The sequence below is a fragment of the Heloderma suspectum genome, chromosome 2 (genome assembly GCF_057233095.1).
Source record: "Heloderma suspectum isolate Gila_16-S chromosome 2, 16-S_ref, whole genome shotgun sequence".
Lineage (NCBI taxonomy): Eukaryota > Metazoa > Chordata > Lepidosauria > Squamata > Helodermatidae > Heloderma > Heloderma suspectum.
The window spans coordinates 119,747,854-119,892,032 of NC_139459.1; the positions used below are offsets into that span (position 1 = coordinate 119,747,854).

The window sequence follows — 144,179 nt, forward strand, 5'->3', positions numbered from 1 at the left end:
GGGAGGAATAGGCTGAAGCTGAACCCTGACAAGACCGAGGTACTTTTGGTGGGAGACAAGAGGAGGCTGGGGGATGTTGACCTGGTGTTGAATGGGGTACGGCTACCCTTGAAAGACCAGGTCCGCAGCCTGGGGGTCATTTTGGACTCCCAGCTGTCCATGGAGGCTCAGGTGTCAGCTGTGAGCCGGACAGCGCTGTATCAACTCCATCTGATATGGCGGCTGCACCCCTTCCTTCCCGACCATCTGCTCCCATCGGTAGTACATGCCCTGGTCTCCTCTCGTTTAGACTACTGTAATGCGCTCTACGTGGGGTTACCCTTGAAGACGGTTCGGAAACTGCAGCTGGTACAGAACGCGGCGGCTCGCCTGATTAAAGGCAGCCGCCGGCGAGATCACATCACTCCAGTGCTGAAGGAGTTGCACTGGTTACCAGTTGTTTTCCAGGCCAAATTCAAGGTGTTGGTTTTGACCTTTAAAACCCTATATGGTTCCGGCCCAGCCTATCTTAAGGAGCGCCTCCAGCAGCACCAGACAGGCCGCTTAACAAGATCAGCCTCGGATGGCCTTCTCTCTGTCCCATCAGCCAGGACAGCTAGACTGGTGGGGACGAGGGAGAGGGCCTTTTCTGTGGTGGCCCCCACTCTGTGGAACTCCCTCCCTAGGGAACTCCGTCATGCCCCCTCTTTAATGAGCTTCCGTCGTGCATTTAAAATGTTGTTGTTCAGGCAGGCATTTGGGGTGGGTTAGGGTATTTTAGAAAATGATTTTATTGTAGAATTTTATTGATTTAAACTGTTTTTATTGTATGTTGTACATAGCCCAGAGTGGCTGGGTGACCAGCCAGATGGGCGATTAATAAATTTAATAATAATAATAATAATTATAATAATAATAAAACATCCCAGTGTAGTGCAGGGAAAAGCTACAGAGAAACAGCTTGAGAGCTGTGGTTGTAAGTGTGAACTGGACCTAATGGCTTGTTCTTACATTAAAGAAATAGCATAATTCTGCATTCTCATGATTGTTTCCCATGCTGTTCTTGTATTGTAAGAACAGCATGGCCATGTGAGAAGGGACAATGGTGCGATTACTTCCTAAATTAACGTTAACCCTCCCAGGGCTTTTCTCCTATGATTTTCATGTTCCTGAGCTGCCAGGCTGGTTTGGTGTGGTGGAGTGGAGTGGCAATGTGAGGCCACCATACTACACCATATTATAATATAAGAACCTGTCATTAGACAGGCTGGAGAAGCATGAATATGCTTAGGATGTGATGTACCAAGAGCTATGCAAATACAACCACACTAAATGTAACATTATGCTGATATCATAGGTATATATATTGGTCTGAAAGTAAACAACAAGGGTTGTTAAGCCTACCCTGTATTGGTACTGACAAAAGTTTATCTAAATGCCCTTGATTTGAAAACAAAATTCTAAATGACACAGCGCAACCGATATTTTGACTTTATTGCATTCTAAATCCTATGGATTTAGAAAAACATAGATGGAATGGAAAATGCATTTAAATCCTTTAAAACGGCTTTGAAATCTTAACCGTAGGCAATATGATTTTCACCTTTCTTACATTCACTGAAAGAGCAAATATAAAATTTGGATATATGTCTTCTATAGATGTGTTTTAAATCCCATACATGGCTTTGAAAAATCTCATACACACACACACACACACACACACACACACCCCTTCTAAAAACAAATAACTGCTCACTCACTGATGACTGTTCTTCTCAAAATCATTCAAAAATGGTTCTGTGGTGATCTGCCAAAAATCTGAAGGAACGAATGAATGGGTCATTTCAGCTATAATGTTGGAATGTTTAACATCAACTAGAACATATTGCCTCAGTTTTTATCATACCAAGATTATGTCACATTGCCGTTGCAGTCCAAATTCCAAGCCCCTTTTTGTATGACCTTGAGAGGAAAAACACATAACAAATAAATCAGCACAAGCACTTATTATTCCCAATCTCCAGTCCTTTTCTGCCTACAGTTTCATGCTGGGAAATGGCAAAGCAACGTAAGTACTAAAATGGCAACAACAACAGTTAAAGCAATTGTGAAATTATAGAAAATAATCACAGGGGAGATATTAACGGGCCTTAGATTTTGCCTATGTAAGAGCCAGTTCACACAGTAGTATTTGTCCTGCTATTTTCTTTACATGATCAACCTCAAGGCTCCGATGGGGAGAAGAAAGTACCATGAAGCTGTGGTATATGTTTCTGCTTCAGACCAGTTTCCAAAATGGCCAGGGTACTTTTTTTATAGGCACTGTAATCACAGAACCCCCTGCATAGTGTATCCATGTATACCACCAGTTCACACAGTACATTTCTCCACCATGGATACCATTCAGGGATGGCAGCCATCTTACTCAACTCAATTTTCAGGCCAGATGTTATTCCTCAGGAGCACCTATATCTCACTGGATACTGCTTATAAACAATTAAATGGGACTATATACCAGATATTTCTGCCAAAGGTACACATTCTTTTCTTTAAAAGGTGCCTTTGTCCTGCATACAACTGTTATATAGTTTTAGCGAGGTATAAAATAATTAGAATGACAAATGTTTTTAAAATACATAGGGATATATATATATATATATATATATATATATATATATTATATACCCTTCTCTTGGATACTATATATGTAAACAAGAGCAGGTCTTTATGAAAGTTTTATTCCCGTACAAGCAACTCTTTGCTCTCCACCTGACTGAAATTTTTTCTTTCCATAGAATCATGTTGCCAGGGACAATTGTGTGAGGAAAACACAGCAATAAAGGACTGTGTAGATCAGCCCATGTTGCCTATAAATACAAAACTGACAGTGGCTTGTAGTTTGGCAGTACTTGTGGAAGCTATCAAGTGCAGAACATTACACTGGGTGGCATGTCCTCTTATTATGCATGGCTAACTCTGGTTTGTTGGCATCAGGGAAGAGACTCTTTGTTAGCTGACCTTTGTATGTTTTCATTCACTTCCATAAATGCATCATTGACAGCATTTCCCTGTGGATATGGCAGAATGCATTTGTCTGATTCTATATTCCAGTACACATCAACATTTTAACAACAGATTATAAATTAAAACAGAAGGATGGGGGATGGGGAAGTCGGGGAAACGGACAAAGGACTAGCATCCAAGTGTAATTTGTTAGCTTTTATGCCAACAATAACTAGGAATTTGGACCTTGGACTTTGTACAGTAAACTGGTCCAGCGTGATCTCACAGATATTTTAAAAAAATATTCCATTCTATATCAAAATTAGGCACATGCCCTTTCTTTACATGTAGAGAAGTGCAGCAGGACAGGCATGGTAAATTCTGCCTGCCTCAACAGTTCCTCTCTGGTCTTTGACATAGGTTTGGACACCAGACAGCATCTTTCATTGGTGACTACAGAGGTTCGATTTAGGAATTTGGCTGTAATAATGGGAAGAGTGACATCACACTTGGGTCAGTTACTGTGGAAGGAACAAAACCTTTCATTTGTATTGCTTTAAAATATACACAATAAATATGTCTACTAAAAAAAATACAGTAACACATTAACCTTATGGTATTGAACCAACTAGAAGGTATGTATGATGTGAGCCTTTAGCAAATGAGAGCTATAGATACAAATTTCACTGCAGAGTATGTTGTAGACAAATGTTTCTGTTTCTCTCTTTAAATATGAAATCCTACACTGTAGGGTTTTTCTTTTCTTTTTTTTTTCTCGTAGTGGTAGAAAATGTTTTGAACAATTGTCTGTGAACATGAGCCGACAGTTCATTACTGAGATCCCCAGAATGCCAAAAAATTTGCAATGCAAACAATTAGTTGCTGGATGCCAACTCTGCAAAAGCCCTAACACACACGCAGCCTCAAAACAAGAGGCTTTGCTGTACAACCTCAGATAGTCTTCCTGGTTTCTGTGTACCATTTGACACTGTGACAGCCAATGTGAAGCTGCCTCCAGCCTGGCAATTCCTACATGCCAAGCTTATTGAATTGGTTAGAATGCCACAGAAGGGGGAAAATAATAAGAATGCTAGCAGCACAACCATCAAATCATTTTCATATTGAACCTACGTGGTCCTGGGACCTCCCCTTCCACCACCGCACCGTTGTTTTTGCGGGGAACGTACTCGAGGTCAATGTTGGTTTTATGCTTGCCTTTCCCTCGGCTCCACACAAAAAGTAGTAAGAAACAAAATAAAACCACCCCAAGGAATGTGAAACAGCCCATGGCTGTTGACACCAGTATTGTCTTAAGGTCCAGGGAAAATATATTCACATTGGTCCCATTGGAACTGGTGTCATTGGAATCCGTCATGTACATAGGAGTCCTGTTGGCATAGAGGAAACGATCCGAGACAAACCCTTTGACGGTGAGGGTCGCTGACAAGGTGTCATTCCCAGCTGCATTGCTGGCCACACAAACATAGATCCCACTGTCTTGATCTTGGGCAAACCGGATCTCCAGGGTGCCATCTCCCAGCACTGTAGCTCTCCCGTTTGTTTTTGTGGTGACCAGTCTCCGTCGTGGTGTCAGCCAGGCGATGGTCGGCTGCGGGTCACCATCTGCATTGCACAAGAGTTGTACCGTCTGCCCTTCCTCAACAACCAAGTACTGCAGCTTCTTGTCATGTATCCTGGGCTTCTTGCAAGTGAAGTAGAAAGAAAGGGCCGTGCTGTGGAAGTCTTTGAATGGCCTCTCTTTGACACTGTCTGGGCCAGCGCACATCGGTTGCTGGCCACCAAACTGCAGCATGGGCTGCCTTTGTAATATCCAAAGCAAGCGGCAGTCACAAGCCAGTGGGTTGTTGCTTATGCAGAGGACTTCCAGGGCTTTGGTGGAATGGAACACATTCTCCTCAAGGGTTTCCAACAGGTTTTGGGACACATTAAGCACACGAAGGAACCGAAGTCCTTGGAAAGCACGGGGTTCGATAGTACGCAACTGGGCCCCAACTATGTGAAGCTCCTGCAGGCGCACGACATCTGTCAGCATGTCTGACTCAATGCTGCTGATGGGATTATAGGAGAGGTTCAGGTGGGTCAGGTAAACCAGGTGCTTCAGAGCAGAATAAGGTATGGCAGATAGGTTGGTATTGGTGATGGAGAGAGAGGTGAGGTTCAAGCCATACAGGCTATTGACCGGAATCATGTCCAGCATAGCCCAATAGTCTATTTCTAGGTTCTTCAGGTGGAACAATTTCTTAAAGGCTAATGCAGGCAAATGGTTAATGTTGAGATGTCTCAGATGCAGGCTGATGAGGTTGTGAAGATGGGAAAGGGCTTCTGTTGGTACAGCTGTGAGGTTGCATTTCTCCAGAGTGAGCTGCTCCAGGCTAAGCAGTCCGCTAAAGGCCCTGTGGGATATATAAACCAGGTCGTTATCCCCAACCTCGAGTGACTTGAGATTGTGCAGATCCTGGAACATGTGGTCCAGCAGAATGACAATCTTGTTCTCGCTGATATCTAGCTTTGTTAAATTTGACAGCCCAGTGAAGACCCCTAAAGGGACCAGCTTCAGACGGTTCCCTTTCAGTCGCAAGGAGCGCAAGTTAAACAGATTGCTAAATGCTCCAGGCTCCACATTGGCAACAATGTTGTCACTGAGATCTATTTCCTCAAGCAGGGGGAAAGCTGTGAATTCCTCCGGGTTGACATTTTTCAGCCTGTTCTTGCTAAGATCCAGGATTTTAGTCTCAATGGGGATGCCCTCGGGGATGGCAACCAGGCGCCTCCGGTGACAGCTGACAGACTTATTCTGTGCTGAGCACTCACAGCGGGCCGGGCAGCCTATGGTGGAGCCCATGAAAATCAGCAGCACAGCCAGACCTAGAAATGGCTGCCAGCATGATATGGCTGTGTGAAGCATGACTCCACTGATGTTGTCTAATCCTCCGTCACAGGCCTGCCGAGAGAGAGGGAAGAGGGGAGAAAAGGGAGAGTTAGGTTAGCTTAAGAAAGGTCTTGTTCTCAGGTAAGTCCCATTCATTTCCAGTTAAAACAACTGTAGCAAAAACTATAAACCTGTCTCCCCCTGAGCCCCCTCCCTCCACTCTACACACACACACACACACACACGTTTTTTTCCTAAAGTTCAGGGATGCATTTAAATATTTCTTTGCCCAGAATTCCCGGTCAACTATAGTAACATCCGCTCCCATGTTTTGACACCCCACCAGCTCCACTCTGTTGAATGTAACACGCTCACTGAACTGCCTCTGGCTCCACTCTCCCTGTCTGGTCTGCAGCAGTTGCACCAAAACTGAAGGAGCGACCTGTTGAGAGCCAGCAGCTCTCAACAAAAGCAATGCCGCTGATTCGCTCGCTCTCCCCCCTCCCATCAGCACCCAAAGTCTCGACTGTCATCGGCTTAGGTAGAGGTGCTACTGAGGGGGTTGGTAAGGGGCCGACTCTCCCTTCAGTAGCGGTGTAGTGGTGGCGGGTCCCCAGCCAGTCCCCAGCCAGGTCGCAGTCTGCTAGGGAAGGTGGAGGGAGCGGAGGGAGTGCAGGTGGCTGCCTCTTGGCTGCCTCTTCTCTACTATGCAGATCCGGCCAAAGGGAGCGAGCAAGATAGGGAGCCTGAGGGAGCTCCACAGCTTCCTCTCGCCCACCCTCCACATTCTCCTCCTTAGCTCTTGGCTTCTCCGCCCGTCCTCTGCTCCGTGCCTGTGTGCCCGACACTGCCCTTGTCTCCTGCAACACCGGCCACTTGTTCAGGGCTGCTGCTGGGGGCAGCGCTGCCACCATTATTTACTTATGGGGCAGGGCAGGTGGCTGGTTTGTGCCAGTTTTTAGGATTTATCACACATGTTTACCCAGAAGTCAGTCCCACTATGTTCCATTGCCAATTGGGCTTTCTCCCATGTAAGTGTGCCTAGGACTGCAGCCTTAGCTGCCTTAGCTCCCAAGATCTCTGTAAATTTCATTCAAAATAAACACCCATTGGATTGCACTGTTAATTCTTGAACATTAATTTCCACAGTAAGCAGAATTGTCAAATGCAACCTGCTCTGTCAGCTACACTTTTTGGTACAAGGTTGGCATGTATCTGGCAAACAAACCTAGGTGGAAGGGAAACAGAAAAAAAATCAGTTGTGGTGAGAGGTGAAAGAAAGTGTGTGTGTGTGTGTGTGTGTGTGTGTATGCGTGGTTGAATCCAGCTGGGTATGTGGACGTTTTTGTTGCGGGATGGGAGAAATATAATGAAGGAGCTTAGGAAAGGCTATTGGGTAATGTTGGGGTGCTAAGGGAGTGTGCAAGGGGGCTGTTTAAATGAGAAGGGATCTGTCCATGAGGGCTGAGTTGAGAGGGTGAAGCTTCCATAGAGTATCATATTCTGAAAACCTAAAATGTTTGTGTTTGAGTGAGTGAGTGGGTGAAAAAGATTTTCTTTTCAAGAAATGCACCCTTGCATTTTTTCTCAGACATCCAGTTGAAATACCCCTGCCTTACTCTCAGCTGCACTGTTTTTGGATCCAAGTTGAAGGCAGTATATCTTACAAGGTTGTACAATCTTAGAAGGGCCGTGGCTGTGAGGGGTGTGGCTGTGACTGTCACAAAGGGGCCCCGCACTTCTGAATTTGCCATCACATTACTGCTCATCATTGAGCAGCAGCAGATCGCTGCTTCTCGGTTTACAGGAACTAAGCAATCTTTCTCTCATCTCACTCCGGCCGGAGACTTCTAGACTGGACAAGCGTTCCTCAGAGCAAAAAATCCCTCCCACCTTGGGCTGGGCTACGCTTTGCCTCCCCTTTGCCAGCTTCAAACAGTCTCTTGGCCAATGTCCAAATTCCTTGTAGCCATGGCAACCCCCAACCTGGGGAATGCAAGCAGTTGAAGTCTGCTGTCCTTTTGTTGCTAACTTTGAGCAGTCTCCTTTAGGGCATCCGATTTCCTTCCGGCTCTCGCAGCTAGCAACCCGGGGAGAGCTACTAACTTTCTCTTCAACCAAGCTCAGTCCTCCCCCGTTCCCAGGGCATTTAGCATTATCAAAACTTGAGGAATCACGCTGCCAGTCTACGCTCACTTGGTCAGCCAGGGGCTCAGCATTTTTCGGAGCCCCCGGACTTCTGTCACCAACCAAGGCAAAGCCAGAGGAAAGTTGTTCCCTCAGGAAAGCCAGAGGGAAGTTGTTCTTCCAAAAGACTAAACTGGAGCTCCAGAATTTCGATCTGGAGCATCAGCAGTCTTTCCCAGGGAAGGACGAAAGTCCCTTACCTGGTCCCGCAGCTTGCTTCGCGGTGGGGGGTAGGCGCTCCGTCCCTTCCCCTGAAATTCTTGGCAGGGGGGAGGCGCCCCATTGCTCCCCGCTGAAATTCTGGCCGGGGGGGGGGAGGCGCCCCGTCCCTCCGGCTGCAAAACCTCTTCTCTTGCCGGGACGCAAATAGCGTTGCCCTTATTTTTGCCATAGTCTACGTAAATGTCTATGTAGACTACACGTGCCCAAATAAGGAACGCAAATGGCGGCGCCCATGGGCGCTGCCATTTGCGTACGCACTTTTTTTTTCTTTCCAAAGTCAGCCGTGATAGGCTACGTAAAGATTTACGTAGCCTATCACGGTATTTTTTGAAAATCTAGCCGTGATAGGCTACGTAAATCTTTACGTAGCCTATCACTTTTTTTTTTTTTTTACTTGGAGTTGGAAATGGCGGTGGCGGCAGGGACATTTGACCAAGGTAAATCCCATCCCGGGGGGTGGCGGGGTGGTGGTGGTGGACTGTTTCTCCACCAATTTGGCATTCGGTCTCCCGGAGATTCATGGAGAAATTCTCCGACATCCCTAGTCCTGCCTGCTGCTACTACTGACGGGTCCAGGCGTCAGGCTCACCTGCCTTCTCCTTGCCAGCCGATAATCCTTAGCCATTGAAACAGCCACAGGGGGTGGCCCTGCGGGTGTACGAAACATACTCACCGGTCTGCTGGGGGCGTCCGCAGCGGGGGGGAGGCAATCCATCCCTCCCTCTGGAATCCTTCCCGGCCGGCTCTGCACCATGACGAGTCCACGGAGCTGCCGGCCGGGCCCATCCACAGCTGGACTTTGTCCACTGCAGGGCTGCGGATGCAAATGGCGTCCGGTGTAGCAGATGCCATTTGTGTCCCTGCTCTTTTCGTGATAGGCTACTTAAATATTTACGTAGCCTATCACAAAAAGAGCAGGGACGTAAATGGCATCGGCTACACCTGACGCCATTTGCATCCACAGTCTGGGCAGTGGACCGGCCGGCAGCAGGTAGGGTCCATCCCGGGGGGATTTCGGGGGAGTTTGGCGGAGGGGTAGTCCATTCTGCCACGGACTCTGGGCTTTTATCTCCATACTGGAGGAGAGTGGTGGGCCACCTAGGGATGGCGGAGAAATCCGCCATGGACTCCAGTGAGGCCAGATTCTTTAGAATCTGGCCTCACTGGAGTCTGTGGCAGATTTCTCCACCATCCCTAGGTGGCTCTCCACTCTCCTCCAGTATGGAGATGAAAGCATCCAGCCTTGAAAGCTGGAACAAAACTTTACAGTCCTGTCCCGGACCTGCCCTAGCTGGAAACTGCATATTTCCTAACTAGCAAAATAACAAACCTTGGGGTGCAGTTCAAAAGCTCTCACACTTCTCTCTCTCCAAATCCCTCTATACCATAAACCAACCTGAATAACCTCAGTGTCTTATCCCACCTCTGCCACCATGTCAAGGAGAAGGATCCCACCGGGACCATCCCCAACCTCCCTATGAGGGAGGACCACCTAGGACTCGATCCCGGGATCTCCCTCCCCAAAACAGGACTGGCCAAACCTGGCCTTTCAGTCCCCCAAAATACCCAGTAGCCACCCTCATAAGCCAAGAGGCACTGAGCCTATGCAGAGAGACCAGACCAACTAAAGGTGGATAAAGGTTTATTATGATCAGAATAAAGGGGTAGAGGGAAAGGGAAGAATGGAAGTAGCAAGTTACATAAGAAGGTACAAAGCCAAACCACTTGAATTTTAAACAGAGAGCTTCATGAATGCACACCCAAGCAAAGTAATAAATCTACCTGGCCTATCCTTGCATACCTAAGTATGGATCTCCCTGGATAGCAACCAGCTGTCTGCAGGTCCAGGACCACCAGGATGAAGGGAGACCCCATGCCTTGACCTCAGCCCGCTTTTAAAGCCCAGCCCTGGCAACCCAGGGCAGATTTTGCTTCAGCCAGTCACTGGCTCAGTCCCTGGTTGGACCGCCCTGGCCTCCCAGAGGCTGGAACTCCCCACCAACTCCAGCTGGTGGCACGTTCTAATTAGCAGGGGCTGTGTCTGGCCTTGGGAAAGGGCCCAGGCACCTCTAGATTACAAAGTCCAGGTGGTTACATCCAATGTGACAGCCTGACCTGATCTTATGGAGAAAAGCAGCCCATTATCCTTGACAGTGGCCATCACTACATCTTGTGGAAGGGAATTCCGTAGTTTAACTATGCACTGTGTGAAGAAGTACTTCCTTTTATCCATCCTGAATCTTCATAGGATGACCCTGGGTTCTAGTATTATGAGAGAGGGAGAAAAATGTCTCCCTATCCACTTTCTCCACTCCATGAATAATTTTGCATGCCTCTACCATGTCTCCCCTTACTCGCCTTTTTTCTAAGCTAAACAATCCCAGACATTGTAAGATAGGCTGGTATTTTCATCCCCATATAGCAGATGGGGAGCAGAGAGTGAATAGCTTGCCTAAAGCACCTGGGGCATTCATAGCAGAGGTGAGATTTGGAAACGTGGACTTCCTGATTCATAGCTCAGTCTCTCGACCACTATGCTACACCACTGATTAGTTACTTTTAGTCTGCCTTTTTGTCTTAGAACACTCGAAGAGATTTACGAATGACTAAATACAAAACAATAAATAATAGATTCAGTAAGAAAGCATTCTATTCTAAATATACCTAAGAAACCATTATGGGGTAATTTCTTCCCTTGTCATGACCACCCCTTTCTCTCCCATGCATGTTCCTCTACATTAGGCTGGCATCAGGGGTAGGCATTGTTGGGTCCCTGCTGAGGTCCACACACCTGCAGGGCGCCCACTGCCAACGCCAAGATCCTTCTGGCCCTGCTGCTGCTCCTCCTTGCTGTCACCGCCTGTTCATCTCCCCTCTCAGACCATGCAAGCAGTGACAAGAGAGAGGAGACAGAGCACCTTCTATCTTATTTGCTATTAAGGGGGCACTTCTATGCAGGCTTAGACAGAAAAAAAGTCCTACAAATCCCAGCGTGGTTGGCTGGGGAATGGTGGGAGTTGTAGGACATTTTTTATGTCTAAACCTGCATAGGATTGCACCCTAAACGTGCTTTGGTTGGCTGGGGAATGCTGAGAGTTGTAGGACATTTTTTATGTCTAAACCTGCCTAGGATTGCACCCTAAATGTTCTTAGGACTGCAGACTAAGCTAGAATAAAAATGGGTTTCCACTATAATGATATAACCCAAATCTTTGTATGATGACTATTACAGTTTTAAACTTTGAACCTAAGTGTTTCAGTCTATGAGTCTTTTTTTTAATATTTTTTTCCCCATGAACTTGCATTAAGCAGAGTAATATGGAGACTATATTTAATAAAAAGTGATACAATTATTTCTACCTCCCTGGAAACATAATGATAAAACGTAACACTTTTTAACTTGTCAACCGGCTGCTGAAACACTGGAGTTAGCAGGCGAACTCTACAAAAATGCACAATGTATGAACTGAAAAGAAGGGAGAGAAAAGGCTAGGAAACAAACAGAAGAGAAAAACTCTTAATATGTGCAAGAATCAGTGCATTACAGCACAATGCATGGTGGGAGCTGCTTGAACAGACTTACAAGCTTTATCAGATAGACTGTAAGACTGCTTAAGCAATTTCCCAGTTGAAATGTATGTATTTGTTTAATACATATTCTGCTTTTTCACCAAAAATGGTGCTCAAGGTGACTAACAATGATAAAATACAGATTAAAAACAAAATCTTCATTAAAACATGAAATAAAAACAGATCCATTAGAACAGAATTAAAATACAACAATAAAAGAAATAGACAGTTCCCAGTTGCCCCTGAGGAAGGGTCTTTTGGTTTGAAAAGTGATAGCATCCGAAAACCAATTGGTTCCTGTATTTCCTGTTCACATTGTATATATCAGCCTTCCTCAATTGGGCTTCCTCCATTTGTTTTGGACTACAACTCCCATCGGTGCCAGCCAGCATGGCCAATGGTCAAGGATGATAGGAGGTGTAGGCCAAAACATCTAAAAGGGCCCAGGTTGGGGAAGGCTGGTATGTATGAACTGAAGAAAGGAACGATTTGGGCATATTTCTCATTTTAGGAGTAATCAGTTCTTGCTTAATACACTACAATTGCCTATATGGCACAGGAATGGGATTGTGCCTGCCCTGTCCACTGCATGCACATCTTCGGGGCCTGGAAACATCCCAGACGTTTCCCAGGACCAGCAAGCAGGAGAGTCACTGGTAGGGATGTACAAAACCCCCTTACCTGGAGTCCTCAGGGGGGTCCGCAGTGGGGGAGGCGATCCAGCCCTCCCCCCTGGAATCCTTGCTGGCCAGCTCCGCTCCGCGGCGAGTCTGCGAAGCTCTGTCTGCTGGTGGGCTTCCATCCGCTGCACAAATGGCATCCAGTGAAGGGGATGCCATTTGCGTCCCTGCTCTTTTGCCGAGATAGGCTACGTAAATCTTTACACAGCCTATTACGGCAAAGAGCAGGGACGCAAATGGCGTAGTGGACACTATTTGCATCCCTGCTCTTTGCCATGATAGGATACATAAAGACTTACGTAGCCTATTACTGCAAAGAACAGGGACACAAATGGCATCCGTTATGCCATTTGCGTCCATGCTCTTTGCTGTGATAGGCTACGTAAATATTTATGTAGCATATCACAGCAAAAAGAAGGGACGTAAATGGCATCCACTACGCTGGACGCCATTTTCTTCCACAGACCGGCAGCGGACAGCAGCGGACACACTGGACCCGGCCGGTGGCAGGTACGATCTGTTCCGGGGCAACTTCGCAGGGTGGCGGAGGTGGGTGGTCCATTCCGCCATGGACTCCGAGGGGCCAGATTCTTTAGAATTCGACCTCATTGGAGTCCGTGGCGGAATTCTCTAACATCACTAGTCACTGGATGAAATGTATACATAAGTTCCAATGTAATCCTTTCTCAGACTTCATGAATGTTAATGACCGTGCAGGTCAGCAGTCTACACTTATAAAGTCCAGAGCTTAGATGTACATCCCATGAAAAATGCACGGGCCTTATGCAAACATTAATTCATACCAACATCAGAATGTCCACTGAAGTTTGGAGGGGGGACAAACACATTTGATAGGTGGGACTGCTCCTCATTTCAATACTAGCATTTGGAATTTAGAGAGAAAAAAGTATCCTGTTCCTAAAAACCAATTAGAATTCTCGAAAGAACAGTCTGTAGGGCAGGGGTGTTGAACCTCTTTCACTCTGAGGGTCAGTTTCGGAGATGCTCACGGAGGTGGGCAGGGCCAAAGGGAAAGGGGGAGGAGGCAAAATTTCCAAAATATCAGCATATTGTAGCTTAAAGCTGTTACTGCCAGTAACTCAGCCTTAGGAGAGGCATTTCAGCCTTACAGAATGGTGGCGGCGGGGGGGGGGGGATGGGGGACATGCAAAAGCCAGGGAACTGCTAAACAATCGGTGGTTGGAGAAAGGGGGAGGGGTGATCTGGCAAACCCTGGAGGGCTGGTTTGGGAACCCAGGTGGGTCAGATTTGGACCACAGTCCTAAGGCCCATAGGCCCAAACCCCTGCTGTAGGGTTTGACACGCACTTCATGTTTCTGGATGAATTTTGACGGGTTATTGCATACTAAATGCTATTGTCAAGCACCTTTGGAATGCCCTTTGTGTTTCTGGAAACAGAAGCTTTTTCATTTCTCCTTTCTCTTTCAAAACATACACACACACAAACACCACAAAATATGGACTCTCTATATTCTTGGGAAATGCAGGCAGTAACAGCCAATGCCTGTCTGTGTTAGACATGCTGTGTGGAAGAGTGGTGTGAAAGGCCTCTCAAGTGCGTGAACACACCCCAACTTTGACCTGCACAGGCTTTTGATTTTTCTCCTGGGCTTCTCTTGGGCAGAGACTGATAACGTGCAGCAAGTTGTGTGGTGGCACTCTGATCTAGCCTGAGAACATGAATGAAGCCTTCTTGTCACTATCTGATGCCCCAACAGGAGATTTCAACACCGTCTGGGAAGAACAGACTGCTGAGTCTCATTTAGGCCCCCGTCCCTGCATTTGGCGGAAGGCTTGCAAGTCAAAGAATTGCTAGCAATGTCCAGCTGTGTCAAAAACTCACCAAGCGAAGACTTCACTTCATTAGGAATTAGGTTACAACTGAAAATCTATCAGGCCCTGAGATTTGGGTCTTTCCAATGAATTCTGATCAAAGGAGCTTTCGGCCACTCTGATCATTACTTCCTGAATGCAGCCACAGAGGATAAGCGCTGCTGATACATCTGCTGTGCAGGGAATTCGTTTCCTATCTTATCCATCTAATACATGCCGCTGAAAGTAAACAGGTTCAGAGGAAGAACAGCACCCTCCCCCTGCCCCCAAGCTCTCCTTTGAGTTGCTGTAGGGCGAAAAGCTTGACTGCAGACATCCATGCTACATGATAACAACAATACAAACTCTCCGAAGTAGTGTGAAGTTGAGAATAAAAGATGACAAAAAGGACATCTTTACTATAGCTACTTTGGGTTAACAAAAAAGGGTGTGTGTGACGCTTGCCATGGTTTCTAACAGCAATCATGTCTACGACTAAGGAGCTTTTAGTTTGCATCATCTTGAGACGAGATCATTTTAATTTGCTCCAGCCTTGGAGATGTTTGCACAGTGAAGGGGCTGGTCTAACTCTGAAGAGTACAGTGGTACAGCTAGGTAATTTGGGATGTAATGGCCTCGTTTTAGGTAATTCTAGATAATTCTGGTAATTCTAGGCAATTCTGGACTTAATGGCTTCATTTTAGTTGGCCATGGATGTTACTTCAGTTGTAAAGCACACAACAAACTTTTATCTTCTCCACCACCCTACATGCCACACTTTATAACTGCTTCTACGTTCCTCATATGTAAGAATGACAACAAAAGTGTTTGCCCATCCTGATTTAAAAAAACCAACACTCTGAGCATGTACAGTTTTGCATTTTAGGGCCGATCTACATTGTGCCTGCCATCGCAACGAATTCGGTGTCCTGTCGGGTTAAATGCTCTCGCATTAAAACATGATTATCCACACTCAGCCATTTTCCCCATTGTGGTGCTTCATCAAATGTGTGAGCTCGGTCCACACTTGAGTGCTGTGCTTTTTTCTTGTTCTTAAAGATGGCAGATCTGAGGATCAGAAACTCTTCCTGTTTCTGCTGATTCCACACCCACCGTGTGGCAGTGGTGCGGGAGAGGCTTGTTGTTTTCCACATGTTTCGCTGGCCTTGGGGAAAACGACCGGCTTGTCCCTTGCTGCTGCCACCACTATAGCAGGTGGGAGTGGAGGGAAGAAGGAGGCACCTATCCTTTTCTCCCCCCGACCTGCTGGAGGCCAGGGCGAGTGGCTGGGGGGTGTCTGTCAATGCTCTTTTCCCTGCACCAGCCCTTGACAGCCAGTGCGAGGAAGAGGGGCAGTGGCAGTGGCACCTAGCACTCGCGTTTGGGGGCGGGGCTGCTAGCATCTTTGAAGATTCGAAACTTCACATCGGCTCGGTCAGTAGTTGGATGGCGACCGCCTGGGAATCAGGCTTCCTGCATTGAGCATGGGGTTGTTCTATCCCTTCAAATGAGACTAAGTTTACCCCCTTCTATCCCCTGCTTCAGCTTAAAAAAAAAAAAAAAAAAGGCGTTATCTTCGAAGAACGGTGGCTTCTCTGTGATTGTTTTTTTCTAATTCAGGCATGATCTTTGAAGATTCGAAGATGTACAGCTTTGAATCCTCAAATCTTCAATGATCATGCTTGAATTAGAAAAAAAAAATCACAGAGAAGCCATGATTCTTCGAAGATAACACCTTAATGTAAAATAAAAATAAAAATGCCAAAGCGGGGGTAGAAGGGGGTAAAACTTAGTCTCATTTGAAAGGATAGAACAACCCCCTGCTCAGTGCAGGAAGCCTGATTCCCAGGCAGTTGCCCATCCAACTACTGACCGGGGCTAACCCTGCTTAGCTTCCGAGATCAGACAAGCACACGCACATTCAGCCCTTTGCTTGTTGTTGAGGAAACATTGAGTGCTGAGGAAGCTATGCGATCAGTAGCTGGAAGATGACATGGGGCCATTGAGAGCTGTGATTGGACAGGAGGGAAATACAAACACCGCCATATATGGACAGGCAGGGGAGGGGACTACGACCAGATACAGTAGTGAAGGCAGAAAATCAGAGCACATTAAGGGGAAATACTGGGATATCAGGGTATTGAAAGTGGGAGCCTGGAAGCAGGAAATTCCAGTTCCAATTCAAGGCGGGTACTGCGTGGTGTGAAAGACAGGCGGTGAAACCTCATTGGAAGCAAAAAAAACCATAAGTGTAGATTGGCCCTTAAACTCACTTAAACCATAGTGCTACTATGACTACCAGAATAAAATGGAGTTTGCTTCTGCACATGCTGCTCTGTGGGTGGTCATTTGGGGGACTTATGGGCTGTGGGGCCCTGGTCTTTGGCCCCAAGGTCCAAGCCTAACTGCACCACTGCCTCCTCCCCTTTGAGCGTGTGCAGTTTTATATGTTACATTCCCTTAAATGATAGCACTAGCATGACTACATGATGTAGCTTGTTCTGCTGTCCTGATGCTAAATGCATTTACCTGGGAATAAGCACTCTTTTGCTGTAAAAGGACAGAATAGGATAATCTAGCCATAGCTGCACCAATGAAAGAATGTTGGAAGAATGAAAAAGGAATAGAACTTGGATCAAAATGCCACAACATTTCAGCTGGTGAGTCCCAAGTGTCTGATAGGGTGTAAGTAGTAAGAAGGCTCACTTGGTGTAAGTAGTTTGGCAGGGTGGGTGGGCATGTGGCACACACCCACTTTGGGGAAACACCAGCTCCCCTTGCTTCTACCTGTAAAGATTGTAAGAAGGCCTGCCTAGAACAGAGACTCATGCAGAGAGATACTGGGTGACCTCTGATGGCTCGTAGTTCTGGCACTCTTCTCTTTGCATGGCGTGATTGCATCACTCAGTCACTCCCAACAGAGAATGTCCTGCCTTTATAGGAAGATGCAGGAGGCATGCACAGACATGTGGGAACCTCAGTTCATTTTATTAGATAATGAAATAGCTGCGGCTCTAGGAGCAAATAGCAGCTTCAAAGGGGAGGGGATTTTCAGCAGGGGAAAGGGGTCCCCCCCCCGCTGTGGTCCTAATTGGGATCGTGGACTTCTGTTATTTTAGAAAAGAGGAAATTCTTAAGCACATCTAGTATGACCCCAGGGGAGCAATCCTGTGTCTCCTAGAAGGTGTCTGGGGGACATAGGATTTTTCGATTTCCTAGCTCTGAGCTCAAAGACAGGGCTCTGAGCTCGGAGCCAGGCAACCACACTCCACCCCCCCCCCCCATAGCCAGCGCCGAGAGAACCATGCTGGCTGCCTCTCCACACTTGATAAATGGAGCACAGAGATGGGGGAAAGGGGGCATCCCCTTGGGCAGGGAGGAGAGGAGGCCAGGGTGCCTTTTTCTATCACCACCTTTTCCTATTATGCCTTTTTCTATCACCGCCCCACCCTCCTTTCCTCCCTGTCCCCAAAGCTTCCGCTAGATGGGAAAATCACCCCTCTAGCTAAAAGAGAAGCAAGGTGCCTCTGTCTCTGCATAGGATACTCCTAAGCCTCCAAGTTTGGGGGCTTACGAGTACACTGGGTGCAACCCGTATGATTGTGCCCTAAATCTATTACTTGAATGCTCAGAAAATGCTTTTGCCAGTTTTAGTGACTAGCCTGCCCAAGTTAGATTTGCGCTGGCATAGTTGCAAAAGATTATTTGACCTCCCCTCCTTTAGTCAGACAGATGTACTTCCAGAAAAACTCTTCCACAGAGAAACCCCCACTCTTAATTCATTTCCATTCACCAGACCTTGTCCCACCTATATACTTTTTCCATATACCAATAAAAATCAGATTTCCATTAGTTTATATGCTGTTTGAACACAAGCCCTACATGGCGGTTAGTGAACTGGTGAACAATGAACAAAGCTGTTTTTAAGTGATTAGTTAACAGTCTGTTTGATCTCTCCAGAAGCACTTGAGACCTCTTCTGGCATTTTTTCTTTGAAATGCAAAACTGGTTTTTACTCTGCTTTTATTCTGCTTTAAACTTTTAAAGGTTTTACATTATGTTTTATCATGTTGAATTTAGGGTTTTAATTTTTGTGAACTGCCCAGAGAACTTTGACTCTTGGGTGGTATAGAAATGTAAATAAATAAAATAACATAAAACAAAATGGGTACCAAAAAATACAGCAGTTCTGAATCTCCGGTTGGACTCCATGGTGTCAGTGGTTTGGCTGCAGCCAGTGTGGCTTGTGCTGTCATTACCTATTCCAACAAAGCTATTGGTACTTTCTTCATATAGTAAAATTGTGTTATGGAGTGTCCAACTCTATCTCTGCTGTTCCCCGATGGGGCCATATCAATCTATGAAGCTGCCTTATACTGAGTCTGATCAGAATCACAGGTAGCAACCCTTTCTGAGATGTTTACATAGCTGAGGCTTGGGCACCTGGAATTTTGGCACCCCATATGGTTGCCTAGTTTGCCTTTATAACTGGGCAAGCAATTTACCCACATAAGGTCTGTTAGAAGAGGGTGGGACCACTTTTTCCTAGGCACTAGGGCACCCTTTTCCAACCTGGTGCCTCTAGATGTGTTGGACAAATCTCATCATCCCCTGGCTGGGGATAATGGGGATCTTATTCCAACACACCTGGAGGGAAGCAGGTTGAGAAAGACTAGGGATGTCTGTCGCCAGGAAATCTGGCCTTTTTTGGACTCATTGGATTTTCATGGCACCCCTGATTCAGGTTGCATTTGCAAGCCGACCTGCGGGTTTCCCCCAAAATCTGGGAACTCCCCCTCCATTTTTTCATTTATTTGGGTAAATAGGAAGTCACACAAATTGCAACTGCAATTTGCGCACCTGTCTGTTTATGCAATTTTTTTTTAAAAAGGAAAATTGGCAAACTGGTCCAACTTGATGCAGATCGAGTCAGGCCCGCTCGTAGGAAACAGGCCAGAGTCTGGGGAAGGGCAGGCTGATGAAAGCTCGGCGAGCTCCACCCCCCAGACGGATTCCTCCAACATCCCTAGGGAAAACTGCCCTATGGCTTGACTCTGCATAGGCTTGGAAACATTGTGGGGTATCTTGTTGATCTCCTTTTTACTGTAGGATTTTCACCTATGAGCTCAGGGGGGCATATTCTATCTGGACACTTGCACATTAGTACATTGCTCCATCCCCCTTGCCCATCAGTGAACAGATCCTACAGCCATATTTGTGTCCTGTGCAAAGTGTGTTGGTGGCATAAATAACAGTGGCGGGGCAGTATTATTTCTGCCGCTCAACAAGGGCAACCTGCGGCACTAGGGCTGAATGTGCCCACCAGCCTAATTTCAAAAGCCCTCTACATGCATTCAGTTCAGACTAGTGCTGTGCTGAAAATTTCAATTCATCCTTTTTCAGCATTTCATGAGTGGGGGTGAGGGCAAAAATGAAAACTCTGGTGAAAGAGGCTGGGAGCAGTGAAAATTTCAGAGAATTTTCTCCTTGGAGAGGGGGATAGGGTTTCCACATATCTTTTTTAAGTGTAGGAAATTCTTGAGGGGTATTCTTTCTGTTCTTTATTTTTTTAAAACATACCCCCTGCATTTGCAGGAACCCAGGACTCTTCTCCAGCCCGGCAGTTCTTTCTGAACTCCCAGGAGACCATGTGACCTTGCCCTCTCCAATAGGCATTCAGGAAGAACTTCCGGCTGGACAAGAGTCCTGGGTTCCTACAAGTGCAGGGGGTGTGTTTTGTTTTTTTTTAAATAAAAATAATAGAGAGAAGACACCTCAAGAATCACCTAAACTAAAAAAAGTATGTGGAAACCTGTCCCCCTCCCCAAGGAGAAAATTCTCTGAAATTTCCCTCCTCCTGTGAATGAGGCAGAAAAAAACAGTGCCTCTTTTACAGGGAGAGAAAAAGTTCCTGAAAATAAGGGGCAGGATTCAGCACACCACTAGTTCAGACTGTGGCAAGAATGATGTTTCTCTTCTCTGGTGGCCTGCTGCATGGGAAAGAAGAGGGAGAAAGAGTGGCAGAAAGAGAAAAGGGTTGACAACACCCACTTTTGGCTCTGGTCATGCTCACCTCTGGCTTTAGCCCCGCTTGCCACTGACATGTGGCCCTTGAGAGATTACTCATGACCAACTGTGGCCATCAACAGAAAAAAGGTTAGCATTTTTTGTAAACCTCCCTGGAAATTTCCAGAAATTTCTAGAAGAACAACAGCACTGACAACAACAATAATCAATATATATACGTATATAGCAGAGGGAGACAACAAATATTGACCCAAGAATAAGTATTGCTTTTCTTATGCTTAAAGTAGGGGCTTTATTTAGCTTGGATAAGAGAAGAGAGGATTTGGTCACCTTTTTCAAGTATATGAGGTTGTCTTAAGGAAGAGAGGGACTAATTATTCTGTTGGCTATTGGCAGCAAGATAAGAAGATAAGAAATAATCAGCTCTACTGGCAACTGAAAACATTTAGGGTATATGTTAGGAAGAGGTCTCTTCCTAACTACATATGAAGGAATTTCTATCACTGGATGCCTTTAAGAGCACTTGGTTGGATTAGTTCAGGTGGATTCAGTTCTTGGGGCAAAAGGACTGAATGGAGGAATGGAGAACCTACAGCCCAGTTCATACATCATGTATATCATCTCATGCTTTGATCACGCTTGGTGACTCACAGCTGAATGTGTGAATTTTCTCTGCTCAAAACTTTTGTACATGAGGGATTCTGTACGTGTATGTGATATTTGCCGGACTGTGCTATTTTAGACTGAAGGCAGGGAACTGAACATTTGAACAATCCTCCCCATTTACACAGATAAAAACCTGCATGCACATACAAGATTCTAGCCTAGACTTCTACTAGTTTTTAACCTGCACATGCTGGTTTTGAATCTAAGGGATCCTGTATGGCAGAAGAGGGTGCAGTATCCCTTAACTAAGAACAGCTTTAGGTGGAATCCTAATTAAGGCTGACCACTGGACTGTATGACCAGACCCTCCCCATATCCCCAGTTCCAGGTTTGGATTGGATCCAATGGCGTTGTTCCACTAGTGGAATAGAAACCACAGGCAGAACAGGTTTCCCCTATCCCCTGCAGCCCCTTGCACCCCCTGAAATCTGCTCTGTGGGATTAGGGACCCTCCAGATATGGGGCCTCAGGGGAAGGAGAGCATGGACAAGTCCCATTGCACAAGCAGACTTCTGCTCATGCAACTGTTGAATCTAACCCTTGGGGTTTGGGCTGATTTCATCTCTTTCATTCTCTATGCCAACGCATAAGCAACTTTCTATCTCAGAACAAAAGAAATAAAGAAATAAAGATAGAAAAAGAAAGCAGATGAATTAGATTGATTTCTCTACTTTCATTCTCAGCATGAATGCTGGATACAGTATACATTCCTCCTCATTGGGGAAAACAGTATTGTTGGGATCTATAAACATATAAAAGACTGCTTACATGTTTCTTTATGAATATCAGTTATTCTTGTAAGTACAAATCAATGTGGGAAACAGCTGGAAACAGAATGCAGGACTTAATAAAAGCATTTAATATTCAGTCCGGAGCATTACAGAATCTGTCACCTTTCCTGCTGTCTGCTGCAATTCCCATTTAGAAGACCCTTCCTCTATTCCTGTGTGGTTAAAAAAGGAAAGGGGAGATGCCCAAGAAGTGTTTTGGCCAAAGCAAACAAAATGCAAGGGGACAATGCGTAACCTCACAGCCAAGTCCAGCTCACCTAGGGTCCTAATTTGGCCTTCCAAGGTTCCCCAGATGGCCACACTCCTTTGCCCTGACCACTGATAATTTTCTGTAGCCCCTCCCCCCCTAAAAGGCTGAAATGCCTCTCCTATGGCTTATTTCCTGGTAGTACGAGCTTTAACCAAGTATATGCTGGCATTTATGGCATTTTAGGCCTTGCCCCATTTGCCTTTGGCCCTGCCCACTGCTGGAATATGGCCCCCAAGAACTCCTCTGAAATGGAATTCAGCCCTCAGTATGAAAGAGGTTTAACATCGCTGTGCTACCCCCTGCCCCATCTATTGAAAGACTACACAATATAATGCCACCGGAGATATATTCCATATTAGTTGTTGTTCCGGTATTTCATTGTCTGGCTCTGCAAAAATACGACAAATACTTCCACAGGGCTGGCTGAAGACACTGGCTGCCTGTGGGGAGACTCCAAATGGTGTCCTCTTTCCCCACAAATCTAGGTGCATAGCACCTGAGGACAGCCAAATTATTTTGGCATCTGAGGCAAAAAAAAAGTCCCACAAACACCTCTTCCTTCCCTCCCTGGCATTGAAAATACAACAATAACACGATAAATAACGTTTGCTGCCCTTTCATGACACCCCAAATCAGCTGCCTGAGGCAGCTGCCTCACTCTGCCTAATATAGGGCCAACCCTTTCTCTGTATGCATATGTTATTTTTATATTGCATATCAGTGTGGGAAACAGCAGGAGATGGAATAAAGGAAACACATACAAGTGTTGACTATTTTGTTTGCCTTTCATAGCTGCACTAATTAACACCATTTGAATAAATTAACTGAAAAAAACCCCAAATCAGTAGGAGGTCTAAAAATACAGTTTTAAAAAGCAAATGGATGATAAAGCAAATGAGAGTTTTGTGGAAATATTGCACGTAGGGAAAAATCTGAGAAAGAAGTAATTTCTGACTCCTAGGGAAGAGAAGGGTTCAATCCTGTTTGCAGGAGGCTTTTGAAGGGCTCCTGGTCAGGAGCAGAACACTGAGTGGCACACAAGAGCTCCGAAGAGAGGGAATTCTACAAGATGCACATTCCCCCATTACTGCAAGGCCATAAAGGGAAAAGTCGTACTGGGTGAAGTTATTTTTTTTATGCATATCTTAAAGGCACAGGGACACTACAGCTCTCATTCCCAGAAGTGCCAGCTAAATATCAGAATGTTGAAAACAACAGCAGAAAATAGGGGAGAGGAATGGAATGGAGTATCTTGGGGAGGGCTTGGCTGGATGGCTAGAACATTGAACAGAAGCACTTGTTTTAGAGGTGACGATATAGTGCAGCATTTTGTTTTAGCTCCCACTTGTGGGGAATCTATTTTTATTGCTTGACACTAGCTACTTATTACATTTATGCAAGGACCTTTTTCATGCCTTCAGTATACAATGGAATTTTATTCCTTGAAACTGTTCATTAATTCCACTACCATGCTTGCTGTTTAAAGACCTATCCTGTTACAGAATGGGCCAGATGATGAGATTTGTATGCATATAGGTGTTCACGCTTGCATTGCTGAATTACGTATTTTCAGAAATGCTTCTCTCCTTTCCTTTAACAGATCTGCAGGGAAATATATGTACATTAAGATCTATCCCCTGTTGATTCACCTGTGCTACAGTCTAGTAGGAAAGGTATGCTTTAAAGTTTATAGATGTTATGAGTTGCACAACTGCTAAAAATAAAGGCTACATTCTACCACAGAGGGCAATTTTAGTTTAGGGCATTGGAAGTTTAAGCAAATTAAAAGCAATAAATTACCTCTAATGCTAAGGCAGGCATTTTAGCACTTTTGAAAATCATTCCACTCGTGAACATTTAGCAAAACTATTATAAGGAAGCAGCGACTCCTAGAAATCTCTCTCTCTCTCTCTGTGTGTGTGTGTGTGTCTCACATGCAGATGCATGGTTGAATTTGGTCAGAGAAGAAAGAAAGAAAGAAAGAAAGAAAGAAAGAAAGAAAGAAAAGGGCAGTCAAGAAGCTGTCTTACTCTTATCAGGTCAGCCCGACCATGAGGCAGAGTGAGGTGGCCATTGCTGGGGGGCCAGGAGCAGTGGCAAGATGTTGGAGAACAGAGCAGTGTGTGCCAGACAGCCTGCTGCACCCTTCCCAAGCTGCCCTCAGGTGCATTGGAGGACACTGTCCTCTTGCCAGTGCTGAAATAAAATTCAATAACCAGTCCAGTTGGCTTTTGTACTTGAAATGGGGGGTGGGCTGGGGTGCCATCTTATCCTTTGCTTCAGGCAACAATTTGTCTTGGCCCTCCCCTGTCCCTTATACTAGAGCAATCTAATTGTCCATGTGTCCCTGTAATATGCTGACCAACAGCAGCACTCCAGAGTCTCAGAGGTCTTTCCTATCACCTGCAGTATTTCAAACATGATGAAGGACCTGGATGTGTACCCGGTGGGATTGTTTAACTTCTCCCTCCCTCCCTCCCTCCCTCCCTCCCTCCCTCCCTTCTTTCTTTCTCTCTCTCTCTCTCTCTTTCTTCTTTTTCTTTAAACAGTAGACCCCTGTGTCTTAACACCATTTCTAAATATCCTATCCTCAAGGAACTGTTTCCACTTTTGATTTGCTTCCTTTGCATCTGCAACAAAAGGAAGCAAATCGTAGAAGATTTGGGTGGCAGGGGTGCTGTATGTCAGGGGTGGGCAGAAGGTACATCTGGGTGATGTGCAGGAGATGTTCAGGATTGGAGATGTTCCCAATTGTTTACCAGTAACAACATCAGCAATGCACATTCCCACTAAATTAGATTGTCAGAACCCCCGATCTATAGTACCTTAGATGTCAATTGTACATGTATCCTAAAGTATGGCTCATGGGGTGTACTAGGCAATTGAATTTGCCCCTTAAGCCTCCATTTTGAGACATCACCTTGCCGACAAAGGTCCATATAATCAAAGCTATGGTTTTCCCAGTAGTAATGTATGGCTGTGAGAGCTGGACTATAAGGAAGGCTGAGCGCCGAAGAACTGATGCTTTCAAACTATGGTGCTGGAGTCCCCTGGACTGCAAGGAGGTCAAATCAGTCAATCCTAAAGGAAATCAACCCTGACTGCTCATTGGAAGGACAGATACTGAAGCTGAAGCTCAAATATTTTGGCCACCTAATGCAAAGAGAAAACTCCCTGGAAAAGACACTGATGCTGGGAAAGATTGAAGGCAAAAGGAGAAGGGTACGGCAGAGGATGAGATGGCTAGATAGCATCACCAATGCAATGAATATGAACTTGAGCACACTCCAGGAGAGAGCGGAGGACAGGAAGGCCTGGCGTGCTATGGTCCGTGGGGTCACGAACAACAACAACCAGTTGGTGGAACTTATGGTTCTATTTAAAACAATAACAAGAACAAAGAAACTCCACCCCCCCCCCCAACCTTCTTCCATCTGCTCTAGAAGATGTGCAGGCAGTCACACACCAAGCATGTTCAGGTCACAACTGAGACTGTTCACTAATGGTACGTCCAACATGACTGATCTTCCCATCAAGGAATCTGTGATGAGCACCAGAGTTCCTAGCAACACAGTTTGAAAAACACAACCATGTCACAAATTGCTGTGGTAACCAGGTTCAGCCCAAGATATATTGCTGCCTGAGGCAAGGGATAAGATGCCCTTTGCCCCCTTCCCCAACACACACCTATTCCACATACAGAAGCTGATCAGAGTGGCAGCTGAACCTTGCATCAACTATTGCAATGGGACAGCATCTTCCACTGCACCAGATAGAAGCAGGCTAGTTTAGAGGATGCAGGGCAGTCCACACGGTGTTCACAGTGCCTCACTATTGTTCCTCCCCCCGCCCTCCACTGCCTGAAGTGGCAGGCTCAGTCTGCCTGCTGCAGGGTTCGGGAACATTTTTAGGCCATGGGCATATCTGGCAATTTGAGAGACTGTCCTGGGATGATCACAAAATGGCTGCCACTTTACGCATGGCAAAGGACAAATAACCTGCCTTGACTGAGTGCAAGGCAGAGGTGGAGTCTGAGTCCCAACACACAAAACAGTTCCTTTGAACCCCACAGATTTCAAGCATCAACAGAAGCCTGTTTTACAGCAATGCCAGCTGCCTGTAAGAAAATGGGTGTGGGGTTTTTTGTTTTTTTAAAGTGGGAGGGGCATAGCACCTTGCTGGGCACCAAGAAAGTGTCTGGGGGAACACTGGTTCCCACGGGCACCACGTTGCCTACCCCTGGCCTAATGGAAGGGCTGGGCCTGTTAGTAACACCCCTCCATTTGAGAAAGGGCTTGCTATGCAGTGTGGGTGTCTGGTCTTAGAAAAAGGCAGGGATGCGCAGGGTCTGCAGAACATGTTGCATGCCTCTTTGGATTCTGGCTATCAATCCTGTCAGCGATGTGGATTTTGTTCCCACCTGGACAAGCCTGTTTGCAGCTGTTCCATCCGCAGGTCTATGTAGCACTCCTGTTAGTCAAGGGAAAACTTATGCTCGCTAGGGACACTCTTCCTTTGAACTGCCAAAGCAGAGTCTCCTGCGTATTTCACCAGGAAAATCTGCTGACCTCCAGTTAGCCACTGCTGTCTGTGTCACATTGGGAAAAGATGGAGGGTATGCGAAACTGTCGGCCTCAGATTTGTTTTCTGGTTCATGCATTAGGAAACAGTACACTATCACAGACCTTTAACAGGTTGCACACATAATTAAAAGGATTTCTGAAATCCTTTGCTGATGCGTGGAAGTGGAAGAATTAAAATGCTGCCTTGCCTACTCCCAGCATAGCTACCAATCACAGATGGGCCTTGTCAACGGTGTCTGTTGTGCTGCTTGCACCAAAATAAGCCTGTGCCACTGGGCCGGGGTGTGTGTGTGTATGTGTCATTGGAGGCTGATGGCTGTGATTTCGGTGGGGCTGTGAATCCATTCTGGGTTTCAGTGAGAACCAGCCAGAACTCTAAAGCAGCTATCCAAGGTGCTGAATCCTACCCCCCCAATAGGTCCAGCACCTTGGATAGCTCCTTTAGAGTTCTGGCTGGTTCTGACTGAAAGCCAGAATGGATTCACTGACCCACTGACATAGGAGCCTCCAGCCTACACGGGGTGTGTGTGTTAAACTTCTTTCAGCCTGAGAGTTGAATTCCATTTCAGAGTGGCTCTTGGAGGCCTAATTCTAGCGGTGGGTGGGTGGACCTGTAAGCAAAAGGGGGCAGGGCCAGAAATACAAAAAAGCAGCATATTTTAGCTCAAAGCTCTTCCTGTCAGTAGCTAAGCCTTAGGAAAGGCTCTTTGGTGTGTGTGTGTGTGTGTGTTACTGTGGATTAGTTATTGTTTTGAAACTTGGCAGGTCCTCTAGAGTTGGGAGTAGCAGCAGTGGGTGGAGCTTCTGCTAAGTTCAGCAGTTCTGTGTGCGATAAATAAAGGACAGTTGGGTTTGAGGCTGCTGATTCTTAGTCATTCCCTCTACCTATGCAACACTTTTCAACCTCTTAGAATGGGGAAAAACTGCACAGACGCTGGGAAAACACCAAATGATTGGTGGTTGGGGGAAAGGGCTGGGCCAGGGGGAGGGAGCGTCTTTTGGGGAACCCTGGAGGGCTCGATTGCCCCCCCTCCTGGTTGGTTAAATGTGGCCCTTGGGCCAGAGGTTCTGTACACTTGTGATCCAGCAAACTTAATGCAAGCCACTGGCCATGTATTGTGGCCTGACTTGTGCTTAACAGCACCCCCTTGTGTGTCCCCGCCACCATTCTAGACAGGAATTAAAAACAGGACATTTGTTGAGGTTGAGGCAGACCCCAGTCCAGGGCGATTATACTTTGCCTTGGTAAGTGTCTAGTTAAGGGCAAGGCTGGTACATATACAAATGAGGACAATAAATGGTGATTTTTTTTTAACTAGTAAGGAGGCTCCTCAAAGGAAAAACACACACACACTTTAATTCTGTTTATTCTGAAAATGCTTAAGCACATAGCTTCCATTTTCTTTTTAATAATTCCAAAACTGCCTAACATGGAAATGTTTAGTGCTTTCCCTTTTCTTAACACTGCTAGGCATCCTGCTGGAAAGGGAGACTCTGTGTCGCTGTGCTGAATATTTTAAAGAACAGCAGTCTTTCTGCACTGTACCAAGGCAGTGGAATAAATACTCCTTTCTAAAAGAAGAGATAACTATTGCATTACACTAAATCCAGTGATCAGTAGTGAGATCACTATTTTTATGGTAAGAGTACTCCTGAGGATATTTTTTTTGGAACCTAAGAATAATCTGCAAGGATTTTTCAATGCTCAGCTCAATGCTCAGGTAAATAGCAGAGCTGCTTGGTACTCCCAAGCTCTTTCTCCTTGTTTTGTGCTAATCATGCAGTCACTTGGAGACCACAGCTTATCACTTCATGCTTCCTCACATACAGCCAGAGCCCTTCTGCAAAACCCCTTCAATGACTCCACCTTCTCACTGCCATTGTCACCAGTTGCAATTGGACTTCATTCTCTTTCTCATCATCACTAGGGATGTACAGATTCCCCACCATTTGTTCCGGTGGGGAATCTGCCCGGGGGGTGGGAGGCGATCCATTCCTCCCCCCACCCGGAATCCTCTGGAGCAGCTCTGCTCCACGAGGATTCTGCAGAGCCTCCCGGCTTGAGGGCTGCTTACCTGGTCCATGCTGGACCCATTTGCCTCTGCACCGATCGCCATGTTGCTTAAAAAAATGGCCATCGGCAGGATGTGCCCATAGACTTATTTGCAAAATAGAGCCATGAATCTTGCGTGTAAGTCTATGTGTCACATAAAGTCTATGGGTCTTTAAAAAAAATGGCGATTGGCATGGAAGCAAATGGCTCCGGTTAAGCAAGCAGCCGAGAGCCGTTCTGCGTGGAATCCTCCTGGAGCAGAGGTAAGTGGGGCTGTCCCACCACGGATTCTGGAGGCCAGACTCCAAAGAATCCAGCCTCATTTGAATCAGTGGCGGATTTCTCTAATATCCCTAATCATCGCTACCACTTGCTTGCTTGACAGGCAGAGAGCCAAGGAGCAAGCAGGCAGTGGCAGCTACTGTGCCTCCTCACTACCACCGTTGTCTGGGCAAGAGGCAAGTGAACAAGCAGGTTTCCATGGTGAAGAGGAGGAGCAACTCCAAGGGACTCTTGTCAGTGGGCCCCTGCTGGGGTGTGGCCCTTGGCAGATGCTCCACTATGCCCACCTTTGGTGCTGGCCCTGCGTACAGCCACAGCATCTCAGAGCATTTCCTATTATTGTGGTGGCCTGAAAAAAGGGCAGTTATGACTGTGGAAATTGTTGATGGGCAGCTTTGTCTGCATCTAGGAATGAAGCAGGTCATATGTTATATGCAGGGTCAACTACATGCTTGGTTGGTTCATGCTCATCTCTAGACCGCCAGTTCCGACACTGTGATGGCAGAGTTATTTGCCTTCATAAGTATATTTTATGACCAAGTTTCCAGAAATGAAAGTCTCGTACATGACACTCCATTACCTGATTTCTGGTAATCAAATTCTGAAATGGGGTTGCTCTTCTCTCCAGAGCAACTCACATTAAACACAACCTAACTGGTTAGAAATTTCACACAAGCCTGAATGCTTATCTATTACCAGGGACGAACATGGCAAGTAAGCACAGGAATCAATGACTATTTATTTGAGTATATTGAGTGTGGATGATTATAATTACTTGGTAATTAACATATTCCCTTGAGGCTGTGTCCCCACTTAGCCCTAATTATTATGATTTTTCTTGCTGTTTCCAAGCAAAGAAGATGCTCTAGTTCAGGAAACATGGTATGTGATGAAGTATCAAGCCCAGGTTTTAACTACCTTTTGGGCACATTTCACAAATAATTTCTTCCATCCAGTGTCTACTTATTTTTAATGCCATATCTGCTAGAAGAGTGCTTGGAGGATTGCATCCCTTACGTATGCAGAGGAATGATGGAGCTGTTTCTCAATCAGAGACACAGCACATCGTATGCATGTTTAGTTGGTGGTAAGTCTGTGTCTGCTGGGACATACTCGCTAGTAAATGTGTTTAGAATTGCAATCCCACAGCTGTGGGGTCAACTGTGAGCACCAGTGTGCTCACAGAAACCTCAGCCTCTCCCAATTTTTATGTTATTTCTTAATATTCTTAAAATTATTATACTTTTTAACTGTGATGCTGGCTTGCAGCAAAGCAAAGGGCTTCCCTCCAGCTCCATCTTTTGTTGTTGTTTATTCGTTCAGTCACTTTCAACTCTTCGTGACTTCATGGACCAGCCCACGCCAGAGCTTCCTGTCGGCCGTCGCCACCCCCAGCTCCCACAGGGTCGAGTCCTTCACCTCCAGAATATCATCCATCCATCTTGCCCTTGGTTGGCCCCTCTTCCTTTTGCCTTCCACTTTCCCTAGCATCAGCATCTTCTCCAGGGTATCCTGTCTTCTCATTATGTGGCCAAAGTACTTCCGTTTTGCCTTTAATTTATTTCCCTCAAGTGAGCAGTCTGGCTTTATTTCCTGGAGTATGGACTGGTTTGATCTTCTTGCAGTTCAAGGCACTCTCAGAATTTTCCTCCAGCACCACAGTTCAAAAGCATCTATCTTCCTTCGCTCAGCCTTCCTTATGGTCCAGCTCTCGCAGCCATAGGTTACTACGGGGAATATCATTGCTTTAACTATGCAGACCTTTGTTGTCAGTGTGATGTTTCTGCTCTTAACTATTTTATCAAGATTTGTCATTGCTGTCCTCCCAAGAAGTAAATGTCTTCTGATTTCCTGGCTGCAGTCAACGTCTGCAGTAATCTTTGCACCTAGAAAGACAAAGTCTGTCACTGCCTCCACGTTTTCTCCCTCTATTTGCCAGTTATCAATCAAGCTGGTTGCCATAATCTTGGTTTTTCTGAGGTTTAACTGAGACTCAGCTTTTGCACTTTCTTCTTTCACCTTTGTCATAAGCTTCCTCAGCTCCTCCTCGCTTTCAGCCATCAAAGTGGTATCATCTGCATATCTGAGACTGTTAATGTTTCTTCCAGCGATTTTAACTCTAGCCTTAGATTCATCAAGCCCAGCACATCGCATGATGTGTTCTGCATACAGGTTGAATAGGTAGGGTGAGAGTATACAACCCTGCTGTACTCCTTTCCCAATCTTAAACCAGTCCATTGTTCTGTGGTTTGTTCTTACCATTGCTAGTTGGTCATTATACAGATTCCTCAGGAGGCAGACAAGATGATTTAGTATCCCCATACCACCAAGAACTTGCCACAATTTGTTATGATCCACACAGTCAAGGGCTTTAGAATAGTCAATAAAACAGAAATAGATGTTTTCCTGAAACTCCCTGGCTTTCTCCATTACCCAGCAGATATTGGCAATTTGGTCTCTAGTTCCTCTGCCTTTTCTAAACCCAGCTTGTACATCTGGCAATTCTCGTTCCATGAATTGCTGGAGTCTACCTTGCAAGATCTTGAGCATTACCTTACTGGCATGTGAAATAAGTGCCACTGTTCATCTTTATTTGGATAAAGCTCCATCTTTATTTGGATTCAGAAGAGTAGCTTTGTGTTTCTGACCGCTGACCCCACTTCTGCCTTGTACTTCGCTTCTTGGGCAAATTCTTTTTCTTTTAGTCTCAGCAGTTGCCTTCTGGAAAATTAGTGTTTTTTAACTGGCCCTGTCCACTGTGACAGCCATTTTATGAATGGCCAAGCCCCCCCCCCCCGACAGCATTTTGTAAGAGCACCTATGAGACTCTATCAAAATTCCAAATGTACTCACTGACTCAAAAAGGTTGGGGACCACTGAATTGTAAGGTGTCTGGGTTCCATACTGGCATTTCAGTTTATAGGCCTATTTAACTGAACATGGTGGCTGATGCCAATTCAGTAAACACACACTGTTGCTTCAATATGCATAGGTGGCTAATTGAAACAGCACTACCTCAGTCCAATCCCACACATGAAAGTGCCAGCACAGTGCCTGATGGGATCAGATTATATGATAAACATGGTCATGAGCTATGTGAAATACTAATCTGATGTTTTAAGATTGGTGTTGAATAGCTACAAATACTTAAGGCTTTACTTATTTTAATGAAGCAGCTTATATTCAGCTAAGGGTTTCCCATGGGACAGTACAAACAGGAGCAGTGTGGTTCATCACCACCGCAGTTTCTGTGATTCCCATGAGAAAGGAACTGCCAGGTGGATGCTCCCAGTTTAGTGGCAAGTGAAGAAAGTGATAGATCAAGAGATGAAATAAAATCGGCAGAGAAGCAATTCGTTCTCTCCCTAATTTCAAGCCAGAGCTGGTACCTCCATCCCCCTTTAGCATCAGTGAACAAAGCAGTCAACCAGGACCTCCCTTTTGAGACGTTATTTTATTTTATTTTATTTATTTATTATTTATTATTAAATTTATTAATCGCCCATCTGGCTGGTCACCCAGCCACTCTGGGCGATGTACAACGTACAATAAAAACAGTTTAAAACAATAAAATTCTACAATAAAAACATTTTCTAAAATACCCTAACCCACCCCAAATGCCTGCCTGAACAACAACGTTTTTAATGCACGACGGAAGCTCATTAAAGAGGGGGCATGACGGAGTTCCCTAGGGAGGGAGTTCCGCAGAGTGGGGGCCACCACAGAAAAGGCCCTCTCCCTCGTCCCCACCAGTCTAGCTGTCCTGGCTGATGGGACAGAGAGAAGGCCATCCGAGGCTGATCTTGTTAAGCGGCCTGTCTGGTGCTGCTGGAGGCGCTCCTTAAGATAGGCTGGGCCGGAGCCATATAGGGTTTTAAAGGTCAAAACCAACACCTTGAATTTGGCCCAGAAAACAACTGGTAACCAGTGCAACTCCTTCAGCACTGGAGTGATGTGATCTCGCCGGCGGCTGCCTTTAATCAGGCGAGCCGCCGCATTCTGTACCAACTGCAGTTTCCGAACCGTCTTCAAGGGTAACCCCACGTAGAGCGCATTACAGTAGTCTAAACGAGAGGAGACCAGGGCATGTACTACCGATGGGAGCAGATGGTCCGGAAGGAAGGGGCACAGCTGCCGTATCAGATGGAGTTGATACAGCGCTGTCCGGCTCACAGCTGACACCTGAGCCTCCATGGACAGCTGGGAGTCCAAAATGACCCCCAGGCTGCGGACCTGGTCTTTCAAGGGTAGCCGTACCCCATTCAACACCAGGTCAACATCCCCCAGCCTCCTCTTGTCTCCCACCAAAAGTACCTCGGTCTTGTCAGGGTTCAGCTTCAGCCTATTCTTCCCCATCCAGCCACTCACCGTCTCCAGACATTTGGACAGGGATTCTACGGCCAACCTTGGTGAAGATTTAAATGAGAGGTAGAGCTGCGTGTCATCTGCATATTGATGACATTGCACCCCAAACCTCCTGATGATAGCCCCCAGCGGCTTCACATAAATGTTAAATAGCATCGGGGAGAGGATGGAACCCTGTGGCACCCCACAAGTAAGTGGCCACGGGTCCGAAACCTCCTCTCCCAGTGCTACCCTCTGGTACCTGCCGGAGAGGAAGGACTGGAACCACCGCAATACGGTGTCCCCAATGCCCAACCCCTCCAGGCGGTCCAGGAGGATACCGTGGTCAACGGTATCGAAAGCTGCTGAGAGGTCGAGGAGAACAAGGAAGGAGCATTCACCCCTATCCAGAGCCCTCCTCATATCATCTACCAAGGCGACCAAGGCCGTTTCTGTCCCATGCCCAGGACTGAAGCCCGACTGAAATGGGTCTAGATAATCAGTTTCTTCCAAGTGTGCCTTCAACTGCACCGCCACCACCCGCTCAATCACCTTGCCCAAAAATGGCAGATTTGAGACTGGGCGAAAGTTGTTCAAAACTTGAGGATCCAAGGAGGGCTTCTTTAAGAGCGGTCTTATCACTGCCTCCTTGAGGGCTGATGGCATCACTCACTCCTCAAGGGAGGCGTTCACCACCGCCTTGATCCCCTCACCCAGTCTCTCTCTGCAGCTCATAATGAGCCAAGATGATTCTCTCTCTTCCATATATACAGTACAGAATCTGTGACTTTTGAACTAACTCACATTGTTAAGGGGAAACCATAAACTTTCCAACAATCTTAGAAGGAGGGGCAGAAAGTCCAAATCTTCACCTGAGGTGGTCACAAAGCTTTCAGTTCTGAATGGCAAATGGTAATTTACTTAGTGATGCTTACAAAATAAGATCTATCAAACCCATCATATTTGGTCTGTTCCTCACAGCAAGCAGTACAGCCAAATTTGGCTTTTGTGCTTGAGAAATCAAAGGGCTGGATATTCAAGGAGGCAGAATGGAACTGCGTGGGTTTCTCTCCATCTGTCACAGACTGGCAATACCCTGTTCCATGACTGAAAGGGAAAAGAGGCAAAATAGTGTGCCCACACTCCTTTTTTGCTCTTCCCTTCCTGTGTCATTTTCCGTTGCCACCAAGTGGAAGTCTTTATTCCTCTAGCTGCCTCTACCAAACCAATCTCAAAACGCTCTAGCTCTCAGGTATGTATTTTAGGGAGTGTGGGCTGGCTATTACACATGGGGTAAATAATCCCCCCTCCCCACGCAAGAAAAGTCAATGAAGTTAGACCCCCCCAAGTTTAAAGTTTACTGAAGAAAATTATCAATAAGAAACAGTTTTAAAATCTGAATGAACACATTCTGTCTCTCTGTCTCTGTCTTTGTCCCTGTCTCTGTCTGTCTGTCTGTCTGTCTGTCTGTCTGTCTGTCTGTCTGTCTCTCTCTCTCTCTCACACACACACACACACACACACCCCCATATGAGAAATAGGATAATAAATCCAGAGACAAAATTATCTAACTAACCTACCTAAACAGTCCCTAATTTATCTAGGTTCTTATTTAAGCAGTATCTTACTGTCCATGGTCTTTCTCTCTTAACTGGTTCTCCAGTTCCAGCACCTCTGACTCTCGAGGAGCATCTCTACACCAGCCTAAAATCCCACATTTAAAATGGGGCTTTCTGCTTCTGTTTTAAATGTAGGATCACGACGGACTCCCTTTGCATGTGCTCCCCTCCCCGAATCTTCCATATGTTTTGTTCTAGCTCCTCTTTTGTAGCTTTTCCTTTCTCACAGAGGAAACTCAACCAGAACACAAGCGGGGTAATTTGATACGTCATTATCTCTGCTCTATTTAAAAATGAAATAAAGGTCATTTAGTGACCCGGAGATTAATGACATGATCTAAAGGGCCTGCAAACTTCAGTGAGTGAGCAATCTCAATAGCAGGATAAAAGCTCCATGTGAAGAAGCCCTAGGACTCTGGCCTTCTTTCATTCCTTCTCTCTCTTTCTTACTATCTGACTTTTTGGCTCTCTGCCTATGTCTATTATCTTCTAAAAATGTTCTCTTTCCCCAATTCCAACTAATCAGGAGGGTAGTTACTTGTTCATTTCTGCCAACTAAGTTTCTGTTTCCTGAGTTCAATCTCTCTCTCTCTCTCTCTCACTTTGACCTCCTGTTGAACTTTATAATCTCCTGCTTCCTGAGCTAAGCTTCCTTACCTCTATAATCTAAACTAAACTTTTGACTGCTAAACTATTAAACTTTTGGCTGAAACTGACTTGCACACACATGCAAATTTGGTCCTGTTTAATTTCAGAATCTACACTGAACAGGTTCCAACACCCTGGTGGGTAACCAAGCTAATCCAAACAGACAAATGTCACTACAGACAAAATTGTGAATTGAAAGCTATTTAATGCTTGACAATTATGGTTTACTTCAGTTTAGATTTGTTTTAGTTGAGTTTTAAACCTCATGTAGTAAACAGGAGAAAGTAGGAAGGAGGAGTCATAACAATATTAGAAGCGCAAGCCATTATCTTATTAGCTAAATTTGTAGTACCTGCTCTGGAAATTGCAATTCTTTTAATTCATCTCCTATTTCTGCTGCATTCTCCTTCCCTGTCATTACAGAGTTTCTAACACTCATATAACCACCATGCTGTTAATTTTGTAATTTTCTAAAATAGATTCCAATTTACAATTTTGTTTGTAGTGATGTTTGTCTGTTAGGATTATCTTGGTTACCCACAGGGGTGTTAGAACCTGTTTGATGTAGGTTCTGAAGATAAACAGGGCCAAATTAACAACACACACACAAACACATGCATTTAATTTCATTTTATAATACCCAAATCCCTGAAGTAAACGCCAAAATGGAGGATAGTTCTGCTCCATTAGACCTTCTCTATATGGTGTTGGACCAGATGAAATTTTGACACCACACCCTAGCAAATTCCCCCACAGATTCCATAATCCAAGGACGTGTCTGCATCAGTCAGATATACAACATTGTGCTGCTGCTGCTCTTCTCCTTCTCTTTCTCCTCTAATTTCAGCTCAGCCTAGGTGTATAAAAATGTGCCATAATGGCACTCAATGGAGAATTTGCTAGCATTTAAAATGAAAGGAGGAAAAAAAAAATTGTGAAGAGCTGAGTAGAACTTGTCTCATTACTGAAAGCAGCTGGTGTGGGAATAAAAAGAGTGAGAATCAAACACCTGAAGGGCTATCAAGATACCGTATCTCACTAATTACCGTCGAATGGAAAGATTCCAGGTGCAGCATAAAATGTGGTAGGCCTGCACATTTTTTTCTTTCTCAAAAAAGGGAACAAAGACATTTCCCCTCCCCCACATACACCTGAGTTATCTGCCACTTATAAGACATTTTCCTTCTGCGCTACCAGCCAATATGTGTGCAGTTGAAGCTATTTACACAATTCTAGTTGAGTGAGTGAAACAAGATTTTTGTTTGACACTTTTTAATTTTTGATCCCCCCCAATTGATTTACTTCTTTCACACTTTTTCCAGAACTGCCAGGGGTTCTCCCGATATAAGCATCAGCAAATTATTAAGGAAACATAGGGAATGAAACATAGAAGTACTGAAGCCAGCTCCAGCTTTTTGACGGCCCTTGGGCAAGACTTTCTCAGTAGATCACCTCCCTCAGTGAGTCTCCCTTCTCATCACCATTCTCACCAGCTGCCCTTGCTCTTTGTCCTCTTTCTCGTCATTGCTACCACTTGCTTGCTTGACAGGCAGAGAGCCAGGGAGCGAATAGGCAATGGCATCTCTTGCTCCTTTGGCAATCTTCTCATGGCATCTTCTCATGACCACCATTGTCTGGGCCAGAGATAGGGGCAGGTAAACCAGCAGGTTGCGGTGATGAAGAGCAAGTCTAGGGGGCTTTTGCCTGTGGGACCCTGCTCAGGGTTGGGCCCTTGGCAGGTGCCTGACCATATCCACCCTTGACCCTGGCCCTGAGCAAAGTCTGCAAGCCCAGTTTCCTAAAAAAGAAAAAAAGGTAGGTGTTCCTTTTCAAGAAGGCTCCAAAGACATTAACAGGTGCTAGTGAAGATCTCCACACTGTGGAAAAAGCTTGAGATGATGATTTCTGCAAATCAAGCTCTTGTCCTGGGAACAGAAGTAGAGCAGGCATCCCCTCCCTGGCAAGCCTAAAGCCCTCATCCAAACTGTTCCTGTGCCACTTTAGAAAACTGCCATGTAGTACAATGTCTAACTTTCTTCTCCTGGCTGTTTCCTCCTCCTCAGACAAGCCCCGGATCTCAGCAAAGTTTGTCTCTTCATATCAACGTCATTGTTTCCTATTTCAAGCAAACTAATACATTTTAAATGAAGGTGCCCTGCTTGTTATGTCCTTTACAGAAATGTGGAATGCAGTATGAAGGCATAATCACAAGATAATGAAGATAACTGATCAATATTTACATTGGTATTTAATGAAATACCAGTATATTTTTCACTGGATGTGCTGATCACTATATTTGTTGCAGCTGAGTTTATTTTGTTGCTCAAAAATTTGTCATCTATATATACCCTGATAAGCTCAGTACTGAAAATCTCTTATCTTCTTTAATAGGAATCCTGACCTATGCCCAGGCTGCCATTTTCTAGTACGCTCTGCAGCAGTGGCTTTCAAACTTTCGGTCTTGAAAGAACTTTTCCCCAAGGAAGAGTTAGCTTCTGAGGAACCCTACCATGTCTGCCATAGAACCCTTGTGCATTGCAAAGGATTCTAGGACATGTTCTAGGGCAGACACTTAATTCACCAGAGCAGGCCAGGCCTGTTTGGTCTAATTGTTGTTCTGCATGAACTGTGAATGTGTATTAGAATCTAGAGGTGGGTAGTGATCACAATATTTGACTTGGACCCTGATTTGATACTTTGGAAGTCTGTTTTGCCTCAGTACTGTATCCGAGTTGAGATGTGGAAATCCAAGGCTTTGTGCTGCCCATTGGCTATCACGGGAAATTAAAAAATGGCTATAAGCTTTTTTCTGTTTGTCAGACATAGATGAAATTTGCAGGCATAGTAGTTCCTTTGGAGGGGATTACGCCTGTCAAATGTGGAAGTTTATGTGGAAGGGAAGTCCTCAAATCTAAGTGTGTGTGAGAAGGACAGGTGCAGGAGCTTAGGAGTTACGATGCTTGAAAGCCAGTTTAAATAGGGGAACAATACTACTCTAATATGATGATTAATGAAACACACACATGCACACAACTGGAGGACAACATGACTAAATTCCAATTATTTAATGTGTTTTTCCTAAATAGAGGACAGGAAAATGGATTCACTACCTAATTCTACACAAAAACACTCCCACAAACAGCCAACAGAAGACTGAGGGCCCGAGAAATCAAAGTAGGGTATCTCAAAAAGATTTTGCAGGAAAATGTCTGAGAAAGGAATGAAGTTACAGGGAAATGATAGTAAGAAAGAACTTCTCACTTCACTTCCATCTGCTCTAAGCTACTACAATGTACTGAGAGAAATGGAAGACAGTGAGAAGTTTTAAGAAACAGTGTAGTGTAGTGGTGAGAGTGACGGACTGGGAGCCGGGAGATCCGGGTTCTAGTCCCCACTTGGCCATGGAAGCTCACTGGGTGACTTTGGGCCAGTCACAGACTCTCAGCCCAACCCACCTCACAGGGTTGTTGTTGTGAGGATACAACGGTGAGGAGAAGGATAATGTAAGCCGCCTTGAGTTCCTTGCGAGAGGGAGAAAGGCGGGGTATAAATGCAATAAATAAATAAACAAACAAACAAACACTCAATAGAACTCAATCCCTCCCACAAAGCACAGTGATTGGAGTTCATGGCAATATGTGTCCTAGGATTAGAAGATGGATCTGTCAGTCATTCAGCCACACCCCCTCCCTCACCCCTCAGCCTGCTCATAACCAGCATTTAGAGAAACAAAACCAAAAGATGCTATTTGCAGGAGACACAAAATCTACACAACTCTGAAACAGATGTTGCTAACAAACCCTCGTTCTGGAGCAGCTTCATTCTGTTGGCGTCAGAGGGAAGTTTGCTTCATCTTGGGAAGGAACAGAACTGGACCAAAGCAGCCCGATCCTCCTTGGCAGTGGAGGCTGGTGGCTCCAATGTCAGTAGGCTGTGAATCCGCTCGGGGTTTCAGTCAGAACCCTAAAGGAACTATCCAAGGTGCTGAACCCTATCCCCAAAATGGGTTCAGCACATTGGAAAGCTCCTTTAGAGTTCTGGATGATTCTGACTAAAACCCAGAATGGATTTACAGCCCAATCGAAATTGGAGCCACTAGCCTCCACTGATCCTTGGGTTTCAGGCTTTGTCTGAATCTGATACATATCCCTAGTAACCACATGGCTATGAAATTGTTTGAAGCAGCCCTGAGCCCCAAACAGTGAGACCTTTTTTTTCTTTCAAATGGCAGTCCTGCTTGTCTGTAGAGCCATCACAGGGATGATAATGCGGAGACAGGGATTAAGAACCCAAACAAGGGAAGAAAATTGCTCAGATTTTTAAATGAGATGGAAAATCTGTGAAGCAGAAAGACTGCAGAAAAGTTGTCCCAGGCACCCCAAGGTGCAAACTACAAGTCTTTTTCACCCTTGGTGCCAAATTGTCTGTGGGGACACAGAAGAGAGAGCTGGAAGTGGATCAGAGACTCATCTGTTTAATCTGCCCTACACACCTGTTCATGTGTTCTTCCATTAGAGGTGTATGTAAGTCCCAAATTATACCATTTCATTAAATTTAATCTTGAATAACTCATTTCTGAGGGGAAATGGATTCAGAATTCAGTCAGTCATTTTGGCCTGAGTGGCCACCTTTTCTCCATGTCACTAAGCCAGTGACTTGCTTTTAGTTCTTTCTTCCATGCAATGCAATGACAAAAAAGTATAACAAATAATTAACTTGGCTTGCTGACTAAAGTGGTTGGAACCTTCAACCCATTCTCTCCCAGTGAATGAATTACTTCCCCCCAACAAACTATTTGAGGACTCCCCTTCCAAATGAACAACTGCACCTATACTTCTGAAACCTTGCAGGTTTCTTACTTGTCTGTCATTTCAGAAGAATAGTCCACAAGCAGCATGGGTGGGTGGGTGGAGATAAGTGCATCCTCTTTTTAAGACCCTGAAAATGTCAAGACTACTCTTGTACAACCTCCTGCAGCTATCATTCTGGCATTTGGCAAGTATCCAATTCTGCCAAAATATAAAGGTGTATAGCTCAAAAAGCCCTGCACCTACTTTCCTGACATTTGGCAGGTGTAATCCTCTCAAAGGGGCTACTATGCCTACAACTATGACCCAATACCGACCAAGAGAAAAACAGTTATAGCCATATTTTGGTTTCCCATGATAGTCAATGGGAAGCACAAAGACTTGGATTTCTGAACCTCGACTTGAGGTTCAGAAGCAGATGGACCCCAAAGTTGAAGCAGACAAGCTCCAAATCAGTTGGAGATGAACTGGGCTGCTTTCTGAAGCACCAAATAAGGGTTCTAGTTAAAGCTGGAGGCTAGTGCACACCTCAAGTAGTTAGTGTTGAAAATTGCATCCATGTTGCTGGTTCACAATGTGGCTACAGCAAGGATTAGGAACCTTTGACCTGAGGGCCAAATTTGGCCTGCCAGGCCATCCCATCTAACCTGTGGGGCCTTGGATAAGGTCCCTTTTCCTCCTCAGAAGGGAGGGGAGGCAGGACAGGAAGTGAACTGCTACAGGAACATTTGTGCCAACTTTCCACATTTGCTACTGGTCTTCAAGTCAAAATATTTTCACTGGGCACATGCACACTTTTAAATGTTTAATATATTGGCTTTTTTAGCACCTCTCATCACAGCACAGAGTGGCATAGCTATGAGTCAATACTACAGTTGTCTGAATGTTGTGGTATACCATACAATTGGAAGGGCATTTATTTTTTTGTGAAGCTTTGTGTTAGAAATGAAACAGAAATTTGTTCACAAAGCAATGTCCAGGAGATAATATTTTCTACATATATGGTGAGAATAGATGATAGACACAAAGAGTTACCCCACACTTGGACACAATCCAGTAGAAACCTCTTCTATGTAGTCCTTACTGAAATGCACTCAGTTGTGTTCTTACATAGCACCCCCATTTATTTCATTGGAGCATGAAGAAGGTTCCAGGTTCAATTTCCAGGTAGAGCTGGGAAAGTTACCTGTCTGAAACTCTGGACAGAGGATGACATTCACTGAATATGGGCCAATTGTCTAACTTATATAAGACAGCTTTCCATATGGCACCAATGGAAACATTTTTCTAGTAGCAGCATTGGGGGGCCGGTTTGTTGGACCACAGCTGGGGAGGGAAGAGTGATATGTCCTCTCCCGCTCTGCTGTAATCCCAATGAAAATCAGCCCCCCAGTGCCTATTATTAAATAATAATAAAACTCCTGATGTGGGTGCTAATGTGACATCGATCATTTCTGCTCTGGTTAACATACCTGGCAAAGTCGATCCTCAAAATACAGGGAGAAATGTGGTAGTTTCCACAAGCATCCCATAACTAGAGAGCCTTCAGTGTATTGGCTCCCTCTCTATGGCACTCCCTGCCTGTAGATGTCAGGCAGGCACCAACATTGTTTCATTTTCAGTGCCTGCTGAAGATATTTTTATTGAAACAAGCTTTTCCTGACAAACCAGCCATGGTTTTATTAACATAATTTGATTCTAAAGATTTTAACTCTGTATTTAGATTCTCCCCCCTCCTTTTTATTGTTCACTGCTTGGGTATTTTATTGGAAGTAGAACGGTATATAAATCTAGTAAATAAAAGTAAAAACTAATAAACTATCACATCATCCCAGAACCCACCTGAATTAGGGTACCAGAAAACCAGTTCTGCAACAGGTCTGATATAAAGTTCCCAGTCCTGCTACACTCTGTCCATCTGAGAAATGGCACTAAAGGTAGCCACCAACCTATCTCTAGTAATGGATGAAACTGTCAATTTCCTTTTCTCAGTTCCTCATTTTCCAATATTAAATTCATTTTTCCCCAAATTTTCAGATTTTTCTAAAAAAATCACATGAAAGTTTGTAAGCATTTTTGTGTGCATTTCTCCAAATGCATACATTTTTGTACACAATCTTGCCTAATATACACTTTTTTCCAAGCAGTTTTCCTAATACAATTCATTTTTGTACACTATTTTCACAAATATAGGCATTTCCCCTAATACACACATTTTTGTATGCATTTTTGATGGGGCACTCCATTGCAAAATTTGGAGAAGTACGAATTTCCGAGGATAACTGAGTTGCACTTCATGCATGGGTCCCAAAGTGAAAAATTAGGTATGCCTTAATTTAAAAAAAAACAAAAACGAAGCGGGGGATAGGAGGGGGTAAAACTTAGTCTCATTTGAAGGAACACAACAACCCCCTGCTCAATGCAGTAAGCCTGATTCCCAGGCGGTCACCCATCCAACTAGTGACCGGGGCCAACCCTGCTTAGCTTCCAAGATCAGACAAGCACATGCATATCCAGCCCTTTGCTTGTTGCTGAGGAAACATTGAGTGCTGAGGAAGCTATGCGATCAGTAGCCGGAAGATGACATGGGGCCATCGACAGCTGTGAGTGTGGTGGGCATGGAATCAGCAGAAACAGGAAGAGTTTCTGATCCTCCAATGAGATCCTCTGTCTTTAAGAGCAGGAAAATAGCACAGCGCTTGAGTGTGAACTGAGCTCGCGCATTCGATGCAGCACTGCAATGGGGAAAATGGGTGAGTGTGGTTAATCACATTTTAATGCGACAGTGTTTAACCTGACAGGACACCGAATTCATTGTGATGGCGGGCTCAATGTAGATCGGCCCCAAATGAATTCCCCCCCCTAACCTAGCTAATCCCTGTATACTGCCAGACTTCCAGTCTGTTTCTGTCTACCCCAGATATTTGCCAGCTGCTGGCTTGCTTGAAAGATGAGTTCTCCACTGGTTAAAACCAAGGGTGGGGATCGGTGCATGCAATGAAATGCAGCCATGCTGTGCTCCCTGGTGCTATTTTTGTTGCTCAGAGCAAGTCTGTGCAAAGTGTCTGAATCCAGGGTTAAAAAAACCAAACCAAAACCCTAAGAGTATGCAGTTAGATTTGATGGTTTGAGGTTTAATCAATAAAACGGGCTAAGGGCATGTAACAAAAACCTCAAGAGCCACCTTTGCGTGATTCCAGCTAGCTAGAGTGATATGATGCATAGCTCTTTGTTCTGTGTTTGCTGTAGCCCTTTAAAGCAGAAGCGTTCCCTTTTCTCTTGTCCCAGATTTTTAAATGATAGCCGCACGCTATAATGAAACGTGCAACCAGTTTTCCTAGGCAATTACTTCACAGAAGTGTAGGACCTCTAATTGAGAATGAGTTTCTAATTAAAGCTTTGATCAGGGGTCAGCATTTTACAGGTCTGCCTCTCAAGCATATTCAGCAGGTTTCACATTTTGCTGGGTTGTTTGGTAAAGATCAGAATGTGTCCCCCCGCCCCCCGATACTTTTGGACTGAACAGATATTCTTGAAAAGGTGCCACAGATAAAAGGATGACACTGACTTGTTCATTAGTCAATGTATATGATTAATGGCAGAAAAACATTCAAATGTGTTTTAAGATGATTCCTCCCCATCCTTTGTTTTCCAAGTTCAATCTATTGTCAAAATCATGTCCCTACTCCCTATAGAATACTGCCCATTTGGCTAAAAACTCTGGTTCCTTCACTGGGGTAAAATGCAACACAAGTCCTATTTGAAGTAGACCCATTGAAATGAATGGGATTTAAGTTAATCTAACTTAAATCCCATTCATTACAATGGGTCTTCTTTAAATAGGACTTACATTGGATTTTGTCCCCAGTTTCATCTCCTGCTTTAACTACTGCAGTTGCTTTGTTGACTGTTCAGACATTAGTTTTGTGAAGACTGGTGCTTCATAAACCAAGGTTTTATTTACAGATTAAGCATCACAATATGTACAGGTTTCTCTCTTTGTGTGAACTGCTCCCTCTTCAACTGTCTGAGCCCCAGTGCCAACTACGTAAGGGCCAAATTATGCCTCCCTTTTAACTATTAATAACAGGTGGAGGCACTGGGGTGGGAAGAGGCAAGCCTCCCCTCCCTGCACATGACATTCCCAGCAAGGCTTGCCTCTCCCTGCATGCCTGTAGTTAATACAAGTAAAAAAGGAGATGTAGCTACACACTACATGTTAAACTTAGCATGTAGTTTCTTCCTGGCAGATTGTTATTTGGAACTCTCAGTGAACTGATATATTTAAAGATATAGTATCATCATAGCAACCTTCTGGACTTCCCTTGTTATATCCCTAAGGATGAGGCAGCTATTCAAGATTGGGCAGCTCAATACGTGAACTTCTGATTTTCTCATATACCATGAGGTTTGGAGATAGGTCAGGATATACATCTAAGAAGAAGAACAAGATGTAGTAGTAGTACAGGGGTGGGAAATTGTTTCACCCCCAGGGGCAGGTACCTTCCTCCCAAAGGCCCTTCCCCAAAGGCCTCCCTCCCTGACATCATAGGGTTTCCCTTTCTCCATGCAGAGAGAACCATGGAGCGATAGGTCCTGCTTCTCTCTGCATGGAGAAATGGTTTTACTTTATGCAGAGGGAAGCATGGAGTGATTGCTCCTGCCTCTCTCTCTGCACAGAGAAAAGGACTACCCTTTTCCCTGTGGAGAGACAGAGAGAGAGACACACAGAGCAATTGTTCCTGACTGTCTCTGCACAAAGGACAGTCCACTCAGTAGTAGAGAAAAGCAGCCTTTTTCTTCTGTTGGGAGAGGAAACCCCTGCTGTTATCTCTGATCACTCATGAGAAATAAGGCTGCCTTTCTCTAGTGCTGGCAATCCCTGGTCTTATCTCTGATCAGTGATTGGAAGGAGGAATGGTGTTCCCCCTTCAAGCGGTGGGGAAAGGCTGCCTCTCTGTACTGCTGGGTGAGAGGCTGGCGGGGCCTGGGAGGGATACTCCACAGGCCAGAGGTTCTCCACACTCAATGTAGCAGAGCTAAATTTATAGATACTGATCTCCTTAGTGTTACCTGCAAAGCTTTAAGACCAGAGTGGGCAACCTTTCAGCCCAAGAGCTAAACTCCAAAATGGGAAAGGTCTCCCTAACCACATTCCATGTGCAGGCTGGGACCAAAGGTAGGGCCAAATATGATCATTACCATTTAAAACCTGCTCAGAAATGAGCAGGACAAGGCTTCTGTGTGTCTACTCAGTAGTAAGCAGGACTGAATCACTTGGCAGCACTTTCAAATAGCATCCCAGATACCAAGCCTCTGCATGTCTACTCAGAAGTAAGCAGGTCTCCCACCTGCAAAATACACACCTCACTTCTGGGCAGAAGCTCTCCTGCTTCCAAAACACACACCTCAAATTCTATGCCACAGCTCTCCTTCCTGCAAAATGCACAGCTCAAAATCTTTACAAGAGCTCCATTCTTTGCAGGGTATTTAAAGGTTAATTGCCTTTAAATACCCTCTTATCTCCAATCCGTGACTGGCGATAACAGCAAAAGAAGCTTGCAGACCAGATGGAGAACTTCCCAGGCCACATCCAGGTTTTGGGCCAGAGGTTCCTGTCCCTGCTTTAAGTTCTTGATCAAGATAGCACAAGCTGAGGCTAAATCCCTTGGAAACTAACAGAACAAGCTCATTATGATTAATTGCTTTCAGTGAAACTTACTCATGACTAATTTTAGCTGATTATGGCCTTAGTCTTGTGTCAGCGGAAAAGCTAAGAGAAGCTATTCATTTCCCTTCCCACCGCTCTCTCTCAGACCCCCCCCCCCACATATTCTCATAGGGATTATTTGTCTGACAGAACCTACCATTCCAGTCATATTTTTCAGCACTCAGCTACAGAGGAGAAGTTCACAGACCAAATACTTCTTCTGTCAGCTTGGGGTTTGCTTTGATCTCAAGTGTAATCACTCATTTCAGAGAGAGTTTTGTCTAAAAATGAAAATTCACTCTAGAGATGCTTTATATGTTGGCTTCACCCCTACAAACAGTCCACTTGAATTCCTTGGAAATGATCACCTCATGACTCATATGTTCATGGACAAAAAGCAAGACATTGTTTGCGTTGATACCAGAGAGGGGAAATGACCATGGCAATAGAAAGGGGGCATGATTACAGGAAGGTAGGATCATTACAGTTCTCTGTAACACAATCTTTTCTACAAGTCTTCATTCTTAGTTGTATGGAACCACCACCATCAAATTATACTCCAATCTGTGGCACATTATCTCTGCTTATAATGCCACTCTGAGGTCTTAGCTTTTCCTAGCCTCTGCTATTGTATGCCATATTCTGAACATGATTTTGTCTTAGATCTTTATGGCTACTGACCTGAAACCAACAGATCAACTATCTCAGAATAGGCTGTCTGCTGTTCTGCTCTGCTAAGGTTATGAGTGTGTTCACACATGCATGTTCATCATTCAACAGGCCAGTCCATGCATGCAAGTCCCTTGCTTCTGGCAGAAAATCAGGAGGTATGACCAAAATGTGCATTCGCCCTGACAAAGCACCACAATTATTTCATGTATGTGTGTGTGTGTATTTATTTTATATCCTGCCCCTCCTCACAAAGAGCCCAGGGCAGATAACAACCGATATAAAACATAGTACACCACATAATCAATATTAAAATAGTGACTTTAAAAAATCACGGGTATATAATAAAAACAATAAAACCATCAACACAATCAACCAGTCAATCCAACACTCACTCACGGGAGCGAGCGCTGGATGCCATTGTGAGTGAACTCAACCCAGATGTTTTTCAACAGCTTCAACTAAACATTTAGCAGTTGGAGTCCCAGAGCTGTATGAACTCTGTATGCACCAGCCCTCCCCAACCTGATGTCCTCCAGACTTCAATTTTGGACTTCAATTCCCATCAGCCCCAGGCAGTATGACTAGTGGTCAGGAATGCTAGGAGTTGTAGTCAATACATCCAGAGGGCACCAGATTGGGGAAGACTGGAACAGACAGTTGCTTCCCTTCTGCCTCAACTTCCAACAGTAAGGTTAATGTCTGTTGGGCCCACTCCACCCTGAACTTCAGCAACCTGTGGTCCACGTCATCACAAGACCTGAAGACTGGTCACATGATCTATGTTTGCTGCACATAAAGAAACATTTCTGAGGTGGTTCGTCTTCCTTCCCCTTTTCTTTATCAGTCATTGGGGATCTAATATGAATTGTCAAATATCTTGTGTTGTATTTTGTAGCTCACAAAGAAAGGCTAATAAAATCATATATACCAGGGATTATTATTCCCTTGTAATTATGCCAGTATTATAGCTGTATCTAAACACAAAACCAGTGCCATTTAGTCTGCAGAAGACTGCAGTTTTTATTGAGATACTTGTTTCTCTTCATATGATACTAACGTATTGCATTCCTGCTTGTGGTTTAAAGTCAGGAAGTTGGAAGAGGCTTGATGATGCCCAGTATACCACACATGCCCTCCTGAGAATGTCAGTGTACATCTATAAAGTCACAAGGGCTGTATCCAAGTATCTCCAAGCTCAGCATCCTTAAGCGATCAGGAGCATTCTGAAACTCTTAAGGGATAAGCACCCCTCTCTTTTTCACATTTGGTGTGCACAGATGCTTCTCTGCTTAGTCAAACTCTTTAGAAAATAATGATCTCAAGATGGAAACAAGTCTTAGAAAAACAGTCATGGCAATATGTCAGAAAGTTTAAAAGCCACACAGAAAACAGGATTTTGTTCACACATTTCCCTGTGACCTCAGATTATGTATTATTGCATGTTCCATGATCTAAAACCACTAACTTTCTTGTACATTCCATGATCTAAAACCACTACACTTAGCATCTAAAGTTCTCCTCTGGGTGTCTACTCCAAGGGAGGCTTGGAAGACAGCAACTAGGGAGAAGTCCTTCTCAGTGATGGCCCCCCAATTGTGGAATGATGAGGCCCGCCTGGTGCCAACACTGCTATCTTTTCAGCGTCAGGTTAAGACTTTTCTCTTTTCCCAGAAATGTGGCAGCATGTGATGAGTTTTAATTGATCCTGGATTCATTTTATGGCTTGGTTGATTGTTCAAAGTTGTTTTTAGATATATGTTGTCTCTGTGTATACTGTCTGTTGTACATTTTTATGTTTTTAAATTTTGTGTATTGTATTTTTAATGTTTTTAATCTTTGTAAACTGCCCAGAGAGCTTCGGCTATGGGGCAGTATAGAAATGTAATGGATAACAACAACAACAACAACAACAACAACAGCAACAACAACAACTTTCATGTTCTGTCGTGCACAGACATATATATTCCTTTCAGTGGGCTACCAAGATGTTCACTGTTTTTTCTTGGGTTGATTTTCCTACATCTGTGATTTCAAACAAATAAAAAAAAGTATGTGCTACAAACTGGTATGACCTCAAACCTGAGTTTTGGATCTGAAATCATGTAGCAAGGCAAACATAATTGGGCAGAGGGCAATTGTCAATGCTTGCAAGCAGCAGAATCCTTCCTCTGTGCGGAGGTGGGTTGCTCATGATGACTGACTTACCAAGGGCAAGAAGCTAACACACGCAGACTTAAAAGAAATGGCCACCATGGATCCACAACATCATGTGTGTCAACTCTTAAGGTTCCTTTCTATTGTTTACCTCAGCTGCATGGGGAAAAGCTGCTGCAAAGGAACCTCCCCCATGGTCCAGGACTCTACATATTAACTGGAAGGAGTCGCACTACAGTGGCTTTTACCCTTCTGTGTAATGTGAACAGGAGGCTTAGAAAACAAATGTCTCACCGGGTAGTAAACCTGTTCCTAGACTGTGCTAGCTTGAACTACTGGGGAGTGGGGGAGGTGTGAGAAGGAAAGAGAATCTCATTATTTAATATCCCCTATATAAAAAACACCCTTCATATAGAAAACTAGATGTCAGTGGAAAGGGTTTAACTTAGCCTTCTTCTTGACATGCTAGTTTCTTTATGTGTAGGATTCTTCCCCCTCCTCCTCACAGAAGAGCATCTATCATACAACGACCACCCCACTTGCAAGTGGTACAGTCCAGGAACAGTTTTAGTGGTGTTTGCCTAGAGAGTTGCTCTGTCTTCATGACATCAGTAGGATTTACATATGTATAAATGGGATCATGACTGCAACTTCACTTTCAAGAGAGCTGGTGGTAATATCAATGTCCTGTATGCTAAGACATGCCATTTAGGATAGAACTGTAATCTTTGATAGGCACAGAACAGCTAACAGTGACAACTCTGCACCAATTTCTTCCCTGGAACACTGTCATGTGTAGTAAAATGTATTTGCATCCTGATATCAAGACCTTGGGCTTCATCACACAAAGCTAAAAATCCTGCAATTTACTGGGGCTTCTGGTTCTGGAATCTTTGTGGGATTATCTGGTCCTTTCCATGTGGCTTAAAAAAACAAAAACAAAACCTAACCTTCTATGTGTTTCATTACAAAGCCACTAGGAGGAGCTGTTTTATACCCTCATTTATATCGACCCCATAGTAGGAGGAGGGCAAATGCTGGACTTCGTCATGGAAAACAACACAACAAAGCTCACAAAGAGTAGGAGGTTCCCTAGAGGAGGGCTGTGTCGTGTACAGGACCCGCAAACTTCTGTGAGTAAGCAATCTCCATAGCAGGATAAAAGCCAGATGTGAGGGAGCCCCTTGTGTATTTTCCTGCTTCTATCCATGCCAACCAATGATGAGGACAAGGGGCAGGAAAACTCACAGCATGATGACGTCAGGATCTGGTTAAGCCTGAGACAGCATGGCAAATGGGAGTTGCAGTCCAACAACATCTGGAAGGCCACAGGTTCCCTGCCCTTGTACTACATGGTATAGTTGGGAAGGCGGTGCCAATTTTTGTTGCAATATGTAGTCCTTCACTTACACTCTCTGAATCTTTATTAGACATTGGTAAAATGGAGACGATTTACCTTTCTTCCATCATGCATCTGTTTAATATAACAAGTACTCAGGTCTTTCTTTATCAGTGTATGTGTAAAACAAGTCCTAGCATGGACCTCTTCTACTAGTAAAATATGATCATGTCAGTTCTGTATCCCATCCCATCCTTCCTTCCTTGAGGGTGGTGGTGGGTGGTGGTGGTGGTATGTCATATATGTCATTTCTTTATATGTGATAATATAAGACAATTCTCCTGGCACTGGCCAACTTTGCCCTTGCAGCCCAAAAGTATAGAGCAAATTTTTTGACCTTGCAGGATGTTAAAAAAAATTATAACATATGTTTTATCTGATTTTTATCTAAGTTTTTGTATGCTTGCTGTAACCATTGGTTGAAACAATAATGCTTTATTATCATCATCTTATGCATTGATTCAAAGTGTCCCTTTGTCCTCCCCAGTAAACCTAGTGGGCTTTGTTTTATTCCATGGAAGGGTTGAGAAATACAAGATTGCTCACTCACTCTTTGGCGACATGAAGCAGAGAGAGTTTATTTATTTATATGAATGAGCTGTGAGCGCCTGTCTAGATGTGTCTTATCTTTGTGCCTTTGATCTTGCAAAGGAGAGAGGGCTTCAGCATGGCTAGAAGCATTCTTTTTAAAAACAAATAATCCAGCATTACATTTTTCATCTTGGTTGAGTACATTCCTGATTGTTTTCCTCCTTGAGTCTCCAAAATGGGGTTCAAAACACAGGAAACAACAACTCCATGGAAGAGAGATACCGGAATCAGCTGTCTATGATGTTCCATCATCATCCAGGTTGCACTGAGATCATTACAAATTGATTTACTGGGCCAAATTGCTCGTCAGTCTTTGCTGAGGAGGAAGGTGGACCACAGCAAGCGGTGGCATCAGAATGGTAAGAGGATGTCTGCATGTGTTGATAAGCAATTATCGCCAGAGCAAAGGGAGGCCAGATAAGGCCTGGGCCTATCAGAGGGCAAAGAGAGCAAGATTTACTTTCTGCATTATCAGTATTTCATTGCAGTCGTTTCAGAGGAAAAAGCAGTGGGAGTTTGGATTTCTTGGAAGTATTTATCTATCAAAACAAGGAGCCTGAACGTAAATGGGAAGACTTGCACAAAAAAGGGAGTTCTAGCCTGTCTTCTGTTGATGCTAACAACAATCAAAGCACTGCTTTCAAAGAGGGTAGAAACAAACCCTATTTTTACTATCTCTTCTTCTTCTTCTTCTTCAATTCAGAAAGAAGAAAATTCAGACTAGATGATGAAATAGAAGTTGTAACACAGAGACACAAGAGAGAAGAAAATGGGCAAGAAAATCCATGTGATACCACGGGCCCTTTTACAAATGATTTCAGATTGAAACACTTTATACAAGCCATTACTCCGACAACAGCTACAAGCTGGGCTTTTTACAGAACTGGAGAAAATGGTTTGGATTCTATCAAAACCGTGTCAAACGGCACAAAAGATCAGCTCGGCAAACTCAGCAAGGTGTTTTTGTGTGGGGCGGGTGTGTGTGGGGGAAACGGAGCCAGGAGAAAATGCATTTTTAACACTGGAGAAGATTATACAGGTGCTGAGGTGCACGCTAATTCACAGCTGTTTCTTATGTGGTATTTTTTAAAAGGTTTAAAATTTAAAGTTTAAAATTAATGGTAGCGGTACTGAGATGCAACCAACAAAGACTATATTTGCTGTTGCCTTAGGATGCAGAGTCGTTATCTGAGTCATTCATCGAGGATAAAGCTATCAATGGCTACTTGTCATGATGGCTATATATTACCTACACTCTCAGATTAGCATGCCTCTGTATGCCAGTTGCTGGAGAACATGAGCAGGAGGGTGTTGTTGTTGTTGATAATAATAATGTACATTTATATCCCACCATTTCCTCCAAGGAGCCCAAGGTAGTGTATATGATCCTCCCCCTTCTCTATTTTAGCCTCACAACAATGCTGTGAAGTAGGTTAGGCTGAGAGTCGGTGACTGGCCCAAAGCCACCCAGTGGGCTTCATGGCTGAGTGGGAATTTGAACCCAGGTCTCCCCAGTCCTATACTACACTGCACTGGCTATTGAATTCCTATCCTGGTTGTGGACTTCCCATGGCCATCTAGATGGCCACTGTGTGAACAGAACACTAGATTAGATAGGCCATTGGCCTGATCCAGCATTGCTTTTCTTATGCTCTTATGTATCTCTGATTTCACTCCCTTGGTAACTACATTGCTGCTAGTAGGCTTGTTTCATTGCACAGTTGCTCCCCAATATCACAGTCTTTCTCCAGCTGCATTTCTACTGAGGTGAGGAGGCAAGCGGCATCTTGCACATTCATGGGTGGCTTATACCTGAGCTGTCTATTCTCAACTGAAAAAGAGCTGCCTTAGACTGTGTGTCTATCACACACATCAACCATCAACCCCAGTATCATCTACTCCGACTGGTAACAAATTTCTAGCTTGTCAGGCACAGATCTTTCATAGTCTTGTAACCAGAGTTCCTTCTATCTGGAGATATTGGGGACCAAATTAGGCCCTTTGGTATTCAAAGCATGTGCTCTGCCGTATAGCTATGCTCCTTTTCACCCAATCTGAACACCATAAATGCTGTGAAAATTACACTTTAGTATCAGAATCACTGAATTCTGGGGATATTTCTGGATGCTTATATTTGCAGTTATGTAGTAATTGATCATATTAGATAGATGGTTAAGTTGCTCTGTCACAAAACTTGTATTTCCCTGAATCATTCAGATAGCCATATGCCTCCTCCACAGGCATACTAATTGCTGTCTCCATGAAAATAATACCCCCACACACAAATTAGCTCCCTTTCTGACACCTAAAACCTCTGTGTTAGTTCCATGCCAAAACAGAAGGTTGTTAAATTGTCTTTTTAGTTTTACAAATATTCTTTCTGAAGGCTTACCCCAGCCTTCTCCAACATGGTGCTCTTCAGATGATTTTGGACTTCAATTTCCATCATCCCCAACCAGCATGGCCAATGGCCAGGAATGTTGGGACTTGTAGTCCCAAACATCTAGAGGGCACCATATTGGGGAAAGCTGGCCTACTCTTATTTTGTCCCCTGAAGATTCTTTTATTTCTTTCTGTCTTCTAATTAAAATCTTCACCTATCTAACTTTTCTATTCTGTGTTATAAATTTTCCATCGCTAGAAGCTAGCTAAAAGCCTTTGCCAAGAGAGATGTGAAAACCCAGGAAAAGGGGTAGAATGGTCTAGAACTTGCAAGATGAGCATGCTATGTGTTCTAGGCAGTACCAATAGGCAGAATAAATAGATGGACCACAGTTGTACTCTCTTGAGCAAAAGTAGCATCATAACTTGCACCCCACATCACGGCCTGTAAATTATCAAATGTTCATATTATAAAATCATACCATCTACCTCACAGTGTATATTGACTATACACATCTACTCAGAAGTAAGTCTCACTGGATTCCATAGGGCTTACTCCCAGGAAAGTGTGCATAGGATTACAGCCTTAATATCTAATTGGATGCAGAGATTAAGACCCCATAGAAAATGGAAATATAATTTAATGATAATTGTAATGAATTATTTATTTATGAACTCAGTTATTTTCAGACTGGAAGTAACCAAATTAATAAGTCAGTTATTATGGATCCAGGATCTGTCTTCCATGAGAGGAAGGGTTCTGCTCACAGAAGATCCCTCCACCCAAGTTTTGGGGATTCCCCCTCCCCTCAACAGGGTCTCCTGACTCTCTGTATAGCATCTTTGACTCTCTGTATAGCATTTTCAGGGGGGTGGAGAAGGTCCTGTGGGGATGGGCAAGTCCCTTCCACCAGTTTAGTTGATCCAGCTTAAATCTGGATCCAACCCATTATAATTATGTAAGCTGTATGTATTATTAAAAACAGTAACAATTGTGGGTCTCCAGGTGTTCAAATTGTCCACACCAGATAGAGGGATCCTCATGCTGGATGGAAGGATGCATGATGTACGTCTTGGGAGCAACTCTGTAATGCTCGTAATTATATTTGCACTGGTTAATTGTTCTTAATAAACACCACCTTTTGCTTATCAGTGGGCTAAGTAGGTGCCATATTGCACTTATCATTAGCGTCTTTCCCTTTGTATAGGTGATAAGTTCAGCCTTGCATCAAAGACTCCCCTGATAAGATGGCTGTTAACAATTCAAAATGCTTCATTCTTAACTAACGCTGAGCTATCATAGTTCAAGTACCACTTTTTATGTTTTAGTTTGGGAGTCATTGCCAGTCAGGTGGATCATAACATCTGGCATTCATTATTCTCCTGTCTGCATATTAACATTCCCTCTGTTCCAGGAGAAAATTAACTTTAGTGCCCTAGATTATCTGTAGGGAAAGTGTTATGACTGGCCCAAATATCATATGGGCTTGAAAAATTGCCAAATTCCTTTAAATAAAAGGCAGCTCTTAAGTGACATGTTTAGCTTTAAGTTCTGTGGACTCATGCTTGTAGGTTAGTCTTCAGTTACTGTTACCCGAGGGGCCATTTCTCACATTATGTGTTTTTGGTGTTTTTTTCTCTCCTGAGGGGTTTCTTTTGTAATTTTTTGTTTTTCTGCAAACCTTGGGGCTGATCTTGTGCATGGGGGGCGGGGGGAAGGCGGCGGCATTTTGGTTACATAAGGAATGGCACTTTGTGCCTGGGGAAACAGAGGGAACAATTTTTCTCTTTGTTTATATATATAAATGAATTCTGCCTGAACCAAATCAGGCTATTGGGCCGATTTGGGAAACATCTGAATTGAAGTGGGACTCAGACAACCTGTCTCCAAAACTGATACATTTCTCCCCAAGCTCTCCATATAAGGGTTGTGAAAACAGGGAGGGAGAGAAGAAGGTGTAGTTTTGTGACTTGCACCTCTAGCATCTAATCTCAGTGAATGTTTTACCAGGGCTCTCCGATCCTGATGCTTTGGGGGAGGGATGCTGGGCTGATCCTATGCCTAGTCTGCTTTGCTAGTCCAGGAGCAGGAATATTAAAAGAGGCTTGGTGGAATCTGTCGGACTTCAGAGGGTGTAGCATTGGGTGCTAGCTTGGAAAATGCTTAGACTTTCTGCCTCGGCCACTGTAGGCTTCATATTCAACATCCACCCTGTCTTCACTTCCTGTGACTTTGATGTCAACTAAGCAGAAAAGGAATAAATCTTAACTTGTTTTTCATTTGTCATAACTCCCTAGCCCCTGTGGCTGCCCTTTTGAGATGTTGCATGTTTCTTGCCTAGGGTCACCTCTTTGACATATGCCATTTTCATACAAATTGCCAAAACAAACAACAACAAAACTATCACCCCATAGAAGGGGGTAAAGGGAAATGAATCACTTAGCACTTCCCCAAATCTGATCACTTCTGCAAAAGTGATATTCTGCAAAATATGCCATACCTATCCCTCTGAAATTCTGCAGGTTTTGTAACTAGTGCCATCTCTATGTTGTATGCCATTTTCATAACAACTGCCCACAAAGAACATAGGGGGATTAGTGTATCCTTTTTGGGAAACCCACAAGTGGCAAAGGCTGCTTTTGCACAAACACATCAGAATCTATTCATCTGAAACTTGGCAGGCTTGATCCCCTCTGATGGGTCAACTATCCCTGCAGATTTCATCCAATTCTGCCAAGAACTAAAAAGTTATTGGCACTTTCCTTTTAAGAAAAATCAAAATGTACAGGTGCATAGTACAAGAAACGCCTGTCCCTATTTCTCTGAGATTTGACAATTGTAACCTCCTCAGTCTCCATGCTTGTAAATTCCATCCACTTTGGCCAAATATGAAAAAAAAAAAGCCATTTGTTGCTTTCCTGTGGTAGTCAGTGGGAGGCATAAAGATTTGGATTTCTGAATCGAGATTTGGATTCAGGCCTGAATCAAAGCAAGCAGCCTTCTAATTGGTCTGAGTCAGGGATGGTCACCATGAAATAGGTATTGACCTTTTTAAGTAGGAAAGATGGAACATATCTAAGTATACTCTCACCATCACCAGTTCAACCACATTTTGCCTTCTGGTTACTGAAGCCAGTAAGAGTTATAATAGTCCATTTGCATAGGTGTGGACAAAAAGCCCTGGCATTAAAAGAGAAGGGCTTCTAGACATAACTCTAAAATACGGATTTGTTCAGTAGGGAGGGGAATGCTTCACAAAATAGTAAATACAGACATGCAGCATCCTACACAATGTAGGTCAACCTTCTCCAAGCTGGTGCCCTCCTAATGTTTTGGACTACAATTCCCTGCATTTCTGACCATTGGTCATGCTGGCTGGGGTTGATGGGAGTTGAAGTCCAAAACATCTAGAGAGCATGAGGTTGGGGAAGGCTGGTGTAGGATTTATTTATCAAGGACAAGCTCCAAGACAACCTCTGCTTCTCACTGTGAAAGTGAGCAGGAATAATTCAAGGCTGTTTATAAGTTGGGTGGTGTGTGTGTGTTGAACGGAAATAAGGACTGGCTAGTTTTTCAGGGCACAGCTCCTGAGACTTCTAAGTACTTGATTTCAGTAGTGCCAAACCCTGAGACCTCTGCCAAGTGAGCACATTAATATTCAAATGGAATCGAAGAACCGGCTTGCCCTGCTAGTTAATGAGCATCGAGCTAGCTGATCTAGCATTCTGCTAAAGTGAGCAGTGAAGATAAAATAGATGAAAAAGGAGACAGCGCTTGCCCATTCATTTTTCCAGCTGCAGTATGCCGACACAGCACAGAGTACGTTATCTCACTCGGACTGCCCTCTGGTTTGTCGTTACTGGTAGATTTCAGGGCCGTCTTCAGCTAATGGAATTTATTAAGTGTCCAAATCTCAGAACATGGTTGATGTTTGCTAATCACATGACACAAAAGCAGCAGCATCCATGTTCCATGGTACAGAGTGATGAACAACAGTAGCGCTCCATCCAGCCAGAGGAGTAGAATGGCCATGGGTCAATGTGTTGTGTTGCAGATTTCACGTGTGGTGTATGAAAAGGAACCAGGTCCTGTATCCATGGGAGTGGTGACATAGGGAAAATGTGAGGGGCCTCAGAACGGAAGCCTTGGACCTAAGAAAAAAGTGGCAAATGGAATCACACAGAGTGCCCCTTCACAATTGATACAGGAAAGATGTTTTTGTACCATCTGTGCCTGATTATGACCTGCAGCCCGAGAAGCCGTCTTTATGAAAATGCGCCAGAATGGTTGTCTACAGACAAAGCATTCTTTCATATGTTCTTGAGATGCCAAAGAATTTCCTGTCAATTGCATCTCAAGTGCCTAGTTCAGCCTTCCCCAACCTGATGCCCTCCAGATGTGCTGGACTACAACTCCCAGCATGCCCCAGCCAGCACATCTGGAGGGCACCAGCTTGGGGAAGGCTGCCCTAGCTCCTGCCAAGTCTCTTGGGATGGCCAGCTGCAGACAGTGAGATTACTCACATTGGGTGAGTTTGTTAGTTTGGGTTAACTTGTTCACCAACCCTCTCCAGGGTTTGAGTCCTGTCTCCTGCAGTGGAGAAATGTATCAGATCAGGGCAGGGCAGCAGACCAAGACCATCCCATGATAGAACATACTTGTTTAACAAGGATGTGACCCACAAAGAGGAATGATACTAATGACAAAGCTCATGCTTCATAGCATGGTATACAAGTGCACCAGGGCCAGGCCTGGTCCATAATTCACAACACCCTAGTCTCAGCTATGAGCAGGAATAATAAAGAAAAACACACACAGCTGTGTTGCCCGCTGGAATCCCTCACACAGAGAGCCTGTGATCACCTATTGATAGCCACAGCAGGAGGAAGCCCGTTTGCTTTGTGCTTTAGCCATCTCCTTTTCCATAACATTTCCCCAAACTAGCACCCCCCAGATGTTTTGGACTACAACTCCCATGAGTTCCAGCTGGCATGAGTTCCACCTCCAAAACACCTGGAGGACACCAGTTTGGGAAAGGCTGACTTTTATAATATATGGTCAGTGCTAGATGACTCCTTCAGTGTTTCCTGAATGAATTGGGTGGGCTGGGGGGCACAACAAAGTGGAGGATGAAATTGACAAGTGCTTTGACAAGTAGGGAATATGACTCTGCTGGGCTAAATGAAGTAGTGTGTAGATAGGATGAAACGACCAAGGATATTTACACAGAGGTTCAGGCAATCCTGTTGAATGGGGTAGGCTGTGGTGTGTGGAGAAGGGGGGATATGTGAAAATTGGATGGGGGGCCCTTCAGTAAGTGGGGTTTTGATCATGGAAGCTGTCTCTGTCTGGTTTTCAGGATTCCCCTTCTTTCTGCACTGCAGACTGGCCCCATTCAGCAGGGTTCCCCTGACTCTCTGTGTAGCATTTTGATGAGGCTGCCATGGGGAAGAGGGGGTGTGGAAGTCTCCACACCCCCTCCTGTCCTAATTACTTGCTTCAGAATCTGGATCCAACCCAATATGTATCTTTTTTCCATTTAAGAATGACGCGCACCTCAAACTTTAATTCAAATAAAATTTCACCTCTAATACCAACAGTTTAGAAATGACTGTTTTAGCCACACTAAGTAATTATTTTTCTAATGATAAAATTCTGGATTTTACTGGAGATATTGTCTGCATGTGTAAGCCCATGTGTATTGGCCCTGGGCCTGTAGTTTTAGAGGGGCTTAGAGATCCATATTGCTCTCTGACTTTAGTCCATCAGCTGTAGTTTTCCTGCTAGTAAGCCTCTTGATTGGTAAGATGAGTCAAAGGTCGATATCGCTGCCTCAGCACATTCCATGCTAACGAGCTACCGTTTATCTTATCAGGGCCTAGGAAGTGCCTGAGAAGTGAGGCTCTGTTTAGGCTCTGTTTACAGGTGGCTGTGCTGGGAAAGTTCTGATCGTTTTCCCTTTGAACAAGTACTGTTAGTCTATGCTGGGAAAGTTGCAGATGAATGCTAATTAATGCTTGCTGCTGTCATGCTGCCTCACTGCTAACATGTATGGTATAAAACCCATTGTACCCCTTGGCTCTGGGTTCAGAGAAGCTGTCTGATCCAACCATTGGGTATGCCTGTGTGCTGTAAGTATTCAATAAAGTCTTCTTGTAAGCAAACCTGGATCTGGCTTATCACTATCTCGGCACCTCCAAACCTTAGCAGCCCATGGCCGGGGTATACAATTGGTGCAGTGAGCAGGGTGCCAAGGGAACTGATATGTTCAGATTCAAAGGGAAGGAGGATGCAGTTGTCCGTGTGCAAAACCGACTCCCGGGCTGTCCACTGTTGGAACTGTGAGGTCTGGTCGCAAAGCAGTCAGCGGTCCTGGGTAGACCGGGAGCATGCCCAGAGGTCAAGAAGGACTGCATGCCAGTGGCTCTGGAAACTGCCTTGGAATCTCTGCAGCTGGAAAAAGTGGTCAGCTAAGGAGGTGCAGGGTGCAGGAACTCCGGCATGGCTTTCGCCAACAGCACTGCAAACTGTCAGGCAGAAGGAGTTAGAATGGAGAGAGAAAGCAGAAAAGCTCAAGGACAAGCTGGGGAAAGGACAAGATCTGAGGCTGTTAATTAGAGAAACATTGCAGGACAGCCTGGCCTCCAACGAGGCGTGGGAGTGTGAAGCTGAAGAAGTAGCCATTAGGCTGATATGCCAACCTTGGAAGAATTGCCCAAAGAGTGCCAGAGTGCCCAACATCATCACCTTGCCCTATTAGGATGAAATCCCTAGGAAGCGGAAACTGGAGATGAAGACGCAGGAGATGAGGCCGAGGAACAAGAGGAAGGTGAAGAAGCAGCACCCAGGGCATGGGCTAGACCCCTTTTAGAGTGGAAAGTGCACCAGAGGACGGTCCCAAGGCAGAATGAAGCAGAGCAACCACGTCGAAGATCTCAGTCACGGTAATAGTGTTTAACTTTGAACTGTTCTAAAATTTCATAGAGCATATAGCTACTGACCATAAGCTATATGATTGCTGAAGAGAGTAACCATTAAGCTTTTGCTGTGGGATTCCCTGCAATAAAGAAATCTCACTGATTTGGGTGTCCAGTATCGGACTGCCTGAGCGTGTGTGCTGAAGAGATTGAGAAACTGGACAGCGTGTTCCTGGCCAAGCCAAAAATGCTACTACCATGCTCCTGCAAGCTGCAACAAACCTTGTAAGCTGGGAGACTCAACCTGATTGAGAAAAAGAATCTGATTGAGAAAAAGATATCATAGTAGCTGTCTTCAAAAACACCAAGATCTGCGTAGCTGGCTAGCTGACACTGTAAATTATGTTACAACTGCAAACCAAAGACTGTTTTCCTTTTTGAGACCCCAGCAGAAAAAAACTGACCTGAGTCATTTGTCACCCCTGACAAAGCAAGGATTCGGTTGCCCTTTACCTCATCGTGTCTTGTTTTGAACCTAGGATTTACTTTTTTTTTTTTTTTTAACCGTGAAGCTTTACTTTCAAGCCCTGCAAATCACCCACCGCCACCTCCCGAAGAAGATTGATGGCTGCATAAAGAATGCAAGTATAAGGTGACCCCCATCTCCCTACACATCCTGAGTTTTGGCATTTTGTTTCTGTGTGCCAGGTTGAGGGAGAAGAAGGGTGTGTGTGTCATGTTGTGAATCCCTGGCTAGCTTGTCTAATGATGGATAGCCCCAAGAGTTTTTCCCCTCACTCAAGCCTCAGTTTCCTTAGTCCTCATTTGAGAAGCATTGAAAAGTTCAATTGTTGTTCCCTTGCTGTTAAGAGCCATGCAGTTCAAAACTGCCCTGTAACTGTAGATTTACTTTTGCAAAGGGGAGAGGATCATAGCCGATTATCTCTCCTTTTCTCCTTGCAAAAGAGATGGTTTTGTTGTTTTTAATGTGTTTGAAATAGCTTAGATTTAAATTTCCAAGTAGACCCATTGAAAGCTCAGAAGCATATAAGCTCCCTAGTTTAGACAGTTGCTTCCCCTCAGCAATCCCCGAGCAACCAAGTCTAGAAAGTGTGAGGGGAGGGGAGTAAATATTTAGAGTAAAGAGGTGTTATGGGAGCAAAAATAATGTCAAGGCCCAGCTTCAGTAATGCAGTAGGCCTTGCAAGTTATAGCCTTGATTTGATTAGAAGTAGCCTGGAAGAGTTTAGGCCTATTCAGTTTTTAGAATGTCAGAGTCTGTGTGAGCTTATCTCTGTCAGTGTACTCAGAGTGGAACCAGGGGGAGTCACCCAACTCCCTGTCTGCCGCTGGTCTAGCCTTGGCAGGCAGGGAGGCTGGAAGATGTCTGTGAGAACCTGACAGAAGTGGAATGGGATTTGCAGAAAGGTTGCCCAGGTTGAAGCGTCACTGCTAGAGAACTGAGCACTGCCACTCTGTTTAGACAGAAGCCTTGCTAAAATGCTAAAGGCCCTTGTCTGTCAAGGGGATCTGCAAGGGGTGTATGGTCACACCTTCCCCCTTAAGCTGATGCAGAGGCAGGGAGGCTTTGCTGGAAACATCTCATCTTCATTGCCCAAAGCCTTCTTTGTTTGGATTTATCATCGTCTGGGCTTTTGAGAGGCACTCTGCACATGGACTAGAACTTTGGATTGTTAAAGACTTGCGATGAAAAGTACTGTGAGGCTTTTCATAGACTTGAACTCTTGTTGCTGTGGATTGTGTGTTTGTAGTCAGCTCAGTGTATGGCAGGCCTGGTTTGATCTATGACTTTAGGACTTCCCTCTGCCAGAACTCATGCAGCATGGAGTTGCTGATGCAAAAGCAGTGCTCTTTGCATGTGTGAGTATGCCCTTCCCTTGATCTTGATGGGCCCTGACCATGCAGCCTGGAGGAGCAGTATGATTGCTAGATCTGCTCCATCATGCCTCACCATGCAAGAGGTGTTTTCCGCTCATGGTGTTAGATTTCAATGAAAGTTTGTTGTGTGCATTTTATGATTTCTTAAATACTATGCGATACCTGCAAACGTTTTTAGTGTCAGTTGCAACTCTGGATGATACTGAGTGTGGTTCCCAATGGTTTGATGTTAGTGCCACCCAGGACAGAGCCTTCAGAGTAAACACGCAGACAGCAAACAAATCCATGCGAATCAGAGAAGGATTTGAGCAGTTACACAATGGGATAGGATGGCTTACCCCATTAAAACTGTATGCCCCACCACGGCCATTAGTGTGTTGGGAAGATGGGTATGCACAAATTAGAAAGAGTGTCCTGGCATTAACTGGCTGCCTCTAGTGGTAGTTATTAGATCTGTGGAGAAAAGGCGTAGCCATGGTTGCCACCAGGATGACTTGGAAGGTGCTCCCTGGGACTGTTATGGGGTCCCCATACGTTTGTGAATACCTTAGAGAGCCCTGCAGTAGGGAATTACAGGGCCTGGAAGGTGAGATGGCAATGAGACATCTTCGGAGCGGCTGATTATGCTTGGAGTTTATTCCCTGGGGGTGGGGTGGCTACCATAATGTACAAGGTAAATATTTTTGGAAGAGCAATGGACATGGCATTGAATACAACCGCTGAGGCACTAGAAGCCATTGGATTAGAATTGACAAGCATGAGAACTGCTATTTTGCAGAACCGCCTGGCTTTAGATATGATTATAGCAGCCCAGGACGGTATTTGTGCTATGTTGCAGCAGGAATGCTGCAAGTACATTCCTGACAAGCAGAGTGTGATGAATCACAGTGTAAGGCTTTGTATGCACAAAATGAGAAAATACATCACCTAGAAGAGGACTCCCTCTTCAGACCAATTTCGGACTGGTTTCAAGAAATCAGGTGGTGGTGGAAGCAAGTGGTTGCAGTAACCGTGACTATCATTAGCAGCTTTATAGCTTTATGTGCTTGCTTATATGGCTGTCGTATTTTAAAATATACAGTAAAATAGTTATCAGTCTCCTGGTGATCAAACGACAGGGCAAAGATCCAGCCCTCTGGGTAAGAAGAGATTGTGATGTGCAGACTCAGTCGTCCTTTGATCATCTGAGGGTGGAATGCACTGGCCCCGGGCCTGTAGTTTTAGAGGGGCTTAGAGATCCATATTGCTCTCTGACTTTAGTTCATCAGCTGTAGTTTTCCTGCTAGTAGGCCTCTTGACTGGTAAATGAGTCAAACGATATTGCTGCCTCAGCACATTCCATGCTAACGAGCTACCATTTATCTTATCAGGGCCTAGGAAGCGCCTGAGAAGTGAGGCTCTGTTTAGGCTCTGTTTACAGGTGGCTGTGCTGGGAAAATTCTGACTGTTTTCCTCTTGAACAAGCACTGTTAGTCTATGCTGGGACAGTTGCAGATGAATGCTAATTATTGCTTGCTGCTGCCATGCTGCCTCACTGCTAACATGTATGGTATAAAACCCATTGTACCCCTTGGCTCTGGGTTCAGAGAAGCTGTCTGATCCAACCATTGGATATGCCTGTGTCCTGTAAGTACTCAATAGAGTCTCCTTGTAAGCAAATCTGGATCTGGCTTATCATTATCTCAGCACCTCCAAACCTTAGCAGCCCATGGCTGGGGCATACACCATGTACATTCAAAGCAATGAAAATCTGCTTTGGTATTCTTAACAGCACAAAAATACTTTTTTTCTGAGAAATTTCATACCATCTTTTCTAAGAACATCAACAGCAAAATTATCTCACAGGAATCCCTAAATTCAAAAGTAACTTCCATTTATTTCAACATGCTTTATCGCCACCTAATAGACCTTCATTCAATTTACAACTGGTACTGCCATGATTTTGTCACCAATGCATTCATGCCAGTAATCAAATCCAAGAATATTTGTGCTTAATGGATATGATTTCTGTGAAATGCTAAGAGAATCAGTGGGAGCACTGAATGCAAATGTGAAAACATTACAAAAAAGAGGTGGCACCCCTCTGAATCCCAGAGATATTCCACTGGCATTAAGACAGCTTCTTGTTTAACACATCCAGCAGTTTTTAACCAATTAGAAATTTCACAGCTATCTTTAACACAGCTCCAGGAGGCCACAATGGGTTCTGTTTCCTGTTACATGCTTTGTAAACACTATTAAAAGTATTACTTGTCTCCACAGAGCTGATTTAGTAAAGTCACAGCTTGAAAATGCTCAGCAAACTTTTGAGAGCATGGGGAGTCTCTCATTTTTTAAATTCATGTGTAGGCCTTGCTCTCTAACATTTGTGAGTATTAGGGATGTTGCGGGCATCCAGCTGGGGCTTGAAGCCTGGTGAGAAATCACCAGCTTGGCCACCTGGATGCCAGTCCACGAATCCCCCTGCTTGCCTAGCTCAGCACACACTGAGCCAGGGAAGTGAGCAGCCACCCGCTTGCTTGCCGAGCTGCCATTTTTTTTTAGAAAAATGGCAGCTCGTCCTTGTTCATAAATATCCATCTGCAAAAATGGCAGCCATAAAGGGGTGATTTACACAAGGTTACAGGCCATTTATGCCCGTAATCTTGCGTGAATGGCCTCTTTACACCAAATGGATGTTTATGAACAAGGACGAGCTGCCATTTTCCTGCAAAATGGTGGTTCAGCAAGGAAGAGGGTGGCTGTGCACCACTCGCCAGGCACTCACAGATTGCCTGGCTCTGCATGTGGTGCAGTGAAATGGGGTGGCCAGCCAGCCAGCAGGGAACCAGCAAGTGGCACGCAACCCAGGCCCCACTGAGTTCACCCATCCCTAGTGAGAATTTTAGGGTGGCTATGTGTCCTACTTTACAAAGGACCATCAACTGGCTTGAAGGCATCTTCTACTTGAAGGTCTGTCCAGTCCAAGTCTGGTTTAAAAATAAAGAATCCTAAGAATGGAGAACAGCAAGGGCCATGAAGCTGCTCATCCACAGTTTGCACCTAGATAGCAGCCTGAGCAGGCACTCAGGTCATCTGGTCACAGACTTTCCCCATTATAGTGAGACATATAGTATTTCTATTTAAATTATATCAATCATTTCTAAATATGCATCAATATAAATTTGGGCATGCACATTTTATGCAAATCTGTGTCCTCGTTTTTGGTGATGTATGCCATGCTATGTGAAAGAAAAGCAGACAGGGCTGGCTTTGCTGAGCACCTGCTGAAGCCCAAGTCCTGGTTGGAGCCCACCTGCAAGTCCCTGGAGCCTCCTGGCATTTCTATCCCTCTTAGAAATACAGGAATATAGGAAGCTGCCTTATACTGAGTCAGACCCTGGGTCCATCTAGCCCAGTATTGTTGACACTGACTGGCAGCAGCTTTCAGGCAGGAATTTTTCCAGCCCTACCTGGAGATGCCGGGGATTGAACCTAGGATCTTTTGCATGGAAAGTTGTCTTGCTGTTGCCCTTTCACCTGCCCTTTCTAAGCAAGTGAGCAGTTAGAGGAGTGAGAAGGAACAGTAACCTTTGTGTGCCTTCCTCTCTCTCTCTCTCTCTCTCTCTGGAATGTAGTACAGATTGGATCCAGAGGGAAAGACAAGAGAAATAGAGAATGGGGAGTAGCAAGGGTTCAAAGAGGGAGAGAGAGGAATAGAGAGAGGCCATCACTAAGATCATTTTGTAGGGAAGGGCCCCCAACGCGGCACCCGTGGCGACCTCCAATGGCACCCACGAAGCTCCACCTTCCCTGCTCCCTTGAAAAAAATTGTTTTAAGAAAACCTTGGAAATGATAGGGAAATCTTCTTTCTCTCCCATTCTAGCCTCTAGCCTTGCTATTTCTCCCCTCACCTCTTCAGCTCACTTTTGACTAGCCAAGCCACTACAGCAGCCATTATGTAACTAGCCACATCCACCATGGGTGCTATTTTGTGGTGGCGCCCACAGCACTTTTTCAAATTCCCAAATGTGCTCATGGGTCTAAGCAGGCTGGGGGACTCCTGTTGTAGGCTGGCTCTGTGCCCTTCATTACAGAGGATAGTCCTCCATTTGACGGCGTCTATACATATAAATTAGCTTGAGCACGTTTTCTGCAAAGCTGTGTCCTCTTTTGTTCCCTTTTTTGATGATGCACGTCCCCCCCTTTTTTTGGCAATGCATAAGTGGCCACCCTAGCCTCTTGTACAAAGGCCTCCCAAAACCTGGAAGTGTCTGGTGCCAAAAATAGTACACCTGTTTTACATTAGCTGGGAGGGTAGTCCATAGCACCATTGAGGAATAGCCAAATGGCCAAAAGGCAACATTGTTCTCCAGTTGGGGATTCTAGCAATGGCCCCATCCTTTCCCAGAAAATAATGGATCTGCTGACCTGCACTTCAGTGCCACCACAACAGATGACCAGAGGGTAGTATTCCAGTTACCAGCTCAGCAGGGTTCAGGTTCCATTACTTGCCAAATCCACCTTGGCTTGGTTGCTCAGTCATCATTCAGGCACAGATATAACTTCACAGACTGCTCTTCTCTGCATACCTGCTTATATGATTCCCGTCTCGCTTCTAGACTGCCAGTCTTAACAATGGTATGGGCAAACCATTATCTTGAATTCTAGAGGCTGGCATATCCAATGGCAGATTAAAGGACTTGGGAACTCTACTCTTACACCATGGTCTCGAAATCCAATTGGTTCTCTTAGTGGATAAACTCTGCAACTTCTGATCTGTCTAAATTGTCTATTTGCTCCCTTTGAAATATATGGACTATGTTTGTGCTGCTGCTCTGCAGATGAGGGAAGCATGGTGCTATTAATTAATTAATTAATTAATTAATTAAGTTTTGAAGAAAACTAAAGACAAAGGGTCCAAAATGGCAGGGGCTTGCTGCAGTAAAGAGAATATGCTCGCTGGTATTTGCCTCGATTTTTCACCCCCTCCCCCAACTGTGTAATGGTATAAAAGCAATCTTAATTTCTTAAAGACAAGAAAACCTAATTTAAAAATAGTTTTTAAAGTTTCAAACTGTCTGGAAGAGGAGTGTATCCAATGCCACTAGTGACAGTACAGGTACTAGCCAGTAGCTGCCTGTGACTCTTGCATGATGGCTTATTTAGGGAAGGCTTTTTTGTTGTTTAGAGAAGTCATTCCCCAACAATTTAATTTAGCAGTTTATGTCCCAGGACACTCCAGTCCCCCTCTTCACAGAACAGATTTCTTGATCTTTGCAGCCCTTCTAACCAGAGGCTGAAATAAGAGCCACTGCAGTTGCATAGTTTGATGGCAGGCAGCAGTTGCTGGTTGACTTTAGAATAGGCCTTCCTTGGAGGTTTCCCGTTGTAACAGCAATTCAACCCCATTTCACCTAGTAAGATTGATAATTCCCAGAGATTCCACTGTACATGTTGATGACAGGTAACAGTTTGGTGTACTAATGTGAACTGGTTTCACATACAGGTAGTGACACTTAACTTCTGCCAGAAACCTGTTATATCCAGGCCCATTCCAATTTAATTGTCAAACCTTGTGCTCCACAGAAAATTTTCTATGATGTGAAAATTACCTCAGGATGTGGCTCATAGGACCTTGACTTTTACCCCTGTTATTCCTTCCTAACACCACAATTGCTAGGCAGCATGTAGCTTAGCAGCTTTGTTTACAGAAACTGCCATATATTGGCCAGTGTAAAAACAACAACCAAAAGCCAAAACCTTTTCCCCAAAGCTTTAAAGTAGCCATTTTGGGGGCATTCAAGGATAAGATACTTGACCTTTACTATTTGCTTTTCCAACAAATACACTGTGTAAAATCTCACTGGGTTGGATTCAGATTTTTGCAAAGTCACTTGGGCTGGGGAAAGCAGGCTTTCCTGACCCCCTCCTTCCCATGGCAGCCCCTCCAGCCCCATGAACTTCTACACAGATGGTCTGGAGACCCTGCTGAATGGAGTAGGCTGTGCTGTGGGGAACAGGGGAAAGGGAATCTCCACAAATTGTGTGGAAGATCTTCCATGACTGAAGTTTTACTCAAGGAAGGTGCCTCCAACTGATATTCAGAGATCCCTCCTGTCTCCTTGAACCACAGCCTACGCCATTCAGCATGTTCTCAGCAGAATTTTTTTGGGGTGTGTGTGTGTGTGTGTGTATGGAGCACCTGCCATGGGGAGCAGGGGAGGAAGAAATCTTCTTCCTCCAGCCCAGTTGTATGTATCTGAATCTAGCTCAAACACACTGTTTCCAAAATGGATTCCCCGGATTCCTTGGAGATCATGTTACAATTAGGGCTAGTTTTTCAATTAAGGCCAGTACCTACCTACCATAATCTAAAGCTAATCCAAAGCAAAAACAAGAGGGGGAGGGGGAGCCTTCTACAAGGTGCTGTATAAAACTGGTTTTATTTTTAGAGAATTGCCCAAGGTCATATTGTGGCCTCCTAGGTCTTTGATAATCTCCCATTTTTGAAGTCCCAGGCAAGAAAAAGACCACGGGGTTAGATCCAATGGTGCAATTCCACTGTGAGAACTGTTTCTGTCAGTGAAACTGGGGGGGAGAGATTCCCCCTCCCCTGCAGCTCCCATGGACTTTCAATATCTGCTCTGAACGCTGGGAAACTCTCTGGAGCAGATTTTCGGGTGTCGCAGAGGACTGCATGGGAGAGGAGAGAGGGAAAAGTCCCATTGCACCACTGGACTTCCATTAGCGGGACCCAAGGTTTGCTGAGTTTCTGCGGGCTGCCATGGGCCAAATTCAGCTTGGTCAGTCACAAGCTGTGTAAGCCCAGGGTAAGGTGTCCAGCTTCAATAGAGGACACAACACTTGGGTAAAGGAAGGGTAGACCCTCCTCTGCATGTACAGTTATTCTCATGCCTGCAGCATGACAGAATGACAATCTGGCCTCACATCCAGCAACGGAATGCGAAGGACACAGGAGTCCCGTACCTTCGATAGCTGCGCTTAGATGGCATTTTGGCAGGTGCTGCTTAGCATTCAGGCTGAGCAAAGCCATACCTGTATTTCTCTCACATAGCTGTCAAAGGGAAAAAAGCAGGGCCAGCTCTGCCATGAGGCAGAGTGAGGCAGTGGATTCTGGGATGGGTGGTGGGTAAGATAGCAGCAGCAGAAGCTTCCCTGGCCTTTCCTTCTGATCTCTCTCCCCCCCGGGCCACCATTCCCTCTGTTGCAGGCAGGGTAGCCAGGTGTGCTACTTTACAGAGGAAAGTCCTCTTTTTGAAGGTCTGCCCAGTCCAAGTTTGGTTTAAAGATGAAAAACCATAAGAAGGGAGAGCAGGGAGGGGCCTTGAAGTTGTCCATCAACAGTTAACACTTGGGCAGCACACAGGTCAGCCTGCCCCACTATGGTGAGATGTTTTTCTACTTAAATCATAGCAATTCGTATCTATACATATACATGAGCATATGCAGTGTTTGCATCATGCAGTGTCATCTTTTTTTGGCAATGTGTAACTGACCACCCTAATGACAAGAGTTGTGTGTGATGCTGCAGCAGCTAGGTAATTTTAGACCCTGGACTTTACAACTCCTTCTACATTCCTGACAGGTTGGAGCAAAGAAGAACAACAAAAATGTGTTTGCCAACCCTGCTTTAAGAAGAAGAAGAAATGCTCTGGGCAGGGCATTTAAATTCACTTAAGTCATATCACCATCATGACTACAGAAATAAAATGCTCCCCTGATGCTAAACACATTTACTTGGGTGGAAGCACAATTCTGTTGTAGACAAGCGCCTTCTCCCTTATCAACCTGCCTGGTCACTGAGGTCATCAGATGGGATGCTCCTGGTGGTTCCACATGGACCTATGTCCCCATTGGAGTCTACCCAGAGTACAGCCTTCTGTGTGGTGGCTCCCTTTCTATGGAACTCCCTGCCTTTGGAGGTCAGGCAGGCACCAACATTATGTAGTTTTTGGCACCTGCTGAAAACATTGTTATTTCAAGAAGCCTTCCTCCACTGACCAGCTATAGTTTTTATTGGTATTCTGGGTTTTTTTAAACTTTTAATATGGGGTTTTATTCTTTTTATCTTTTATTGTTCATTGCTCAGGAATCTGTTTAGATATGGAGAGGTGTATAAATGTTGTAAACCAAATAAATAAATACACACATAAATAAAATATTTTAAAATGAGCATCTGTAAGTGTGCCCAGTCGGCTGCCTCCTGACTGTAAAATATTGTACAAAATCAGAAGGATGCTGAGGCAACCAGCAGCATCAGCCCTGGTGGGCTTGACAACATGCCCATGCCAACCCAGGTGCTGATGTCAGGCCTCTTTGCCACTGCCTCCATCACCTGCCACTCTCTGGGTAATCATTTGGGGCACACCTGTATTTCAGGGCCTGAACTTTGTCCCCAAGGCCCAGCCATAGCTGCATCACTGTCCCCCCTGAGCTAGCTTGCTGCCCTCAGGTGAGATGGAGGATGCTGTTCCAGCCCCAGTGTTGAAATAAGATTCAACCACCAGTCCAGTCAGCTTCAGTGAATGGAATGGGAGGGGCACCATCTTGTCCTTCACCTCACTCAGGCAGTAAAATGTCTTGGGCTAGCCCCGGAAAGGAGCCCTTTGCACTCAGTTGCACCAGCATCTCCTTGTACATTTTACTTGTTCTTACTAAAAGGGTCCACGGGTGTGTGTGTGTGAATATATATATATGTGTGTGTGTGTGTGTGCGCGCGCGTGTGTATGATAACCCAGTCAACTCCCAAGAGCACCGGGGGTAGGCAACAAGCTTTTCTTTGTTTAAATGAAAATCAAGAAGCCAGTGCTACTCGCCATGTACTGCAAAATCAGACAGGCCAATGCGAGTCACATTCACATCAGCCACTGTGCAGAGTGTCCTGTGGGAGCTTGGGGCCTCATCTGGCACTCGTCTGAATCTCACCAGTCTTCACGCTGTGCATTTGGCACAGAAACACCTCAGATAATGGGGAGGGGGAAAACCTGGGACACATTGCAAAGGCAGCTTTCATGTTTTGCTGGCTAAATGTTGGCCAAAAACCTTGGAGGCCCTCTCCCTGCCATGTAACAAAGCTTTCTGTGCTTTGCTCATTTCTTCGCATAGCACAGCTGATGCTTGGCTTCTCCTGATTCATAACTAGCTTGATACAATGGCACAGATTACACCCCAACTGTGGCAGCGTACGATATAAGAGACATAATTTCTCTCTCTATCTCGCCCCCCCTGCCCCCAATATCTTCACATTGTAAAAGTACAGCTTTTGAAGCTCAAATCACATGCATTCCACTTTCTCCTGGAGTGGGGTTCTGACCGAGTGAAGGCTCTCTGTAATTTATGTTCACACTGTCTGATAAAAGGAATCTATTCTGAGAGGTCCTGTTTTCCCAAGGTTATGGAAATGTTAGCTTTTTTTTTTTACAGAAGTTATTAAAGTCAAGTATATTTTCTTGTAACTAATCCCCCTCCCATGCCAACACACACACAATCCCAGCACCCAAATTTATGGTGCCAAAGTGGTTCACCAGCACTGTGCTAGAGAGATCTCCACTGTCATTTTATCTTTTTCTTTGCAGTCCTGAAAATTCTCTTTTCATCCAGTTCTTCTCACTGTTTCTGGGATCTGTGTTTGCAAGCTTGGTGACCTACTGTAAAACTCCTACCATTTTGAAATTACTTAACTATAGTTTTATTTTCACTGTACCAATGGAAGCCATTGTTTTTATTAACTGACCAGCATTTCAATAACATGACACTTGGTCAACACACATATACAAATGCCATTACATTCTCTAAAGAAAATATTAGATCTACCATTTCTCCTAGGGGCTAGTGCAATGCACAGAGAATAACTAACCCATTTTGGAAAGAGAGAAAGCCTCTCTCTTCTTCTACTACTGTGCGTTTCAGTAATAATTGCTATAATGTTCTCAAATACAAGTACTAGTTTTTGGCTAATGCCTGCCCTTGATCCATCAGATGCCCCATTTTTCAGGCAGTAGCATGGGTACCCATGGACAAGTGAAGTGTTCTATAATTGTGCTGCAACAACACAGGATTAGAGCACTGAGGAGAGAAAATTCAACAGCATGCTCAACTAACTACCTATTAGGCAAACATCTACATCTGAGCGTAAAAGCGCTAATTAGAAGGACTTCTCCACTGACACCATAGTTAAGTCTTGCAGTCTCTTTAGATCATGAAACAAAAGTTAGAGAAGACACAGAAGAAGCACAATCCAACTCCAGTGTGAGAATTCATGTCTCTGCATTTTTATTAAGCTGATCACCTTGAAACTAGTGCAGTGCCAAAAATTTCGATTCTGGGGTGATGGTGACAAAACAAAAACTCTGACAAAAGAGGCTGGGAGAGGTGAGAATTCTGGGGAATCTTTTCCTTGGGGAGGGCGACAAGGTTTCCACATACCTTTTTTAGTTTAGGCAATTCTTGAAGGGTCTTCTTTCTATTTTTTTTTTTTTTTTAAACACCCCCTGCATTTGCAGGAGCTCAGGACTCTTTTCCAGCCTGGTAGTTTTTTCTGAATGCCCAGGAGACCATGTGACCTCTCCCTCTCCAATAGGCATTTGGGAAGAACTCCTAGCTGGAGTCCTGGGCTCCTACAAGTGCAGGGGGTGATCTGCTTTTTTTTTAAAAGACCCCTCAGGAACCACCTACATTTAAAAAAGGTATGTGGAAATCCTGTGCCCCTATCCAAGGAGAAAATTCTCTGAAATTCTCCCCCTCTCTGTGAAAGTGGCAAAAAAAAAAAAAAAGCTACTTTCACAGGGAGAGAAAAAGTTCCTGAAAATAGGGGGCAGGATTCAGCATAGTACTAGTTGAAACTATAACTGTTACTGCTAGTTAACACAGGTCTGAAAATCACAGAGGCTGTTTATCCACTGCAAAAGTTACCAGGGGATGGGAGAAGCAGCAGGCAAGGGGTTACTTAACCTTTTCCCCACTTGAAGCAACAAACATGCATTTGCCTGCTTCGGTGTGTGTGTGTGTGTGTGTATGTGTGTGTGAAGGGGTGGAGGGTGTAGCTGCTGAAAAGCAGTAGTGGGACAAGGGTTTCCTGTGGCCACAGTGCAAGACTTTAGTACTCAGCATAGCTTTTGCCCTTCCTTATAACAAAAAGTAGATGATGTGGAACATTCTCTATGGGAAGTATCCAGTAGCACAATGGGAAGCTAGCAACTGCAGAAATCAGCTGACGTACAACCCTGGAAATGAGCTGACATGCTAGTTTCCAGAAAAGGGCAGTGAAGCTCACAGAAGGGAACTGCACTTCTGTTCTGTTCTGGAATTGAGTATTTTGGCGCATTCCCTGGGTTGTTCTGCAAATGCTGCCTTCCTGTTATACTAGCAGTGGGTCCCACAGGCACAACAGAATAAATGAAGGTGCAAGGGCAGTATCGGATACTGCCCTGTATTTGCTCTGCTAATCTGGATAAATTATCTAGGTCAGCTTTCCTTGGTGCAAAATTTCAGATACAAGATTCTGACACAAGGTTCGGATCCCCTCCTTTCTTAAGAATGGAGTGTATACAACCTTACCTATTAATAGAGAAACTATCCTGAATTTTGGATAAACACCTATAATGGTAATATATGGATCAGTAAATAAGCCCTCATGAGAGCAGATAAGGACAGCATCAAGCTTAAAGTGGTGTGTGTGCGCGCGTGCCTTTTCATTTCACTCATCAGGATAACTAAATGGTCATCTGTAAGTGCAAGCACACTATATGCAAAGCAGCAAATGTCTGTGTGATGCCTTGGATGATGTACTGAATCTGGACTTGGGAGATTTCAAATGAAATCACTTCGACAAATCACATTCCCCATATATAAAAGGGGAATCATTTGTATTTCTTCCAGGGACTTGTATTTACTTCAATATAAGTATTTCCAGGGGATTAACGGAATAGGAAAGCGATATTATAGGTGATAATACCTATATCACAATATGCTGTTTTATCACAATATAGGTGATAAAACAGCAAGTAAATCGGGACATTAAAACAGTATCCTTAGAAATTAAAATCCTGAGAAAATAAAATGATGTTTCTTGGTGTCTAAAGGACATCAGTGTAGGCATCAAGTGAGCTTTCCTGGGGAGAGAGTTTCACAATCAAGGCACCACAATCTGGAAGGCCAGTTACCACCCAGCTCACCTTGACAGCTGGGGGCACTTGGAGAAGGGACTCTAACAGAAGTACTTAGGCAGGTTGATGTGGGAGCAGGTGTTCTTTCAGGCAGAAATGGCCTGCTATGGTAATTTTCAAAGACAGGGTGGATACTTCCATATCATCAAAAAAAAAAAAAAAAACACAAGAAAAAGAAAAGGAAAGAAAAAAAAGAGAAGAGGACAAAAGAGGAAACAAATTTGCATTAAACGTACATATGCCAATTTATTTGTATAGATGCAAGTTTAGAAATAATTACTGTAACTTAAATAGAAATGGGATACATCTCACCATAATGGCAGAGAAAATGACTGGGTGACCTGTGTACTACCTGATCAGTCTGCTTCCCAGGTGCTATAAATGGGCAACTTCAAGGCCCCTCCTGGCTTGTCCCTCTTATGGTTCTTTATCTTTAAACTGGTCTTGGACTGGACAGCCCTTCAAATAAAGGATACCTTCAAACAGAGGACCGCCCTCTGGAAAATAGGACAGATGGCCATCCTGTTACAAGGTCAGTAATAAACTTCACTTCTCTCACTACTGAGAAGTACACTTGTGCTCATCACTACTGATCTTTCTCTGCAATGCACAGACAAAAGGAAGTGCTGAGTATGTTCTATGGTACACTGTTATAGCATGACAGCAATGATGCTATGCCGTAAGGGTGTGCCCTGGGATTACTGTAGGCCACCCTACAACAACCCCAATGACAGACCTTCAAATAAAGGGCTGTTCTCAGTACCTGGCCACCCTTGTTGCTATGTACAATGTGCTGTGTCAATGATCAATCATAGTAATTGATGACAGCATTGCCATAGCCATTTAATTCTTGCCAACCAGAAAGGCTACAAATACAGCAGCAAAATACCGTGCAGGGAGGAAGACATCATTAATGTTATGCCTTGATTTCCCCACTCCACATCTCCACTCTTCAGCTGCCAGCCCTGCAGACAATCCCAGGATTATATTATTTACTAGGGGGTTACACGAGTTGCTAATGATCCCGAGTGTGTGCATTCAAGTAGTTTGCTTTCATTTGTTCTACTCCTTAGCACCGTCAATGTGAGAACATCATTGTTTATTATGGCTCAAAGGCAGCAATCATTTTCCATAATGTGTAGATTTTTTTTCACTCAATTACTCTCATGCTTTAGGCTGATGAGAATATATAATCATGTAACAATTACTTGTATCTCTACGGATGATGCTGGGAGCACAGTGGGTCAAAAATTTTAAATTATAGTTTTGTGCAATTCTTACTTAAAAAAAAAACAACTATGGACAAAGGATCCAGCATATTAATTGGTAGTATCTCCCATCCCACAAACCTGGCTCAAAATAAAATATTTAAGACATTTTTAGTACTATCATGAAGCCAGAAAGAAGTTGGATTTACCACCAGTACCACCAGGGGATAAAAAAGATTTTCTGAGGCTGAGTCAAACAAAAAGATGTGTGTGTCTGTGTGTGTGCGTGTGTGTAAGTGTGCATGCATGTATGTGTAAAATGCATATGGATATTGACCCATGAGCACAACCAGAGTTCTTGCATCAAACCCTCAATCACAGATTCAGCACAAAAATTGACAGTGTTGTAAGGCGGGGGTAAGCAGATTTCAGGCTTGCAGGATATTCTTTGCTTTTTTACTAGAATCCTTAGGATTAAATAATTAAAATTAAAGAATTAATTAATACCCTTAGAATTAATCAATACTCTTAGAATTAATCAATACCCTTAGAATTAAAAAATTCTGAACCCAGGAATTTGTTTTGAGTACCAGAACTGAATATAACACACAGTCCTTCAACACAAAAATCCACTCCTGTTTTCTTCATTTCACCAGTATAATTTAGGGCAACAACTTAATTTGTTGTTGCTGTTGTCAGATAATTGAAAGTAGGGATGTCGGAGAAATCTGCAACAGAATCAGTTGAGTTCAGATTTCTATGAATCTGACCCATGGATTCTGCAGAGGACTGGCTTTTCCCAAGTCACATAGATTCCACGGACTTGCAGACTGGTTTTTTTCACCTTCCAGAATTTTACACAAATTTAGTCATAGATTAAATACATAAAAAAAAACCTGTCTGAAAATGCACATTTGCCCCATATGCAAAAGCATGCAAATACACATTTGGGGAGATTTTCATATTTTGGGGGGATTTGTGCATTTGTGCAGGTGCGCATTTGTGCAAGTGCATATTTGCAAAATTGGGAAAAATCTGATTCCACCCACAAGCGGACAATAGAATGAAAAGCACCTGACAATCTGCGAAATGATGGAACAGATTTTACAAAATCCATACATCCCTAATTGCAAGTTGGAAAACCTTGGTGATGTACTGCCAGTCATTCAGAGATCTACCAGTAGATCCAGATCTTCCTTCTGCCCATCCCCACTGTAAAGGATCAAAGGCTATTAAGTAGTGTTGCCATTATTTTTTTACTCAGCCTTTCCCCCTGTGCTTTTAACAACAACAGCTTGATCTCCAGTTATTACGGTAAGCTTAACTTGCTGATTATGCTTACCTACCTGTTGTTACCGGCAAAGGGAAGGGCAGGACAGGTTTTATTACTTCTGTTTTTGGTCAGTTGCCAACTCTGCCATTATATGCACACCCGAAGTCAGGTTTCTCCATCCATGTGTACATGATCCCTCCTCCAATTTTATCATCACAAGAATGGTGAGCTACATTAGCCTGAGAAAGAGTGTGTGGACTAAGGTCACCCCATGAGCTCCATGGTTAAGGATTTGAACCCAGGTTTCCCCAGTATTAGTCCAACACCCTAACCCCAGGGTGTCCAGCATGGCACCTGTGGGCACCAATATGCCCAGAGACACCTCTCTTGGTGTCCTCCAGGCTTCTGGGCCCTCCTGATTTTAATTGTATCTCTTAAGACTTCTTTATCATTGTTTTTTAACTGGGAGGCTGGCATGCTGTCCTTTTACAAAGGACAGTCCTCTATTTGAAAGACTGTCCAATGCCAGCTTAAATTTAGAGAACCATAAGAACTGTTGCCCATCAAGAGGTAGTGCCTGAAGAGCAGAGTGAACAGGCACCTGGGCATAGTCTTCCACACTATGTACTGTATATATTTAAATTGCAATAATTATTTCTAAATTTGCATATATATATGCAAATGTAGAAATAATTATAATTTGCATGTGTGCATATAAACCTATGCAAATTTTATGCAAACCACCATCCTCTTTTGTCCTCTTTTTTGGTGATGCATTTCCTCTTTTTTGGCTATTCCTAAGTGGCCACCCTACCTTCAACACCATGTATAATGAGGCCCAGGCCAGTGTGTGCCAGAAGCAGAGAGAAAGACCCTTAACAGCCAGGCCAAGTAGGAATGTTGAGAAAAGGTTTGGAAAAATCAGAAACGTGGTTAAGGCTAGGCACCACTGGTAGCTTTGATTAGGGAGAGAGTCCTTGTCTCAGGCAGCCTATGTTTTGTTCCTGACTTTGCCAATACTGGGCAATTCTGGACATGTTGTTTTGCCTTTCGACAGCCTAATCTGGAATGCTCTATGGGTTGAGATTCCGCCTATTTTCATATTGGATGGTTGCCTTCACCTCTTCCACATAAAGGTGGATACTTGGTCTCTTGAACAGAGATCACTATAGATAAATGAATACTCCTAACACCTGTCTGATACTCAGCACCTCTCTCCTCCATCTATTGACATTTTACCGGGTATTGCCTGAATGCTTTCAGGCCTAGCTTAGTCATTTTTAGGGCTATACACATAATTATTTCTTATATGAAATCTGACATTCGAAAGATATTGAAATTACCTCCATTACCAGCCAATGCTGCGCTCCCACCATATGACTGTAGAATCACTGTATTCATCCCATCGCATTTATAATGATGGTTTTACTCTTACCATTTTATGCTATCATGAGTACAAGGCTGAAGAACACAGAGTGAGTGCTTTCTCCCCATGTAACAGGATTTTTAAAAATGCACTCTCCAGGACTTTATTAAGGAATATGAAGCCCTTATGTGCTAACTAGCACAAGATAAAGCTATTCTATTTGTGTCTTGGGAGAAATTTTCAAAATTCATTTGGCTGCCTTAATCTATAGCATTGCTAAAATATTGAAAGATAACCATTAACTTCATGGAAATCCACTTCCCCTCTCATTCCTAATGTAACTTTTTAGTCTTAAAGGAGATTAATTCATTAAAAGTTAGGAGACGTCCCCAGCTGGATTTCCATATTGTGCTAGCAAGGCTGTTACAAAACTACTTTCCTATTACAAACAGAAGTAATTATATAGGAGATGGAAGTTTTTGTTTTTTAAAAAATATGTCACGAGTTGAATAGTGAAGTTAGAATAAGCTTTCTAGAGGGAATTATCCATTTTTCCTTATTACATATATTGTTTCTCATAATAATTTATTGGACCAGATTGTTGAGCATGTGTGTGTGATTAGCAATATTCAATTTCTAGATTCATAGATGTGTAGATTCAGTTAATGTATGAGGAGAGCAATCCTATGGTCCCTGGGAGAGTATCCCAGGGACCATAGGACAGCTCAGATAATCCATCCAAGGTCAGAGACAGTGTTCTGACCTCAGAAGGGGAAGTCCCCTTCTGAGATCTGTACTCAGACTCTGCCCCTTGAAGCCAGTGCAGAGAGAACCAGCTGCCTCTCTGAGGTTGGAAAAGTGATCTTGGAGGAGGAAAGGGGGTGTTCTGGTGGGCAGGGAGGAGAGGAGACTAGAGAGGCCAGGATACAAGTTATTCTGAGCCTCCTCCCGCCTCCTTCTCTGCCCCTCTGAAGCACCCTCACTAGATGGGCTAAATAGCCCATCTAGCAAAAATCACCCAAGACAGAGGATGGGGAGGCGAAGATTGCCTCTGCCACTCTCCACTCTGCTGGCTTCAGCCTGGCAGGGCATAGGAAACTCAGAAGCCTCGAAGTTTGGTGGACATACTAAATGTTTTAGACTTTGCCTCCCAGCATTCCTGACCATTCTGGCAGGGACTTCTTGGAGCTGAAGTCCCAAACATCTGGAGAGATCCCTTCTGCCCACCCATGTTTTAGGGCAGTTTGTCTGCCATGCCTTAATTTGTGGGACATAGTAAAAAGAAGGACACCAAATGGCCATTGAAACGCATAGGTTCACTCCAAATGGCCATAGGAAATCATTGGAAGACTTTAGGGAACATCTTCAAATCAAAATACCTGCAAGAGATTAACAGTACCTGTTATTTTTTTTCATAGAAAACAACTCAGAATCAAAATACTTATTAACAGAGTTAATTACACAGCAGTTTCTTGTAGTGATCATCTCCAAACACACAAAGAAATCAGAATGCAATAAACAGAAGGTGACTACAGTCTTATATAATGATCTATAAGCATCTATATTCAAATGGCCTAGACGTGTGTGTGTGTGTGTGTGTGTGTGTATGTGTAGGGGGGAGGGTTTCCAAAAACTGTCAAGGATTACTTCCATGTCCCCCATGCCCTGCCCTGGCAACCTCCCCTTAAGGACATAAGGAGAGCTATGCTGGATCAGACCAAGGGTCCATCAAGTCCAGCACTCTGTTCACACAGTGGCCAACCAGCTGCCGACTGGGAACCCACAAGCAGGGCATGAGCATAACAGCACCCTCCCACCCATGTTCCCCCAAAACTGGTAGACATAGGCTCACTGCCTCTGGTACTGGAGGTAGCACATAGCCATCAAGACTAGTAGCCATTGATAGCCTTCTCCTCCAGGAATTTGTCCACCCCCCTTCGAAAGCCATCCAAATTGGTGGCCATCACTACATCCTGTGGTAGCGAGTTCCATAGTTTAACTAAGCACTGTGTGAAGAAGTACTTCCTTTAATCTGTCCTGAATCTCCCACCAATCAGCTTCATAGGTGACCCCGGGTTCTAGTATTTTAAGAGAGGGAGAAAAATGTCTCCCTAACCACATTCTCCACACCATGCATAATTTTGTAAACCTCTATCATGTCTTCCTTTACCCTCCTTTTTTCCAAGCTAAACAATCCCAGCTGATGTAACCTTCTCTCATAGGGGAGATGTTCCAGCCCCTTGATCATTTTAGCTGCCCTTTTCTGCCCTTTTCCCAGCTCTACAATACCATTTTTTAAGGTGTGGTGGTATTCCAAATGTGGTCACACCATAGAGTTGTATAGGGGCAGTATGATACTGGCAGTTTTATTCTCAATTCCTTTTCTAATTACCCTAACATGGAATTTGCCTTTTTTACAATGGCTGCACACTGGGTTGACGTCTTTATTGAGCTGTCCACCACAACCCCAAGATCTCTTTCCTGGTCGGTCACCGCTAGCTCAGATCCCATTAGGCTATACTTGAAGTTGGGATTTTTTGTCCCAATGTGCATCACTTTACACTTACTTACATTGAACCGCATTTGCCATTTAGATGCCCTTACAACTGGCCTGTATTTCTGAATGGCTATAGGAATACATTGGAATGATATCGCAAGCCGCTCAGGAAACAGAGGGAGCCCCCAAACTGCTCATGGGTAACATATGGAGTACCCCCAAACATCCTGATGTATTCAAGTGTCTTTCGGAATGGTCATAGGAATGCATGGGACCGAGATGAGCAGCCCCACATAAATGAACTCAAAATTGCATACAGTTAGTCCCATACCCCACATCCCAAGGGCAGAGATGAGAAGCATGTTCCATAGGAATGCCCCCTCCTTCTGCATGAATTACAATTACCAATAATGGTTCTGTCCTTAACCAAACTGATCAGAGAAGCAAAATAGGTGTAAGGAAGCTTTTAAGAATAAAAAATGTAACTGAGATAAAACAAATGTTAATACAATGCCTAATATAATATACACGGTTTAAAAGGCATTTTTAAAAATAATAAATACATCATATAAAATTATAAAAGAGGAACAAATTAACAGTCTAACATTTTACCTACAAACACAGTGACAATACTTTTGGTTTCCCAAAAGGCTGTACTGATACAAAATATCCAAAGCCAATCGCATTTTGACCTGACAGGTCTTCATCAGTGGGAAAAAATGGAAACCATAATTATAGCCCTTAACTCAACAATCAGTTCAAAAGATTAAATTCTCAAAATGGAACCTGCAAAGCAAAAATGCACAGAGTTAAGAATACCTGTTGTAATGTTTACCTGCTAAAATAAGCAAATAGATTTAAGCGAATAAAAGTCCTTTTTACCAGTGAATCTTAACTATGCAGATTCTCTCTTTCTCATCCTGCAGTCAGTAACTAGATGCAGGAAGGGGGAAGGAAAACACACCATTCTCACCTGTACCTAAGGTATGTAAAGAACTAAGGAGCCTTTAATTTTATATGATGTATTACTTATTTTTAAAATTGGTTTTATCATGGTTACATTTTTTATTCTTAAAAGCTTCCTTACACTATTTTGCTTCCCTCCTTCCGCATGGCCATAATATTAGGTGTCCTTCCAAATGGCCATAGGAATGCATTGGACTGAGACAAACAGCTCCCCAGAAAAGAGCAGAAGCCCCAGCAATGCTCACAGGTGACAGTTAGTTAGGGATGTTGCGAGTGCCTGACTTGGTCTGGAAGGCTGGCGAAATCCTTCACGCCCGGTCCCCCGGCCTCCGCTCGCCTAACTCCAGGGCACTGACCGGCCCAGCCAACAAGTTCCCCAGAGCTCAGCAAGTGGCTGGAAGCAGCTCAGACTTGCCTGCCTGGTGGGCTGTCCTTGACAGTTGCCCAGGCAGCAGCAGGAGGAGGTGCGGGGCACCCCTTCCACTGGCTGTCTTCTGCTCGTGAGGAAGAGACAGTTAGAGGCTGGGGTGCCCCGCACCTCCTCCTGTTACTGCTGCCCAGGCGGCTGCCTTTGACAGCAGGAGGTTGCGCCTGGTTGCAGGCACCCTCCCAGATGCTCTCCACACTCACCCTGGCCTCGTCCAGCTAGCGCCAGCCATTTTGCCGCCTTAAAAAAAAAAAAATGAAAATAAGGGAGCAAAAAGAAACTGCCCATATTTAAATATGCACATTTTTAAGCTCCCTTTTTTCATAAGAAAAAAAAGGCGGCAAAATGGTAGGCGCTCACCAGGTGGGCCCAGGCTTGGTGCGGGCGCCTCGCCGAGCTCCTGGGGCCTTAAACACAGGTCGGGCCCCCCCCAAGTGGGGGCAGCACTTCAGCGGGCACCCAGAGAACCTGGGCAGGGGTAGTTTCGCATATCCCTACAGTTAGTATCCCCCAAGCATCCCCAGAGCCCCAATAACATGAATGTTCCATAGGAATATCCTCTCCTCACGCATGGCCTCAATATCCAGGTGTCCTTCAGAATGGCCATAGAAATGCATTGGACTGACACAAATGGCTTCCCCAAAAAGAGCAGGAGGCCCCCAAATGCTCACATGTGAAAAAATGAGTAGCACCAAACACCCCAAGAGTCCCAGTGTGATGCATGCTCCATTGGATTGGCCCTTCCTTCAGAATGGCCGTAGGACTGACACAAGCAGCCCCCCAGGGCAAAAGCCCCCCAAATGATCAGAGGTGATAGTACCCCCAATTTATTACATGAAATCTCCCTAGGAGTAGCCTCTCCTTCTGCATGGCCATAGGAATGCATTGGATTGACACAAACGTCTCCAGAAAAGAGCAGGAACACCCCCCCCCAAGCTTAGAGGTGATAGCTAGTTCACCCAAACATCCCCAGAGTCCTAGTTACCTGAATGCTCCATAAGAAAGGCCTGTCCTTCTGCACAGACATAATATTCTGGTGTCCTTTGGAATGGCCATAGGAGTGTATTGGGTTGACACAATCAGCCCCCCAGAAAAGAGCAGGAGATGCAAAGCTGCCCACAGTTGATACAGTTAGTACCTCTAGACATCCCCAGAGTTTGATGCATGCTGCTTTGGAATGGATCCTCCTTCTGTATAGCCATTATATTGGGATATCCTTCTGAATGTCCATAGGGAGCCCCCTAACTTCTCACAGGTAACATAGAGAGTACCCTGAAACACCCAACAGTCCTAGTTTGATTCATACTCCATCGGAATAGCTCCGCCTTCTGTATAGCCATTATATTCATGTGTCCTTTGGAACAGCCATAGGGATATATAGGACTGAGACAAGCAGGCCCATAGAAAGGAGCAGGAGCCACAAAATTGCTCACAGCTGACAAAGGAGTACCTTGAAACACCCAAGAATCCCAGTTTGATGTGTGCTCCATAGGAATGGCCCCTCCTTGTGCATGGCCATAATATTCAGGTGTCTTTCAGAATTGAACTCATTGAACTGAGATGAGCAGCCCCACAGGAAACAGCAGCAGCTCCCAAACTGCTCACGTGTGATTGTAGTAGTAGCCTCAGAGTCCCCGAGAGTCACTATTTGAAGCATGTTCCACAGGAATGGCCTGTCCTTCCGCATCGCCATAACGTTAGGTGTCCTTCCAAATGGCCATAGTAATGCATCGGACTGAGACAAGCGGCCCCACAGAAAACAGTGGGAGCCCCCAAACTGCTCATGGATGCTATGGTTAGCACCTGGAACATACTAAGAGTCTGTTTGATGCATGTCCATAGGAATGGCCCCTCCTTACACATGCCCATAATATTCATTTGTCCTTCAGAATGGCCATAGGAATGCGTTGGGCCAACAAGTAGCTCCACAGGAAGGAGCAGGAGCCCCCAAAATACCCATGGGTGACAGAGTTAGTACCCCCTAACATCACAGGAGTTGGAATGTGATGCATGCTCCATAGGAATGCCCTGTCCTTATTTAGTTATTTTATTTATTTCATTTTTATACTGCCCAATAGCCAAAGCTCTCTGGGTGGTTCACAAAAATCACATGGCCATAATTTTGAGATGTTCTTCTGAATGGCCATAGAAATATGTTAGGCTTTGACAAATACATTGCCTTTTCTCCCCATAGAAAAGAGCAGGAGCCCCCTAACTGCTCACAGGTGAGAGAGTAAGTACTGTCAAACAAACTAAGAGCCCAGATGTGTTGCATGCAGCACACTCCATGGGAATGGCCCTTCTGTCCACATGGCCATAATTGTCAGGTGTCCTTTAGAATGGCCATAGGAATGCATTGGACAGAGACGGGAAGCCCCACAGAAAAGACCAGGAGCCCAAAACTGCTCCCAGGTCACAGAGTTAATACCCCCAAGCATCCTATTTGATTTATGTTCCCTAGGAATGGTCCCCTCCTTGCACATGGCCATAATATTCAGATGTCTTTCTGAACGGCCATAGGAATGCACTGGGCTGGAAAAGCCATCCCACAGAAAAAAGCAGGGGGCCCAAAACTATACACACGTGACAGAGTTAGTACCCCCCCCCAAATCCCAAAAGTACCAATTTGATGCATACTCTCTAGGTATTCCCTTCCTAGCGCATGGCCATAATATTCAGATGTCCTTCTGAACGGCCATAGGAATGCACAGGAGGCCCCCAGAAAAGAGCAGGAGCCCTGAAACTGCTCATGTTAGTACCACCAAAGTCCCCAAGAGTCACTATTTCAAGCATGCTCCATAGGAATGGCTCCTCCTTGTGCATGGGCACAATATTAAGGTATCCATCTGAATGGCCATCAGTCCAATACTGAGTCCAATGCAGGAGGAAGGGCTATTCCTGTAATATTTCTGGGTCCAAGGCAAACGAAAGGAATAACTTAATATATAACTTTATTTAAAAGAGCATCTGTGAAGAGTTGCTGGTTTCACCCCAATAACCCTGCAAGGTAGGCCAGACCCAACTTGGCCACAAATTATCCCCAAGTTAGCCCAGTAGCTCACCTCCAGGCCAATAGGCACTGTATTTAGCACTGAAGTTATACAGGACACACCACACCAACTGGAAGTTGGATAAAAGTTTATTAGGGGAAAGGAACAAAGAGGAAGGAATGGGGAGAGGTGGTAGATTGTAAAGGAAATTACAAGAAAGGTACAAAACTCTAAGCAAAACCAGAAACGCCAAACACCAAGGCACACACTCCCAAGAGCAAAACAACAACGCTAGCTAGTCTATCCTATACATACCAAAGTATGGGCCTCCCAGGATAGCCATCAACCAGCAGCATACCCTAGTACCATCAGGGCCAAGAAGAGGCACCCACCCCTTCCTTAGCCCCCTTTTTATTGCCCAGCCCTAGCAACTCAGGGCAGATTTGAAGCACCCAATCCAAGCCCAGTCTCAAGACACCCCACTCCACCCTCCAATGATGCTGGATCTTCCCACAACACTTTTGTTATCACTTTTCCAATTAACCGGAGCAGAGCGTGGCCTTGAGCAGCAAGGCTGAGAAAGGGCCAAAACACTCAACCTCCAGGTGACTGCTTCTTAGGTGACTACCCAAGCTGCCCAAATGGCTCCCACTACATTTAGCCCATTCTTGACAGCATCTAAGAATCTCTTGCACAGCAACCTACAGGCCTCTGGAACTGCCCAGGCCATGTAACTTTATGTCCTCAAATACCAACTCCTTTAATACTAAGGAAGTGTCAATAAAGTATAAACTCTATCGTTACAATTCTGATGGTGCATTCATGTAATCGAGGTTCTGCAGATGTCTGGGGCTACTAACTCTACCACCTGTGAGCATTTTGGGGCTCCTGCTGCTCTTTTATGCCATTAGTGCTGGTCCAATGCATTCCTATGGCCATTCTGAAGGACACTTGTATAGTGAGGCCGTGCAGAAGGAGGGGCTATTCCTATGGAGCATTAATGTAATAAGGGCTCTGGGCATGTTTGTGGGTACTATCACCAGTGAGCATTGTTGGGGCTCCTGCTGTTTACTGTGGGGCTGCTCATCTCATTCCAATTTATTCCCATGGCCATTCCAAAGGTCACGTCAATATAATGGCCATGAGGACGGAGGGGCTATTGCTATGAAGCATGCATCAAACTGGGACTCTTGGGGAGTTTGGTGGTTCTCCCTTTGTTACTTTGGAGCATTTTGGGGGATCCTGCTCTTTTCTGGGGGATTCCTTGTGTCCATCTAATGCATTCCTATAGGCATTCTGAAGGACACCTGAATATTGAGGCTATGTAGAAGGAGGAGCATTCATGTTTTCGGGGCTCTGGGGATGTTTTATCACCTGTGAGCATTGCTGGGGCTCCTGCTGTTTAATGTCTGGCTGTTTATCTCAGTCCAGTGATTTCCTATGGCTATTTGAAAGTACAGGCCATTTGTAAAGGGAAGTTGCTGGGTGTGTGTGTGTGTGTGTGTGGGGTGGCATCTGAAAGCATGGAAATAACCCTTGACAGTTTTTCGCACCCTCCCCACAACATAGCTAGGCTGTTTGAAAATGGTCCTTTTAGATCTTTATGTAACACTGTAATCACCTTTTGTTTATTGCATTCTTATTTCTTTGTTTACTTGGAGATGATCCCTAGAAACTGCTGTGTTAGAGGTCATTGGCATTGTTCCCTCAAACCACTCTATTAGTAAGTGTTTTGATTTGTAGTTGTTTTCTAGGAAAGATCAATGTTCATCTCTTGCAGGTATTTTGATTTGAAGATGATCCCTAGATTCTTCCAGCGATTTCCTATGGCCATTCAGAATGAACCAATGCATTTCAATGGCCATTCCATGTCCTTCTTTTTAGTAAGTCCCTGATCTTCTCACTATAGAATTCCTGAAAAGGACTGAAGGACTGAATCCTTGGTTCCCCCAGAAGTCCCTTGAAAACCTCTGTTCCTTGTCAGTTGATATTCAAATCAAGAACACTGTGAAAACCTTTTGACAAAACACACACTTTGGGAAACAGCTCCACAAAATTCAAAGTGTGGCAATTTAAATCTATGGCCATGTAGAGGGCCTTTCCAATACACCATTTTAAACTTGGTTGTTTGGAAATCCAGAAAGACAAATATCTAATTGGAAGGGACATGGATGTAGTAGATCAGGAGCAGGCAACTTTGGGCAGGCCGGGAGCCATTTTTCAGCCCCTGAACATCCCAGGGGGCCACACTCCTGCTGCTCCACCACCTAGAAAACTGGTGGTCGGCTGCAGAAATGTGGTGGCAAAACACTACAGAGACTCAAAAGGGACACATTTAGCTTGCAGACAAGCTCAGTTTGGCACTTTTGAGCATTTGTAGCTGTTTGATTCCAAATTTCAGGATCAAACTGCTGATTCCCCCCCGCCCCCATTGCACTGCCAAATTTCAGCAATGTGGGGGTGGCGGGAGGAATGGAAGGAGCTGCACTCCAGGCCATGGGGGCCACATGTTGCCCACTCCTGTATTAGATGGTCACTCGCTGTGACCAGTGCAATGAAGACTGATTAAAGAAATGAAAAAGAAAAGAAAACAGAACATGTGTGTGTCTGTGGTGAAGATAAATGAGCTAAATCCCTTTCTTTCTAGGGCAAGTGTGAATTCAACAATCAGTGCAATTCCCTCCTCACTAGGTTCCAAGCTCCCATTCTAGCAGCAAGCATGATGGAAACAAATAAAGACATCCCATTTTGGCATGGCCAAAAGGAGCAGTTCTTTCAACAAGGAAAACCAAACAGAAAGGCTCATTTCGCAGCAGGTTGACTAAACAGTTCGTGCTACTATAGCAGGAGGGATGGGATGATAAACAGGAGAGGAGCCCTGGCACTCTGCCACAGAAGGCACAGAGTCCGTAATTGGCTCTGCTTTCTCTCAGCAAGCACAGAAAGGCTATTCCAAGACTGTTTGCCAAGTCTCTCCTCCGGTTATTCAACTTTACTTTCAAGAACTGGGTTCAGATTTGAGAAAAGCAGCATGAGAGGGTTAGGCAAACTTTCCCCATTGCAACTCTTTTGGCTTTTATACCACAAGAAGATGACTTAATAATGGCAGCTGTTGAAAGATGAATGAATGTGCGCAGATGCTACAAAGCACTCGCCACCCCCCTCGTGTTTGTATGTACACAGTGGTAAGTGACCATGTTGTCAAAGGACATCTATATGTCCCTGCCACCCATGACAGACAGGCAGGGGTGCCATTTTGGGATGGCAGGGAATGCAGTTCCTTCCATGTTCCAGACCATATATGGTTACTCCTCCAGAGCACCTATATTTCTCACTATCGGGAGGAGTAAAAAATTAACAGATGCTCTTAAAATATATTGTTGAATGAATTGTATATTGAATTATTCCTGCACATTCAAGAATATATACTTTGAAACTTGCTGCAAATTTCACCCATCCATACTAACACTTCTGTGACCTACTGAAACCTGAAATTGCATACAATTCCAGAAAGAGGGAAGTGAGCACAGGAATGAGAGGGGAAAGAAGAGCAGCAGAGTTATTGATGTCTTTCCTCCATCTTGTTCAAGCACACTGGCTTTCACTTCTTGGCCAAGACATCTCATAATACAATATGGTCTGTTATTATGGCATCTCCCTCCCCCATATATTTAATGTGGGCAAATGTACAGAGCACGTTGCCTAACTTTGAGGCTGAATATAAATAGAGGGAATATAGGAAGCTGCTTTAAGCCAAGTCAGACCATTTGTCCATCTAGTTCAGTAACATCTACACTAACCAGCAGTGGCTCTCCAGGGTTTCAAACAGCGTTCTTCCTCAGCTTTACCTTGGAACCTTCTGCATGCCAAGCAGGTGCTTTACTATGGAAATACATCCCTTCCCCAGGGGGCAGTTCAGAGAACTGGTAAAGAGAACCCTAGAACATTTAATTTCATAAATCTATTGAACAATAAGATTGGGTGTTTAGATCCCTGTGTGTGTGTGTGTGTGTGTGTGTGTGTGTGTGTGTGTGTATGAAAGAAACAGAGGGCCTAGAGGTGACTTTAGCCTTAAAGGAAAAGGATCAACATCACCCTGGAAGAAGTTCTCCCAGATCATCCTGTCTAGCCATCCACATTGATGCAGAGACTCACTCAATGGATAATGTCCTGTTCACCTCAATCATTTCTCATAGGTCCCTCCCTCCCTCCCTCCCTGCTTTCCTCAGCTCCCTTTCTCCTGGGGCCAACATGCATGGCCCTGATGCTCTACCCCCTTTAAGCCCTTACACATTCATCTGAACACCTAAACAGGGCTTACATTTCTCTGAAATTGTTATAATCTGAGCAAGGGATTGCCAACACCCACCTATACGATATTTAAATCTGTTGCCTTCAGTAATTACTTTACCTGCCAGTTACTGAGTTGAAGAGATATATCACTCTGAGTTCTCAGAAGGCAGTTTTAAAGCTAGTAACTACAAAGGCGTATGCAATTTGTACTGAATTTATTTGCTGTTGTCTATTGTTCATTTTAAGAATTAATGTTGTGTACTGTATCTTTTGGCTAGATAGCATCACTGATGCAATGAATATGGACTTGAGCACGCTCCAGGAGAGAGCGCAGGACAGGAAGGCCTGGCGTGCTATGGTACATGGGGTCACGAAGAGTCGGACACGACTGAATGACTGAACAACAACAACAACAACAACTACTGTATCTTTTACAACTCCTGAAGAAGGCTCCTAAAAACAATAGGGCCGAAACACATTGGGCTTTATTGAAAATAAAGTTATATTTTCCAGCATTCTGAGATGCATTCACTGTCTGTACATCTGTGGTGGATGCTTTCTAGTATGTCTACACTCAAACTAGTGTAGTTGCATGGATCTAGCTGTGTAGACAAACTAGTTTGTCTACACAGCTAGATCCATGCATAGCTTCTCTTGTAGTTTTTTTTTTTGTTTAATGCTAATAGTAGCTGATTTATATCCAGCTTTAAAATTGGCCATTGTGCTCTGTATATTTGCCTACAGCATTATATATGGGAAAACCTTACCATAATAGTTTGTATTTTTCAGCAGCAGGTAGTTGTGTATTCTGATATCGAGGATGAGCTTGTGTAACGGGTGTCCATGTAAGAGATTCCCCCCACAAAGCTGCCATTGGTTAGGCTGCTATGATGTCACAAAAGGGTTGTGCAGCCCTAGGTCTGACAACTGAATGTGGAAAAAAATCTGAATTGTTTTCTTGAATTTCTTCCAAGATCCACAAAATTCTTTAATTAAAACCTGTAAATAATCCCTAGATATCTCAGGTTTTTGAACAGCTCCTTCTGGATGGGGAAAAACACATTAGGAATATTGGAGCTTTGAGGGTGCAATCCTATGGAGATAGTCATCAGCCTCTGAACTCCGAGGCTGACAACTATCCAATACAGGGCAGCAGGAGCACAGAGGTGATCCTCACCTCCGTGCTCTGGCCACACTGCATTTTTGGCTAGACAGGCAATTTTGCCTGTCTAGCGAGGGAGCTTTGGAGCGGGAGGAGAGGAGGCCATGCGGCACATATGAAGCTGTGTAATGCAGCTTCCGTGATCTCCTCTCCTCCCTGCCCCTGGGACTGCTCCCTTTTCCCCATCTCCACGCTGTTTCCCAGTGCAGAGATGTAGCTGGCATGGAGAGAATGACGCCGGCTACGAGGGGACAGGTAGCATGGTTTCTGGGCTCCGACGTCAGAGCCCTGGTTCCAGCCTCAGAGCCCAGAAACTGAAAAATTCTATGTCCCCCAGATGCTGTCTAGGGGGGTGTCTCCACCAACAATTTACTCTGAGCTGGCTGTGTTTGGAGGTCGTTAGGGATACATGACGTTGTGGCCATCCAGCAGCCACCATGGAGCTTATAGGGGAAAAACCGGATTTCCCGAGACTGCTTTAAGTCCGATTCTTTTCCTTAATGTATAAGGTATAAACTATACCTCCGTGGTATAGTTGTTGTGTGCCTCAACCCCCACATTTACCTCTGGTATGCTAGCCTTGCCCAGGGGTGCGCTTTTCACTGTGACCCCGGTCAAGGGGTGTTTCCTGTCCCTGTGTTTGTTTCCCAGCACAAACCAATTGGTGTCCATTCAGAAGTAACTCCCATTATGGTCAAGGAGGCTTTTCCCCTGAATGCACACCCCAGCATTTACAGAGATCCCCCTCAATTGAAATAGCACATTTTAAAGCACTACTTCCCTAAAGGTTGTAAAGCGCTTTCCCGAAGCTGTGATTCTCCACTGTTTGTTTATTCTCTTTGGAAATAACTAATTCACACCTTCACTCCTATACAGCATCAGGTTAGAATGGGGGCTGGTTTCCCATCCCTTTATTTCCCCTCTCTGCCTTTCCCAGCACAAACATATGTGTGTCTACTCAGAAGTAACTCCCATTGTGGTCAATGAGGCTTGTTCCTGAAATGCACCCTCCTGGAGTTACTAGATTTCCATGAATCAAAATAATGCGTTTAGGAGCCTTAATGTCAAAGCTTCGAAGCTTTGAAGCTGTGATTGATGGCAGCAGGGCAGTGAGAACACTGTGTTCCTATAATGATTGTTTATTTAAGAAGTAAGTAATGCGGGGGGCAGGGGAGAGAAGGAGATTGTTCACAGCTTCAGCAGCTTCCAGGCAGGGGGAATGCTGTGTCCCTGTGATGACTGTTGGTTTAAGGAAGTACGTAATGATGGCGGTGGAGGGAGGGGGGGACAGAAGGACAGTGATGTTTGGCAAGACACTGGAGGAAATCGCCCAGGATTTTAGCAAAGGAGAAAGGGGTGGAGAGCCTGGAGGAGGGGACCTCTAGTATTGGTTGAGCAGCCCCTGCCAGTCAGATGACATTCACTCCAACCCCCGCCCCTGGAAGTATCTTCTCTGAAGCTACTTATACTGATGCTGTGCACTCATTCACAGAGCCCTGTGCAGACATGAGTGCACCAAAGCCGATCCCTTAAAAAAAGCTGGGTAATCCTCCATTCGATTCTCCTTCCATTGTCATGGAGAAACCCCCCAAGGGACATAGGAATGCTCCCTTAAATGGCAACAGATATTTTTGCAGCGTTTCATTGACCTAGTGAAAATTCACCATCTGTGAAACAGGAACTACAGATGGAGATTCCTCTTTTGAAAGTTGCCCTTTTGATGTGTGGTAAGTAAAAAGTCATACAACTAGCAGAACCTTCTGGCTCTCATAATATCCACAAAAAGTGTCTTTTATATCTAGAGTTTCAGAAAGCACAACAGAGAAACAGCTGCTATTCAGAAGAGAATGCTGTTTTTCTCAGAATGTGTGTGTGTGTGTGTGTGGGGGGGGAACTAGCATTTTTTTTCTTTGCTTTTGAACCCATCTGCACAAAATACATAAGTTCTATGGGGGGGGGAACACCCTCCACCAAACCCGACCCCCAAGAAATTTGCAACAGAATTAAAGGCAATACTTTTCTCTCTTGTTATCTCTCTGTCCTCTTTTCTTTTAGTGCTTTCAATTCGGCACGAAAAATTCAGCACACCAGTGAATTCTCCTCTTAGAAGAAACTGGCAAGTAGCCATGATAGAGCTTAGTAAACAGAAGATATGAAAAAAGTCATAGGCATCCAATGGGGAATCTCCTGTGATGTGTAACAGAGAGACTGCACTGTGAATATTTATAATGAAGGGATACCAAGCTGGTTTATTCACACAACTCCAGGCAAACACAGTAGCCTTAGAATGAGAATGTATGTTTGCCTGCCTATGGACAAATCCACTTTTCTTTCTGCGTTAAAATAAAATAAAAAAAAGGATATTTATTTAAAAGGATATCTTGTGGATATTTTAATTATACCTACCTCTCCTGTGAAACCTTCCCTTCTTCTAAATCAGGCTGCTCTCCTCCTGAGAGCACAAAATATGTTCTCTGCATTTACCACCTTCTTCAGTAAATTCTCTCTCTCTCTCATTCTCTCTCTCTCTCTCTCATTCTCTCTCTCTCTCTCTCTCACTCTCCCTCTCTCTCTCTCTCTCTCTCTCTCACACACACACACACACAACAAGTATCAGTAATTACATGGAGGGCTATTTTGAATAAAATTGTGAAGATGGCACTAATTAAAGAAATATTGCTGGCTGTCATTTCATCAGAGTTGGGTTAGCTAATTACATGGTTCAGTAGCATAGGAAGGAGGGGAGCTGGTGTGGACATTTCTACACTAGCAAGCGTTTAAAATAAAAATAAAAATCTGAACTTGTAGTAATGAGTATTTGGCCCTACGTTTCAGTCTGCAACCTGGCCGTGATATCTAGTTTTAACTTACAGCTCCCAGAGCAGGTTACAGCAAACTCTTCCTTCCCTCCCACCTCCAGTCATGTCTTGGTGGTGTTCACAGGGATTGTTCCATTTTATCCTCATAACATCTCTGAGGAAGGTTAGGCTGTGAGGGAATGACTAACTCAAGGAAACTCAGGGAGCTTCGTAAGGACATAAGAAGAGACGGTGTAGTGGTTAGAGTGTTGGACTAGGCCTCAGGAGATCCGGGTTCTAGTCCCCACTTGGCCATGGAAGCTCACTGGGTGGCTTTGGGCCAGTCACTGACTCTCAGCCTAACTTACCTCATAGGGTTGATTTGAAGATAGAATGGAAAGGAAGAGGACCATGTAAGCCACCTTGGGTTCCTTGCAGAAGGGGAAAAATGGGATAAAATATAGTAAAAAAAAGTAAGTAAATAAAATAAAATAAGAAGAGCCTTGCTGGATCAGAAGTTCTGTTTAGTCCAGAGACATGTTTCCCACAGTGGCCAGCCAAATACCTATGAGAAGTCCACAAGCAAGATATGAAGGCAATAGCCATTTCCCACCATTGCTCATGTTCAGTGGCATAGTGCCTTCCATATTTATTTGTTCATTTTCATGTATATCTCATCCTTCCTCCAAGGACCTCAGGGTGGCATATATTGTTCCTTGCCCATATGTTATCTCCACAATAACCCCATGAGATAGGTTAGGCTGAATGGTACAAGGCCACCCACAGGGTTTCATGGCTGAGTGGGGATTTGAACCTGTGTTTGTTGTTTATTTGTTCAGTCGCTTCCAACTTCTTGTGACTTCATGGACCAGCCCACGCCAGAGCTTCCTGTCGGCTGTTGCCACCCCCAGCTCCCCTAAGGTCGAGTCTGTCACCTCCAGAATATCATCCATCCATCTTGCCCTTGGTCGGCCCCTCTTCCTTTTGCCTTCCACTTTCCCTAGCATCAGCATCTTCTCCAGGGTCTCCTGTCTTCTCATTATGTGGCCAAAGTACTTCAGTTTTGCCTTTAATATCATTTCCTCAAGTGAGCAGTCTGGCTTTATTTCCTGGAGTATGGACTGGTTTGATCTTCTTGCAGTCCAAGGCACTCTCAGAATTTTCCTTCAACACCATAGTTCAAAAGCATCTATCTTCCTTCGCTCAGCCTTCCTTATGGTCCAGCTCTCGCAGCCATAGGTTACTATAGGGAATACCATTGCTTTAACTATGCGGACCTTTGTATTTAAACCTGTACCACCCCACTTATAGCCCAAATCTCTACTTGCTTCATAGCTGGGTAAGAGTTTGAACTCAGTTTTGTGGAGGCCAAGTTCAATATCCTATATTATCTTAATAGTTACGGGCACAGCTTTTCTCACAATACCATGAGGTGAGGAGAAGTAGTGCTTGCTGAAATTCTCCCTCCCTTCTATTAAAGATTAGGGATGGGTGAGAATTTCATTCTGTTTGTTTTTGAATTACTGAAATCCACAAATTTCTTCATAAATGGAATGGAAAGAACTTGAGAATATATATATATATATATATATATTTAATGAACATGGGAGAAACTGAAACTGATGAATGCACCCATTCAGGCAGAGGGCTTCTTTGGGCACTTAGTTCTGGGTTTGAATCCCTGTATATTCAGCTATGTTTGTGGTGCCTGAATTACCACCTCTTCTTTCTGACAGGCTCCTCATCTTTAACAGCTGTGTGGCAGCCAGGTACAGCAGGGTCTTCTCCATGCTGGAAATAGCTGTACCTATTGAAAGTAGCCAGTGCAGATGGGTGCCCACTTCACTTCAGTTCATTTTTGATAAGAACCTTTGTAGATTTCTTCATATATGGGATGGAAAGAACTTGGAATGTAAAAGATTTGAATGTGGAGAAAAGTGAAACTGATAGATTTGTCCATCATTGTTAAAGATATATGAGGCCTGCTTCAGATTCAGACTGGTAACCCTAATAAAAAATACCGTTGTATATGAATACAGCTTAAGAAGAAAAATTGAAACTAGCACTTCCAATAAAGCAGGAGTGTTTAAACACTGAACCTAGCTCACAAAAGAATTCAGTTTCCATATAAAATACCTTTCCAGCAAATGGTCTAAAGGGAGATCAGAAATGTGATCCTTCTGAAACTTTGCATGTGGATTGCTAAATTGTTCAGTGAACCGCATGCAAGATGACCAGCCACACTTAGAAGAAACTCTACAATTGATTCCTGTCCGTCTAAAAAACACACAAAACAGTGTTGTAAGTATGGCTGAAAATGAACTCTGGAATGCACATCAGAAGAAAAAGAGAGAGAGGGAAGGAGTCTAGCTCTGTTTTGTTTGTTTGTTGCTTGTTTAATAGCATCAGTAGGAAGAAAAAAAAATCTAGTCTAATGCGCATGGGAATCAGTGCTGGTTATTATTACCCCACTTCCTTTTAAAATCATTTTCACATGTTAAGCTTCAGAGATCTGAAATTTCTTATAAGGCAGGCTTCAAAATGTCTCATTATTTATCCAAATAAACAAATGCTAATATTCAATGAGGCATACTCCCCCCCCCCGATTATACAAATTTCTAGGACTTTGTTTGGGATGGGTGATTGTTTTTTTGAAAGTAGGTGAGTTAGCCACCAGTTCCACACTTTTCCCAGGCCAAAAGCAAAGGATTTGCATTCTCTGGATGCGCCGTAAGAAAACCAAACAGCAAAACTGCTTTAGCTGAGGTTAATGAGCAAAGGTACACTATATACAACCTCTCTGATAACCTATCGTTTGGATTACTGCAATGCGTTATACATGGGGCTGCCTTTGAAAATCATCCAGAAACTTCAGCTGGTCCAAAACAGGGCAGCGAGATTGTTAATGGGGACTGGCCAACGAGATCACATTATGCCAGTTCTTTTCCAGCTGCACTGGCTGCCAGTCCATGTCTGGGCCCAATTCAAAGTACTGGTATAAACATCCAAAGCCCAAAATGGCTTGGGGCCAGGTTACCTGAAGGATCACTTCCTCCCATATGTACCTGCCTGGACCCTAAGATCATCCTCAGGGGTCCTTCTCCAGGGTCCCCTGCCAAAGGAAGTGAGGCGGGTGGCTAGGAAGAGGACCTTCTCTGCTGTGGCACCAAGGCTGTGGAATGAACTCCCTAGAGAGGTTCGCCTGGCACCTATGTTGTAGTCCTTTTGGCACCAGGGGAAGACCTTTTTATTTCCCCAGCATTTTAGCACTAGATCTAGTCTTTTAGCTCTGCTGTTTTAAATATATATTTTAAATCTCTGCATTGCTGCTAGCTTTTATTCTGGTTGTACTTCTATTTGTCGTTTTAAGCTTTCATACTTTATATTGTTTTATGTTGTACTTTGTGGTTTTAATTTTTGTGAACCCCCCAGACAGCTTCGGCTATTGGGCAGTATAGAAATGAAATGAAATGAATAATATAATACAATACAATATAATTCAGGATGATTTATAGGGTAAAGTGGCCTGAAAGTGTAAAGATCAATAAACCACTGTTCACCATGGCTTATTAGAGTCTTCCCCAACCTGGTGCCCTCCAGATGTTTTGGACTACAACTGCCATCATACTTGACCATTGGCCTTTCTGCCTGGGGCTGATGGGAGTTGCAGTCCAAAACATTTGAACAGCACCAAGTTGGGGAAGGCTGGCTTAGTAATCACTCCATATTTCCATGGAGCCTTTGCTGAATGTGCCTGCTAAGTTAAATAGAGGGATATGCGATGAACTGTCTCTTCTCCTTCATTAAGCTGGTTAGCAAGATGGACAGGTAGCTTCAGAAGTTTAGCTGTCCTAGTATACATGTTAGAGATGTTTGCTAAGGCCAGGCATGAGGAATCTGTGGCCCTCCAGCTGTCAGACTACAACTCCCATCACACCCGACCATTGGCCATGGTGGCTGTGAATGATGGGAGTTTGAGTCCAACAACATTCAGAAGGCCACACATTCTCCACCTTTGGCTTAAGGCTGTGGTAAACAAAAATGGCTGTATTTTTAAAGTTGGCCAGCTTAACTAAGCAAGTGTCATCTTTTCCAAAGCCCAAACAAAGCTTGCTAGCTGCTTGTCAGCTCGTCTGCACATGTACGCTTAATTTCCTGTGGAAAAATCTTGTCCCTCACAGGGAGTCAGATGTAGATTTCTATGACTTGTATAGATAGGTGAGATGATGCATTAGCATAAAGGAAGGTAATTCCAAGGTTTGCATGCTCTTCTATGATTGGGAATTTTACTTACAGTACTTACTGTACATTTAAACTACCCAATAACTGAAGTCCTCTGGAGCTGAGTCCCCCTTCACATTGGGCTAATTTATTCTAACATTCATTTGTTAAACTCTTTAGGCCCAGCCACTGATTTAAAATGTTTTCAAACCTGCAAAAAGATTGAAATAGGAGAACTTTTCTTTGCCTAAGAGAGCTTCCTCTTTGTGGTGGGTTCCAACATGAGCTCATTTCCTGCTTCTTCATGCCTCTTACTTTTGAAAGGACAGATGCTGGTCTCCTCCTTAGAAATGGGTTGAACAAAGAGACAATTTTGAAAACCAGTAAGTTGTAGAGCCTCCTGGCCCAAATAACATCTTGGGCCAAGTTGTGTAGGAAGCTTGACTTCTCGTTCTTCTCTTTTTTGCCATTTCATTTTTTTCTTCCTTAATTTTTTAATGCCACGTAATTTTTTAATGCCACGTAATTTTTTAATGCCATTTCATTTTTTTCTTCCTTAAAATTTTAATGCCACTCTGATTTCCTTAAATTAATTCAAAAATAAATTGCCTTCTGTGCCTTATCCGTTTCTCTACTCAGCCCATCCATGCCAGGCTAGGCCATGTTATCCAGGAAGACATTTTACTTCCCAAACCATTTTGGTAGTAGTGTGTTCAGAGGGCATCTACAGGCTTCCTCAGTGGCCTGATTTAAGTCTGAGGAAGGGGCAGCTGATTATGTATATCATTAAAAGTCTGACAGAAAAGGACAAGCAAATCCAGCCTATAATAGCAGCTACAGGGAGAATCAAGTGTGCCCTGTCATGTTGCCCTCATTGCCATGCACTAGCTCCAGCTTTAGCCAGGCAACTGTAAATCACTATGTAATGTCCTGCTGAAGATTTAATCTAGGGTGCAGACAGAGGCAAGGGGGCAGGGTGGAGACCATCCTGGCACTAGCAGGGGGTGCCTGGATGAAACCAGGCACATCTTGGCTTTTCCTGTAGCTGCCAACAGAGGAAATGGCCATGAGAAGAGACTTTAAATCCAGCATAAGCCACAAGCCCTTTGAAAATGCTGCAGCCTCAATTGTGTTGTGGTAAACATGTTGGAGAGAACAGCTAGCTGTTCTAAATTACACTTCAGATCTGAAAGTTATGGGCTTTGGATTCTGAAGATGATAACAATGCTCTGTCATTGCAGGCTTTTAAGAAGGCCTTGAAAACATATTACTTTACTGTGGCCTTCTCTTGATATGACTGCTATTGTTGCCGTTACCGTTGTTGTTGCTGGTTATATTGTTGGCTTTTATTGTTTTTATGTTTTTACCGCTTTTAATATTTTAGCTGTTTTTATGTATTTTATTGCTGTAAGCTCCCTTGGGAGGGCTTCTGCCCTGAAAGGTGGCCAAGAAGTGTGTGTGTGTGTATCTCTCTCTCTCTCTCTCTCTCTCTCTCTCTCTCTCTCTATCTATCTACCTACAATTAGCTATGAACTAGGAAACTTGAATCAGTCCCTAAATATGGACCAGAACAGTGGTTTTCAAATTGTGTTCCAGGAAACCCTGCAAATCCTTGGAAACTTACCTGGAGTGGCTCAGTGAGAAAATCAGTATGTTGGAATAGATTCCCTGAAAAAACATCTTGCTAGCTACTACCAGTGGTCCCTTACAATGTGCTGTTTGATGTCTTCTTACTCAAATCAAGAATTAAATCAAGTATTAGTTCACCCTGAGGAAAATGCAATAACTAAGGCAGGGGTGTGGAACCCCAGGCGTGTGGGCCAAATCCGGTGTCTTTGACGGCCACCTTTCCCCTGACTGCTGATTGCTTAGTGGCTTCCTGGCTTTTCCATGGTTCCCCCCTCTCCCCATTCTAAAAGATTGAAATGCCTCTCCTCAGGCTTAGTTACTGGCAGTAAGAACTTTTAGCTAAAATATGCTGGCATTGCTTATATTTTTGGAATTTTGGCCTGCCCCTTTTGGCTTGGTCCCCTCCGATAACTGGAATGTGGCCCCGAGAGCTTCTCTGAAATTGAAACCAGTCCTTAAGCTGAAAGAAGTTTGGCACCCCCTGTACTAAGGCAGCCCGAAGAAAAAGTTATTGGGTATAGTGCTACACCATCGGGCATCCTACTTTTCTAAGGGCTGGTTCAGCCATGGAGGTTTGATTATTGCAGCAGCAAGTAGTGACTAGCATATGTGTGAATCACAGATCAAGTAACCTACAGATCACCTCACCTCGTGTCAACCACAATGTTTTTCAGTGGAGGTGGGTCATGTGTGAGTCATCAAAGGTTGAGTAGTCCAGTGGCAGGCAGGCATGTGTGAACCAGCCCTAATTGTGGTAGTCCCTGGAACCCTAGAAGAATACACTTTGTTTCATTGATCAGCGTTACAGTCTCCTTCCACTCATGTCCCCAGTGCCAACTACATTTGGTTTTAAGAGCACTTGGGTTCAAGCCCTTCTCATGGATGTAACCTTAGTAATAAGCTGAACAGAACAAGCAATGGTCTCCCAGCAAATTCAGGTTCATCCCAGTCCACCTTTCCCTCACTCCAAGGCCTTGCAGTTTGCATATGAGGGGTAACTTGAATTATGCTCACTTTAAATTTTTTAAAGAGTTCAGTTATTGCATCCGGTGACTCTGAGCACTAATGTGTAGGTTAATTGAAGCAATCTGACATGTAGTCCCTTATGTCTTGAGTACTAAAAGTACAGAAAAATTGTACTGCACAAGGAATATGTTGTTCCTTCAAGATAAAAACAAGGACATTCCTTCTTTGAGCTCCATTTTCCCCGTCAGCTTTAATCTATGATCATTTTCCTTGTTTGTTCCTTTGAGAGGCTATGCCACTTCATGGAAGTAAATTTGCTGCAAGCCATAAGATACTGTTACTGTGTGTATCACCTATGCTCCTTGGAAGGACAAGCAACATCCCTTATAATTGAAATATGAGTTTTCCCTGCAGGGTTGGACTAACATTTGATTTAATTCTGCATTTGAGCAAAAATAAATCAAACAGCACCCCCCCCCCAAAGGGAAAATACATTTTAATTAAGGAATATTCCCACTCAAAGTCCCTTAAACCTTGCTGGATTTGTCTTTTTTTGAAGTATGTTTCCAATCAGATTTAGTAACCTTTCCCATCATCTGAAAACACATTACTTATTTATTTCAACTTCTAGAACGGTCAGTCATACATCCCCCCGCCAGTCTGATTTTGTGATATCCAGAAGGGCAGGGGGAGGAAGAGCAACAGAGAGCATGCCCTGAAATCCTCAATTAATCGAGATCCATCATCACACACAGCTATTACAGCTCTGTGGTTTGCAGTGAAGCTGTGATTACTGAGTCTCCCCATGTTGTCTCCTGCTTGCTGGGTGGCTACTGCTGCGCATGCATCTTCTCCACTGGTCACATGTACTCTCTTGGGCTCTAGGACAGGGGTAAGGCGGGGCAGGCAGAGCACCCACTCTGCCCAACTCCCAAATTTGGTTGAGATCTGGGTCTCATGAACCAATCAAGACTCTGTTAATGCCAATGGGATTCCATGGAGAAGCCAATAGCGGTCATGGGTATTTGAGATAAAGGCAGGGCCAGGGAGAGTACTGAGCAGACCAGCATGCCAGCACCAGCAAGCAGACCGAGCTTTTGGCCAGGTCGGAGGAGGAGGAAGAGGAGGAGAAGGCTGGAGCTCTCTCTCTCTCTCCCCCCCCCAGTCCAGTACTGAGGCTGCTTCTTGGGAAGTGCAACAACTGCTCCTCCCCCACACTTGGAGAGAGCATCAGCAGCAAGAAGGTCAGTGTGTAGCTCAGGGTTAGTATACCACACATTTCTTTATTTTTTACTTTAGAGTAAGTGCAGGGCCCCCAATCTGGATCAGGAACCTAGCATGGGAAGAGGGCAAGGGGATTTAACCCTTTCCCCCTGCTGAGATCCTAATCTGGATTGGCCCTCCTCCACTTTGGCTGGATCACTCCTTGGGTTTTCTCCAAGTCCTTCCACACTAGGGATGCTAGGCGCTACCTAATGATTAAATTCAGCTGCTATTGCCAGCAGTTTTTCAGGGAAGGTCACACACTGCATTGGAGTGTGAAAACTGTATTCCATGATTTCCCGTTGTTACAGTGTAGACTTCCAGACCTACTGAGTACTAATTATATTTCTACTGCTCAGCTCCCATTCCCAATTCTTCCTGTTTGTATAGAGCAAATGATGTCAAAGTAACTTTTGTTGAGGACTTTTAAAACATGAAGCTGTAGATGACTTCTCACAAGGAAGAGCCGCAGCTGCTTCTTACGTAGGAGCCGGTCCCTTGAGATCTTGCCTGTTAAATATCTCTTGCCATATTCCTATGAATAATGTACAGTGATTTGTTATTAACTGATAAAAAAAGAGCTGACTGAGAGCTTATGTTATGACCTCTGTATATTTTCTCTCTCAATTATCCATAAATAGTTTTCAACCATCTTCATTTATTCTGGACAGTCTGGATCCCGTAAACCTTAGGGCCAAGGTGGGCAACTTGGTCTAATTTCATGTGGCCCTCAGCCTAATTTCAAAAGCCCTCTGCATATGACTACCTCAGACCCCTGACAAGAGCAATCTGTCCCTTCCCTGGCAGCCCACCTCACAGGAAGAGAGAGGGAGAGAGAGAAGGATGGTGGTGGTAGAAAGAAATAGAGAAAAGAGAGTGGCAGAAGGAGAAAGAGAAAAGGGGCAACCCTTTAGCTCTGGCACTGCCCGTTGCTGATGCTGGTCCCACTCACAAGCAGTCCACCATAGATTACCCATGAGGAAATGCAGCCCTCAACAGAAAAGAAGTTCCCCATCCTGGCCTTAGAGCATGGATGGGCAACTTGTGATCTTTCAGATGTTTTGACCTACAAATCCTATCATCCCTTACCAGCCTATGCTGGGTAGGGCTGATGGGAGTTGTTGGCCAAAATATCTGGAGGGCCACAACTTGCTCAGCCCTCATTTAGAAAGTCCTTTTTTTCCAGTACGTACCACCTGTTCCCACAGATCCAGTGCTGAGAACCTGCTCTCTTTATTTACTGAGGTGGAATCTGCCAGGAAATGAGGCAGGGCTTCCTCTGCAACCGCACTCGTTCTTCAAATTCTTGGCCTCAGGAAGGCTGCTTGGTCTCCAGATTACTAAGGTTTGGGAGGAGGCCAGTCAAATGTTTTTAAAAGCAGTTCTTTGATCAGTGGTTTTGGGTGCTTCTGCTGTGGTGGGTTTACTCTTTCTTACAGTTATTGTTTATTCTTATTATTCTAATTTGTACTGTTTTAAGCTGTTTTTATGCACTTGGATCCAGATTTAAGCTGGATGAACTGCACTAGTGGAAGTGGAACACAATATTCTCCTCTTCTTCTAGTATCCAATGGTTTCATTTAAAATATCCACATTATTTGAAAACCTTGGCTCTTGGAACAAATTCAACAGGCTTTTAATTTTGTTGCTGTTTAGAAACTGATGTCTAGATACTGTACTCTGGCTCTCTTGGATTGTTTTTATACAGTTTTTAGCTTTGGTGCATTATTGTCTTGTATTTATTGCATTTTTAAAGACTGGCTGTTACTGTTATTATTTTTATTATTAGTCTTGTCATGATGATGATGCTTCTGTTAACCACTTTGAATGTCTTTGGACAGTAAAATGTGGTGGTTAGATTTTTTTTTTACTATGATTACATAAGGGCACAGTCCTATTCAGGTAGGCTACCCAATGCAGGGCAGAAGAAGCACGGAGGGGATCGTTCCCTCTGCGCTTCTCCTGCCCTGAATTTTCAGCTAGACAGCCAGTTGAGGCTCTCTAGCCATAAGAGGGCTGAGTGGCGGAGAAGGCTGCCATACGACACATTGGATGTGTTGTACAGGCATTTCCGCCCTCCCCGCCCCTCTCTGGGAACGCCCCATTTTGGCTGCTCTGCGAGTGTGGAGCACAGGGCTTTTCCGCGCTGCCTGTGAGGCAGTGTGGGAGTGGGGGAAGGTCGGTTCTCCAGGAACCGACCTCGGAGTGCAGGCACCGAGGTTGGTTCCCAGAAAACCAGATATCCTATGGCCATCTAGCCACTGACTAGCGGCCATAGGATTGCTCCCAAAATACATTCAGCTGTGCTGAATTAGTGAGACCTACAGAGATGGGCACTATCTATTGCAGCTGCACTATGAATGGAGCACAATATCTTGGAGCACCATTTTGGCTGACTTGATGCAGAAATGCTAATACAAATATCAACCAATTGCAGGGTGTCTGCTTAGCACATGTTCCCTAAAAATACTAACTTGTGTATTTCACAAGCTGTAATGTAGATTTTTAGAAGTGGTTTGATACAGTGGCTCCTGTGGAATGGTCCTGTAAAATAACAGCTAGACCAGCTGACAGAAGTTCTGCACCAAGGGCCAAATTCCATTTTGGAGAATCTTTTGGGGGCTGCATTCCAGTAGTGGGTGGGGCCAAAGAAAAAACGAGGTGGGGGCAAAATTACCCGCTTATTTTATCTTAAAGATCTTACTGCCAGTAATTAAGCCTTAGGCATTTCAAGCTATTGGAGTGGGGAAGAAACGGCACAAAAGCAGGTTGGGGGAAAGAGGGTGGGGCCAAGAGAAAAAGCGTGGCCATCTGAGGAGCCCCAGAGAGCTGTACTGGGATCTCAGGAGGGCCAGATTTGGCCCTGGGCTTGAGGTTCCCAATGGCTGGGCTGTAAAGTGATACATCTGAGTACTGGGCAAACTGCTTGGTTCATTCCAGATTCTGTTTTTAGCAGCCGCTGCCCCATATCCACTACATCTGCAGTAATCAGTATGGGACCTGCAGGCATTCCCTGCACTGTCTCTGGATTAACTGCAGTGCTGAAGGGAGCATGTTGAAAGTACAGCACTCGCTTTATCTTCTCTATTGCTCTGTATCTCTCCATGCTCTCCCCCTGGGGCTTGAATTAGTGGGTGAAGTGCAGCCGGCAGGGTGGTGGTCGGTGGTGGGAGGTTGATAGTGACTAAGTACACAGCTCCTTTTAATTCCTTTTCTCCAGCACTTTTGGGTAATGGAAACTGAAGGGAATCGAAATAAATGAACAGTAGCCCCAGATTGCCCAGCAACTGGATTCAAGTACTGTCCTGCTTGGTATATCAATTCAAACACCATGAAGAGCCCTGGGCAGATTTGCATAGAGGGGTGGGAAAGAGCAGGGGGTTTCATGCCTGCTGTCACTGTGTGTGATGCAGTTCCAGTGCTCAAGGAGCGGTTGGGTCAGAAATAAAGCTCCCCTTTACCTTTGTCCCTGCACCCTGATAGAAATTAAAGTCATCCATCTCTGACTTTCCTTCTTATATGCCAGAGAACAGCCCTGATGTTTCTAGTGATGACGGGGTGTGTAGGGGGGAAGAGGAGAGCAGAACATAGCCAGAGTGCTGTGTGTATGTGCATGACTGGGATGCACAGAGAGTGAACATCGTATCATGGAAATAGTTTGCATCTCTACTTGTTAATATAAAGTAGGGCTGTGCAAGGACCCACTGATCTTGGAAACTGCTTCATGGCTTCGGAGGCAGGCCCAATTTGGCACGGGCTGATTTGGCGCCCCCCCCAACCTGACTCGACCCCAAACCTGAAGCAGGATTTGGATGTCCAAACCCTGCTTCAGGTCCCCCCTGATGTCCCCGCGCAAACCCCCAGCTCCTTAACTTGCAGCTGCCTCTTCCTCCTCCATTGCTGCCGCCTTCTCCTCCGTCACTGCTGTCTCTTCCTCTTCTTCCTCCGCTGCAGCCTCCTCCACTGCTGCCTTCTCTTCACCGCCGCCACCAGCTTCTGAGGCCTGGATGCGTGCTGGCTCTTATTGCAGGGAGCTGCCATTCTTAAAATAGCAACTTCCAGGAAGTTGCCATTTTAAAAAATGTACAAATGGCAACTCCCTGCAATAGGAGCCGGTGCACATCCAGGACGCAGGAGCTGGCAGCGGCAATGATGGCGGTGGTGGAGGAGGAGGAGGACGAGGAGGAGGAGGCAGCAGTGGTGGCGGTGGAGGAGAAGGCAGTGGCGGAGAAGGTGGCGGCAGTGGAGAAGGAGGCGGCGGCGATGATGGCAATGATGGTGGTGGAGGCAGCGGCAACAAAACTGGTGGTGGAGGTTGCGGCAACAGAGGCAGTGGCTGTGGAGGTGGGCAGCTCAGGTAAGGACCTGGAGGTGCTGGCATGGCTGGGCTGGGGGTGCCAAAGCTCTGAAGTGCACTGAGCGCTTCGGAGAGCCCCTGACCTGTTCTGGGTCACTTTGTGCCCCTCCGCTTCACCTCAGAAAGGTCTCAAAGTGACCTGAAGCAGCCTGCTTCGACTCAGGCTTCGGGCCTTGGGCCAAAGTGGTGCAGAGCTCCAATATAAAGTTTAGATATCTGATATTGAAAGACATTTGAAAACTAGTGTAGCACCAAAGGAGCTCTTCTGCATTTTTTCAACTATTCTCATTCAATGTGACAGAAAAGAAATTGCTTTCATTTGTTTTCCCTCGAAGGAGAAGAAAATTCTGGTGAAATGTTCATGGGTGGAGTCAAGTGCGGTGTTCTTACACTTACCCTAGTGATGAAGTGGCTGATGGGTGCACGTGTGAGTGTCCTGTCTTTCATTGTATGATCATCTCTCTGATGCCGTGGAGGCTGGTGGCTAATCCGACTGGGGGTGGAGGGCCCATCAGCAGAGGTAGAGCCAAGGGGCTCTGGAGGTGGAGCAGACAACAGCCAGCAACCCATGCCACAGAAAGGAAGGACTGAAGCACGTGCACTTTAAGATTGGACATGCAAAGTGAGTGTGAGGAAATCACAGCCACACAAAAGCACTCCTCTGGACCCACATTCTTTTGCTCCAGAAACAACTTTCATTCCACAGGGAATCATGAGTGAACAGTGGGGGTGGGGCGTGTCCAACAACCGCACAAAATCATGATGCTGCCACTGTTAATGCTGATATCCCCAGAGCCACACAACCAGGGCCAGCTCAAGGCCATGATGGGCCCTGCGGTACCCATCTGTAGTGAGCCTCCCACTCTGCCCAAAAAACTCAACTCACACACATCATACACACACCATGCGCGCACACACACACACACACACACAAAGAAAGAGAGAGAGAGAGAGAGAGTCAGCAACCTCCGACAATAATGCAAAAACATTTTTCACTACATATTTTAGTGGAAATCATCTTCCACGTTTTCCTGGAAGCAAAAGATATCGTAGAAAACTCAGATACTTGCTCCGTGGGGTCGGGGTGCCACCATCTGGGGAGCCACTGCCAGGGGAGCTGCTGCCAGGATTGCTGCTGCTGCCAGCTCCTAGGCCTTCTGGGTGCATGCCACCAGCTGTCTTGTTGCTCCGGGAGATGGGGGAGCCATTTTTAAAATGGTTCCCCCCCTCCAGAGCAACAAGACAGCTGCCGGCAGGTAAGGAGCTGGGGGCTGGGTGGCGGCAGTGGCATGGTGGCTGGGCTTCCAGGTTGTGCTGAAGAGCACTGAAATGCTTCAGAGTGACCTGCTTTGCTTTGGGCAGCTTTGTGCCCCTGCCGCCTCACCTTGGAGGTGGCCCAAAGAGGCCCGAGGCACCCCACCTCGACTCAGAGCTTGGGCTTCAGGCCGAAGTGGTGCACAGTCCTATTTTTTTCATTCCAACAGCCCACATTGCACAGAGAAGGAAACTGAATACATTGTCTTTAAAATCATGAGTGCTAAGTGTCTTCAGGGGCGGCGGGGAGGGTGAAGAATCAGGCAACACAGCCCACACAAAAGCACATGCACAAGCCCCGTGAGCGTACTCACTCATGCGCACATGCGCGCACACTCACTCACTCACTCACTCACACTACAAGGCATTTACACAGAGAGACGCATCTGTCCCCTTTCCTTGGGGCTTCAATCCTATGCATACCTACATGGTAGTAAATCCCATTGAATTCAGTGAGATTTACTTCTTAGTATACCCATATAGGATTACTGTACATATCCCATTAACCCCTACCCCACTTTCACACATACACGCATGCACACACACACATTTCTCCAGATTTCACACACAGAGAAAGCTATTTGCCGCAGAATCCAGATTTAAAGCAAAGAGGTGGTGGTGGTGAGAGCATTGATGATGATGATGATGACAAATTATATACCCCTCTGCCTCCCCTCATCCTATTTTAAGAAGTTGACATACTGTGATTGTATTGGGCTAGCTCCTAGAAGTTAACAGAGAAATAGATAGCAAACAAGTGCACATGAGTACGCTCTCTCTCTCTCTCTCTCTCTCTCTCTCTCTCTCTCTCTCACACACACACACACACACATACACATCTCTGCTTTTTCCACCTCTTTTCTAGGTAAATGATTGGCTGCTTTGGCTCAGCCAATGACCCAGCCAGCAAAGCCCTCATGGGTGACCTCCCTGTCACACAAAACACCCCCTCCTTTGTGGAGGGAAGGGGTCTTCTCCAATTGGATAGCAAATTTCATAACTTTTTTTTAAAAAAAAATGTGCCCTGAGGTGATGGGCTCGCCAATTGCAGCTGGACAGCCTCCTAAGCCCTTCAAAGCACTGCACATGTACACACATGCACAATTTTAGAAAGGGAGCTACTACCCTGGGAAAAGATGCTCCCAGCACAATAGGACCAGCTGCTGCCAACGGCAACAACAATAAAGGAGAGGAGCCAGCATCTGCAAAGGGAAGTGGCTCAGCAAAGGTTTTTAAATAAATAAATAAAGGGAGGTGCTTCAGCTCCGTAGGATCTTCCTTTCCTTTGCTCCCCCCCCATGACTCCTGGGTGGTCTCTACCCCTCCCGCCCTTAAAGGCCTACTGCCCCTACTCTGATGGTATGCAGTCTCTCTGGCTTCCTGCACTTCCATTAAAGCCCAGGGGAAGATGTCATGAGGGAACTCCTCCCATGAGGCTTTTCCAGATCAGGACATGCAGGCAGCCTGGGAGGCTGCAGAGTGATGGAGAGATGTGTCACTGAAAAGGGGGGAAAACAACACACACATGCACAGCACCCTCAGCCAATGTACAATGGTAAGCTCAGCTCAAAGACACCACCCAAATTAATTCTAAAGTGCCTCGAGAATGAGGCAGAAAAACAGAGGTCTGTTTCTCAAGGGGAGAAGTCTTTTGGGAAATTACAGGACAACGTTTGGCACAGCATTAGTTAAAATATAAGCATAAATGCTAAAATAAAAGCAGATCATAACACAGCACTGACAATGTGGCGGTAGAAAAAAGCACATCTTGCAAACTTGCTAAGTGGACAACAGCTGTAAGAACTATTATTTATCTGATTTGACTTGACTCATACCCTGCCTTTCTACCAAGAAAAATGGCATTCAAGGTGGTTTACAGTCATACATAAAACTTGATTAAAACAATAAAACAATACATTAAAACAATAAAAACGCAGCAAAAACAGCATCCAACCCAACAGAGCCACTTGCATACTAAAGACCTGCCTGAATAAAAAGGCGGAAGGTGGAAGGACATCATAGAGGGAGTGAACCTAGCCTTCCATGGCAGGGACTTCCACCACCTGGGAGCGGCCACTGGGAAGTGGCCACGAAATGTGCCTCTGAAGATGGCAGTCTCAAAAGAACGGCTTCCCCTGAAGAACTTAAGACCCGGGCTAAGCTTGTATGGGACCAGTTTTTCAGGTAGCCTGGTCCCGAGCCATATAGTGCTTTATAGGTCATATAACCAGTACTTTGAATAGTGCTCAGAAACATATTAGTAGCCAGTGAAGCTGTTGTAACAAGGGAGTCACCTCATGTTGCCTGTAACGGGTCCCAGTCAACTGTCTGGCCACAGCATTCTGTACCAGATTAAGTTTCTGAACAGTTTTCTAAGGCAGCCTCATGTACAGCATGTTGCAGTAGTCAAAACAGGATGTAGGTAGGGCATGTGTTACCGTGGCCAGATCAGACATCTCTAGGAACAGGCGCAGCTGGCGCACTATTGTTTTAAAGTGCCTTTTCAATAAAGCCTCAGTGACAAGTGTGTCACATTTAACTCCATGATTGGGAAACAAGGCTTCTAGGCATCCCAAACCTCATGAGGCTTCTTTGAGTAGGAGCAGGAAAGCCAGGTCACAGAGTAGAGCATGAATGGGGTCACCTGCTCTGGGTTTTCTACGTATAAAAACCTAAAGTGCTTGAGAAGGTAATACTGCTAGTACTGAATAAACAATGGCTTGTTCTTAACAGTGTCTCCTCCCTTCCCATTCTCCTCCTCCTCCTCCTCCTCCTTCTCCTCCTCCTCCTCCTCCCCTCCCCCTCCCCCCTCTTTTTTTTTTTAAAGCCAGGGGGTCTTGTCTGGTAGCAAGATTTGGGTACTACCTCATCTTTTTAATTAACCACTGGGGGAGAAAGCAATGTGGCTTCTCTTATTAAAAAGTAATGGCTCCATCAGGTACAATTAGTGCCCAAGTGAAACACTGTAGCTTGCATGCAAAATAAACAGTTCCTAGTCCTGAATGGGGGCTCCTTTTCTAATTAACCCTTAGAGGGCAGAACTATTTGGCTTTCTGTATCAGACATTTCCTATTGAATGCATAGGTGTGTTGTTGTTTTTTAATCCTCCTAGCCACTAAGACCATAAATGTCACACCACTTTGGTGTGACACCGATTCCTGAAGACGTCATGGGAGCATGATGTAATGGCCCCAAGCATTCATACACAGTAGTATTCCAGAAAGGATTGCTATAGGGGAAGTTGCATTTCCAGGAAATGTCACAGTTGCTTCACTATCAACATACACCTTATTGGTTTGGGGGAAGGTAATGCCAATGCATGAGGTAACATACAGGGACAAAAAAATCTAACCACCAGAAATGCTTCTACATGTCAGTCAAATGTAATCATTCTCTGCAATTTCTTGCCTGCATGCATCAGCATCAAAGACATGTGCCTTAAGCTGAAGTCAATTGGAAGCATTTCTAACACAGCTGCTTTCAGAGCAGGTTTGCAAGTTTCGCAGCCAAGCCTACTCTTTCGGCTTTTGAGTGTTAAATCAGGTCAGGAAGTGGAAGCAGTCAAAGATTTGTCCCTTGCACTCTTACGTTCCTTGCTGAGCCCGTCCTGATGCTCAGCTTTACTTCAGAGGACTAATGGAATACAAAGCAGTAGCTCCACAGGAAAGGGAGATGGTGTGGGCCTATTGGGGAATGCACTGCTGCGGGATGGTGAAATGAATTTTGTAAGATGGAATGTTGGATGCCATGGGAGGACAGAGTTGCCAATGAGGAATGCAGACGGAGGAGTATAGAGTAGAAAAATGAATGGCTGTCATGGGAGGCATCAAGCATGTCAATGGAGGAATGCTTCATTTATTCAAGTTACTCCACTGTGCTCAGAGTAGTCTTCTCTAAGACTCACATATTTATGGGGAGGGGGCATAGCTCAGTGGCAGAGCACCTGCTTTGCATGCCGAAGGTCCCAGGTTCAATCCCCGGCATCTCCAGTTAGGGCTGGAAAAACCCCAGTCTGATACTCCAGAGAGCCACTGCTGCCAGTCAGTGTGACAATATTGGGCTAGATGGACCAAGGGTCTGCCTCAGTATAATGCAGCTTCCGATGTTCCATATCTGAATATAATTCAAATTTATGGACCACCTTTTGTCTGGTATGAGAAGATACAGATATTTGGATGTGTAGCCCATCCTATCCCCAATTGCTCAGGGTAATTAAAAAGAGACATAAAATATGTAAGAAACAAAACAAAATGAAATTAAAACAACCCAAGATTGTCAATGGCTTAATTGTCTAATAAAAGGGTCCCAAGTTGCTTCTGGAAAATGCTAAGATTCAGCCTTTGCCAAACCTTCACGGTAAGAATCACAGAATAGTAGTAGGGTTGGAAGAGGCCTACAAGAAACTGCCAGTATTGTAAATCTCTAAGAATCCTATACAGTTCTATACATTCTTTTGGCATGACATACGCAGACATTTGCAGACTGATAGCAAATGTTATGCTGTTCAATTTGTGATATATTCCCCTCATTTCACAATGCAAACATAAAGGAAATACACCACAGTTTTTGAAAAATAATAATCCATGCTAAAATGATCTAAGTATGGCTTCTCAGAAATGCATCCTGTCGATTTCAGTAAGACCTGCTTCCAAGCACGTTTCAGATGACAATCTGAAATAGACACCATCTTTTTTGCCTTTGTCCTGTAAAGGTAGCAGCTAGAGTGGATTCTGATTCATACTTGTTTTGTAGGCCAGTTGTGGTCATATTGCAGTGAAATGACAGATCTGTGCCAAACCATGCATGTTCTCAGGTGCTACAGCTCTCTCATCTGCTAGTATCAGGCACTCAGACACATACAATCGGGATGGTGATCAGTATACATCCACCCTTCTACAAATTCCATAATGTACTAATATTCTAAGCTTCGTGATGCGTGTAGGTTAAACATTGTTGATACTTTTGTTCCTGTCCATTCCTGCCCATTTTCAGCACTGGAACTGTCCAGATACTTGCCCTGATAACAATACAGAGAGCATGAGAAGCCATTCTACTTCTGTTGTGTTGCCATGTGGATTACTGGCCAAAAAAATAAAATAAAAAAATCATACCATGGAATGTGGCTACAGCTTCTCTCTGATGTGATGATAGAACACCCATCATTTCTTTGAAGTATTAGAGGATGTCTTCCCAAGGCGGCATGACAGGTAAACCTTTGCTCTACTATGAAGTCCTAGATAATGACTTAATAGACTCCTAATGAAATCAGAGCTGAAGGGCTGTTTTTGCACATTGGATTTGGCAAAATGCAGATGAGCATCTTTTCCCTACAAATTGTAATTAGGGATGGACAGACCCATCTGGGTCTGCGGTGCAGGAGAGCTCAACGAGCTGCCCCCCGCTCGCACAGCCCAGACCCACTCAGCGACCCTCCCTGCTTGCCTTGCCTGCCAGCTGAGCCTCACGAGCTGCCTCTCCTCTCTGTGCCCAGGACTGCCGCAGTCAAACCCTTGTGCTTTATGTGCACAAGGGCGTGACTGCCGGGGTCCTTGGCATGGTGCAACCCCAGGGCAAGAGTGGTGAGGTGCCACCAAGGTCCTTCCTGCCCTCACTGGCTGCCAATGGCTTCCTTGACAGCTGGCGGAGGCAGGATGGGTCCCAGCGTGGCCACCCCCCAATGCTCTTACCCTGGCCTCCTCCCGAGGAGGCCAGGGCGAGAGCACTGGGGTGCCGTGGCACTCCCAGCTGCTTGCTGAGCTCTGGGGTGCTCAGTGGCCGAGTCCATCAGTGCCCCAGGGCTCAGCGAGCAGGGTCCAGGAGGCTGGATGGCAGTCTCTCGGACTCCACCCCCTCTTCAGACTCCTGCACCATCCCTAATTGTAAAGTATGGAAGAAGGCTTGTATTCAACAGCATACTTAGTGTGGAACTGCATAGGACTTCTCTAAAATTCCAATTTGGCCACTGAAGAAGAGATATGCTCTATAGCAGCCTTCCTCAATCCAGTGCTCTCCAGATTTTTGGACTTCAACTCTGTTCAGCCCCAGCCAGCATGGCCAATGGGCAGGAATGCTGGGGGTTGTAATCCAAAACATCTGGAGGGCACCAGATTGAGGAAAGCTGCTCTACACAGTAACCATATAAGAGAAGGCAAAATGTGATGTGATTTGTCCCACAGGGTGACTCTTTTTACATGCAGAAAGATCAGGACATGGGCATTCCCTATCTCCTTTGCTGATGGGCAAATACATCAGTGAGGTCCAGGCTCAAATTGGCTTATGGGAAAGTGATGGACCTATATGATTCTGCTTCCGCCCTGCCCGAACTATATCCGGTCATTAATCTAGACTTGTTTCTAGTTGGAGAACATTGGTCAATATCTGAATCCTAGTCTTTCATTCTTATTATCAATGAAGATTAGATTGAAAAAATTCTCTATGATTAGAGATGGTTTTCCTCTGATTTCTGGATGCTGCTGAGGTGATTATATCATGCCTTGCCTGAGCATCCTATGTTATCTGGCTGGCCACTGCTGGAAACAGAGAAAGAATTTTGTTTTGACTCAGCAAGATAAATTCAAACAAATAATAAAAAAGGCATTTTCATGCTTTCCTTGTACATTCAAATGTGGCTTTCAGTATTGCTTTATTTTCAGCATAGGCCAGAGAGAATATTTTTCCTTTCATAAGAGATATCTGGAGAACAGACCACAGCAATTTACATAATCAACCACAATTTCTTCATTTGATTCATTGAAATATTTATTAATCACCTTTCTACCCCAAAGGGCCTCCAGGATGATATGCAACTTTAAAGCAGTTTCATAAAAGCAGAACAAATTAAAAACAGAAAAGAACAAAACTATGTTTAAAATTAAATCAGAAGCAAATCAAACCATAAAGCAAATCAATCCAGTCTTAAATCCCATCAACAACCACATGGAACAAAACAGTTTTTGTGGCCCGCCTAAAACTCGGCAAAGACGGGGCCAATCTGATTTACCTAGGAATGGAATTCCACAGCCAGGGCACTGCCACTTAAACAATGTCATAGGTAGAGATGTCAGAGAAATCTGTAATGGACCCAAACGGGTTTGGATTTTCATGAGTCCAACCTGTAGGTTCCGCAACAGACTGGCTTTCCCCCTGTCCAGCAGATTCTGCAGACTTGCGGGCAGGTTTTCGAACTTTCCCAAGTTTTGCACAAATTTCATTGTAGAAAAATATGCAAAATAAAAAAAAACCTGGGCAAAGATGTGCATTTCCCCCATAGGCTAAAATGTGAAAATGCGCATTTGGGGAGAATTTGTGCATTTCTGCACATGTGAAATTGCGCAAATGAGCTTTTGCACAAACGCGAAAATGTGCAATTTTGGAAAAAAATCAGATTCTGGTGATAGGCGGATGACAGAATGAAAGGCGGATGACAATCTGCAAAACACAGATGGAAAGGGTTTTACACAATCTGTACATCCCTAGTCCCAGGATAAGGACAATAGATGCTAGGTAGATGCTATCTCTGTCGGCTTCCCTTGAAACAGTAATTCTCCTGTCACTCATAGGGTTCAAAGTTGGAATCCTGGCCAGAAGAACAATGCTCAATCTCTCTCTTTCAGTGGCCTGGTTCAGATGATTGTATCTCAGCTTAATAAGCTGAGGTATGAATGATTCTTTTGCCCACCCATACAACCTCTGTACTCCTCCCCTTGTGTGGGCCAAGATTAAACCAGGAAAACTGTAATCAATTTAACCATCCCTTCCCATTTCATCAGAACTGGGGCTCTCTAGTGAGTTACCAGCTCCAGAATAAGCCAAGATATTAAACCAACTACAAACTGTGGCTTAAAATCTTGGGGCTGTTTTGAAGCTGATGTCGATAGTTTGGGTGATTTGGGAAACTGTGTTTAATTAGAGTTTTCCTGGTTTAATTGCAGTTCACACAAAGTAGGTCTGTGTGCGCAGTCAAAAGGGTCATTCATATCTTAGCTTATTCAGCTGGAACATTATCATCCAAATGTGGCCATTTTCAGTGTCTCAAGGTGTGTTTCAATATGGAAGCTAATGAAATATGGATTAAATGTCCTTCTCCCTTCTCAAAATGTGTCCCAGCCAGTTTGGGGCAACCCCCCTTGTTTCCCCACTGCTTTGCAGCACTCATTTTGGCATGTCCATCTTTAGCCCCACTCTGAAAATCATTCAGGGGCTCCCTCTGTTCCCCCAAGTTCTCTGTCTCCAGTGTCATTCAGTCATCATGCTGTTGATTCAGTGTGAGCAATAATGTATTATTCATATTTTTCCTGAGTTCATCAGTGTCTCAGCTTGTTATTCTTACCATTCCCCAGAATAATAGAGCTTAGTGAGGCAATTTATCCTCCACTACGGCAGTGTGTGTAGGTAATAGTCTATTCAAGAATGTTAGGAAGAGGAAAAAAACAGCTATATTTAATCACCATCATTCCTCCTGAGATTTTGGACACAATGCAGCTCTCTCTACCACATTTAAAATACAACCTTCCAGTGGAAATCACTGGAACCCAACAGCTTCTGAACTAGAAAATGTAGGTTTAAATCCCAACTCAGCCATGGGCTCAATGGCCAGCTTTGGCGAAGTAATAATCCCTCAGGCTCAGTTTCCTACCTATGTGATCGTAATGCATAAAATATTGTTACCCAGGATGCAATAGGTTATAAATCTGAATATGATCAGCATATTACATGAATGGCTCAAAAGTCTTGCCTAACCACTGGCTCACTTGTCCCTGTATTCTTCACAGCCTATCAGTTTCTCTTCCCAAAGGTCAAAATTAGGGACTAGCTGTGTCACCAGCAAAAATCAGGAACACTACAGCCAAAAGAGAAGAGTTACACATGTAGGGTTGGACAAATATGTCAATTTTGCTTTCTTCCCCTATTCAGTTTGTTCAGATCTCAAGTTCTTTCCATCCCATATATGAAGTCATACGCAAATGTTGCTAAGTTCTTACATATAAAAAAGAATCAAATGGAATTCTCACCCATCTGCATTGGCCAAAGTCAAATAGATATAGCTATTCCCAGCATAGAGAACTACACATTGTACCTGCCTGCCACACAGCTGTGAAAGATGATAAGCCTGTCAGAAAAAAATAGGTGGCAACCCTAATTCAGCATCACAAACATGGAATACGCAGGGATTCAAAGCCAGGTCTCTAGGAGATAAGCACTTAAAGGGCAGATCTGGTCAGAAGAACAATAGTCTCTCTCTCAGTGTAGTCTGGTTCAGATGATCATCATAGCTCAGCTTAATCACTTTCAGCTTCTCCTATATTCAAATGGGAGCAATAATGCTCCTGTTTACGTAGAACTTGAGAAGTTTGTTAAGTTCTTATAAACCCCTCTCCCCGCCCCCCAACTGAACAAAATTCTTACGCATCCCTAGTTATATGATACAGGAATCAGCAGGATTGTCATTAAAGATTGAAGAGGGGCAATGTGATTTCAGTTGGGAAACAGGGGATAAGATTCTCAGCAAGGGTTAAGGCCCACTTTTGGATAGATTCAACATTAAATTGCAAAGAAAGAAAAAGAAAAGTGTGTATTTTGGGGATAGTTTGTTGCGGTTATTTTTGTGCAAGTTGTAATAACTCTCCAGGCAGTTGCTGGTGATCACAGTGGAGTGCTTGAGTGTCCAAACCAGCTCACTAACACTCACTGAATACACAGGGATACTGCTAAAATGACATTTCACCTCACACAGACAGCACAGGAAAGTCAGGCTGGGAATAATACCAGGGATGGATGAATCACTGTTTCCAGTCCATGTCAGTTTTGCATATGTACATTCGTAAAACCATTCTGTCCTGATTCTGCATTGTACTGCAATTTTTTAAAATATGCATGAAAATTTGTACTGAAATATGTATGCATTTTGAACGTTGTAAATATATTTCTAAGGGTGCAACACCCCATGCATGTTTAGTCAGAAATAAGTCCTACAACTCCCAGCATGGCTGGGGCCTGGGGAATGCTGGGAGCTGTAGGATTTTCTGTCTAAACATGCATGGGGGTCACACCCTAAACATATTTTATCCTAAAGTATGCATCTTGGTACACTTTTTAAAGCTGAGGACTGCATCGCAAAATTCGGAGAAGTGCAAAATCTGAAGGATAACTGCATTCTGATTTGCACTTTTGTCCTGGAGGTATAGATGGGTTCAGTTTGTTTTGGAATGTGGACCAAATAAAATCCTCAAGCATTGCTATATAATATGGCCTTGCAAACAAACACACAGAAGTGTCCCCCCCCCCCAGCTCCTTTTAAGTAGCCTATGTCAGCCGTCTATGGCTCGAAAGAAACAAAACAACTAAACTTCCCCACCTAGTCAGTTGCAGGCAGTTCCATCTTTCCACAGATAGCTAGGTGAATGACTATTTTATAATAAAACATTATAATGAAGCTTCTCTCAATGAGGTCTCTTGCAGCATAGCTATCACTGAACTTAGGCTTTCTCCCATTGTAACGTTTAGGGGATTTCCCTCGCAATATTTGATGTGAAAAGAAGCACAGAGAATGCAGAAGCAAGACAGCTGTAACGTGGCATTACAGGGCTCTGCCACAGCTCCTTTGCCTGTCTGGCTCAGGTATGTTGCTCTTCCCACAGTTATCACTAAAGGGGTGTAGCTTACACAGGATGCACTTTGGAAAGTATTAAGTCTTTCCATTTTTGTGCAGTGGGGCATGATGATGGATGGACAACACTGCCATTAAAAGCAGCAGGACAGTTTCTTGGGTTTCCTCAGTAGTAATACACCCACCTCTCCTTTCTGGAGCTACGTCAAAACAGTTCGCCCAGAAGTGGAAACATCTCACAAATGAGCAGGGACATACAGAAAAACAAAGTTTATGGAGAAAAATAGACAAAATAATTATCGGCAGTTAGAAATTCAGAGGATGAATCGGATAAAAGAGGGGAATCAAGAGACAGTTTTGTGGGGTAAGCAATCTCATCACCCTTCTCTTATCTCTTGCACTATGCCAAACAGAATGAATTTAGCTCCTTTGCTTTTCTCAGGCTAAGACACGAAGCATACAGCACAGGTACAGAGTGGCTGGTCTGCATTAGCACAGCTCATATTTCATGATTTACCTTCTGCTTCTGTTTGAGGGAACAAAAAATCCAAGTAAGAAGCAGGGATTGTGGATGATCCCTCATTTGCCAGTTTTTTCCAACCATCCAAGTGATCACTCTCATTGACGGGAATCAAGGCAAACGTATCCTCTTTTAAAAAAAATTAAAAATAAAATCTGTACCTATTGTTAAGGCTATTGTGCCCAAACTGTAGTCTCTAGAAAGCCTCAACACATCCTTCTTATACAGAAAGGAGAGGATGTGCTTTTCTATACACAACAGTACCTCACAATCAGATGAAATGCACTTTATGCCTATGAGATCATCTCTCCTGAGACACTGTGCAAAATGCTCCAGATGCAAAGACCTTGAAGAGTTATTTGCTTGAGTAACACTTTTTTTCTCAAATATAAAAAGGTCTTATTTATTCTGCCAAGGAGAATCAGATCATGTAGGTTCGCTGATTTATATAGGTGTGTTAATCCACTGAAAATGATTCATCTGGAGTTCCTGTTATGGTAATGAAGCTGCTTTGATTTTGATACCTGCAAAATAGCTTTTTCTAGGAATGAGACGGGTTTTAAGATTAGGTTTCAGATATATAACTCCTGAGATGCAACTAGGCTGCAATCCTACACATACTTACTTGAGAGTAAGTCTCACTAAACTCAGTGGAACTTACCTCTGAGTAAACCTGCATGGGATCACACTGTTAAGAGAGGCCCATGTGGCACCTCTATTGTGATGTTTTTGGCACCAGCTGAAGCTATTTTTTTGTTTTCCCAAGCTTTGCAGTCCTTCAGTTTGAAAAATTCTGTTAGTGCATTTTTAGATCTTTGCACTGCTGCTAGCTTTTACTCTGGTCTTATTCTGTTTTAACCTTTAAAGTTTTTATATTATGTTTTAAAGTTATGGTTTTAAATTTTGTTTTGTGAACAGCCCAGAGATCTTCAGCTATTGGGTAGTATAGAAATGTAATAAAATAATAATGTTGTATTTGAGGGGCTTCAATTTGCTTGTTTATTTAATTGGAATACTTATACTCTGCTCTTCCTGGGAGCACAGAGCAACTTACATATTAATGAAACAAGTAATAAAATATGTACTAATAATACAACCATAAAATCATACTGTCAAGGTTCCACTTATCACCTGGATCCAATGAGCAACCCTCTCAAGTCCCCGCTCACCTCACTTGTTTTATTGGAAGGGGGCATGAGCAGGGCAACTCCTGCAGATAGGACAGACCTAGATGGGTAGTGAATTAATAAGCGTAGCCATCAGAAGGTCTCTAGTTCTCTCTGCCTTTAAGCTTATGCATAGCGTTATCATCAAAACCTTGAATGTGGGGCTCTACACACTGGATTCCCCAGGCTCAGTTTTGCGGGACCCATTTCAGACATGAAGGTTAACAGCTTGGACACTTGAAATATGTCCCAAACGGTCCAAAATGGTTTGATTGTCCAAGAAGCCTCTACATCTCTTTTTGTGCCAAATAATGTCATTGGGTGCATGAAGGGGCCTAGATGCTGATTCCAATTAATTTACCCCTCCCCACCAAATCTGGATTAATCAAGTGTCTGACCAGGCTAGGGGACTTCTCAATCAATACATATAGAAGCGCTTGCCTTGGTTGTTTCTTCCCCTTTTCTTCAGGACACATCTGTACCCTTCCAGCTATCACCTCTTTTGTATGGAATACTCAGTGAATGTGGGATGGGGAGGCATTCAAGCCATCTTTGACAGTTGGCTTATTTTAGGAATCTTGAAGAAATGAGCAATGCCTGCCAAGCTAGGATACAGTGAAGGTTCCATTAAGTGCTTTATAACTTGGTTGTAAAAATCTCTCCACTCTGAAACTCAACACAAATGCTGAGTCCTTCCTTAGAATGGATTTACACCTTAGACAGTAACAGTTCAAAATAAAAGTATTTGGTCCTGGAAGGTCATTTCTCACTTACAACCAGCTGGAATCTTTAAGGTCCCCTCTCCCATTTTCAATCTCAACCAGCTATAAAGGGTGTTAATAGCTCCTATCAACCCACTAGGGCCAAGAGCGTAAATAATCACATCTGAAAGTCACCAAACACACATTTAACCCAATGGGCCATTTAATGGATTTTGTAGAAAAATATAGGGCAAGAAACACAAGGTCTTTTTTTCTTCCAAGCTGTAATATCTCCAACCTCTAAAAGGTAACAAGATTTCCAATCCATAAAAAGAAGCAAGTATACCCTGTGCACATTAACTACTGTGTTTACCTTAATGCATGTGTTTATGACTTAACACACATGCTCTATTCCACTTAATACTTGTGATTAATTATTCTATCACCTTAATATTCAAGTTCAGGTTTGGGGAATTGCCACACTCCTCCTCTTCACCATCACCACCATCATTGTCATTTCAGGGAGTTATTCTACATGAAGGTTATCCCATTTTTTTCTCACAACAACCCTGTGAGGTATGATACACAAAGGGCTATCTTGTGCTGTTTTCATTTTCTTTTATTAATTTTGGCTTTGATCCAGAATTGCCATTCCACCAACATGAGGATACTTCTGGCAGAATGGGACTTAAGTGTCCTCTCCTCCCCTTGCAGCCCCCTGCTTGCCCACCAGATTTGCTCTGGAGGCCTGAGGGATTCTCCACCCCTTCAGAGGGGAGTAGCAACTTTCAATCTAAACCTCACCAGAAAGTGGTCGGATCATGACAACGCAGTCAGACAGAACCTCCCTAATTCCAGACCTCCAGCCTCCTGCTCAGTTGAAAATACCAGGTGACGAGTATGCCCTGCAACATGTATCAGGCCAATGCATGTTGAGACAGCCCCATTGTTGTCATGGCTGCCATAGAGTCCCACTAAGATGGCCCCAGCACGAATACTGAAAACTCCCAGAACCATCATCCTGGGAGTTTCCAACACCACACCCGAGACCACCTCAGCCAGGCAAGGAGTCTGATGGGCTGCATAGTGGTTGGAACAGCAGCGGAATCCCTAATCTCTCACTCTGGCCTAACACTTGACACAGATGCTCAAACCTGGCACCTGAGCAGACTGGCACTTGGCACCAACAATATTATCTTTTAGGTGCAAGCTTAAGACCTTCCTCTACTCTCAGGCATTTGGCAGCATATGATAAGGTTTCTAATTCAGGTCCTGAATTGTTGATGGTTAAAATTGTTTAGATGTGTGTGTGTGTTCTGTCTGTTTATATGTTTGTATGTAAATTATTTTTATATTATGTACAATATTGTATTTTTATAAGGTTTGTAATCTTTGTAAACCACTCAGAGAGCTTTGGCTGTTGGGTGGTATAGAAATGTAATAAATGAAATGAAATGAAGCCAGCCCACAATATATATGCAAGAATATGATGCAAGTTACACTAATGTTTCTCCTCCATTAAAGGACTGCTAGTGACAAACTTCATTTTGTTCAGTAAAAGTTACAAAAGGAAATTCAAATGTTGAATATCTTAAATATTTTTCCCAATTTAAATTAATTTAATGCAATTTTTTATTATAAAATTCTGCCATTTCAGAGGCAGTAGCTGAAACATGCTAGGTTCACACTGGGTTTTTATATCTGAATTACTCTCTTGATAGTCCGTAATGATGCAGAATATATTGTTGTTTGTTTCTTTTATTTGCTTCCCCCTTTAAAAACACAAACCAATTGTTGCTCTCTTTGTTTTTATACCTGCCAAAATAAAGGTGGTTTTAATGCTGCATCTTATATGCGCGGGTGTTTAACACAATGTAATGCATTTTTCCATAAGTAAATAAGTACCCCGTTGTTAAAATGTCATAGTCAGGTTGAGAAATTTAGCGAAGAGAGAATAGTAAACACACTTCTTTTTTCTTTGAGTGCATTGTAACAGTTGGGATAATTGTCATTGCTAGAAAAGTACATTTGTTTTAAGACACATAATACAGTCCAGAAAGGTGGCACCAACTCTCTTTTCATTCAAGTCACAAAGATGAGTTTGAATAGAGCTGAATGCAGTTGGCAAGGATTCTATGCAAAGAGCTAGAGATGAGAGTTCTCAGCCAACCTGAATAGGGCAGTGTACCTTTTAGAACCGTAATCTCTTTTTGTAATGCAGTAATTCCTTAAGGACCATATTCAGGCCCTGAGCTCTTGTGATTGTTTCCTTTGCTACAACTGAATGACTGCAGGAGTGGTTGGACTAATATCAGGAGCCCCAGGGGCAAGAGCTGGGTATCTTGGGGCCTGTCATCTGCTGCCCCTTGTGGTGAGTCACTTGGAGCCAAAGATTTAAAAAGCTGTCCAGGACTATGATGTCCTCCCAGATGCCAGAATAAATCCACCTACCTGGGCAGCTCATTGATTTTGCCCTTGTCAGGCTTGAGATCTGCCTGGGCAACAGTCAGCATTGTCCTTGCCTGCCTGCCATCTTGTTCCCCTGCCTTCAGTGGCCATAAACCTCTGAATTCCAGTTGCTGGAAAACAATGGAAGAGGGCTACTGTCTTCACACCATGCTTATAGGCTTCACAGAGGCATCTATCTGGTTGATCACTATGGGAAACAAGATGATGGCCTGGATCAGGGGCATAAAACCTCAGGCCTGGGGCCCAAATCTGGCCCACCTGGGGTTCCCCAGACTGCCATGTGCCCATCTGCTGGCCCCACCCCCTTTCCCACAATCACCAAACATTTGGTTTTCCACCTTTTGTGCAGTTTTCCGCCCATTCTAAAAGGTGGAAATGCCACTCCTAAGGCTTAGTGACTGGCAGTAAGAGCTTTACGTTAAAATATACTGCTATTTTTTTGTAGTTTGGCCCAGCCCCCTTTTGCCTTAAGCCCCAGCTACCACTGGAATGCAGGTCCCGAGAGCTTCTCCAAAATGGAATTTGAGATGAAAGAGGTTCAACACCCCTGGTCTAGACGGACCATTGCCCTTATCCAGTGGGGGCCTTCTTATGTTCTTATGCCTGCAGGATTCCTCTTAGGGCCCAGTCCAAAGCCCTCGTGTCTTCTGCTCCCCACCCTGTCACTTGTTTAGGCTGCAGGCTGTCCAGGATTTCAACAACAAACCAGCTCCTGAAACCTGGAATAATTCCCCTTCTTCTTCCAAAATAGCTCTTCTTTTTCTTGGGGGCAAATGAACTTATTCCCCACAACAGGAGTGGAGGAAACAGACATGCAGCATTCAGTATTTTGCTCTGTATCTTCCCTTGTGCAACTTCAAAAACCAGAGGTCAGCCTTTGTACCACGTTCCTTTGTTCTCTCTGACCTACTTCTGGCAGGCACAACCACATTAGTGAAAATGCAAATTCTAAACCAATTCCCCCTTTCTTTGTAATGGGCCTTCCCCTGATCAAAGACCATGCATTTTAATAATAATAATAATAATAATAATAATAATAATAATAATAATAGTAATAATGTGTTTTCAGTGCCTCTAATAGTCTTTTCTCCCTGCCAAATGATTGCCCATCATATCTCAAATACCATCTTTTTTTCTGTTCGTTCCTGGTAGGGATGGATGAATTTGTCAATTTCAGTTTCTCTCAGTTTCTCATTTTTCCAATCTTAGGTTTGTTTGGTCCTGTTTCCACATCCATTTCTGATTTCTTTAAATGTCTGCACATTAATTTGTATGCCTTCTCATGCACACTTCTCCAAATATACATATTTTCACATCCAAAATCCAGGAAAAAACAAATCCACAAATAGGCAATAGCTTTATTAGGACCAACCAAAATGCCATTTGAGCACAGCTCTAATTTCATCCTTTTAGAATGGGGAAAACTGCACAAAAGCAGGAAGCCACTAAACAATTGGTGGTTGGACAAAAGGGGTAAGGCCAGGGGAAAGAGGTGTGATCATCTGGGGACTCCAGGAGGTCTAGATTTAGGTTCCCCACGTTCAGACCAACTACCTCAATCACATAGAAAGATGGAGATGGGGATCTAATCTTATAAACAGGTAAGTGGAGATGAACATCCCCCGCCTTCCCTACTCCTTGCAGCATATCTACCCAACTTCTTTTCTCTCAGCCAGAATCACTACCAGTATTGGAACCCCAGCTTCGAGAAAAATGCCTGGAGAAAGAGGCTGCAGGCGGGCTTTGGGAGAGTTCAGCACTCCTCATTACAGATGCACAAGAAATGTGTTTCAGTTCATATTTGACCAGAATATGCCCAAATCTCACCTCCTGGAATTGAATGTGGACCCAAACGTAACCTGCAGTTGAAGTCTGTACATTTCTGAGCTTGCAATTGAATCTGCACAACAACAACAACAACAACAACAACAACAAAGCAGTGCGAAAAATGCATACATTTAAAAATGCATATGAAAATACGCATGCATTTTTGCATGGAAAGTGAAAAACAAAACTCGCAATCTGATATGGACAAGAGTTGGAATAAGGTTTGAGGTGGAATTGGAGAACCTCCATGAGCTTGAGTGTTGCTGATTCGTACAGCCCTAGTCCTCATACATGCACCCATTTTGTTTGTTTTTTAAACTGGACCCCCGACCCCATGTTAGGAGCTCCATGTTCAAACATGACAACTAAGTGGGAATTCATAACTACACTGGATAAGGCCTTAGTTCCACAACACTGACCAAGACAGGTCCATCAAATCAGATGTTTCTTACAAGAGAAAATGCCAGTAAATTAGAAATAGCCTTTACAATGCAATAATGCTTTCCACTGAATATAAGTGTTCTGGCATTTGGTTGGTTTAGACAGAGCTGTTCTAGCTCTAGCAAGCACACTGCTCCATGTTTTCAATGCACATACCAGTGCATATCCATCCACTTTCCTATCAGGCTTGCCTCCAGCCTATCCAAAAGCATGAGTGGTCTAAGGAAAGTCCTAGTCAGCAAAGGCTGGTTGGTCATCTTGTCCTCACAAGTTATGAACAAACAAGTGATAGAAGGGATAAATCCTACCATTTACTACTTTAGCTTCACCTCAGGAAGGACTGACCATAAAGATCCAGATCTTGGGATTAATTTCTTTCTTTCAAAATTATAGTTTAGATTAGGGAAAGTTCAGGATGACAGATAGCAGAGAGGATATCAAATAATTGACAAAAGGAACTGAGAACAAAGAGATTTGAATAGTGGGTTTGTTGATTACAGACTATTTGGTAAAACTCTATTTTCTACCCTATTCCACCTGTTTACAGGCAAGCATTGATTTAATTAGCAAGCAATGAGTCCCCCATGAAAGCGGTGATTTTTCAATCTTTTGACCTTCAGGAAACCCCTGCGACACCGACTTACCCATTCAGGAATCTTGCATATCTGCCATAGATTCACTCAGAAGATGGTGAAGCATGTTCTAGGTGCTGGCACCCTGAAAGGAAGAAGGGAGGGAGGGAGGCTAATGCTGCACCTGATGCAGGGGGACCCGGGAAAAGGGAGAGCTATGAACCCTGCATGGGCAGTGCTGTGTCTCCACAGACAGATGTATAGGGACGTTCCCCTTCCCTGCCACTGGTCAACTACAGCTGCTTACAATTGAAGGAGCACACTTAATTCACATTGAGTGCTGGTCTTGGACAGGCCTATTTAGCCTCATGTGAACTGGATGTTCACTCTGGACCCTACTCCATGCTCTCCTGTAGCTTGTGCATTGCAAGGGAAGACCGATAGGCGTGGGCAAGCTGTCTGTCAGGGAAGCATGTTCATCATTATTGCTGAACATTTTTTCTTGAAGAATCACCGATAAGCTTCCAAGAGATCAGATCTCAGTTTGCCTCCCATCAACCTTGAAAAGTTCAGTCTCCAGGTATTTTCAGTTAAGGTTTTCAAAGTAGGGATCGCCCCCTGCCTGTGCTCAGCGAATGGCCTGCACTCACTCCGGCAACCTCATCAAGCTTTGCAGTCACCATTTTTTGAGAAATAAAATGGCGAGTGCAAAAATGTGCATATTTGCATCCACACGAAAATGCACAATTTTGTGAATGCACATATTTGCATATGCATGAAAATGGGCATTTTCACCCCCCCCCAATGTGTGCCTTTATAAAAACATGCATTTCGCACATGAGGATATGCGCATTTGCAAAATGTGCATTTTTGCGCATATAAGAACATGCACATTTTTGCGATCGCCATTTATTTATTTTTTTAAAATGGCAACCGCAGAACTCAGCGAGGCTGCTGGGGTGACTGTGGGCTGGTTGCTGAGTATGGGAGGGGCTGGAGCACGGTCTGGGGACCGGTGAGTGGGGGCATAGGCTGGGCGGGCATCTGGAGAACCTGAACAGGGGTGTGTTCACAAATCCCTATTTCAAAGAACAGTTTCAATGTAGATCATTTCAGTTGCAGGGGCAAATATGAGCAAGCCAGGAAGCTTTTATCTTTTTTTGGAGGGGGGTGCAGGGGAAACAAGTGGCTACCTTAGGTAAGTTCTGTTTCTTTTAGGAGTGCCAGCTTTTTGTCTAGACAATTCAGGGCATTTCTTATGGAGTTGGACTAGGGGAAAAGGCTCAACTTGGTTGTTAATGACAGAGAGCTGGATCAATAGGAAGCACTGATTCAAAATAAGGTTTAGCATCTGGACTGCAAGTCACAGGGCTTGCCTCATTTAGTTTTGTTCCAAGTAATATAGCAACCGAGTTTAGGCTGTGCAGCATCTGGATGGGAGGCAGTTATTCATTTATAAACGGGGACTGAACCTCCCTACTACTATGATTCTAATCAATCCATCCACTATGTATTTCATTTTCTTGGTATCTTCACAAACTTGGGACATTACTCTGTTCTGACGGTGATAGTCTTGTACTGAAGACACAATGATGTTTGTTTTGTTTTCTATTTTGCCGTCCTAACCAAATCCAAACAGTTAATCATTACCAGTTGTAGTCAATGGGAGTCATACACATGGATGCACTTAAAAAAAACAACTGCCAGTAATCCATTTCTCACTCCAGGCATGAAGAAGTAGCAAGCACAAAACAGCAGTGACATGGCTGTGAACTTATCATGGTCACTCAGAAAAATTGCAAAACGAATACTCAGTGAGTCCACTGATATGCAGCATAATGCAACATGATCCAGTATTTACAAATTGCACATAATAAGTGCCCATCAAATCATTCACTAACTGCTAGATCCCAGCTCAACTTAGAAGAATGAACCGAACCATTCTAGCTTTACAATTCGCTAACTCTAGGAGTAAGTTTTCATTTAATTTTAATTCCCCCCCCCAACGGTGTTTGTACTCTTCCCATTTCCTAGCTTGATCTCCTTTTCATTTCACCTCTTGTTTGGCCCATTTCTCACTGCATTTTCATATGCACATTCTTATGACTCCTGCCAGGAAGTTCTCAGAAGACATACATCTTTGCCATTTGGGTAGGGATGTACGAAATTGGCCTTACCTGGCTCCGCAGGGTTCCACTGGGGGGGGAGGCGCTCTGTCCCTCCCCCCGGAATCCTCGCCAGGGGGGAGGCGCTCCGTGTTTTTTTAAAAAAATCAGACGTGATAGGCTACGTAAAGATTTACGTAGCCTATCACGTCTTTTTTTTTTAACCTAGCCGTGATAGGCTACATAAATCTTTACGTAGCCTATCACGTCTGACTTTAAAACAAAAACAAAAACGTGTGTACGCAAATGTGTACCTTATTTCGGCCCGTCTTAGTCTACGTAAAGATTTACATAGACTAAGACGGCGAAAATAAGGGGAATGCAAATAGCATAGCGGATGCTATTTGCGTTCCCCCTTATTTTCGCCGTCTTAGTCTACGTAAATATTTACGTAGACTAAGATGGGCCAAAATAAGGAATGCAAATGGCGGCAGCCATAGCCGCCGCCATTAGCGTACGTGCGTGTTTTTTTTTAAAAAGTCAGACGTGATAGGCTACGTAAAGATTTATGTAGCCTATCACGTCTGACTTTAAAACAAAAACAAAAAGACGCGTATGCAAATGGCGGCGGCTATGGCCGCCGCCATTTGCGTTCCTTATTTTGGCCCATCTTAGTCTACGTAAATATTTACGTAGACTAAGACGGCGAAAATAAGGGGAATGCAAATAGCATAGCGGATGCTATTTGCGTTCCCCCTTATTTTCGCCATCTTAGTCTACGTAAATATTTACGTAGACTAAGACGGGCTGAAATAAGGAACGCAAATGGCGGCGGCCACAGCCGCCGCCTTTTGCGTACGCACGTGTTTTTTTTTTTTAAAGTCAGATGTGATAGGCTACGTAAAGATTTACATAGCCTATCACGTCTTTTTTTTTTAACCTAGCCATGATAGGCTATGTAAATCTTTACATAGCCTATCATGTCTTTTTTTTTTAACACTGGAAATGGCGGCGGAGGCAGCCGGTCGGAAGACCAGCTGCTGCAGCCGCCGCCGCCACCACCCGGAAGATCCGCCCCAGGTAAGTCTTGTCCTGGGGGGATCCGCGGGGGAGGGCAGGGGGCAGGCCATTCCGCCACGGAGTTTGGGGGGCCGAATGCACTGGCATTCGGCCTCACCGATATCCGTGGCGGAATTCTCTGCCATCCCTACATTTGGGAAAATGTGGATCTATGCCCCAGGTAGACAGTAAGTGCCCCAGTAGCTGGCCTCCTGAGCATACGTTGGACTGCCTGGTCATATGTTTGACTGCCGTCGTTTCTTTTGTCGGGGGAAAGGATTTCGCTTGCTTCATTGCGCCACTGTGTTCCTCTCAAAGGCAGGTGTAATGTTAACATCTGGCCCCTAATGTAAGGACCCTTCACTCTACAAATGAACGGCACAACCGGGGTGGATATGAAAGTGCAGTCATTTGCTTCGTGATCATGAGCACCGGCACTATGAGGCCAACAATATGAATCATGATGACAAGATTCAGTCAGTGTTCAGAAAATAACAATGCAATACCCCCGAGTGCTGAAAAAGAAAAAAGAAAAAACAATAAAGAGGATTATGTATCTAGATTTAGGGTATTCAGTTCACAGCAAAGGTCAAGTCTGTGAATTTCATAGACTTGACCTTTGCTGCAAGTACTCTTCTTCTGTCCTAGTTAAGTGGATGTTCCAAGACAGGAAACAACACTTGAGATGGAAAAAGCAACTGAGGAAAATAGTAAAGAGGGAATGGTCACACATATGAGGGGACTAAACTAGTGCATGGGGTCTATAGACAGTGCAATGGGGTAAAACAATATTTCAGTATGCTTTGGGCAGTATCCAGTCAGGGGCCTCCACGTGTGGCTAGCCCCACCGGTTCCGACATGATACAGCACTTCTGGGGTCAAGCCCCCAAATGAGTGGAAACAGTCATTACTGGAAGGGGGAAAGTCACCAGAGCCCTGCCTCTTCCAGAAGTAGGGGCTCGCCAGAAGGCCCCAATTGGATACTGCTCTTAGTTTTTAGACAATGTACAATTATGTCATAGCAGGAACCATATTAGAAGAGGCATCCCCTCCTATGTGGGGGAAACAGAAGAATGTCTCTATTAGGCCGCAACCCTATACCCATTGACCGGGGAGTAAGCCTCATTGCACTCAAAGGGACTTCCTTCTGTGCAGACCTGTATAGGATTGCTCTGTGCGAATGGGAAACCTGCACGAATTCAGCAGTGATCAAATGGGAGTTCTGCACAAATCTCCCCAAATTTGTGCAAATTTCCCCCGATTTCCTCCATGGAATAAGGGGGGCTGATTCAGTCTAATGAGGAAATTTGTGCAAATTTGCAATTAGGAAATGTGTTCCACAAATTGTGAATAGTTTTGGTGGACATGTGGTCGCGCTTGCATTCGGAGTTTCGAATGAGGCATGTTCCCATGTTTTGTGAGCAAAAATGAAAATTTCTCAAAGATCCTTAATCTAAACAAGAGAAAGTGCTTAAACCCACTGATAATTTTGGTTGTTGACTGTTTCTGCACTACAATCCCTTGAGAGGGGGCACCAGTACTCAGTATTCCAAGTATGGACGTAAGACTTGCACCATAGACTTATATAAGGATATTATGTAACCTATATTTTCAATGCTTTTCCTAGTGGTCCAGTGTATGGAATTTGCCTTTTCTCAGCTGTCACATATCAAGTTGAAACTTTCTTTGACCTATCAACCACAATGCCACAATCTCTTTCCTGGTCAGTCACCAATCCTGGTCAATTCAGACCCATTGATATGATTACACAAATCAATGTATACAATGAATATACAATTAATTTCTGCTCTGGGAATGCTGGCTGGCTATTGAAGGGCAGGTATACATTTTATTTAGTATTTATTTGTTACATTTTAATGCTGACCAACAGCTGAAGCTCTCTGGGTGCTTCATAAAAATAACAGTTAAAACCATTAAATACAAGAACATATTAAACATTATATATAACAGATATACTAATGTTAAAATTAAAATTTAATATATCTAATTTATTTAATTTAAATGTAAGTTTAAAACAGAATAAGACCAGAGTAAAAACCAGTGTAAAAATAAACAGCAGTGCAACAATCTAAAAATGCATTCCTTTGCATGTTTAGGTGCAATCCTATGCATGTTTAGACAGAAAAATCCTAATACTCCCAGGATTCCCCAGCTTTGTAGGACTTTTTCCTGTCTAAACATAGATAGGATTGTGCCCTTAAAGACTAAAAAGCCTGGGAAAATAATAAAAAGGTATTCAGCTGGCAATGAAAAGACCACACCCATGTAAACCTCTCTTGCCCTTACTGAAAAACCTTCTCCTATAGCTGCTACCAGCTTAAACTGATTCAGAAATTTCAGAAATAAAATAATAATAATAGAGTAGGATTTATTTAATTGGGCAATGTCCCTACTAAGAAGAACAACAAACATGTAAAGTATTTGAGTTACTCTATGAAGACATGTACAAGTAAATGGAGGAAGGAGAGACAGGATAGAATGGAAAAGAAAAATATGTACGGAAAAATAAAATAATATTTGGTTTCACAGAATAATAGAGTTGTTGTGTTAAATATAGAAAAACTGACAGTTGGACCAACAAGCGTGGTTCTTTCAAACACAATGTTCTTGAATGCCTATGTTTGGCTGTGTCATGTTATAATATCTGACAGTGGATACATACATATAATCTACGAATTATGAGCCACTCTATCATATACACTGAATATTTTACAGGTTCCTGCAGATGTGCGAATTACATATGCCTCTGCATAGCCAGAAAAACATCATAGGAAGTAGTACATAGTAGAATGCAGCTATGATCAGATCCATGTACGAAAATGTCTTCTGAAGTACATGTATCCAATCCAGTATGATATTTGTGCTCCAGTTTCATCAGTTAATATTTCTGAATAAATAGCAGTGGTGTATTTGTGTGTGATGGGGGGGGGGGCTGGAAAATGGTGCGGGGAAGAAAGAGATAATCCTCTCCCCAATGCTTTAATTCCAATCTAGATCCGGGTCTCTCACAACTGCTTTTTATTATTTATTTGAGAAAACAAGCAAGTTACAAGTGTTTAGCATGCTTTAACAAAGTTTGATTCTCATTTAGATTGAAACAAATGGCTTAGTCCCCTCTGAAAATGACAGCCAATTAAAATGGCTAGTGTAGGAAGCCCCTCCCCTTCCTCCTCCTCAGTCCTATTTTAACAAACTAGAAAGGGATACAGAGTTGAAGTTTGTGAAAGCTTTTTTCTAAAACTAACCAGGAATACATTCATCCTTGTCTGAATCTTGTTTTTTTCTAGTCAGAGATGAAGAAACGTATATAAATTTATGGCCAGGAACTGGTCCTTTTATTATAGTTTGTAAATTAAAGGAAAATATCCATCAACTGAGAAAGTCGTTGCCCATTTTAAGATGGTTTCAGGAAAAGTCTCTCTTTTTATCTAAGTGATACACAACTAAGGGTGCAGTCCTGTACATGTTTGGACAGAAAAATTCCAACAAATCCCAGCATTCCCCAGCCAGCAATGCTAAGGAGTTGTAGGACTTTTTTCTGTCTAAACTTGCATAGGATTGCACCCTAATTAAAAACAAGAATTAGGATGAAGATTCCCAGTGCTGAGAGAGCAAAAATGCTGCCACACATCACTAATTATGCTGTTGCAGCCTTCAGCTTTGACACAGCATTAGAGTGGAGGCCTGTCAAAGCTGAGGCACACATACTTTAAAGTTACTATGGTGCTTTTGTCTTTTCTTAAGATACGTAGGTTAGCAAGGTTGCTCAGCATTGCTGGTTTCATTTCCACTAATTGCTAGCAAAAACAGCATGAGGTAATTTGCAAACTAGCCATCTCACTCACTCACTGACTGACAAGCACGCACGCACGCACGCACAAAGAGAGGGAGAGAGAATGGGGGAGGAACCTATGTTTTTTGCTCTTTTATATTATGTGTGTTTTCTTGGTTTTATTGTACACTTCCCCTTGGAAAACTTTTTATTTATGAAAACATGAGGCTTTGGATATTTATTCAAATAGATCCTTTTCTAAATTCAGGTGTGCCTAGTAGGGAAGGTATTGTTTAGGAAAATATGAGAAAGGGAATGCCCCAAGAGTCTTGCCGTAATCAATATGTGTCAGTTCTGCTTAATAACTTCTGGGAGGCCGTTTGAGTTATCTTGGGTTTGAGGAACTAGATACCTCATGGAACACATACGTAATCATCACCAACAGCTAGATCAATATTGATCAAGCAATTTAGATCTCAATTAGTCAGTGAGAAAACTGTATGTGTCATGATCCTATAATCATACTGCTGTGTTATGTTAAAGATGAGGTATTGCCAGAATCGTTCCATGGGGTTTTCTTGGCAAGAAGGCTTCAGCAGTATGCGAACCGAGAACTACCGGAAGTACAAGCTGGGTTTAGAAGAGGCAGAGGAACTAGAGATCAAATCGCCAACATTCGCTGTATCATGGAGAAAGCAAGAGAATTCCAGAAAAACGTCTATTTCTGCTTCATTGACTACGCTAAAGCCTTTGATTGTGTGGATCACAACAAACTGTGGCAAATTCTGAAAGTGATGGGAATACCAGACCACCTTACCCGTCTCCTGAGAAACCTGCACGAGGGTAAAGAAGCAACAGTAAGAACCAGACATGGAACAACCGATTGGTTCAAAATTGGGAAAGGAGTACGACAAGGCTGCATATTGTCACCCTGCTTATTTAACTTATATGCAGAGTACATCATGAGAAATGCCGGGTTGGATGAATCACAGGTCGGAATTAAGATTGCCGGGAGAATTATCAACAACCTCCGATATGCAGACGATACCACCCTAATGGCAGAAAGCGAAGAGGATCTCAAGAGCCTCTTGTTGAGGGTGAAAGAGGAGAGTGCAAAAGCTGGTTTGAAACTCAACATTAAAAAAACTAAGATCATGTCATCTGGCCCTATCACTTCCTGGCATATAGAAGGGGAAGAAATGGAAGCAGTGACAGATTTTACTTTCTTGGGCTCCAAGATCACCGCAGACGGTGACTGTAGCCATGAAATTAAAAGACGCTTGCTCCTTGGGAGGAAAGCTATGGCAAACCTAGACAGCATAGTAAGAAGCAGAGACATCACCTTGCCGACAAAGGTCCGTCTAATCAAAGCTATGGTTTTCCCAGTAGTAATGTATGGCTGTGAGAGCTGGACTATAAGGAAGGCTGAGCGCCGAAGAATTGATGCTTTCGAACTGTGGTGCTGGAGAAGACTCTTACAAGTCCCCTGGACTGCAAGGAGGTCAAATCAGTCCATCCTAAAGGAAATCAACCCTGAGTGCTCATTGGAAGGACAGATAATGAAGCTGAAGCTCCAATATTTTGGCCACCTAATGCGAAGAGAAAACTCCCTGGAAAAGACCCTGATGCTGGGAAAGACTGAAGGCAAAAGGAGAAGGGGACGGCAGAGGATGAGATGGCTAGATAGCATCACGGATGCAATGAATATGAACTTGAGCACGCTCCGGGAGACAGCGCAGGACAGGAAGGCCTGGCGTGCTATGGTCCATGGGGTCACGAAGAGTCGGACACGACTGAACGACTGAACAACAATTGCCAGAATCATAGAATCATAGGGTTGGAAGGGGCCTACAAGACCATCGAGTCCAACCCCCTGCTCATTGTAGGAAGCCTGATTCCCATGCTGTCTCCCATCAAAGTACTAACCAGGGCTGACCCTGCTTAGCTTCTGAGATCAGATGAGATCAGGCGCATCCAGCCATTAGATATAGAAATGATTATTTATTGATTGACAGCGGCCTGGCTAGCTACTTCCTTTAAGTGGGGAAAAATTCATTCCCCCTGCTTTGTACAATTGGCATATTTGTGTATGGGATATAGTCTACATGGCTAGATTAACAAACATCGTTCAACTAAGAGAAGGGAGGAAGTAGCAGGACCTTTTTTTAAAAAAATTGAGAAATGGAGTTTATTTGTAATGCATTGGAATAACAGATTTCAAGATGAAATGGAACATTACGCTTTATTGAACATAATATAAAAGGGGGAAAGTGGTACAGGCATTCTATCACTTCAGGATTTTACCCTCTCATTCTGCTGCATTATGTATTAGGCTGGCGAGCCTTGTCACTTGATTTGAGTGGCTACAAATGGGCATTTATGGTTTTGATGGCTTGTTGCAGGTGGGTAAAAGAACATCATTTCTAACCTCATGTTTAGTCAAAAAGATTTAGAAGGAAGGAACATCAGCCCGGAGGTGAGATATTAAATTCTCTAATCTGGCCAAGTTATTGTAAACTGCTGAGTGCTCTTATTGCAGTTCAACACATTGCCATTTCCCATTTTCATCCGTAAGATTTCAGGTTGCTCAGCACCACACAGGACAGTGCTCTGTGCTTTGCTGATTTGGGCACTAAATTGAAGCATCCTGTTGAAGCATCCTGTGTTGTGCTAGTTACTGCTCTCATCAGATATGGCATTAGGAGTGGAGATACCGGCATGGTCCTTGCAAGCACAAAGGCTACTGTGTGATTGCTCTGCTGCAAAATGGATCACCTCACACCAGTCACCTGCCCTGTTAAATAGCTGACCTCATCTTGTCCCATCTCTCCATTTCAATTTTTGCTCATGCCATCTTAGCCTTTTGTTAAACTTTCTTCCCTGTGTTCATATTTTATCCTTAGCCAGGGGTGAAAATCTCCAGTTGTAACCCCTATAACAAATTAAACAGAAGCCATTCCAGTCAACATCGCTGAGGAGAAAGACAGTCCAGATCATAACGTATTACATCATCTCAGGGACTGAGCCAATGCACCGATACAGTTTCAGTTTCCCTCTTTGGGAAAGTCATTATGTAAGCTTTTTTTGTTAAAATGGTAAAATAACATTTCAGTGGTTTGAAGAGATGCATTAAAAAACCCTATACATTTATGAGCCACCTTTCAGCCTAAATAGAGCCCCCAAGGTGATTTACAGTTAAAACCTGCAACAATTTTAAAATGTTAAAGCTCTAAAATACTTGAAAACATTTTGAAAACTTTGAGAAAAAATTAAAACTCTAAAAGACTTTAAAACAGCACCAACAGCAGAAATTAAGAGCAGGAGAGAATCTTAAAAAGAGGGTGCAGAGCTGAGAGATTTAAAATACTAAATACCCGTATAGAACAAAAAGGGTTAAACAAAGGTGCCAGCCTAACATCCTTTGGGAGAGAGGTTCATGGCAAAGATGCCACAGAGAAGGCCCTATCCCGTGTTCCCAACAACTTCATCTCTCATGGGGGTGGGACAGACAGAAAGCATCAAATGGTGTAATTCCAGAAGCTCAAATACCGCTAGTGGAGTTCCGCCAAACCTTTCCGTTGCACAAGCGGTTGCCCACGATGGTTGCACAACTGGTTGTGCAAGCAGTTGCACAACTGGTTGCACTAGAGTTATGCACAACTGGTTGCACAATGGGTTGAACAAGTAATGTACAACAACTTGTGCAACCACACTTGGGCAAAAATAACTTTAGTTGGATTCTCCTCTTGGGCATAGTTCAGAACCTACATTCCGCTAGCGCAATGTCATTTGCACTAACGGAATGGCACAGATGGATACTGCCCACAGAAGGGCATCCAAAGAGAATCTTAAACAACAGGCAGGTTCAGATGGGAAGAGGTGGTCTTTCAGATATCTTGGCCCCAAGTTTTATAAGCACTAGCACCTTGAATTGTCCCCAGATTGGAAGCCAATGCAGTTGATACAAGTGGGGAGGGGCTGCTATAGCAGGGGTGGCCCTGCTCTCCCTGTCCATGGCAGGAGTCTTCCTGGCAGACTGGCATTAAGAATTGTCCATACAAGAACACATACAGTGCAAATGGAACATTAAGTTTGGCGGAATATTTATAGTGCTAGGGCAGAGACTATACATTTGCAAAGCTTGCTGATTAGGTCTTCATCTCTGCTCTCAAGAACTGGCCTATTTATTTATTATTTACAATATTTATATGCTGCCCTTCATCATCCAAATCTAAATCTGTGTATCACAGTCTATGACCAGGTTGAAAGTACAAGGTATACAAGATGTATACCCAAAGACATATGGTGCATATATATATATGTATGTATGTATGTATGTATGTACACACACACCCCTTCCATGTTGAGCAAATAAAAACATATTATTTGGCGTGATATTTCTAGGGGACCCCTATCAGGCCTGGTCCCTAGAAGTCACTGAGTCCAGACTTTCCCCAGGTCTCCCCAAAACACCAGCTGCCACCTTGTACTGAACTCTCCTCTTTATCTACTCAGCACATGGGGTGAGATATGCCAAACTTCAAATCCATCCAGACCAGAACATAGGTATTTAAAAGTAAAAACATACCTTTTATTTGACAGGTCAACGTTCAGAGCACAAACAATAACTGCTAAAGAATCCTAATAATGTTCTAAAAACCTAACACCCACATACCTGCTCTCCATAGCTTCTCTCCTTCCCTTCTTATTCACACCTTGCCTCTTATTCTGCTCATTAATTAACCTAATGAGGTCTAGCCCATAATTCCTCTCACTCCCGGTCCATCCCAACTTCACTCCGGCCTCCCCTGACCTCTTCCCTGACCGCTCCCCAACTCTCTCCCCCCAACTCTCTCTCTCTCTCCTCCTTCTACCCGTCTACTTCCAACTGCCACCAGCTCTACCCAACATTCCATTCTGGTCTCAGCTGTCAATCATTCCCTCCGGTCATTCTTTGGTTGCAACTGGGCTCTCGGCAACAGAAAAAAACAAGCCTGTAGCTCCTTTTTCAGTAACTACACAGCTGATTTCAGCTAAACAATAAGATACATCAATAAAATCAGATAATAAAGGTGCAATGAGTTTTCTACTAGCATCCTGATAGAAATTACAATATAGTAAGACAGTCTCGAGATCCCCTGAACCATGTGGATAATAAAGTTGGAATTGTCCTTGTTGGATCTCTTCTCTAACATGGTAGAACGTTCATCCAGACCTCTCATTACCAAATCACAGGGCAGCATACAAAATGCATTTAAACAACAATAAAAATAAAATACAGAGATAAAGTCAGCAACAAAGAAAAACAGCGCCGGACACATTCGCTGCCCCTGCCCTCTCTCCCACTGCCCTCCCTGTGCTGAACACCAGATGGGAAACATGCTTGCATGTGCATGCTAACAGATCAACTATGCCCTATAGGTCAGAGATATGGAGCCTCAGAATTAGAGTGGTCAGGTGTTCTCTTTTACAGAGAACAGTACTCTGTTTAAAGGGCTGACAGAGGGCTGTCCACTCTTTGAAGGCTCCTCTATTCTAAGGGAGTTCTGTCTGATTGAAGTTGAAAGGTAATGAACCATCAGAACTGTTGCCCATCAAGAGTTAGCACCTGGACAGCAGGCTGAACAGCCAGGCACACAGGTCACAGTCTTCCACAGTATTTCTATTTAAATTATAATGACGGTTTCTAAAGTTGCATCTATAACCAGACATTAGCATATGCAAATGGTATGCAAATCACTGTCCTCTTTGGTCCTCCCTTTTGGTGATGCATTTCCTCTTGTCTGGTTGTTCATCAGTGGCCACCCTACTTAGAATATGGCTTGGCTCCCTCAGTCTGGCTCTCTTCTGAGAGTGGTGTGTTTCCACAGCTCACATTCTTGTCAGAATGAATAATAAAATCAAATGCTGTGAGCAGAGCCAATGCAACTTCTCTTTTAACACCAAACATGCAGAAGCTCCTTCTCTGTAGTGTTTGGTTTTATGGCCCTTTGGATGGCTTAAGTTCAGGCATGCTGTACAAGGTAGCAAAGAGTCCACTACCTCTAGGTCTACAGAAGTTGCCTCAATCAAGAGTGTCCCACTGGCTTCGCCAAGATGAAGGTAGCTACTAAGGCAGCTGTTAGCTTTCATTATCAGCTGGAGGAAAAATACTGGGCAAGGGGCCAACTCGTGGAGGTAGGTGGCCTTGAGAATAAAAGAGTGGAAAGAATGAAAGAGCCATATCACTTTCCCCCCTAGTCACTGTTCCTGGCTTACACCACATGCCCTCTTTCATTCCATACCGCTCAGCCCTGGGACTCTGTAGAGCATAAATCAGGTGTACTGCACTTAACGGCAGTACCACCGGGGAAAAGAAAGTCCTTAAAAGAAGATTGCATGTTGTGTCAGAAAATATGGTGCTACATATTATTCACACTTCGATTACTGTAGATGACTGTATAAAACCAGAATGTGAGGCAGGTCAACAGAAGCCCAAATCCCATTTTCTTTACAGATATTAGCTGGTTGACTTGGCAACTTCCTACAGATCAAAATGTCACAACTCAGCATTGGAAAGATTTGTGATTTCCTATAGAACAAAAGTCCAACTTTCAGTGTGGTATAAATAAGTAAACGTGTTCTTTTGAAAAGCAACAACAGAGAGAGGGGTGGGGAAGAGAGAAATGATCATTTAGGATCTTACAAAAACTGAGTGGAGAGATTATTATTTGTTATGTATATAGCATTGTCAACATGTGTAGTGTTTTCCAGAGTACAGTAAGCAAAGATGTCAGGTCTTTCCCTGAAGGAGCTTACAATCTGAATTTTGATAGTGAAAGGAGGAATTGGAAAGTCAAGACAATAAAAGATGAATGTGATCAAATGAAGTTAAGAAACACATGCATTTTGTTTTGGTTGTGGTGGACAACTATGGGGTTAAATCAAGAGGCAATGAACTTGAAGTGTAGCAATCAATCCTCTGGAAATAAAATGTTACACCATACTTTGCATAACCAAAGATAACTGTTGATCTAAAGAAACTTTCCACTAGTTCCAAGTGTTTGTTTTACAAGGACTACAATATGGAAAGTTTGTGGATAATGACTTTTCATGCATACATGAAAAATGACAGAAAACGTGCTTCCTTCTGCCTCCTATTTTGCTGTAATTAGAGCTGTGCACAAATGGCCTCTCAGAATTCTCCAGCCTGTTTGAGGGCAGAGAAATTGGGGAGATAGTTTCACCAAATTTCTCCTAGGGGAGGAGAAATTCTCCACCAGTTTCTCACAGATAGGGCTCACTATTGACAGGGCTTGTAGCACAGGTTCTTTTTTTTTTCCTAAGAGTTTTTGGTTTATTGCACGGCTTCTGTAGGTGACAACAGCATCAACTGTGTTGAGGCTTACATTCTTCTGAGGCAGAATTTTGAATTTCTTTTTTGAACTTACCCAATCACTGTGAGGTGGCTGAGAGTGCTGTGTGTGTTTTCTCCCCCTATTACACATCTTTCCATTGCTCTGCAGCCTCCCAGGCCACCTGCACTTTCTAAACTGAGAAAGCCCCATGGGAGGAATTGCCTCATGATGTCTTCCTCATGATGGCTTTAACAGAAGTGCAGGAAGCCGAGGAGGCTACAGGCTGCCACAGAGATTACTGTACGATGACAGGACACTCATGCACACTGCTCAGCCACCTCATAAGTAAGGTAAGCACAAGAACCCCAAACCCAACCCATGAGAATTTCTCTGAAATTTCTCCTACTTAGGATTTCTTTTGAAGCAATTTCTTTTCTATGAAATTAGATGAGAATGGTTGAAAAAATGTGGGAGAAATTTTTGGAACAGTACTACCTGTTTCCCACCTCCCAGCTGAGCAGAGCAGAACAGAGGGAGCTGCTCCAGCTGGTTTAGGGACTATAGAAGCAAGCAAACTCCTAGAGAGCAAGTGAACAGGGAGAGCAAACAGGAGTTGGCCAGGGGAGTTGCAGTGGAAGAGGAGACAAAGGCAAAGTGGTAAGTCGGCTGGAGGAAGCCCAGGGGGCTGACTTTTTCCTTCTGCATGGCTGTGAGCTCACCAGGTGCTCCTGACAGCTCCAATTGAATTGAGGGGGTGTGGCCTGAGTACTCCCAGCAGCTGTGTGGGCAGGAAGTTTCAGCCTGTTTCCCGCCTCCCAGCTGAGCAGAGCAGAGCAGAGCAGAGAAAGTTGCTCCAGCTGGTCTAGGGACTATAGAAGCAAGCAAGCTCCCAAAGAGCGAGCGATCAGAGCAAGCAAACAGGGAGAGCAAACAGGAGTTGGCTGGGGGAGTTGCAGTGGAAGAAGAGACAAAGGAGACAAGGGCAAAGAGGTAAGAGGACTGGAGGAAGCCCAGGGGGCTGTCCTTTTCTTTCTGTGTGTCTGTGAGCTCACCAGGTGCTCCTGAGGCTGCAACTGAATTGAGGGGGTGTGGCCTGAGTACTCCCAGCAGCTGTGTGGGCAGGAAGTTTCAGTCTGTTTCCCATCTCCCAGATGAGCAGAGAAGAGCAGAGCAGAGCAGAGGAAGCTGCTCCAGCTGGTCTAGGAACTATAGAAGCAAGCAAGCTCCCAGAGAGCGAGTGATCAGAGCAAGAGAACAGGGAGAGCAAGCAGGAGTTGGCCAAGGGAGTTCAGCACGGGAGGTCAAGGGGGAGGCCCCAAATGTTTTTTATTTCTTTTTTATTTCTTTTCATTTTTTAAATGTCTTTTTCTTGTAACACACACTTCCATACCATTGGGCTGGTGTTTTTAACCTCTAGTGAGTAGAAGAGCAGGCACAGGCTACTCTAGAACAATCAGAAAGCTAGACACAAAAAGGGAATAGGGGCTATGGAAGGAAAAGACTCTCCAGTGGTAGTGACCTTCAATGTTTGTGCTATGTTTGTTTTCTTGCCTGAGAACAACATGGCCTACATGTGCAACAAGTGCAAGCTGATCATGCTGTTGGAAGAATAAGTAAGAGGACTGGAGCCGTGAGTGTCGACCCACCAGGGAATAAGAGAACACAAAGAGTTCTTGGACAGAATGGTGGAACTACAGCAGCAAAGTGAAGAACAGAAGCTAGAAGAGCAACAGCAAGCTGTCAGGGTGGAAACCAAGCCCATAGAGCCCCAGAGCAGTTCTGATTCTGAGGAAGAACAGCAATCCGTGGGAGAGGAGCTTGCTCATCTCTCACAAGCACAGCAGCTGGCAGAGATTCCTCCTGCCAGCATTCCTGGGATAGACAGTGACCCTGGCAGTGAGAGAGCGCTGGAGGGGGGCTTGCTGGACACTCGGCGCAGATACAGGGAGTGATGACAGATGGAAGGCGCGGAAAGGAGGCATTGTGCTCGTTTGGCGCTCAAACAACAGTTGCGTCTAGGAGTGCACGAAAGTCACTTACCTGGTCTCACAGCTTTTTGCAGTGGGGGGGAGGCGCTTCGCTGCTCTCCCCCCGAAGTTCAGGCTGGGGGGGGGAGGCTTCCCGCCTCGCCCGGCCGAAATTCAGGCCGGGGAGGAGGCGCCTCGCCTCGCCCGGCCGCGAAATAAAAAGGTTTTTTTTTAAAAAAACGTCCCCGTGATAGGCTACGTGACGATTAACGTAGCCTATCACGGCTAGATCTGCAAAGTCAGCCGTGATAGGCTACGTAACTCGTCACGTAGCCTATCACGGGTGACTTTAAAAAAAAAAAGCGCGTACGCAAATGGCGGCCCCCATAGGGAGCCGCCATTCGCTTTCCTTATTTGGTCGCTGTAGTCTACGTAAATCTTTACGTAGACTACGGCGAAAATAAGGGCAACGCAAATAGCGTTGCCCTTATTTTCGCCGTAGTCTACGTAATCTTTACGTAGACTACAGCGACCAAATAAGGAACGGGAATGGCGGCTCCCTATGGGGGCCGCCATTAGCCGTACGCGCTTTTTTTTTTTTAAGTCACCCGTGATAGGCTATGTGACGATTTACGTAGTCTATCACGGCTGACTTTGCAAATCTAGCCGTGATAGGCTATGTTAATCGTCATGTAGCCTATCACGGGGGCGTTTTTTTTTTTTAAATTTTATTGGAATGGCGGCGGCGGCAGCCGGTCGAAAGACCGGCTGCCGCCCCCGCCCCTGACGAAGACCCAACGAACCACCGCCAGGACCCGCCGCCGGGAGGGACATTCGGGAAAGGTAAGTCCCATCCGGGGGGGGTGCGGGGGGCAGGGGGGGCGCGGAGAATTTCTCCCCGAAACTTCTTCGGGGGGCCGAACACGTTGGCGCTCGGCCCCCCGAAGTTTCGGGGAGAAATTCTCCACCATCCCTAGTTGCGTCCCAAGGACCCAAGGGAAAGAGGGAGGATCTCTCCATAGCACATAAGTTCAGAGTCCTCCCGTGGTTCCCCTTCAAACGGGGACCAACTGCCTTACCTGGAGCTTAGGCTACTCTGCTATCTTTCCCCAGTGCTGTTCCTTGCTTAGTTGCTAGTGATTAGTATCTGAAAAAGTCATAAAGTAATAAAGGAATAAAGTCTTTGCACTATATGTTAAAAATACATCTCTGCACAGAAATACAGGAGGATGAGCTTGGTAGCCCTATTGAGGGCATCTGGGTTAAAATAAATGGAGCAAAGAATAAAAGTAACCTGGTGGTTGGAGTCTACTACCAGCCACCCAATCAAGGAGAAGATGAGGATGAAACTTTTGAAAAGCAAATAGCCAGTGTTTCAACGAAGTATGATGTAGTAGTAATGGGGGACTTCAATTTCCCCCAAATTTGTTGGGAGACAAATTCTGCAAAACATGGCCCCTGCAAGAGATTCCTGACTTGTGTTGTTGATAATTTCCTCCTACAGAAAGTAGAGGAAGGAACTAGAGGATCAGCTATCCTTGACTTGATCCTAACCAACAGAGATGACTTAGTGGATAAAGTAGCAGTTACGGGAACTCTGGGGGAAAGTGACCATGTTATACTTGAATTCTTGGTTCTAAAGGAAGCAAAAGCTGAGTGTAGCCAAATGCGTACCCTGGATTTTAGGAAACCTAATTTTAATAAACTCAGAACAATGATCAGTAAGGTCCCATGGCAAGCAACTCTAATGAGAAATGGAGTCCAAGATGGGTGGGAGTTTTTAAAAAAGGAAATTCTAAAGGCACAATTACAAACAATTCCAATAAGAAAAAATGGCAGAAGACAACAGAAGAAGCCAATGTGGTTTCACAAAAAGCTTAGAGATGACCTGCAAACAAAAAAGGCCACGTACAGGAAGTAGAAGGAAGGCCAAGTAACAAAGGAAGAGTGCAGGCAGGTAGCACAGAATTGCAGGGATGGCATCGGGAAGGCTAAAGCTGAGAATCAGCTGAGGTTAGTGAGGGATGCTAAAAGCAACAAAAAGGCTTTCTTCAGCTACGTGCATAGTAAAAGACAGAGGAAATAAATGGTGGTTCAACTATTAAATAAGGATGGCAAAATGATAACAGATGACAAGGAAAAGGCAGAAGTGCTCAATTCCTACTTTGGCTCACTCTTCTCCCAAAAGAGGGTCTATGAGCCCTCTGAAGGGGCAGGATTGCAGCTTGAGATCGATAGGCATATGGTCAAGGAATACCTAATTACTTTGAATGAGTTCAAATCTCCAGGGCCAGATGAACTGCATCCTAGAGGAATAGAGGAACTGGCAGAAGAGCTCTCAGAACCACTGTCTATTCTCTTTGAGAAATCATGGAGGACGGGGGAAGTGCCAGATGACTGGAGGAGGGCTAATGTTGTCCCTATCTTCGAAAAGGGTAAAAAGGAGGAACCTGGGAACTACAGACCAGTCAGTCTGACATCAATCCCTGGGAAAATTCTGGAGCAGATGATAAAAGAATCCATCTGTAAGCACCTTGAAAACAATGCAGTAATTACTT

General features: G+C 44.2%; 1 protein-coding gene across 5 annotated transcripts; it reads right to left on the reverse strand.

The window, feature by feature from the left end:
- Positions 1-3,756: 3,756 nt before the first annotated feature.
- LINGO2 (leucine rich repeat and Ig domain containing 2) lies at positions 3,757-118,379 on the reverse strand. Of its 5 annotated transcripts, none has more exons than XM_084832149.1 (2): positions 8,260-8,306; positions 3,757-5,944 (listed from the first exon to the last, which is right to left on the reverse strand). In XM_084832149.1, the coding sequence occupies exon 2, from the start codon at positions 5,906-5,908 to the stop codon at positions 4,088-4,090; it is 1,821 nt and encodes a 606-aa protein (XP_084688275.1). In that variant the 5' UTR covers positions 5,909-5,944; positions 8,260-8,306; the 3' UTR covers positions 3,757-4,087. The 5 variants fall into 5 exon arrangements, with proteins under 5 accessions (XP_084688275.1, XP_084688274.1, XP_084688272.1 ...); XM_084832148.1 differs by lacking the exon at positions 8,260-8,306 and adding an exon at positions 6,216-6,272; XM_084832146.1 differs by lacking the exon at positions 8,260-8,306 and adding an exon at positions 118,182-118,379 and having other exon boundaries at positions 3,763-5,944.
- Positions 118,380-144,179: the final 25,800 nt, after the last annotated feature.

What these genes read in the sequence shown, in the direction of transcription:
- LINGO2 (XM_084832146.1), bottom strand. Translation starts at nt 118,286, where the DNA reads ATGAGAGTGATCACTTGGATGGTTGGAAAAAACTGGCAAATGAGGGAT. An exon ending in CCCTCAAACAGAAGCAGAAG is followed by an intron (nt 5,945 to 118,181) that starts GTAAATCATGAA and finishes CTCTCTCGGCAG; the next exon opens with GCCTGTGACGGAGGATTAGA.